The 137123-nt window shown below is 40.2% G+C and overlaps 22 protein-coding genes across 40 annotated transcripts in view; 10 read left to right on the forward strand and 12 right to left on the reverse strand.

Moving 5' to 3' along the window:
- Nucleotides 1–1407: 1407 nt before the first annotated feature.
- On the reverse strand, nt 1408–5626 carry LOC108603190. Of its 5 annotated transcripts, XM_017991761.1 has the most exons (7): nt 5548–5626; nt 4996–5476; nt 3616–4941; nt 2806–3562; nt 1910–2620; nt 1706–1848; nt 1408–1638 (listed from the first exon to the last, which is right to left on the reverse strand). In XM_017991761.1, coding segments are annotated over exons 1-7 (3594 nt in total). In that variant the 5' UTR covers nt 5550–5626; the 3' UTR covers nt 1408–1464. The 5 variants fall into 5 exon arrangements, with proteins under 5 accessions (XP_017847250.1, XP_017847251.1, XP_017847256.1 ...); XM_017991762.1 differs by lacking the exons at nt 1408–1638; nt 1706–1848 and adding an exon at nt 2703–2749 and having other exon boundaries at nt 2376–2620; XM_017991767.1 differs by lacking the exons at nt 1408–1638; nt 1706–1848 and adding an exon at nt 2703–2733 and having other exon boundaries at nt 2536–2620.
- Nucleotides 5627–5857: 231 nt separating this feature from the next.
- On the forward strand, nt 5858–7628 carry LOC108603194 (O-phosphoseryl-tRNA(Sec) selenium transferase). Its single transcript, XM_017991773.1, has 4 exons — nt 5858–6005; nt 6113–6242; nt 6310–7320; nt 7384–7628. The coding sequence occupies exons 1-4, from the start codon at nt 5886–5888 to the stop codon at nt 7536–7538; spliced, it is 1416 nt and encodes a 471-aa protein (XP_017847262.1). The 5' UTR covers nt 5858–5885; the 3' UTR covers nt 7539–7628.
- Nucleotides 7524–10913, reverse strand: LOC108603191 (restin homolog). Its single transcript, XM_017991768.1, has 3 exons — nt 10620–10913; nt 8714–10558; nt 7524–8587 (listed from the first exon to the last, which is right to left on the reverse strand). The coding sequence occupies exons 1-3, from the start codon at nt 10734–10736 to the stop codon at nt 7613–7615; spliced, it is 2937 nt and encodes a 978-aa protein (XP_017847257.1). The 5' UTR covers nt 10737–10913; the 3' UTR covers nt 7524–7612.
- A 532-nt stretch (nt 10914–11445) lies between these two features.
- LOC108603193 (regulator of gene activity) lies at nt 11446–15898 on the reverse strand. 2 transcript variants are annotated; one of them, XM_033294151.1, is made up of 8 exons: nt 14744–15898; nt 13672–13807; nt 13392–13588; nt 13075–13300; nt 12250–12729; nt 11981–12185; nt 11752–11916; nt 11446–11693 (listed from the first exon to the last, which is right to left on the reverse strand). In XM_033294151.1, exons 2-8 carry the CDS (start codon nt 13802–13804, stop codon nt 11474–11476), a joined length of 1626 nt encoding a protein of 541 aa, XP_033150042.1. In that variant the 5' UTR covers nt 13805–13807; nt 14744–15898; the 3' UTR covers nt 11446–11473. The 2 variants fall into 2 exon arrangements, with proteins under 2 accessions (XP_033150042.1, XP_017847260.1); XM_017991771.2 differs by having other exon boundaries at nt 13057–13300.
- A 670-nt stretch (nt 15899–16568) lies between these two features.
- Nucleotides 16569–19009, forward strand: LOC108603192 (another transcription unit protein). The gene is made up of 5 exons (XM_017991769.1): nt 16569–16771; nt 16837–16915; nt 16979–17216; nt 17275–17610; nt 17672–19009. Exons 1-5 carry the CDS (start codon nt 16735–16737, stop codon nt 18944–18946), a joined length of 1965 nt encoding a protein of 654 aa, XP_017847258.1. The 5' UTR covers nt 16569–16734; the 3' UTR covers nt 18947–19009.
- Nucleotides 19010–19330: 321 nt separating this feature from the next.
- Nucleotides 19331–21328, reverse strand: LOC108604830 (CDC42 small effector protein homolog). The gene is made up of 2 exons (XM_017994444.1): nt 20987–21328; nt 19331–20076 (listed from the first exon to the last, which is right to left on the reverse strand). The coding sequence occupies exons 1-2, from the start codon at nt 21233–21235 to the stop codon at nt 20068–20070; spliced, it is 258 nt and encodes an 85-aa protein (XP_017849933.1). The 5' UTR covers nt 21236–21328; the 3' UTR covers nt 19331–20067.
- A 5995-nt stretch (nt 21329–27323) lies between these two features.
- LOC108603931 (60S ribosomal protein L13a) lies at nt 27324–28848 on the forward strand. The gene is made up of 3 exons (XM_017993126.1): nt 27324–27413; nt 27788–28028; nt 28395–28848. The coding sequence occupies exons 1-3, from the start codon at nt 27393–27395 to the stop codon at nt 28748–28750; spliced, it is 618 nt and encodes a 205-aa protein (XP_017848615.1). The 5' UTR covers nt 27324–27392; the 3' UTR covers nt 28751–28848.
- Nucleotides 28849–28947: 99 nt separating this feature from the next.
- Nucleotides 28948–29888, forward strand: LOC108603928 (3-oxoacyl-[acyl-carrier-protein] reductase). The gene has a single exon (XM_033293907.1). The coding sequence runs from the start codon at nt 29021–29023 to the stop codon at nt 29792–29794; it is 774 nt and encodes a 257-aa protein (XP_033149798.1). The 5' UTR covers nt 28948–29020; the 3' UTR covers nt 29795–29888.
- LOC117134833 (3-oxoacyl-[acyl-carrier-protein] reductase FabG-like) lies at nt 29847–30751 on the forward strand. Its single transcript, XM_033293908.1, has one exon. The coding sequence runs from the start codon at nt 29925–29927 to the stop codon at nt 30696–30698; it is 774 nt and encodes a 257-aa protein (XP_033149799.1). The 5' UTR covers nt 29847–29924; the 3' UTR covers nt 30699–30751.
- Nucleotides 30752–30820: 69 nt separating this feature from the next.
- LOC108603929 (CG31546) lies at nt 30821–31737 on the forward strand. The gene has a single exon (XM_017993124.2). The coding sequence runs from the start codon at nt 30881–30883 to the stop codon at nt 31652–31654; it is 774 nt and encodes a 257-aa protein (XP_017848613.1). The 5' UTR covers nt 30821–30880; the 3' UTR covers nt 31655–31737.
- LOC108603930 (CG31548) lies at nt 31698–32659 on the reverse strand. Its single transcript, XM_017993125.1, has one exon. It carries the CDS (start codon nt 32555–32557, stop codon nt 31787–31789), a length of 771 nt encoding a protein of 256 aa, XP_017848614.1. The 5' UTR covers nt 32558–32659; the 3' UTR covers nt 31698–31786.
- A 426-nt stretch (nt 32660–33085) lies between these two features.
- On the reverse strand, nt 33086–45171 carry LOC108603072. Of its 7 annotated transcripts, none has more exons than XM_017991544.2 (11): nt 42578–43181; nt 41433–41667; nt 39127–41373; nt 35456–35784; nt 35330–35394; nt 35196–35267; nt 35027–35131; nt 34802–34963; nt 34592–34741; nt 34350–34531; nt 33086–33959 (listed from the first exon to the last, which is right to left on the reverse strand). In XM_017991544.2, exons 1-11 carry the CDS (start codon nt 42926–42928, stop codon nt 33952–33954), a joined length of 3906 nt encoding a protein of 1301 aa, XP_017847033.1. In that variant the 5' UTR covers nt 42929–43181; the 3' UTR covers nt 33086–33951. The 7 variants fall into 7 exon arrangements, with proteins under 7 accessions (XP_017847033.1, XP_017847036.1, XP_017847037.1 ...); XM_017991547.2 differs by having other exon boundaries at nt 33086–34531; nt 42578–42887; nt 42949–43178; XM_017991548.2 differs by having other exon boundaries at nt 33086–34531; nt 42578–42890; nt 42949–43178.
- A 625-nt stretch (nt 45172–45796) lies between these two features.
- Nucleotides 45797–59242, reverse strand: LOC108603073 (solute carrier family 22 member 3). Of its 2 annotated transcripts, XM_017991552.1 has the most exons (7): nt 59089–59242; nt 58806–59025; nt 48755–49674; nt 48194–48348; nt 47960–48128; nt 47262–47902; nt 45797–47200 (listed from the first exon to the last, which is right to left on the reverse strand). In XM_017991552.1, exons 2-7 carry the CDS (start codon nt 58962–58964, stop codon nt 46863–46865), a joined length of 2382 nt encoding a protein of 793 aa, XP_017847041.1. In that variant the 5' UTR covers nt 58965–59025; nt 59089–59242; the 3' UTR covers nt 45797–46862. The 2 variants fall into 2 exon arrangements, with proteins under 2 accessions (XP_017847041.1, XP_017847040.1); XM_017991551.1 differs by having other exon boundaries at nt 58806–59242.
- A 4201-nt stretch (nt 59243–63443) lies between these two features.
- On the forward strand, nt 63444–65415 carry LOC108604614 (RNA polymerase II-associated factor 1 homolog). Its single transcript, XM_017994153.1, has 3 exons — nt 63444–63581; nt 63656–64622; nt 64682–65415. The coding sequence occupies exons 1-3, from the start codon at nt 63508–63510 to the stop codon at nt 65330–65332; spliced, it is 1692 nt and encodes a 563-aa protein (XP_017849642.1). The 5' UTR covers nt 63444–63507; the 3' UTR covers nt 65333–65415.
- On the reverse strand, nt 65379–67313 carry LOC108604615 (zinc finger protein 429). Its single transcript, XM_017994154.1, has 2 exons — nt 65976–67313; nt 65379–65917 (listed from the first exon to the last, which is right to left on the reverse strand). The coding sequence occupies exons 1-2, from the start codon at nt 67087–67089 to the stop codon at nt 65421–65423; spliced, it is 1611 nt and encodes a 536-aa protein (XP_017849643.1). The 5' UTR covers nt 67090–67313; the 3' UTR covers nt 65379–65420.
- Nucleotides 67314–67855: 542 nt separating this feature from the next.
- Nucleotides 67856–71653, reverse strand: LOC108604825 (coiled-coil domain-containing protein 39). Its single transcript, XM_017994436.2, has 4 exons — nt 71335–71653; nt 69308–71264; nt 68271–68810; nt 67856–68206 (listed from the first exon to the last, which is right to left on the reverse strand). The coding sequence occupies exons 1-4, from the start codon at nt 71596–71598 to the stop codon at nt 68100–68102; spliced, it is 2868 nt and encodes a 955-aa protein (XP_017849925.1). The 5' UTR covers nt 71599–71653; the 3' UTR covers nt 67856–68099.
- Nucleotides 71654–73246: 1593 nt separating this feature from the next.
- LOC108603048 (E3 ubiquitin-protein ligase TRIP12) lies at nt 73247–96543 on the reverse strand. 6 transcript variants are annotated; one of them, XM_017991469.2, is made up of 11 exons: nt 96455–96543; nt 87120–87865; nt 85544–86674; nt 81615–82196; nt 80789–80884; nt 77415–80375; nt 76350–77350; nt 74470–76278; nt 74206–74394; nt 73941–74142; nt 73247–73872 (listed from the first exon to the last, which is right to left on the reverse strand). In XM_017991469.2, exons 2-11 carry the CDS (start codon nt 87634–87636, stop codon nt 73415–73417), a joined length of 8946 nt encoding a protein of 2981 aa, XP_017846958.1. In that variant the 5' UTR covers nt 87637–87865; nt 96455–96543; the 3' UTR covers nt 73247–73414. The 6 variants fall into 6 exon arrangements, with proteins under 6 accessions (XP_017846958.1, XP_017846957.1, XP_017846961.1 ...); XM_017991468.2 differs by having other exon boundaries at nt 80789–80887; XM_017991472.1 differs by lacking the exon at nt 81615–82196 and having other exon boundaries at nt 73248–73872.
- On the reverse strand, nt 92995–96541 carry LOC108603049 (checkpoint protein HUS1). The gene is made up of 2 exons (XM_017991474.1): nt 96455–96541; nt 92995–93897 (listed from the first exon to the last, which is right to left on the reverse strand). The coding sequence occupies exon 2, from the start codon at nt 93871–93873 to the stop codon at nt 93016–93018; it is 858 nt and encodes a 285-aa protein (XP_017846963.1). The 5' UTR covers nt 93874–93897; nt 96455–96541; the 3' UTR covers nt 92995–93015.
- A 473-nt stretch (nt 96544–97016) lies between the features above and the next one.
- On the forward strand, nt 97017–99003 carry LOC108601897 (mannose-1-phosphate guanyltransferase beta). Of its 2 annotated transcripts, none has more exons than XM_017989873.1 (4): nt 97017–97260; nt 97333–97590; nt 97647–98181; nt 98421–99003. In XM_017989873.1, exons 2-4 carry the CDS (start codon nt 97411–97413, stop codon nt 98819–98821), a joined length of 1116 nt encoding a protein of 371 aa, XP_017845362.1. In that variant the 5' UTR covers nt 97017–97260; nt 97333–97410; the 3' UTR covers nt 98822–99003. The 2 variants fall into 2 exon arrangements, with proteins under 2 accessions (XP_017845362.1, XP_017845363.1); XM_017989874.1 differs by having other exon boundaries at nt 97019–97109; nt 97181–97590.
- A 155-nt stretch (nt 99004–99158) lies between these two features.
- Nucleotides 99159–100778, forward strand: LOC108601254 (Bardet-Biedl syndrome 5 protein homolog). Its single transcript, XM_017989154.1, has 5 exons — nt 99159–99244; nt 99305–99453; nt 99751–99946; nt 100004–100241; nt 100305–100778. Exons 1-5 carry the CDS (start codon nt 99159–99161, stop codon nt 100776–100778), a joined length of 1143 nt encoding a protein of 380 aa, XP_017844643.1.
- A 689-nt stretch (nt 100779–101467) lies between these two features.
- LOC108601932 lies at nt 101468–103878 on the reverse strand. The gene is made up of 3 exons (XM_017989910.1): nt 102694–103878; nt 102509–102640; nt 101468–102450 (listed from the first exon to the last, which is right to left on the reverse strand). Exons 1-3 carry the CDS (start codon nt 103308–103310, stop codon nt 102069–102071), a joined length of 1131 nt encoding a protein of 376 aa, XP_017845399.1. The 5' UTR covers nt 103311–103878; the 3' UTR covers nt 101468–102068.
- A 24257-nt stretch (nt 103879–128135) lies between these two features.
- Nucleotides 128136–137123, forward strand: part of LOC108602078 (pair-rule protein odd-paired) — a 17022-nt gene continuing 8034 nt past the window's right edge. Inside the window, exon 1 of the mRNA XM_017990097.1 lies at nt 128136–129673. Within this exon, the coding sequence (XP_017845586.1) occupies nt 128608–129673 (1066 nt within the window). The 5' untranslated portion in view covers nt 128136–128607. The remainder of the gene's footprint in view (nt 129674–137123) is intronic.

Genomic DNA, 137123 nt, shown 5'->3' on the forward strand with positions numbered 1-137123 from the left:
CTGCCAACATACAAAACAAATGTGTGCATAACATTAAAATGTTTACCTTTGTAATGAGCTTATATGTTTGATGTCTGTTACCGCTTGTGCTTATCTTTTGTGCTGCTCGGCCCCATTGAGTGTGTCCAACTTGGCTGTTGGCAGTTTCCTCACTTTAGTCCATCAATCATGTAGGCATGAGCATCGTGTCACTCTAAGGACATATGGCATCGATTAGTGATTGAAAGTGGTATTGTACTGCTGCTTAACTCATTTGGCAATGACTGACAAGCATGAAGTGCAGCTAGACACTTGTGTCCAGTTGTCAGTACGCCCCATTAAAATAGCACCAAGTTGGACTACACAAAATCATACTTCAACATGATGTTTCCGCATCAGAATCATCAAGCGCAAGAGCACGGTGTGTATGGTAACGTGCTGGGATCAAAGGATTCCATACTTGCGCCTTGGTAATGAACGTCAGTTGGTGTTTAGTTAATTTCGAAATTGTGCCACACACGCCCACAAAGACACACCGACTGAATTTGAAAAGCCAGCATTCCACCTGACGCATTTGCAACCTTTCATCATGAGCTGACTGTTGATTCAATTTTACTTTAGGTATGCGCACTTTAGAGCTTTAAGTGTGGGGTATACCTATGCTATATCCACATATCTAAAATTTAAAGTAAGATAAAAGTAAAACCTATTTTAATTATTTGTGTTTATTATAATTTAACTATAATTTATTTTAATTTACAGGGTATTTCGGTGGTTGGTCAGCACAGCTTGGTACCATGTTGTATTTATGCTTGCCTCTTGTGTTGTTACTGCTTATGCGACTCCTGCCACGCTATGCCATTTACAACAACGTTCTAGATTGTGTTTGTACTTTTAAAACATTGCTACAGAAAATACAAAATAAACGTGCAAAATGTGTTAAAAAGTTGCATGCCATGCAAACTGAAGGCACTGTGCAGAAGCCTGTTGTTTGTGCCTTTTGCTTGTTTGCGTTTTGCTTTTGAAGTTTTCAGTTAAGCGACACACACACACGCACACGCATAAAGAAAAAAACACATATACAGCTAGTAAAATGGAAGGAAGTGGAAATTGAATGAACTTGAGATTGTAAGCAGCTCAGATAAGGCAACATAGTAGATAATGTCATCAAACCACATCAATTTACATTTTTATGGATTACAAATTAAAACTTTCTTCATTGATTTATTTTTATTTTTCAACGATATAACAATATATAGCTTACAAAAAAACTAAACTGTTTACCTTAACATTAAATCAAAACAAACTTCCAGCTGTTTCGATGATTAACAAAAATTTGTATACCATAATCCAAAAAATTTTCTTAAAACATAGCAAATTATCTTATTATTTGATATAAACAAATATAAGAAATTCTTTAAACGATTGAGTATATGTATGTAAAATATAAGAAAATAAATCGAACCGTCAACGTTCTGTCATCAATTATTTGCGATTAACCATTATTAAACTGTTTGTATTTAAACGGTTTATAATGTTAAAACGTGTTCCAGCAAATATCTCTATTAAGTCTCCACAATATAGTTGGTGAGTTTGCGATTCGCTCGTTTTGCCATTTATTATGATAATGTCAAATTCTCCGTACATTGCCACAAATCGCTATTAATGAAATCATGTAAATATTGATTTAATATATTTAATTAAAAAGATTAAAAATGTCACTTACCAAAGTATGCGTTTTATTGCGCTTAACTCCACGTTCTTGCAGCGGCTTAAAGCGTATATATCCTATACAACATTTATCCTCCGTTGTATAAAATCCATAGTCAATGCCATCCACATTAGAAAACTCCAATTGCTGCACGGTAGCTGCAAACAAAATGTAGGTTGATTAATATGCATATTTCCATTTGAATACTTAGTTACATACAGATGAGCATCGATTCATTGCTTGGATTTGGCATATCCGCGTTTGAACTCGTTGGCATGTCGGTAACGCCTCGCACATGATCCAACCACGAATACGCCTGATCAACCGTATTTTGGCTTGTTATTGTTACTGGAACAGGTTCAGATTCTATTTCTGGCTGTATTTCAACTTCGATTTCTGCTTCTTTTTCTGGTTCTGGTTCTATTTCTGCTTCAGCTACTGGTCCAGGCTCAATAAAGGAATATTTCATTGGCGGCTCAGGTAAGACAATTTTTTTTTTCTTTTCTTTCTTTCTTTTCTTATCTTCGTTTGTTTTGCCTGAATGCGCCTTTTGTAATTTCGGCTGATCAATTTCTTTCTCTTCCTGATGCTCCATTTCCTCTGCTATTTGGCTCAGCTCCGATATTCCTGACATACCAGAAAAATTGTTTACTATATTCAAATGCTTTGACTGGGGATCCTGCTGTTCACGCTTGCGCTTCAGATTTGTGCTGGTGTCGCTCGGCACATCAGTGCGGGGTGTGCTGCTGAAAATTGACTGTTTATTGTTCACAGCCTCAGGTTTATTTACAACTGGACGACTTTTACGACTGCTGATTGATGATCCAAGACTTCCATTAGATCCGAACATATAATTAAAGGGATCGGCAAACGTGTGGCAAAAATCATTACGGAGTGGTACTTGTCCGCGTTTAGATCGACGGATATCAGCTGTGCCGGACAGATACAAACAATATTAGCGTTATAAGACGAAATACTTGCACAAGTTAGTCCCCATAAATGAAATTGATACCTTAATTAATTTGATGCATTGTGACAGATATCTAAAAAGTATTTGATCTATTCACAACCCTTTTGATTAAAATAACTTTCTATTTAAATTTCTAAAGTCTTACTTGTTTCATGATCAGCAGTTAATTCTGTCTCTTTAGGTTGCTCCAACTGCCGTCGGTTCACTAAGGTATTCTGTAGTCTTCTCAACTCATTTTTCATTCTACTCTTCGAACGCGGTGCTGGGCCAGTAGGCTTTTTGAATGTATCATCGCTTTTATGTCTTTGCTTTTCCCGCTTACTTTGCTTTTCAGCGATTTTCATACTCAGACTCAACTGCAGCGCTTTACGTGCGGCACGACTTGTGCTGGGCTGGTCGTCTGAAGTACTTTGCTCTACAGCTGATGGTGCCAATGACGGCATTTGAGGTGTAGGTGATTGCACGCGCAACTCTTCCATATACGTAGTAGGTGCCGTGCGCTCATCAATTTCGTTACTCGGCGGCTCATTAATTTGCAGTACCGTTAGAGTCTCAACCCGTTCTATGTGTTGCGTTGTTTCCATCTGAGGTGAAGATTGTGAGTAGCGTACAGAAGCTGGCGGAGGTGATACAATGCGTATGTCTTCGATATCCCTGCTGCTGTGTAAGACCGGTGGAGGAGGTGATAAAATTCGTATGTTTTCTTCCTCATTTTGTTTTTGTGGAGATGACATTATTTGTATACGACTGGGGCGTGCTTTTTTTTCTGGTGACGGAGATTCCTCGCCATCTGAGTTGCCTTTTGTGTACAAGGAGCGCTTTTGCCCGTTACTGCCTGATTTTGAGCGTACACGATGATCTATGGTCTCAGATAATTCGATGTACGACTTGAGCTCCTCTGTCTAAGTAAATTCAGTTAAAAGTGTACTGCAACAAATTATTGAATGGCACTTACCATGGGTACGCCTCGACTTTTAGACCGTGAGTTACGCAGCTTTGCCGGTTTTTGCATTTTCGTTGGAAAGTCTTGTGATATCACTTCATCATGTACTAAAGTATCCTTAAAACCAGCTGGAGGTGAGCTCTGCAGCTGTACTGTTGTGTGCGAAGCTGGATCTGCGACTACTAAACTGTCTCTATAGCCATCTGGTGGTGGCGCAGGCGTTGATTGTATTATTGACTCATTTCTAGTAGTTGTCGTAGTTTCACTAACAGTCAGTGTTCTTAGAGTTGGGGGTAGGCCAGCAGCATCCCCTTTTAGATTACGACGCAATATTTCCCATTGTATGCTTTGCTCCACTTCGAACTTCTCATGATTTAATTCAAGTAGCAAACCTAGGGAATTACGTTTGCGTAAATCTAGAATCTCATAGTTACTCATACGCGTCAGCTCTTCGGCGAACTTTTCACCATTGATGGCTGCCATTGAGGGCTTATTGAGCGGTATTTTTGCCGAAAGCTTTTTCCCTTGATTGCAAGTTTCTCTCAAACCCGTACGATGCAAGTCGAGCAATTGTTCTTTGTCATCGTCATCGTCAGAGTCTTCTATACGCTGCATATGCTGGCGCACACGACGTTGTCTTGTTGTGTTGCCACCCACAGGAGCCAAATCCAATGCTACTGTACTGCTCTCCCACTTATCATCACCATCGTTGTCGTCTAGGGTAAGATCAATCATTATTGCATGGTTTGAGTTTTTAGTGGTCTGTATGCTACGACTAACAAGTTCTGCAGTTGATTTTGCGGTGTTTGTTGCTTGCGCTGGTTTGACAGGCGTTACTTTATCTTGCTGCACAACTTTTGTCTGTGTCTCGGGAATAAATTCTTCTGCTTCTGGCCCAGACTTCTGTATTGCAAGCGCCCGCGCTTCTCTCGTAGGCGTAACTTTAACCTGCTGCTCATCTTCTGGCTGTGTCTCGGGCACAAGTTCCTCCGTTTGTGGCACTGATTGTGACATTATTTGCTTGGGTGTTTCAGGCGCCAAAATTTGCTGATTAATTCTTAATGGCGTGCGCTTTAAACGCACGCGAGGTTGAAAACAGAAAGGCTGACTATCGTTTTCATTGTGTTTTGCTTGCACTGGTGTTATTGGTGTTCTTGAAATTTTGGACCGGTCCAGCTGCGTGACAATTATTTCAAAGCTGTTTTGTAATTTCTCATAATTCGCCAATGCGTCAGCTTCTTTTTGTGATGTTTTTAATACAGTAAACGATTGCTCTTCCCCTTGCTGACATTCATCTTTGTTTCTGTCCATAGACGGCGTGCTACTCACAGTCGGCAGCTAAAATATTAATCAACATTAGCCAATAAATTATGAGCAAACATAAAAACATACAAACTGAGAATCTCTCAAATTATTAAACTCCAACGTTAAATTACGTTGGCCACAAGATAACGAGCGTCGCCCAATAGCCGCACGGCGTAACCGGTCAGAGCCAGGCACGCCACCACTGCGCCTCGAGGCTGCACCCGGCGATCTGGGAGCTAAAACTGGTGAAGTGCTAAGTGAACGATGTCGCGGTACATTCTCACGTAATGGCGATGTTTTCTCTTCTAGTTGTGGCTGCGACGGGACTGCAAAATTTTTATTCTTCGCAGAATTTTGTTTTTGCTGCTGTGGTTTTGAGGGCAATTTGACCAATTCTATGTCGGGGTCAATCGAAACTTCCAAGTTGTCCAGTGCAAAAAGTGCATTGGGCTTGGACTGCGGCCTAGCGGCTTTTATCTTCAAAAACGCAGCCAGTCTATCATCATCGGTTTCGGTGGCGTTTAAAATGTCGTCCAATTCATCCAATGAGTTTTCCCCATCTCTTGCCCTGTAATGCGCACAAAACACAGTAAATTTGGTTAAAGTGAAATTTGAGATACATATTAAAGCAATACTTACATGTTTAAATCGTCTCACATACAACTTAATTTAAAACAAATTTTTAAATACGAAGGTGGGACGCTACAGTTCTGATGCCCTCTATACTATTGTTATCGATAACAAAGAGTTTTACGTGGGTTGACAGTGGCGAAAATGAATGAATCTATATTGTAAATAAAAATATTATATATTAATTTTGTACATACTATACAGAAGTGTTTATAAATATATTTTTATTTCTAACTATTTTAGTTCTAACTTATAGATTAAGTATGAGGACAACACATTGTCAATAAACTTAAATATTGAGTGTCATCCATAATCTTAACAAAAAGTAATCAGTTGGCGGGCATAAAATGTTTTCCAATGGCTCAAATATAAATATACCACAAAAATTGGTTCCCGGCAATTATTTGCAGTTGGGTCTAGCAGCTCAAAAATACAAGCAACGTAATTTTAAAGAATTGCTCGAAAAGGTAAATTGACAGAAAAGAAAACTAGCAATAGCAAATATGCAAACAGGTGTGCATAGCTTTATAGATGAAAGATAAGAGTGTGCTTACATTACAATCAACATTTGCAGCGCAAGTTACCAGAGGAAGGTTGGCGAGATGAGTATATTGAGGAGCTAGTTCATCAGCTAGCTGCTTTGGATAGCAACAATTTTCCACATAATGTTGGTCTAGGGGAACGAGAGGCACGCGTTGTCTGCAGTAAATAAAAATTAATTAAAAATACATTGTACCTTCCACTAATTAGTGTCTCTCTTTAAACATACAGAGCTTGTTGCACGTCGTCATTATAATTTTGGCCATGGCATAGGAAGATCAGGTGATCTATTGGAAGCACAGCCCAAGGCTGCCGGCTCAACATTGCTCTCCAATCTTACAAATGCGTTGTTGCTCGACCTTATACGGACGCTAGGTGTGACCAGTTGTGCTGGTTGCTTCTTGGTGCCCTTGGCCACGGGTATGACGCTAACATTATGCCTGCAAGCGTTGCGCAAAAGTCGACCTGCCGCTAAATATGTGCTTTGGTCCCGAATTGATCAAAAATCCTGCTTTAAGGCTATTATTGCTGCTGGATTGCAGCCTGTGATTATAACTGGCAAAGCTTCATCGGCGGCGGAAGCTCTAGATACAAATATACATAAATTCGAGGAGCAAATCATTGCACTAGGCGCTGATAATATAGTATGCCTGTACAGCACCACCAGCTGCTTCGCACCACGCAATAGCGACAACATAATCGAGGTGGCAAAACTTGCCAAGCGATTCGCATTACCCCACCTGGTAAACAATGCCTATGGGTTGCAATGCATGGAAATTATAAGTAATCTAGAGCTTGCAAACCGAAAAGGACGCATTGATTACTTCGTACAAAGTACGGATAAAAATTTGCTTGTGCCTGTTGGCGGTGCTATAGTGGCCAGCGCTGATGATCAGTCGCTACAGAATTTGGCCAGCAGCTATGCTGGTCGCGCAAGCAGCTCTCAAACGCTAGATGTATTCATGACACTGCTCTCATTGGGACGAGGTGGTTATCAAAATTTACTACGGCAGCGTAAAGAAAATTTTGATTATCTCAAGCATCACCTTCTGCAGTTTGCTGTCGCACACGGAGAATGTGTTCCACAGTGTGAAAACAACAGTATATCCTTGGCGCTTACTCTGGGAACCTTGGGAGCTGGTGTAACTGAGCTGGGTGCTATGCTGCATACGCGCGGCGTTTCCGGCGTACGTGTAATACCCGTTGGCCAGACTAAATCAATTGATGGCTATGTATTCAAGGGTAATTCAACGGCTGTGTGTTAGCAAACGTATCTACAAACTAAAAAAAATTATTTTTAAACAGATTTTGGATCGCATCGTGATGATCTGAAGCTGCCGTATTTGACTGTAGCAGCAGCTTTGGGCGTTACTCGGAATGACATAGATAAATTCTTTGAAATATTAGAGCTCTGCTGGTCAAAGTTCAGTAAGTCTACTCGCGTAGTCGTCGGAATGTAAATTTATTTATAAATAATAAACAATTACCATTTAAAAAGTGCACATTAACAATGAACTAAATGATTATTAGTTTTTTATTTATTGCTAGGTTGGTTCTCTTTGTTCTGTTGCTTACGCTGGCGCGGTTGTTGTTCGCGGCTTTTACTCTGCAGATGCTGATTCATGGTAGCTTCGATTTTCGTAATTGATGTCTGATATTCTACTTTGATACGTTCATATTCACGCTTCATATGTGCCTCTTTATCCTCAGCGTACATCTTGTAGTTGTGCGCTGTACGTTTTGCGCTGAGGTAACGTTGCTGTAAAGCTCTTGAAGCTTCTTCGTGTGCTTCACGCTGTTGCTCCAATTGTGCACGCCAATGCTGTTCCACTTGCTCAATAGATTGCTTTTGCTTGTCCCATTCGGCCATAACGGTTTTCATTGAGTGACGCTCTGACTCGATGCTTGCATGCTGCTCATCCAGTTCACGCAACAAGTCGGAAATGCGTTGATTCTTTGCCTGTAGCTCATTGCGGCACTTCTGGAGCATCTGTTTTTGCTTATCATCCTTATCTACTAGCATCTCTTGCATTTCTTCACGCTCTGCTAGTATTGTTTGCTTCAGCAGCTCAACTTCAGTCTGGCGTTGATGTAGATCACGGCAAACCAATTGATATTCCCGCTGCAGGCATAGACACTTCTCTTCTGATTGTTGCAGGCGTGTGGTAAAGCGCTTTAACTCAACGGCAAATAATTTAGCCATCTCATCACGCACACGCTGCTCTATACTCTTGACGCGCGCCTGTGTCATCTCGGGTGAAGTAGGTGATGCGCTTGGTAATGTGGCTGCATCGGTAGCATCAGCTGCCTCTCGCTTGAGTTGCTGCTGATATTGCTCCAGTTTGGCTTTGAGTTCCGTTATCTGGTGCTGTTGTTCAAGTCCCTGTTTCACCTTCAGGTCCATCTGCTGTTGTAACATCTTGGACTGCTCCAATTGTTGTGTTATCTCCTTCAGCTCATTCGTTTGCAACGAGTTCACATTCTGCAGCTTTAACATTTGTATCTCAATCTGTCAAATAATTTAAATTAATTTTATTTATTTATTGTTTACTTCTTGTATCAAACAGAAGAAGACAGAAAAAGCAATTGACTTTTGGAATTCACAAAATTATAAAATTTAGGATTTCGAGCTTACCTTGGTAATCTCTGCCAGCTGATCAATGCATTTGCTACAGTTGCTAGAGCTCTCCTTAGCCGCCTTGACCACTTCTTCGTGCTTCTCACGCTCCCATTTTTCGCGTATAGTCTGCAGCTCTCGCTCGTGGCGTGTCTTCTCTGTGTCAAGTATCTTACTAAGCTCCTGTGACTTAAGCTCGGCCAGCTGCACATTGCGCTGCAGCTGTGCCAGCTGCTGACGCTGTTCCTGCAACTCCTTAAGGCTGTCAGTTTCGGTCAGCTTACGCAGCTGATAGCCCAGCGCTTCCTTCTCGGTGGCTATATCTGTGTAAAGTTTCTTTATGCGATCCACTTCGCCTTGCGCATCTTTTAAAAGTATCTTGTGCCGTTCCAGTTCCAGATGCACGTTGTCTCCGTTGGCATGACAATTGTCCGCTTGCAGCTGTTCGTGCCTATGCCTCAAATCGTCATGCGCTTGTCTCAGTTTATCCAAATCTACCTGCAAATGCTTCAATTGTACTTCGAGGTTGACGCGCGTCTCGTTCTGTGTTGCCGTCTGCCTGCGCAGTTCATCGCGCTCTAACTCGAGCGCATCCAACTCGCTTTGTAGCTTGGACACATTGAGCGTTGAGCTGTGATTCCGATCATCCAATTGATCTTGCAGCAACTTAATGCGACTCTCCAATCGCAACTTGTCCTCCTTTAGCGTGGCTACCTGCACCAGGGTTTTGTTCTCTTCATCTCGCAGCTGTCGCAACTCAGCACTGCGATCATCCAACTGCTTCTCAAGCTTACGCACCTCCTCACGTTTGTTTTTTAAGTTTCCCAGCGCGCGGTAGAGTTCCTGTTTAATGTGTCCCATGCGATCAACAGTGCTCAAAGGCGTGCTACCCATTAGACGGGAAGGCAAACGATTGGGCGACTCAATATCTGTTTGATGCTGCAGCAACAGCGTGTCCATGTGATCCAGTTCAGCTGTTGTGCCATTCACACGCTCCGTAAGCTGTTTAATGGTCTGTTCCATGCTGGCCACCTGGGCACGCAAATCGGCTATACACTGCTGCTGATGCGTGTACTCCGCCTCGTAGTTGGGCTTAGCAGCCAGCTGATTACATTGACGCTGCGCCAAGTCCAGCGCCTCGTTAAGCTCATTGATTTTTGACGCTTTGTCCATCAGCATCGACTCATGGCTGGACTGCAAGGCATTGTAACGCATATGCATTTGATCAAGCTCCTGTTTCTTTTTATCCAATTGATCTGTCACCTGATTCAGCTGCTGCTGCATTAGCTCTGTTTGGGCACGATGATGTTCCTCTATCTGCTTGAGACGTAAGTCCGCGTTACGATCATCACGCCGATGTGCATCGCGTTCTACCATTTCATACTTTCGCTGAGTATCGGCAAGCAAGGTGTGTGTCGTCTCCAATTTGCCCACAAGCTGCGTATTTTCTGTCTCCAGCGCTTTCTTCTCGGCTCGTAGTTTGTCAATATTATTATCGAGATGAGAGCATTTCTCTTTACTATCTACCAACAATTCGTGTGTGTGTTGTTTTTCGCGCAGTGCTCGCTCCAACTCTGCCTGTGTGATAGTCAAACGCTTCTGGTACTCATCGATTTTCTTATGCGCATCTGTGGCCACTTGTTTGACATTGCTCAGCTCATGCGTTTTGGATTCTAGCATCATTTTCAGTTTATGCATTTCACTGGCGTACTCTGGCTGGTTTTCTTGCTGCGTGGATAATGTTGCTAATAATGGTAGTGGATGAGTGGGCAGTAAATTCGATGGAAAAGTTGTTGTCGAGTCAATTGTACTCTCATCGTCGTCATCCAAATCATCGAAAGCATTTTCTAGCAAATTTCCCAACTATGAAAAATGAAAATGCAATAAATTGAAGTGTCACTTTGACACAAATACCAATACACACCTCTGCTTCACGCCGCTTCTGATCCTGCAGTGCTTCTTCTTCTTCCTGGCGTTCCAACGTCGAATTAATCTTGAGTGTATCAGCGCCTTGAAAAAGGCTGACACCCGGCGTGTTCATCTTAAGCTTCTTTCAACAAATTATTATTAATTACAATCAATTTAAATTGAAGTCTCTCGCGCAGGCGCTTTGTTTGTTTGGATGCGCTCCCATTACCTTCCACAAACAGTGCGTGGTTCAGTCTTTCTGAAACTTAAGCTAAATCTTTAAACAAAATAAACTCACTGAATCGTGAAATGATTGAGTGTCGAGATATTTAATTAATTAATATTAATTAATATTTAATGCGCAAATTACAACAATTCAAACAACTACCCACTGCTTTTCTAAATTCATCTATACAGGGATGCAAACAAAATTTATCGTCAACAACTTATCGACAACTTTCTGACAAAAACCAGGACAAGTTAGTTGAATAACATTAAAAATGTTCGGAAAGCAACTTTCAATTTAAAGTACTTTAATAAAAAATATGCTGCTTATTCAAAAATAATTAAGTCAGATTTACTTTAAAGGGCAAACTATGACGGTCAAGGATTTAGCAAAAATCAAAAGGTGGCAGTCCTAAAATGTGGAGGCTTAACGATGTCTCAGAATATTATCGGCAAGATTAGAACGGTGCTGCAATTTTTTGACGAAATCCGTTACTTTCAAATTAATAATTTTACCACCGGAAATAGCACTTTAATAAAAATCCGTTTTGGTCAACAAATATATACCTATAAAAATGTATATATGTATACAAAAAACGCTCAGAATTTCTTTTGCTTTTTTAATTTTTTTCGTTTTTATTATTATTATACAGACTGTCCATTCATAAACGCACTTATATTGGGACATTTATCTAATTTCTCGGCATCTATTTGGAAAACTTTAGACAAACGTTTCCAACTTTGCGCATCAAAGTAATAGAAGGTGCCACGCTCTTTTGTACCATTTTTTTCATATTGATTAATGCCAGGAATTCGAGTAATCCAAATTTTCTCCTCCACGTGATACCGCCATTCGCGACTATGCCTATAAGCAAAAACTGAGTTGAAAGAAAACATTGGGTGTGATTGAAAAATGAGCTTACAATTCAGCAGCTGCCATTAATTGCATTCTATCACCGATATTCGTGTAAAATAGGAAAAAGAGCAGGTCTTCTTGCAGCTTTTTCAGTACCGGCGCTGTGAGCTTATCTCTAATCGCAAAATTGATCAGATATTCGGGTGGCACGTTAAACTCAACGTCTTGTGCTCTATAAGAAAAAATTATGGTGTGATTAACATTAATAGTAAATAACAGCAATAATAAATTCTTACCTGCAGGGCTGATCTACGAACGGTCCAGCGAATGTTGGATGCAAACTCTCTTGTGAATTCAGATTCAGGCCGAGGGCCGTGAGGTCCGTTCCCAGCGATAACGCAACAAGATTCGGATCTGAATCTGCTGCCCGTATGAACGTCAGCAGTCCCACCATGCCAAACTGATTGTTCACCATGCTTGCTGGTATGTTTGTGACCTTGCCTATAAGCCAAATATACATTTTTGAAAAAGTTGTAAGTCTTTGACTTTTAACCACTGAAATTACCATCTGGCGATGTTTGTACGCCGGTCTTCACAAGTTTATCATTGCTGGAATTATCGTTTGGATGATCACCACCCGGTCCACTGCTGCCGAGACCACCGCCGACGCCCATCATTGCATTGCTGCCGGGCACATTGTTGACACTACCACTAGCGACTCCTAATCCTACATGTGTTGAACTGACAGCTCCACTCGAACCACTACTGCCGCCTGAGCCGCTAAGACCGCTGCCCACAGCGCCGAGACCATTACCACCCACATTGCTCGAGCTGCCACTAACCACAATCGAATTCATTGCTTTTTCCGTGCCATCCAGATTGTTGTCTGTGATGCCGCCACCGCTAGCAGATCCACCCACACCGCTGCTGCTGCCTATCGCGTTCGTTGTGCCATCAGAATTCTGAGTGCCCGGTAACGCAGGAAAATCCTCATTTGACATCGTGAACTCTGATTGTTCAGACGTCGGCTGCTTCACCATGCCAACTGAAAATACGTGCCAGGACCATAAGTAAAGTTGTTTAAATTATACAACTACAAGCTACATATGTTGATATACATATGGATATATATATTAAGTAAATTTAAGGACATAATTATTAAAAATTATATTTAAGTTAATTGTTAATTAATACTAAGCAACACCAACAACTAAATTATTAATTATCAGCACAAGCAAAAAGCTTAGCACAATTATATGGGCCAGCAATAATAAGTATGTACGTATGCATTTGCATGACCAAAACCAATTTGAATATTGTAAACGTAAACAGAAATTAAATTAAAAAAAGTGGATTTTTAATTTGAACTCACAAGAGGTAAAGAAATTACCGTAGGGTTTGCTCCCCGGCGGCTGGAGGGTATTCGATTGGGGCAGTGTTTGATCGTTCTGACCGCGCGCATTTGTCAGCGATGGAAACTCCGTGGGATCGAGCAACGCTGGTGTTGAGTCAGCGCCACTGCCGCCACCGAATACATGAAAGTTATTTAACGGACCACCTCCACCGCCCGTTCCATAGCCGCCGCGACCGGACTGCATAAAGTTACCCATGTTCGACTGCAAATACAACAGAGAGTAAGAAAGTTAGCATATACATATAGCGTGCGAATAAGGTGTTGTTTTCATCGTAGCTTTTGGCAATACTCACCATAGGACCGCTGCCCAAACCCTGCATAGCTCGACGCTCCATGAACGATCGCTGGCCAAACAGATTCGCATTTCGATTTCCACTCGACAACGCCGGTCCTCCGACCGATAACTGTGCATTGCGATTTGGCGATAACTGAGGCGGCTGTTGCGTTTGTTGCCCATAATTTGCGGCGCCTTGATAAGAGCTGGCAAAATCTATGCCAACGCACATGTAAATAAACAAAGATTAATTATGTTATCATGACAAACACATGCATGCATATTCATTTATGACTTACCGGTTTGGAACATGCCCGACGTGGGTGTTACATGGCCGGACATGCTGCTACCACCAAATCCGCCTGTCGTTCGGCCAGTTAATGCCGCATTTGCTATGCTCCTCGGAGGTTGTTGAAAATTTAAATTCGCCATAATCTATATAAACAGATAAAATCAAATGTATATATGTAATGTGTATAAGACTATATATTTATGTAAATTAATATTAATTACTCGACTATCATTATATATTTAATTGATCTTTATGCTGCCAAAATTCAATGCAATAGTGGATTAAAACTGTGTCCCCTGTGTTGCAGTCAAGTATTTTGGCGCGCACAAACAAAGCTGATTTGGCCAACAACAAAGCATGCGAAACCGGACTATAAGCCGAAATCTAAAATTTCGCGGTAGACAGAGGTTGACTCATAACGATAAGAGAGAGAGCAAGCATATATGGTATGTGATAACAAACTAACTGCACAAGCTCATTTCCAAACAGACAAACATATGCTTGTAAAAACAAGTAAATAAACTGAATTGAATTGCGCTTTGTTTAATTCAATTTAATTAATTTGCGACCCCGATAAAGGCAAGGTCGCTGGAAATTTACGTAATTCAAGGTTTACAAACAACATCAGTAAGGGCTAATCAGTAGTTGAAACGTAATAATCACACTGTTAACATACACTTAATGCGCAAAAATATTAGTTTCGTAATATTTAATTCAATTCATGGTAATAATAATAAATAATAATAAATAAAAAGGATATATGATAGCCCCATGAGTATGGCTGCATAGTCTTGTTTGAGGCAATTTGTAAAGAGTGCATTAAGTTCTTATTAAACTTATTAAACCACTTGTGTTTCGAGCCGCTTCTCCCCTTTTGAGTGATCGCTTGTGCGTGTGTGTAATGTTGTCAGCTGACTAGCAAACGTTTTACAACACTGGCGCGCTTACAACAAACCGAATCAAACGTTGGCCAATTAGCCGTATGCCGTAGGTTTCGTATTGCGCTAGCCTTGAGCAAGTTTTAACAAACACTAACAACAGAAGTGAAGGTTAATATACCTCTATAGTTGGTACCTTACCTAAATGAACGTTGGATGATAATGATGATGCTGCTGCTTCTTCCACTGTTAATGTTATTGTTTCTGTATCTGATTGCCGACTATTGCTGCTACCAACAACATACACTGAATGTTTTGTTTTCACCGCATTTAACATTCCAAAGCGACTGGGAGAGGATGTTGTGGTTGGCGTTACTAACGACGCTACCGCTGTCGTCCTGAAGCCGTTCACTCTCGCTCTCTGGCACTCGCAATAGGTCTTGCACTGAACACCAAGCTCGCTCTCTCTCTTTCTCTCAACCAATGATGCCGATGTTTGGCGTTTGCTTTATTATGCACTTGTTTTAGGCAGGATTACAGTTACTAATAAAATGGCACTCACACAACGGCACATTTAGGATACACGAACACACGCACACACTTTAGCACATACACGCACAAACTCCCACGCCGCCACTGACGCCTTTGACAACGACGTGAATGATGATGATGCGCAAAGTGAAGACCTCGAGAAATGTGCGGAGTGTGGATAGGTTAGTTGGTATTTTTCCGCGCCGTGTTGTCCCTAAATATATTGCACATATATGTGTATACGATATATGTGTGTTTGTATGCACGCACAGTCTGTATCTGTGTCGATGTATTGGTGAACTTTACTTTGCTTCGTCGCGCACGAGAAGGAAACCGAAGGTTTTTTTATGCGCCTTCCTTTTGCCTTTTCCACTGCGGCAACTACACAATTTTGGCTTCGCTTCGGCACAAAGTACAACTTTATTTGGATTTGAAATATATTCCGTTTATTTTCTAACGATTGGTCTTCTTTTTTTGTAATGTTTTGCCTGCGTTTATGTATAATGATTTCGGTTTTTGTTATAAGTAAATAATTGCTTGCTATTGCGCTGTTGCCTCTGCTTCTTCTCGCACTGCTTTTACAGTGTGTGTGTGAGTGTCTCTGTCTTTGTTTTCTCAGTTCATTGAAATTTCACCCGAATGCGAATTTGGGGTAAATTCGCTTGGCGTTTTGTGCACCGTTTACGCCAAGCACAATTCGATTCGCATTAATTTCAGCTACGCAAATGCCTATTTGTTACAATGGCAATGCAATAAACAATTTTTTGCGCCCGAAAAACGCTAAAATGTACACAGAAATCTTCCGCAAAAAAAACTTTTGTTCCTCGGTCACGAATACAAACTAGAGTTGCGCGATATGTGTTCAACTGCTACTAGTCACAAGTATCAAAAGTAACGACCCACCGCGAGCGCTCTGTGATATTTTCAACAAGTATTTGGTGGAATAAGTGTTAATTGAAAAATAGCGGCGGGAAATAACTATTTGATAATTTTATGTTTGAAAGCACTTAAGTTTGTTTAAAAGCTTGGAATGTGCTGCACGGGTAAACAATTATTACCAATGATTGAAATTATTAATTATGAATAATTTAATGTACGATGATTTGATTTCACGAATAATTTCAAATAAGATAATAGTGCGGAGTCACCGGTTATATTATTTATTCAACTGCTCGTAGCGGCCTTATAGTAGAGGCTTAAGCTAACGATCGTTGGCACAATCGATATTTTACAACAATCGATAGGTATCGATATACGTATATATTTTTTGAACAATGACTAAAACAAAATCCTATATGTTGTTCGTAAAGTTATATGTAAAACAATATTTTTGACTACGTTAACGATCTTTTAAATTTCTATTCCTTATATTAAACAAGTTTTAATTTATTGTATATAGAGTGAACTGCAGAAGCTACTATCGAAAAGAAACGAAAGTGGGAAACTGCTATCGACTGCGATTTGCTAGTGGAAAGCCATCGATAGCCTTCCACCTTTACCTTAGAGTTGCCGTCTTCTCTTGCAAAAAGTTGTAACCAGTACATTTTTCATAAATATTTTGTGCGATTGGTCAATTTTTCCAACGCTCAGCTTGTTTTCGTTAATTTAACAATACCTGGGCCTGCGGTGCAAACGCAGCAAACCGCTAGTAGTAGTACAAAATGGCCGATGCTGATGTAAATTCAGGAAACGAAAGCGGTTAGTTACATACACACATGCATGCATGGATCAGAAGCTGTACTCTAAAATTCTGTATCTTTTAGGGTCTGCATCCTCCAGTCGCAGTAGCAGCCGCAGTCGTAGTCGTAGTCGCAGTGTCACACCGCAGCGCAATGCGCCGGGGTAGGTTTCAAATTGACTTATTAAATTAAATGCACATAACAAAATCACCCTTAACCCTTAAAGATCTCCACACAGTCGCAAATCGGGGAGTGGTAGCGATCGTTCCGGCTCGGGTTCGCGTTCTCGGTCCGGCTCACCACAGAGTCGTCGCTCATTATCACCTCGAAGTCGACGCTCACGCTCAGGATCGGCTCATAGTCGACGCAGTGGCTCTGCACAAAGCCGACGATCTGGCTCTGTAGCAAGTGTTCGCTCGCGTTCTCGCAGCCCAACGCCAAATAACAAACGCCCAAAATCACGTGTAAGCTTTGAAATACTTAGATATTTAAACAATATGCTAGCCCTGTAATTCCCTATAGGGCAGCGGCAATGATGAGTCGCGCTCCAACTCCCCAAATCTGCAGATTGATGATCAGCGCGCTAATTCAAAAAGCAAAAGTCGCAGTCGAAGCGGTAGTCGCACCTCCAAATCGCGTTCCCGTTCAAAGTCGGGCACACCACGTTCCGCTCGCACATCACGCAGTAGAAGTGGCTCCGCGTCCGGATCAGGTAGTGACATCGGTGTGCCTAAGAAAAAGCAGCGCCGTCAAAGCAATTCAGGTAGTGAGAAACGCAAGAGCGACAGCGATGCTGGCAGTCCAGTAAAAGCCAAAAAATCACGTTTGATTGATTCAGATAGCGACGAAGAAGAAGCGGTATGTTTTATTAATATGTATGTATTACTTAAACGATTTCATTTGATCAACTATGTTATAGCCTCAGAAGGCGCCCGCAGCTGCGGACATTTTTGGTGATGCAGATGACATCAGTGACGATGATGAGGCGACCCCACAAGCTGGATCAACCAAGTCACCATCAGGTAGTGCAGCACGTTCTCGCAGTGGCAGCCGTAGCCGATCACGTTCACGTAGCCGCTCAATGAGTCGCTCACGTAGTCGTTCACGCTCGCGTTCACGAGATGCTCAGCCAAAGCAGACGCAGATAGCAACCAAGGAAGATGAACCAGAGCCTTTGCCGGAAACACGCATTGATGTGGAAATACCACGCATATCGGCAGATTTGGGCAAGGAGCAGCACTTTATCAAGTTACCCAATTTTTTGTCTGTGGTCACGCATCCATTCGATCCAGAAACGTACGAAGATGAAATCGATGAGGAGGAGACTATGGACGAGGAGGGTCGTCAACGTATCAAGCTCAAGGTGAGCAACACCATTCGCTGGCGCGAGTACATGAACAATAAGGGTGACATGGTGCGCGAGTCAAATGCTCGTTTTGTGCGCTGGTCGGATGGCAGCATGAGCTTGCATCTGGGCAATGAAATCTTTGATGCATATCGGCAGCCCTTAGTCGGTGATCACAATCATCTGTTTATACGACAGGGCACGGGTCTGCAGGGCCAGTCAGTGTTTCGTACCAAGTTAACGTTTCGTCCGCATTCAACGGAATCATTTACGCACAAAAAGATTACGATGTCTTTGGCGGACCGTTCAACAAAAACAAGTGGTATTAAGATTCTTACACAAGTGGGCAAAGATCCCACCACAGATCGTTACTCACAACTTAAGGAGGAGGAAGCCAAACTGCGCATGGCCATGCGCAATCAACATCAACATAAGGTACAGCCCAAAAAGAAAAAAGCTAATGCCGGCGAAGCAAACGCTGGTGGAGGTAATTCCTCCTATCAGCATGATGATGGCAGCGATGATGAGAATGCCATTAGCCTGAGTGCTATTAAGAATCGCTACAAGAAGGGTGGCGCTGGAGCCCAAAATGAGCCAAAGGCTTCCATTTACTCCACCGATGAGGATGAAGGCTCAGATTTTGAGGGGCGTCGTACCAAGAAAATGAACAAGGCAAAGGCAAGCAAAGCTTTGCGTGACTCGGACAGCGAATCCGAAGCAGAAGGTGCTGGCGCTGCTGCTAGTGGTAGCGACAATGAAAGCCGTAAAAGCGGCAGCAGATCGGGTAGCGGATCTGGCAGCGGCAGTGGCAGTAGTGGCAGTGGCAGTGCCAGCGACAATGATGATTAGTCCTGCGAATCTGTTTTAATAGTAAAAGCAATTTTTTTAATAAAAGAACAAGTAACTTTGAGAAATAACATAAAAAATCAAAAATGTTTTTAAATATTTATCAGTATATTTCCGTAAATTATTGCTTAAATATTTTGTTTATACAAATTAGTCTATATTCTGCATTCAATTCTTGCGCTTCTTAAGTGTGTGTTTATAGTTTCTTTTTATCTACAAAAAGGTTGTTTGAAATTCAATTGAATGAAAGCTTGAGTTGGGTTTTACTACAAAGGTACACGTTCTACATTTAAACTCTATTCTTTGTTTATAAATATACATGTATCTAAAAGTTGATTACATTTGTAAATTTGTTGTAAACAATTATTCAATTTTATAGATTATACAATATTCAGTTTTTTTTTAGTTTTAAGTGATTGTGCGACAGTTTCTTGTCCATAACATATGATAATTTGTTGTTAAAAACATTATATAAATGCAAAATTAGCATTGTAAAATTGTCACACATCTTTCGGCACACCATATGTATGTATGTGTTTGATTTGATTTTCATTGTTAAATGTTTTGCATGTGCTCTAAAATGCTCAACACTCATTAAGGCAGTTCTGTTGTTCTCTGGCAATGTTTGATTTGTGTTTGCATGCAATTGAAATTAATCTATAGCTATTCCAATTACCATACTCGGCGTTTGGCATTAAGTACAAATAGCTATATGGGTCAGAGCTTTTGCGATTTTTCATTTTAATAATACTCACAAGAGGCAAATACACACACACACACACAAACAAAGTTATTGAACAATTATATATAGAGTACAGTATAGTTAGTTAGTCTAGTTGCACACACTTTTTTGGGGCTAGGGCTTATAGCTAAGGTTGCACTGAATACACATAACTAAGTTACAAGCTGGCCAATCCCTTGGATTCCATTGTCTGTCTGGGCGCTCTCAGCATGTATGTTGCCCATTAGTCATGCACCCTCCAGAGTCCACTGATAACACACAAAGAATATTGTGTGTAAAAAGTGTTATTGTTGTTTGTATATATTTTGCTTTTTGTTTTAAAGAAAATTGCACATTGCAAATGCATTTGTCGTAGCCATTTGGATTTTGTTGTATTCCTGCATCAGCAAGCCTGCAAAAAATAAGAAATGAAAATGTTTATTAAATGCAATACATGCCAAGTTGTTGTTGTCAGCAGTTTAAGCGATGTACTAGACCGTGGCCACAGCTCAAGCTTTAATTCAAACTGGGACTGGGGTTGGGCTCTTGCTTTTGTTTACTACTTATAAAATAATAATAAAAAGCTGCGACATGGGCGGAACTGGTACGGTTACGGCAAAAGGGGCAGATGTTATCAGCGTTGTGGGCTAAGTAAATGGTTGCATAGCATGAAACAGACAGCTTTTAATTGAAATTTTATAAGTATACATATACATACACATAGAAACACATGCATTCGTGTCCATGTGTGTCTGTATTTATATCTATCACCTTACTGCTGTCTAATACAAAGTGCATTGAACTCGCCGCAAAATCAAAAATATTTCTTTTATCGCATTTTAATAATTTGTTGTTGTGCTTATCGCACATCTAGCAGCTCAACTTTGTTGTTTGCTTTGTTGTAACAGTAAAATTTTGATATATGTACATATCTGATTCGCTTTTTGGAGATCGATATATGAACTCAGTGGCCGCTTCTCAATTAGCTGATGGCAAATTGAGAGTTGTTTATTATTAGGTGCAAAAGCGTATCGAAAAAGCGTTGACAGTTTTAACACTTAACGTGTTGTATCTGGCCATTTTTTAGATTCCCTTGAACTGTATACTGACTTACACACGAGTGATAAAAACAATTCTACCGCAAGCCACAAGATGCTCTCATCATTGAACGTTACCTTGCTAAATTGACATTTGCATATGCGCAAAGGTGCTAAGTTAAGTACAGACAAACGATGCGTGATTCGTTTATTTAATTGGGCAAAGATGAGTCAACCTAGGGTACTAATAGCGGTGGTATATCCCGCTCAGTGGTCTCAACTTACGTGCAGTGAGTGTATGGAGTTTGTTTCGTAGCCGCCCTTGCTCTGCATTTGGGTTGATATCGCATTGAGACGATTGGCGGACAGCTCGACATCTGCGGAGCCAATATGGCCAGTGTGTACAAAATTCGTTGGATTACCGATCATGGAGCGGTCAATGCGCAGGCGTTGATGTGGTCGTCGCGAGGGGGAGCGCTGCTGCTGGAAACAGCAGGAGAACCATTGCAACCATATCTCGCCAGTGGATGCCATTTTCTGTGCTAATTTGCCGGACGGCGTTTCAGTCTTGTATTGATTGGCGCTTCCAGCCAGATTGATGTAGTTTTGGGCGTGTAGATCACGCACTTGCCTGCAAGTAAAAAAACAAAGCATAAACACAGTTAGTTAATAGCTTTGGGCCTGCTCTACAAAACACAAAAGCGGCAACAGAACATTTAAACAAGACGCACGCTGCGCCGCTCTACTTGCCGCCAAGCTTTTCACATGGTTCAGCACCTGCACACACACACACACACACACAACACTCCTGACATTTTTGCTTGGAATACCTGTCCACAAATTTTAGCTGAGACGAGTTGCGCTAGTCTAAACGGGTTGATGTTAATCTTGGTTCAGTGACGGACAATATATTTTAAAACTATGATTTCCCCTTTTGTCTAATCCAAGGGCATGTAGTGCTGGTGGTGACCGCAGAGCGTGGACGAAAAAAGGACCAATTTTATAATATATTATAGTCCACATGTCAGAGGTTAAAGTTATGCACTAAGTGATGGATGCAGAATATTGGTAACGACCAACGGGTCTGAATAAAATAATACCTTTAATGCTAAGGCGTAGTCAAGCAACAGTCCTCGCCCCAGTGGGCTTATTGATACTAATAGGCGATTAGGCACCTTTAAATTTTTGTAGATACAGTAGAAACACTTTAGCTGACATGCATATATACTGTATTATAAACTTCACTTATACACACTTCCGCTGCTCTACACTATTTAAATGCGGCATGACGATATGCCAATGGACGAAAAGCTTCTTACAGCTTCCCGGACTTCATATTTGCAAAAACAAAGCACTCGGGATCATTTCCGAAGCTCACTGGTACCACAACACAAACTCCAAATACCTAGGGAGAGAGAGGAAATCAGAACTACCAGCGATGCTCAAACACCTCATGTAGCCTAACCTAAGTCACGCACAACAACGCGGCGGCTCCAAAGAATTCACCCTCCACTATATTCATCCTACCCTTAGTCGAAACAGAGAAGGAATGATTATTGTAAACTGAGAATATATCCAATCCATAAAACTTAAAACTTTATTATGACTTAGCAAGTGGGCACAGAAAACAAATATGTTAAAATAAAACTTATACACACTCTTTCGATGATGTTCGATTATTATTGCTTTGTGGTTTTGATATAACTGTTGCAGCAACAGTAAATAACTCTGTAGTGACTCACAGACAGTTGACAACAAGGAATAATCAACCATAAGGTTGAATCCATGAAAGTATTCATTAAAAGAATTATACTCCGTAAAGATCTTACTTTTATTGAGATTTCGTATTGCCACAGATAGTTTTCCACACAATTTTTCAACTTTGCAAGCTTCTTGACTTTCTAAATATACGCAATACATACATATGTGTGTGTGCGTGTAGCTTGGGCATATTCATACACATGTGTGCATGTGCAAGTGTTTGTGTGTGTGCCTTTTTTCTGTTGTGTACTGTAGTTACTTTTGAGCCGGTGTTTTGTATTTTTCTGCTTCTGCCTCTGCCATTTTCTTGAGCAATTAAAGCTGCTCAAGCGTCTGTTAATGCGCAGTGAAAACGAAATGAAAGTGCTTGATGGTCAAAGGAGAGACGAGCCGTAAATCCGGCAAGACTTCATTTTAATACATAAATACAAACATACATTCATATGTAGCGCAGTGTGCGCTATCTAAAAGTCTTAGCGCGTGTCACACACAACAACAGCAACACGTAACTCTTGAAAATCAAAAAGAGAGTGGGAAAGAGGTAGAGAGCGAGAGAAATGTTGTCAGGAAATTGACAGCAAACGTACTAAAGCGTTTCAATTTTTGTGTGTCAAAAGGTTATTAAAGCAAAAGATGCCAACAAGATAAAGTTTAAGATACATTTACACATCCAGTTACACAGATATGTACAAACATATATATGTAAATATGTCTGTAGATCATGCTTTTGTTTTCCAAGCCAACCGGCGTAATTAATGGCGCTGGAAATCAAGAAAACGAAAGCTCAAATACCGTTAATTATCAATAAAAAAAGCACACGCATTCAACAAGCGCAACAGCCATACTATTAATAGAAAAAAAATACAAAATTAAACATACCATGCAAAATCACTTTGCAATAATTATAAACAAATGATTTTTCAATACAATGTACCTCTGCTACTGTTTAATACATTTGTGTTTTCATTTTGTGCTATTGCTGACATCATCAGATCTGCATATTGTACAGAGTTTCGTATTTTATATGCGTTTCATTATTAAAATGTTTTTCAGCAAACCCACATAAGATACAAAAAAAATTTCTTTAAAGCGACTGTGAGCTGTCTGAAGTTGGGGGTGTCACTCTCTAGCCTAGACGGCAGCTTGGCAATTTAATTGTGACCCACTTAAAACGCTAAATAAAAAAAAAAACAAATTCACACGCGCCAAAGACATAAAGACAACATTAATCCGTCCCGAAAAAATAAAGACATTTTTTTTCGCTTTACGATTTTTGCACAACGGAAATAAAAAGCTGAGAAAATAAAAAGAGTGCTTGCCCCTGACTGCAATCCAAATGATGTATAAAATATATATGTGTGTAATACACATACATAAGATAGCACATTACATCATATTTTGTTGGTGAAACAAGCCAAAGGAAAGGACGGGCATTAAATATGCAATAAGTCAACCAGTTTTGCATATGCTTAAACAAACACACACATGTAGCTACATACATATGTATAGGTATTTGCATTTGTATCAACTTGGGCATCGGAGCTGTAAAGGGTTCAAAAAACCAATAAAATGACGCTAAAGAGGCAAGGCAGCGAACAACACGACAGCACCAACAATAAAAAAAAACCAGACTCGATAGTCTAATTCTCACTTGTTCTTTGTCTTTAACTTAAAGAATACAGTTTCATAATAGGTTTGTTTTGCATTTAATATTTATTTACAAAACACCTACACATACTTAAACATATGGATTGGATGCACAATAACACTATAGATTGTCGTCGGATTTCACAATTATCACCAAAGAACATTCACTGCACTCCACAATCATTTCACTTGCCTTCGACTCTTCTTGTTGTTCTTGTTGCTCTCGCTCTCTTTGTTTCTCTGAGTCATCATCAACCAGATATTGACCGCCACAGCGACAATTGTACGCGTAGGCCTTGCACCATGTTGTTTTTGTCGTCTCTTTGTCTGTCTGGCTATCCAACAATCGTGGCTCTACCATTTCCGCCTGCTGCTCCTCCTCCTCCTCCTGCTCCATGTACCATCAGTCATAGCGCTTCTCAATTCTACTAAATTTGATGAGCTCGTGTCTAGTTCGAATTTGTTCTTTTGTATATTGTTCATCTCTTTATGACACTACTGTCTATGATGAGCATATCCAAATTGAGCATAAGTACTGTGCTGTGCGCACATATCTCGACTCAGCAAAATCTTACGATCATTATTAGTGTATATTAATCGGGTGCCTCTTTTATGGTAGACATAATCTTATAGAGTATACAACCAGGCTCGTTTAATGGTCATTGAGAAATCTGAGTCTGGCTCGCTACTCACTGAATTGGGCTCGCATACTCCCGCATAGACTCACAGTATAGATTCTTCTGGTTGGATAGTATGCTGTGTAAATTTACTGAGATGACATTGTAATATTGAAATAGAGTTTATTATATTTTGCGTCTTTAGGTACATCTTCATGTACTGCTAGTTGTGGATATAGCGTTGAGCCGCTCATAAGTAATTTAATGACGTCATACCATGCAAAAGTGAATGAGAATAAGCAAGTTGATATCAATACTTCTCTTATCATTCATAAAGCTATATCTCAATGTAATCATGGACTTTCAAATTATAGTTAATTCTATAAAAGCGACCAATTCAGGTCTCGAGTACTGCTGATGGAGAAAAGTGTTCACTACATGCACGCTCATATTTAACACAAAGACAAATCTCAGATATTTGAGTAAATTGTCTGGCTGCGGAGTTTTTTAATTTGTGTTAACCATACTTATAAATTATAATAAGTTGACTGAAAACCATGGTAGGGACATGGAGCTAAGACTAGACTGGATTTTGCCTTTTAGGTAAATGAGATAAATACTCTTCATGTCTTGTCCCTGGACAAAGGAGAAGAGAGGAAGCAGCGTTCAGAGAGAGTCCTGGTTGCGGGACAGGCAGGAGTCGACGTTTGAGAAATAGGTAACAAGCCTTTCCTAGTATACGACCACTCATATAATGAAAATTAAATTCACTATTTTTGTGATCCTATATGCGTTTTACTTTATCTCGCATGTTGGGCTATTTCATTATTTCAGCAAATCTCATTAATACCGTTATACGCGTCTATTAACTTGTCACTGGCAGCCAACACGAACACATACATAAATACAAATGTACATACATATGTATATATGTGAAGCTTATAACATTTTTGTAAAAAAAAAGTAGAACATTCAAATTGTCAAAAAGCAAGAGTCAAGCGCCAATTGCACTTGGAGAGGAAACAAGGTTAAGAAACTGGTTCGGCAAAAGGCCAGAAATATATGTACATACATACATTCATACATATGTCTATATGGCTGTGAAGAAATCGGCCAACGCATGCATTGACCTAATTTAAAAAATTAGCAAAATAAAAATGTCAAAATGGTTGAACAAAGAAAGGTACAAAGAGAGAGATGCACCCACATAAAAGCTACGAACACACAGTGTTCATTGTCTGTTGTAAATTGCATTTAATTAAACGTATAGAACGTATAGTAATTATAATGCCGCGCAACAACAAAACCAAACACACATTGTTATAAAATTCAAGCGTACAACCATGCACACGCATGTATATGTACAAATAAATAAATAAATCCCCCATCACAGGCCTTCCGTCTGTGCCCCTCCCACGCTCACGTATTAAAATAAAACTTGCCTTATACGGTGTTGACTTTTCCTGTCGTTCAGCCGCTGTTGCTAACGTCAATTTGTGTAGTTGCTGTTTTATTACAGTTGCACTATTTATTCTATTTTGAAGTTAAGTAAAGAAGCAGCATCCACAACACTTGTTCTCGTTCCTCAGAATTTTTTTTTGGCTTAACACAGTTTTATTTTTTTTGCACAAACAGCATCCGCGTAAGAGTTGCATTACCAGCTATATAATACGCATTTATTTGTATTTGGTATTCGTATATTTACAAATTATGTGTAAACAATTCGGATCCGCTAGTTTCACACGTCCGCTCTGGTTAAAGTCAAAATTACAACAAAAACTTTAATGATTTTGCCAGTAAGGTAAACAAATAACCAGGGCTGTCGTGAGTGGGAAGCTCACTTGGGCCGTCGAAAAATATTTTATATCGATATTTAAAAAAAATATGTGGGATGTTCAAGAATTTTGAATTAAAATAAAAAAATCTCTACATAAAAAATAATATATTTATACTTTTCATGTACATTTTGAAGATTTCATAATTTTGATATTATATTATTTCGATAATATATCATCCATACAATGTTTACAACATTTTTAGACAGCTATAAAATTTATACGAGGAAAAAGAGAAATTGGCAACGCTTGTTAGTGTTAAAGTATCGATGGCAGTAGCAAGTATTAAGGCAACACCATCGGTTATTGTTTTTTACTATAACGATACTAAGACGCTTTATTTTCATTAATAAGCAGGTAAAGACTGAATTTTTGGACTTGTATTTACTTATATAGCTTACTTCTCTTATTATTTTTATCAATAAGACACAAATTACAAAAAAGAATGCAATTTGATACAATTGTAAAAATCATACTTTTTGTACAATTTATGCTAATGATCCTAATCATTAATTGTGAGTAAAAAGTGTAAGACAAAAAAATATAATGAGTTTGATGTTTTCCGCTTAGTGTATATAGTAGCTTAGTTATTAAGGATTTCCAAAATGAAAAATATGAATAATTTTGCATCGATCGTTCAAGTTGTAATCGATAGCAGTCAGAAAGTCGAAAACCATCGATAACGGCTATGGTGCAGTCGATAGTTTTCCGTCTCTGTTGTGGATAATACGTGCTAATATAAATGGTCACCCAATTAATCAATGCAGCCCTGTTTTGTGACGCTTGGCTGTCAAAATCGATTTCCGCTTTCTTTCCGTGCGGTTCTTAAACATGACTGGTTTAACGAACAGGGTAAGTGCCATAATTTGGCTTTAAAAACTATGTTAGAGTGACGGCAATGCGAGACAAACGTGTGCAAAACTTAATTTAAACTATGTGCTATCGACCAATGTGTAATATTCGTAACATTTTCTGAGTTAAAGCAATGTTTTGAGTGCGCAAAAATTTCATTGGTGTACACGTGCCCTATGGCAGTCAAAAAATTGAATGGTGATCAATGAATATGTGAGACTTTCAAATTAATTTTCTAAAATATAGGAATGTTGGTATATATTAGTGCTTTTGTAGTCTTTAACTGCACAGGAAACATTTGTTTATGCCTTTTCCGTCACCTAACCTCACTTCTGTACTCCGGCAGCTGGTAATTGTTTTCTTTTTATTTACAGACCGTTGTTATTGATGGACGCGGCCATTTGCTTGGCCGTCTGGCCTCCGTTGTCGCCAAGTACCTGTTGCAGGGTGGCAAAGTAGCTGTGGTACGCTGCGAGGAACTCAACCTCTCCGGCCACTTCTACAGAAACAAAATAAAGTTCTTGGCCTACTTGCGCAAACGCTGCAACGTCAATCCAGCTCGTGGTCCCTTCCACTTCCGTGCCCCCTCCAGAATCTTCTACAAGGCTGTACGAGGTATGTTTCAATTGCAATATATTGCAGAATGTTTGCTGTTTACTGTGATGTAAAAATATCCTTAATTACCTACATTATTTGAACGTAGAACCGTGTAAACAAAACATAACTGACTGCAAGCCGCGTGCAAATTCATTGTTATTGCTTAAACAATTATTAATTTAATTTTTTCTCTTCTACTTACAGGTATGTTGTACGGGAATAATTTCCACCAAGTGAAAAACTAAATACTTGTGATGAATATCTTCATCTTACCTACATTATTTGAACGAGAAACCGTGTAACCAACTATTAACTGATCACTCTTCGCCAAAATCCTTATAAACTGCTCTGGAAGCATTTTTAATCTATTGTTTTGTGTTGCAGGCATGATTCCGCACAAGACCAAGCGCGGCCAGGCTGCTCTTGCTCGTCTGCGTGTGTTCGATGGCATCCCATCGCCCTATGACAAGCGTCGTCGCGTTGTTGTCCCAATTGCGATGCGCGTGCTGACGCTGCGCTCTGACCGCAAATACTGCATGGTTGGACGTCTGTCGCACGAGGTGGGCTGGCACTACCAGGATGTTATCAAGAGTCTGGAGCGCAAGCGCAAGGCTAAGTTGCGTGTCACGCTCAAGCACAACAGAGAGATGAAGAAGCTGACAGTTAAGGCGCGCGAGAACATTGCCAAGGCTGCCGAGCCCTTCAACAAAATCATTAAATCTTACGGTTACGAAGCTTAAAAAGGCGCTCTACAGACCCCAAACAACGGCAGTGCTTGTGTGCAAAGCGTAGCGTTTTTTTTAAATGAAAATAAAACAAATAAGTTTAAAAACACAAACACTTTATTTTGTAATTATGGCGCATTGTCGACTAGGCTCTAAACAGCTGTTCGGAGAAAGCTTCAGATACCAGAGCTTTCGATTAATGTTCTTTAGAACCCTGCTCGCCAGCGAAACGATGGCGATATCTGTATATTCGATCATTCAGATTTTCTCGCTGCTGCTGTAAGTATGTCAAGTTTCAAGGACAAAGTTGTAATAGTTACTGGCGCTAGTTCTGGCATTGGAGCAGCCACAGCGGTGCATTTGGCCAGTCTAGGAGGATTGCTCACAATTGTAGGTCGAAATGTGGACAAGTTACAGGAGACAGCCGACAATATTGTGGCTGCCGGTGGAGCTCCAGCTTTGTTGGTCCAAGCGGATATGAACAACGAGTCGGATGTTGAGGAAATTGTTAAGGAGACACTAAAGAAGCATGGTCGTGTTGATGTGCTGGTTAACAATGCTGGCATATTTGAGACAGGCACTATAGAGAACACATCTGTAGCTCAATATGATCGTGTAATGAACACAAACGTGCGAGCGCTTTATCAACTGACTATGTTGGCCACACCGGAACTCATCATGACAAAAGGCTGCATTGTCAATGTGTCCAGCGTCAATGGTATACGCTCTTTTCCTGGAGTGCTAGCCTACAATGTATCCAAGGCGGCTGTCGATCAGTTTACACGCTGTGTAGCTTTAGAGCTTGCTCCAAAGGGTGTGCGCGTCAACTCTGTAAATCCTGGTGTGATCATAACCGATATACACAAGCGCGGTGGCATGGACGAGGCAACCTATCAGAAGTTCCTGGAGCACTCAAGAACCACACATGCCATGGGTCGACCTGGCGATGTTAAAGAGGTAGCTGCAGCTATTGCTTTCCTGGCTAGCGATGCGGCTAGTTTTACAACTGGCGTCAGTCTGGCCGTGGATGGTGGCCGCCATGCGATGTGTCCTCGCTAAAAGGAAATCTAAACAAATATTAGCTGGCATTTACTAAAAGCAATAAATAATAACAGATGGTATCGAAAAAACGCGCTCGTGAAAAGTTCCATGTCATTTGGTCGCTTATCAAGGGGAGTAACGTAGAAACATGCCCAATTTTAAAGAGAAAGTTATAATAGTAACTGGTGCTAGTTCAGGCATTGGAGCAGCTACAGCTGTGCATTTGTCCAGTTTAGGAGGATTGCTAACAATTGTAGGTCGAAACGTGGAGAAGTTAAAGGAGACAGCTAATAATATTGTGGCTGCCGGTGGTGCTCCAGCTTTGTTGGTGCAGGCGGATATGAACAACGAGTCGGATGTTGAGGAAATTGTTAAGGAGACACTAAAGAAGCATGGTCGTGTTGATGTGCTGGTTAACAATGCTGGCATATTTGAGACAGGCACTATAGAGAACACATCTGTAGCTCAATATGATCGTGTAATGAACACAAACGTGCGAGCGCTTTATCAACTGACTATGTTGGCCACACCGGAACTCATCATGACAAAAGGCTGCATTGTCAATGTGTCCAGCGTCAATGGTATACGCTCTTTTCCTGGAGTGCTAGCCTACAATGTATCCAAGGCGGCTGTCGATCAGTTTACACGCTGTGTAGCTTTAGAGCTTGCTCCAAAGGATGTGCGCGTCAACTCTGTAAATCCTGGTGTGATCATAACCGATATACACAAGCGCGGTGGCATGGACGAGGCAACCTATCAGAAGTTCCTGGAGCACTCAAGAACCACACATGCCATGGGTCGACCCGGCGATGTTAAGGAGGTAGCTGCAGCTATTGCTTTCCTGGCTAGCGATGCGGCTAGTTTTACAACTGGCGTAAGTCTGGCCGTGGATGGTGGCCGCCATGCGATGTGTCCTCGCTAAAAGGAAATCTAAACAAATATTAGCTGGCATTTACTAAAAGCAATAAATAATATTATTTAGCTGAACTTATCACAATTTAAATTTCAAAGTAATATTCATCGATAACACATGGTATCGAAAAAACGCGCTCGTGAAAAGTTCCATGTCATTTGGTCGCTTATCAAGGGGAGTAACGTAGAAACATGCCCAATTTTAAAGAGAAAGTTATAATAGTTACTGGTGCTAGTTCAGGCATTGGAGCAGCCACAGCTGTGCATTTGTCCAGTTTAGGAGGATTGCTAACAATTGTAGGTCGAAACGTGGAGAAGTTAAAGGAGACAGCTAATAATATTGTGGCTGCCGGTGGTGCTCCAGCTTTGTTGGTGCAGGCGGACATGAATAAGGAGTCGGATGTGGAAAGAATTCTTAGGGAAACACTAAACGCGCATGGTCGCATTAATGTACTAGTAAACAATGCGGGGATTCAAGAAATGGGTAGTATTGAGAGCACCAGCCTGGAACAGTACGATCGTTTGATGCAAACCAATGTGCGTGCGCTCTATCAACTTACCATGCTCGCTACACCAGAGCTGATTAAGACCAAAGGCAATATAGTTAATGTGTCTAGTGTCTGCGGCATGCGCGCTTTTCCAAATTTACTGGCTTACTGCATGTCTAAGGCGGCTGTGGATCAGTTTACAAGCTGTGTGGCGCTGGAACTGGCAGCCAAAGGAGTCCGTGTAAACGCAGTAAATCCCGGCGTGATTGTTACCGAGTTGCAAAAGCGTGGCGGCTTGGATGAGGCATCCTACGCTAAGTTTCTAGAGCGTTGCAATGAGACACATGCATTGGGACGTCCTGGAGATGTGCAGGAGGTTGCAGCAGCTATAGCCTTTCTAGCCAGCGATGAGGCTAGCTTCACCACTGGCATGAATTTCCCTGTCGACGGCGGACGACATGTAATGTGTCCACGTTAGGAGGCACTGTATCTTTGTTTATAAAATATAGTTGTAAAACTCTGTTAATTCTAAATACAAGCTTATTTCCATGTAACTTTATTGGAAGCTATTAATTAAATGCAGAGTTTTGACTTGTGTCTGTAGGTCGACTTAGCGCGGGCACATGGCATGACGACCACCATCGACGGCGAGGCTGACGCCGGTGCTGAATGTGGCTAGATCGCTGGCTAAAAACGCAATTGCATTTGCCACCTCATCTGTAGTGCCAGGGCGGCCCAACGCATGAGTGCTCTTCGAGTGCTCTAGAAACTTTTGATAAGTTGCTTCGTCCATGCCACCGCGCTTATGCAGATTGGTCACTGTAACACCAGGATTAACGCAGTTGGCACGTACACCTTTGGGTGCCAGCTCCAGAGCCACACAGCGCGTAAATTGATCGACGCCCATTTTGGATATGTTATATGCCAGCACACCTGGAAAAGAACGTATGCCATTTACACTGGATACATTGACAATGTTGCCCTCGGTTTTAATTAGCTCTGGCGTAGCCAGCATTGTCAAATGATAAATAGCACGGAGATTAGTATTCATCACACGATCATACTGCTCCAGACTAGTATTCTCAATGCTGCCCGTCTCAATAATGCCGGCATTATTGACCAGCACATCCAGTTTGCCATATTTCTTTAAAGTTTCACTCCAAACACGCTCCGTATCCGCCTCTTTGCTAATGTCGCCTACGACTAGCGCTGGCTGTGGTGCACCAGCTGCGCTGCATTGCTCAGCCACCTTCTTCAAATTCTCTACATTGCGTCCGTTAAGAGCCAGGCAAGCGCCATATTTAGCGAACTTGATGGCAGCAGCTGCCCCAATTCCTGAGCTGGCGCCTGTGATTAGCACGACTTTTCCGGCGAAATTCATCTTGATTTATTAATTATGTAAGGCGCAGCTGGTGAGCAGACACTTTCAATTATATTTATATTGTTGTTTGTTTGCGATGATAACAAGTGATAGAGTGAGACAGAGGTCAAACAAACACTGTCTGCCGAGCGTTGCCACACAGTTAAATTCAGCCAAGCTTGCGAGATCGAAGAACAGCTGTTTGCAGCGATGCCACTCTCCTTTATTCAGCACTCCAATTTAAAATCATATTTTCCAAATGCACAATTTTGCTTTCTTTTCTTTTATTGAATAATGCAACTTGTTCTTCTTAACTACAATACACATATTGTTTGCATTTGTGTATGATTGTATGCATATTTTTAATACTATTTATGTGTATTTTTACAGCGCATTGATATATCATTTCCTCTTATAATGAAAATGTCAAACAACAAAACGAAGTCGCATTCCTAAATTTTCCAATTCGTTAAAGCGCGTGTTAATGTCATTACACCTTTAGAAAAATATATGTTTATACATGTATATATATGTGTACCATTATATGTGTATAAGTTTTTGTGTGGTAGCATAATATTTGATTATTTGGACTGGGTACAAATTTTGTATACAATACTTTTTTCTTTCGCTTGTGTGTGTATTAACAATTTAAGTAAATTTCTTAATTTAATAAATGTTATAGATGGAAGTAAAATTCATTAGAGCTCTCAGCGGCGGTGTACTCTACAAAAGCTGGCTACAATATAAAAGTTCTCATGGTTTCATGGTGTGTGCCTTATGAGTTAGAATAAATTGATTGATAAGATTCTGTCTAGTAATTAAACTATTTATGTTCAAGAACACTTTAAGTGCAAAGCAAATAAAAACTCTAAAGCTGTAAAATAAATAGATAAATTGAAAAATAGTATAACTAGGTTTTTCGAATTTCATGCAGTTTTTAGTGTATTGGTTTTTAATGATTCATTTTTTAGGATGTTTTTTTTTTTTGTTTAGTACTATTATACGTAATACAGAATTTTATGCTTAATACAATTATTAAAATTTTTAATTTAAATTAATCTAATTATAAACTTAAACATTTAGTAAAGGCGCGCCTCTAGCGTACGCTGTTTTTCATCCACTTGCAAGTTTCTCATTAATTTCATCAGTTAATAGAACCCAAGAAACGATTTTTTGTGTGTTAGTGTTATGTTGTGTGTAGCAGCTTATATTTGACATGAAAATCACACAGAATTTTCAGGCAAACAACGCTATAATATCATTGAACTTAACCAAAAGGCAGATTCGATAGAAATTAGTAACATAAAGTGATAATTTTTTTTTGGGAACCCGTAAGCCGCGTGTGGAACTCAACATGTGGAACTCATTGGCTACTCGTTACATTTGTATGTGTTGTTGCAGTTGTTGTGTGTTAACTAAAAATCTAAAAATAGTACAACATTTATATGGATAGTTAGGAATTGTAGTACGGGATTCTTCAGTATGTATGTATATAAAAAGAGTATACATGTATGCATATAACAGGATAAGTGATATTGAGATTTAATGAGAGGTTTAAATCAATGCACAATAGCACACAACAAAAAAGTTACAAAAACTAATGAGACGGATCGCGTTGAATGAATTAGTTTGCGACAAACATGCGTTCCACATGCCCAAATGTGTATTTATGAGTGTGAGAGCTTAATATGGTTGTGTTTACGACTGCATGTGTGTGCCATGTGCGAAATTACAGCATAAAATATATGTACGAAATAAATTCAGGCCGCAAAACAATAGTCCATTAAGGTTGCAAAGGTTTAACTAGTACCACCTTGTCCTTTGTCGTAGATAAGATCCTCGCATATTTTTAGCAGATCGGCATTTTCTCGCGCCTTCTGCTGCAGTTGCTCTGCTGTGGAGATACGCGAAACCTCCTCTTTCTTGAGTAAAGCTTTCAATTTTTTCACCTCATCTGCGTGCTCTTTTGTTATGGTCGCCAGCTTTTTATTGGCGCTGTCGTAAAGTAAACAATATATTTTTTAATGAATCTATTAATTGAGTCATATGACATACATTTCCATTTGCTGTAGTGCATGGCTTTTCATTTGCTCATAGCGTTGCTCCTGCTGTCGCAATTTATCCATTAGTTTTCGTTTTTCCTCTAGCAATCCATCCTCAACTTGCTTTAAATGTGCGGTCATCTCTTTACTCTTCTCATATTTGCTAAAATAACAACAAATGAATGAATAAAATCAAAATGTAATGCTTGCATTTAATGCTTACACATGCAGGTCGGAAAATGTCGTTTCCAATGAAGTTAAATGATTATAATTGGAATCCCGATCTGCTTGCACCTCTTGCATTTGTCTTTCATGCATTTGTGACAGTTGCTCCTTATCGTGAACAAGCTCCGCAATTGCTTTCTCATACGCATCTACAACACCACTGCAATTGACAATCAATTAATTGAATTGTAATCAGTATACATTGAAAAGGATTTTCACCTACTTGAGTTTGGAGTTGATTTTATCTTTTTCTGTTATGCGTTTGACGAGCGCCTCTTCCCGTTGCTCAGCCTCTTTTAGTTTCTTTTCGATATCCTCGGAGCGGGTACTATACAATTAGACAAGTTTTTATAGATTAAGTTCGAAGTGTACTTTAATGTACCTTAACATACACTTCATTTTTGATTTTTTTTTCCAGTTCATCCATGTTATTATATTTGTGTGTTTTGTCCTCCGTGTTCAGGCTGTAAGATATGTATTTATTTAAATTAAATAAATTTTGTAAAGGGTATTGAAATACTCTTACTTGGAATTCTCGAAGGGGTTGTTACAATCGTTGCCAATAACGTCCACACTCATTTTAGCATGCTTCTGTTGGCATAAGTAATTATTAGTTGTATCAATGATAACAGATTTATGGGAATTAGCTTACTTTTGTCCTGTCCACTGGCGGTTTATATGGCAATTCTTTTGCGTTTCCAGATGCTGTTGCTGGTTTGGCACTAGTCTCGATCACAAACGATTGATTACTTGACTCGTGCTCTTCCACAGTGGGACTCAATGCACGTGTAAGATTGTTGTTGTTGCTTAAAATATTAAGTAGCGCTAGCTCCTGTTGCTGCTGATGATGCTGCGATAGATTCACTGGCACTGGTGCACCCAAAAGTGGATCAAATTTCAATAGCAATGAGCTGCGATCGACGGGCGCATCGTTGCTGCCTTTCGTGTACAAATAATCAAAATCTGATGAGTTGAGTATAACTGTGATTGTTTTTGTTGGTGTTGTTTTACATGTGCATATTTTAGTTGTATGTTTGTATGTGTAAGTTGTATGAATATGTAATATTACATGCGCGCGTGCATTTGTTGTTGAGAAGTGTGTGTGATTTTTAAGAAGAGAAAAGAAATACATAAAAATTAGTCAATACATTTAAATATATGAATATGGTTAAGAATTCTGTTCCCAAAGCTTATCAAACGATAAGCTTATAAAAATCGATCAGCATGTAAGCCAACATATACTAGTAGAAGCTTACATATGTAGTAGATATATTATATTTGTTAGAAATCTTCAGCTAACTCATTCATTGTTTATTTGTATGTATTACGCATGAGTCTCTCTAAGGTAAAGAACAAAAGCGGAAGGAAGACGCATGACACGTAAATATCTCATCGGCATGACTCAAAGTGGCCCTACCCTTTAGAGACTACAGCACGCCGCGTCGCTCCACTACAGAGAAGCCACATTATTTGTGCATATAAACAAATGTCAGGCCAGAGAATTGTGCGGCTTTTTAAATAGTGAAACGAGAACCCGGGCAGGCCCGGATAAACATAGATAGTGTTGAATGGGTATTCTAGTGCATTGAATGCAGGTCACTCAAGTGCAAGCGCAAAATATATGAGCAGCAAAGCTAAGAATCGCAAACAAAACAAAAATATAAATAAATAATTTTAAAACAAAGCCGCTTGTGAGTCATTTTATGCAATCACAAGACGTCCCCAAATAAGTGGGTTGGTTGAACATGAACCGATTGACAAACTGATGCATTGACAACACACAAGAGCAACCGAGAGGGAGAGAGTTTATATATGTGCACATGTGCGTGTGAATGTGAGTGTGTGCCTGAGCGAGCGCGCATTCATTCAGTCGTCGAAGAGAAAGACTGAGAGCACAATTTTTACACTGCGCTGCGTTTTAATTGCGTGTCCGTCATTTTCTTGACAACTTTGCATTTTCAAGATTTTTTACTGTTATTAAAAAATACAAAATGTTTAACCATGACCATGCAGCGCCCACACAAACACTCACACTCACGCACACACACACATGTACAATAGTAATCCAATCAAAGGTAACACACAATGAAGTTACACGCTCTCGCTCTCTGTGAAAAATTAGCTACAACTTTTTTTCTACACTACGTCTTCGCCTTGTGGCTTTATTTATGCTTTTGTGAATTTTGCCATTGACACTTCTTTAATAGTGGCGCACAGCTGCTTCTTAAATTGTTAAAATCAAGCAGGTTTTCTTAAATAAACAGCTGGTAGTTAGTTGATTAATGCACTTGATAAACAAAACATTTGCTTTCTTTAAACTTATTTTTCCAATTACATTTGTACGCTTAGCACTTTTACTAGTGCTCCAATAAACGACAACGGGGCGAAGGGTTGTGAGCCGCAGTGACGATGTATTGCTGAGCGCGAGCAACGTCAACGTCAAGAGTTCAAAACTAACTGAATTGGAATTTTCTCTGATGCCAATAAGAACGAACAAGCAGCAAACTCGCAAAAGCAATGCCCGACTAACGCATACCCAGGGGAAACATTTCATGGCTAGACAATTGAAATAAGAGGCTGTTGACTTACAGAATCTTTTATGGCTGTCGTTGAAACAATATTATAATACTTTTTATACAATATTATATTTTTTTGAATATGAATTTTTTAATTTGTTTGAATCAATTATTTATAATATGGCTTGAAAGTAATTGTAATTACAGATTGATATGAAGAAATTAAAGTAAAAAATCCACGTCGTTTTCGTTTAAAATGTCTTGATCTTTTTAATGTCTTTTTCATAAATCTTTAATATAAAGACGATATAAATCATTCCGAAAACGCATTTTATAAGTGACAGGCCAATATCTCCGTAAATGTATACATTTAAAATCTAATATTTGGGTGCAGATGAGGAGGGTGTTTTTGAAACCATTTGCATAAAAAACCAAATTTTAAAAAAAGTGCTCGATTTGTTTTTGAACTGTGTAATTATATTACTACTTCAAATTTTCAACAGGGTATATTAGGCTCCCAATCAGAGAGCGCACAACAACTGGAGTGGAGAGCAATGCGCCAAGAGAGAGAGAGAGTCTCTGCCTGTGTTGAGAGCGTGATTTGACGTTTGTATTTATGTTGTGTACACGTTGTCTGTTTTGGGGCTGATGAGGCGAACATTTGCTCTTCCGAGTAAGTTAGTAAAACTGCATGGACAGGTTATGGGCAAAGTGAAATAAGAGAGCAACATAATGAGAGACTAAGAGAGAAAGAGAGACGCAGTTTGTACACTAACAAAGCATTGTTGCTCTTTAACTTTTAGCTACTTTTCACTATAGTTCTCTCAACTAGACAAGAGATGCGCATTGTTGTTGCTGCTTCGCATTGTACACGCAGAGGTGCATTTTTCAAGTCAGCGATAACGATGGAGCGCGAAATTTAAAAATTACTTCATCAATTAAAGAAACCCAAGGAAACGCATGCAAAGCGTATGCCATATGAGAAAGTTAAATGTAGTGTAAACAAAACAAATCGGCATAATATTTTGGGTAAAAAGTCATTAACATGGATCATTTGGCATACTTGAAGAATTTGCTGATTAGGCAACGCCTTTCATTAATTAAACCAAAACTACATACATATGTGTGCACAAACATGGACTCAGACGACAGTTCATCATTAATTGTGTGGTGTGACGTCACAAGAGCACTACATTTTTTTTCGTTTATTTTGGTGCGGCAATTACGGCATGCAAGCTGATAAGGGTTCAGCTGCGCAGAGAGCGAGAGTGCGCTACAAAAGAGACCAACATAAGGGAGAACGTTTTGTACATGTGTGTTAGTGAGCGTGCGTGTACTTGTGGGAGTGCGAGTGCAGGGGTAATGCGGCATTTTCGAACATAACATAGCGCTGCATTAAAATGCAATCACAACAACAACAATGTGAACATAGCATGCAGACAGCTGCTTGGTAGTCAAAAAATTATGCGCTTAATTGACGGCAATAGCTGCGATTTGTGGTTGTTGTTTTTATTGTTGGTTTTCCTGTTTTTACTTTGAAGTTCAGGTTCATTGGCTTGCATGTATGTACATATGTATGTGGTCGTGCTGGTTTATTTTTACAGTTAGGCGTGAGCTAAGAAGGCATGGATACGAACTAAACTCAGGGCCAGGCTAAGCCACAAAATCAAGTTCAAATGCCAGGCATACTTAAGGTATAAGGTCACGTCACGTATATACACACAGAATAAATCGTGTGATGATAGGTTCTAATTTCAGTTAGTTGCAAACTTTTGTTATGGTCAAATGCAGTTAGAATGCGACTTACTGTTGTTGTTGTTGGAGCCATCCTGAAACTCTGCATCAAAAAATTGTTCCTCGCTTGCTGTAGCAGCTGCAGCAGCAGTTGCAATATTTTTGACTTTGGCTAGGTTATTGAAGCTGTTGCTAGAGTACATGGGCGGCTTAAAAACATCGGATATAGGCGAAATGGCGCCAAAGTGTTCAACATCCTCCTTCTCTTCACTGGCACTAAGCTGCTCCTTGGCAGACAAAGTCTGTTCCTCAAGCACATTGCCATGAATTGCAGGACGCTTTAGCTGCGAGGGCAATGGTGGGGATATATGCCGTTCCGGCTGGTGCGTGGGTATAGGCGGTGAGAGCGGCGCCTGCGCGATTGGCTCTTGCTTACGCTGATGCGTGGGTATGGGTGGTGATAGTGGCTGCGAGGCTACAGCTGTCTGAACTTCGACACGTAGCGATATGTCTATATCCATGGGCTCATCCTCGGCAGCAGTAATGTTCTCTTCGGTGGCCTCCATGGCTGGTGAAGCGGTTTCCTCCATGCAAAAAGTGCGTCGAGTTGGAGCAATATCATCTTGCAGATGTTGATGGTTGCTTCCCAGCTCAGACTGCGTGAAATTACGACGTGGTTCAGCAATGACTGATGTTTCCTCCAAGCAAAAAGTACGTCGCGTTGCTGAATTATTTGCAAGCAGTTCTTCAGGTTGATTTTCTAGTCCTGAGTGCGTAAAAGTTCTACGCTGTTCACCACTAGCTGCACTCAAGGGCATGCCATAAGTGCCATTTAATGGTGATTCATTATTACTCAAAGGCATGGTATTATTCAACTGTTGCTCCAGCGGAGATTCTGTGCTCTTGATCACAGAATAAGTGCGGCCTTCTTGTTCACTAACCGCATCCAAAGGCATACCAAAAGTACTCCGCCTAGCAGATGCAGCAGCTTCAGTGAACGTACCATTGAAGCCTGTAGCATTCTCCAGCGACATGGTTGCATTTAAAGGTTGATGCTCGTGCTCCTGTAATTTTTCTGGACTTGGATGCGTTACTATCAATTGCAGTGGTAGTGGTGCCTTGGCTATAACACCGCCCATGGAATACATGCGCTCAATTGAGGGTTCAATCACCGCCTGCTCCAAATAGGGCATATCATCTTCATCGACTGGTGCATGTGGTGAGCGAGGAAAGTGCATTGAGCCTTCCACTGGAGACTTAATGGGAAAGCTAGGTGAGCTGGCTGCTGACTCACAAGCCGATGCCGTTGTTGTTTCACTTATATCCAGCTTAAGTGGCGTTATAACCCGCGTGGGCATCACCACCGCCACTGGTGGGGGTGAAGGTTTTATTACTGTTGCTGGCTCAGCTTGTGACTTAACTGGGCTCACAGCTCGCGGCATGCCAGACTGCTCCAATTGAGTTGATATTTGTTCACTGCACTGTTGCTCTGCAGTCGAAGGATATTCGTTTTGCGCCAAAAACTCCAATTCTTCAGCTGTCTTAACCCGATGTGTAGGTATGGGCGGTGAGCTACATATATTTGCATCTAAAGCTATCGCTGTTTGCGGCTTCTTTGTTGGTGTTTCTTCTTCAGGAGTTTCTGCTTGTGACTCTAATTTCATTTCTTCTAGTGGATCCAATGTTGTTTCAGTTGCCAATGACAGCTGCTCTGACAATTTTGTTTTTATTTCAAGACGCTCTTGTGACTCAGTGAATTCTTCGAAAGGCTTTTCAACGGTTTCAGTTTCTGGCAGCTTCTGCTGATCCTCCAGTTGCTCAAGCTCTGGCAGTGTATCTTGCACTGGCTCAGCCTCTCGCTCCAACTGCTGCTCTCTCTGCTCATCCCTTGCAATTAAATGCTCAAGCTGCTGCAAATCTGTCGATTCAGTTTCCTTGTGCTGCTGCATTTGCTCCGTGTTGGCTACGTCGAGGAATTGCTGCTGCAACTGCTGATGATCTTCTGGTGTTAACACGACCTTGAGCATTTCCATTGTTTCATTTATTTCATCCACATCCATGGGCTCACAGCTATTGTTGTGCACTATATCACTAATGGTTTGTTCCAATGTGCTTGTCGTAGCATTCGCCTGCTGCTCATCCAGCACATCATTCAGCGCACTCGAATAGGCCTCCAGTTCAGATTGCTCTGCAGAGTATTTTCCGCTGTTTAACGATAGACATTCCACAAATATTTCCGAATCAGAGTTGTAATCCTGCTCTGTCGGCTTCAACACTGTGGAACTCAGCGTCGGCATGCACTCATCTGCTTTGAGTTGAGCTGCAATATAAAGTATGTGAGCAAGGTTTTTTTTTTCTTAGATCGCAAGTGTAGCTTACCTTCCATGTCGGCGCTGAGTGGCGCCAGTTCTGGTATTTGTGTTTCATCGAACTCGGGCAGGCCCGTAAATTTCAGATTTGGTTGATCCATAGGCGACTGCGGTTTAAATAGTTCCATGCTGGCAGGCAATGGGGGCGTGGTAGGTTGAATTGCATTGGCGCAAAGTGCTGCAGCCAGCGCCTTCTGTTGCTCCAAGCTGTGCCTTGGACCTGACTTTACCGCCAGCGGACTAAGCTGCAAAACAAAAATCAAATAATTAAAAGACATTTAATAATGAGCATAAATTTCTCATATGTACATACATTGCTTATAATTAAAAACAACTGCGCATCGCGTGTTGTGCAAATGGTAAAAATGAAATTGTCTGAGCGTCTTGACGTTGGCAAAAAAAAAATGTATGAAAAATACATATTTATATTTATAGATATAAGCAGAGCAGCAAACAATTGGCAACAGAAACATAAACAACAGCAACGTTATTATATTTATTAACAATAACAAGCAGAGCAGCTGCCTTGATATCATAACAGAAATATTATATAAAATTTGTAATTTAATTGCTTGTTAAATGAAAAACATGCATTTAATTAATTTAAGCTAAGCTAATGAAAGGGGGCGTCGCTAGGTAAATAAGCACACACCTACTACCATTTACATAGACAACGACACAGACATTGAGATGTGTCGGTCAGTCGCCCGGCCGACCAAAGCAAATGTCATTAATTTTAGAAGAAACAAAATCGAGCAAAACTGGGCGTTGTGCTATAGACAAGGGGTAAAGGGAAGGAAAATGACGGCGCGCTGCAATTGAGTGTTGTTATATGTGGGTCGCTTGTCATCGCGCAAATACACACTCATACATACATACATAGTATGTACATTGCATATGCTTGCATGTATTGTAAGAGCTCTGGCATAGGCATCAAATCTGAACGAAAGCAGGCTGCTGCAAAATTTAATTAGAACGAATGCAAGCACCAAGGTTAAAGTCAGTGAAGAGCAAGAGGCGGCTTAGCTTCGCTTGGGGCTATGACAAATTAGATAACAATTGCGTTTCGATGCTACTTTTAAATAATTCTAAGCAATTGGCTTTGTGTTGCCTAATACGCAATATGTTGACATACTTGCGTTCCACTAGACATACCTCTAGGCTCATTGCTTGCAAATGTTCCATTTCATTGGCGCTAACTTGATCCAAATTCAGATTGATTTCGCCCAGTAGCTGTTGTATGGTTTCCCTGGGACTGGTGGGCTCGCTGACACGCTCTATTAAATCATTATGTTGCTTCTCCAGCACATTTAAATCCTGTGTGGCCGATACGAACAGCTTATCCAGCTCGGTATCCACCGAGCAGCGATTCATCGCGAGCGTTAGGAGTGCATCTTCGTTGTTGGACTCGACGTCTTCTACGACAGCGCTGGGCGCAGTGGCGGCACTAGACGTTGCCATACTGCTGCTGGATCGTCTCATAAGATTTGTTATGAAATTATTCATTTTAATTCACTTATGCTTACGCGTTACTAATTCCGCACACGATTTGTTTTCAAGTTTTTATAGGGAACAATTTTTGTTTGATGGTTCGGTTCACAGCACGCGAGTTAAATTTGGGCGTCTTTTTTAGCTTGTTTAAAAAATAAGTACATAGGTTTCTGCTTTATTTGTGTAAAAGTTATGTGTAGCAGCTACACATGTTTGCTGCCTACTTTGTCAGACACTGCTGAAAATTTGATTTTCTTGCGCTCATCATTAAATAATAGATCCGATTTTAGCGCCGTCTCCGCTGTGGTGTGCGCTGGCGTTTGACTTTACGTTTCGTCTGTTTGAAATCAATTTAAAAATATTTTTTGTCCGCTCACCGGCAGCCACACGCATGCATGTGTCTGTGTTTATGTTTGGATGAGAGCGCAGCAAGCGTCGCTGCCAGTTCGAATGAAAAGATCGCGTCGCTTAGCTCAACCCCTAAGTTCTCTTTATCAGTTGCGCTCTCCAATTCTCCTATTCCCCATACACTTGATACTTCCTGTATAGAAAAACTACTTGGGTTTTTTTTTAATTCCGAGTATTACGGTTATGTTCCGAAAGATGAGAAATCATTGCAATTGCATTTCGTTAAATTTAAAGTTCGTCAATTAGATAAACACAACCGTCTTAAAGCTGATACCAATTTAAACTAAGCAGGCAAAAATCTACAAAATGCAAAAAAGTCAAGCAACAGCGAAAATTGCAACCGCGAGCAAGAGCACAAGGTAGCAACAACAATAAAGACAAGCTGAGAGAGTGCAAGAGGGCCAACCATAAAGCTAATGCTAATGAAAGAAAGCTAGCATTGCTAACAATGCACATAATATAAAATACATGAATGCACTAGTGTTAGACACCCTGTATGGGATGGGGCATGTGGACGGCAAGTGACAGGCGGAGACATGCAATTCTCTGGCGCCCATTGTAGCGCAACGCTGCAGCTCTTGAGGAAGCGCTCCAGATTGCGTTTGCATATTTTAAGCGAAACCAAATATCACACGATGAGCCGTGACAACTCAAGACAATACAGGCCAATTTGCTTATGGCCCAAAAGGTAATATAAATATTCTTTAGCAAGCCCTTGCTAGGTTTTTCATATTTTGACGATCATATTTAATGCAATAGACAGACAAATAGATGGCAGGCAATTTGAGCCCAACTTATAAATAGACAAGCCATATGCAGCTGATATTTTATGTGAGGGAGGCAACGTCCCCAGCATGTTGGTGGTAATGATATGACGACGTCAACAAGAACAACTGGCTAGTCATTGAACTTTAGCTTGAAGGGAAACTATTTCGAAAAGGGGAAAATGTACATGCTGTTATTCCTAGAACAGTTGGGCTCATAATTTCCAGACTACATCAATATGTGCTGCCCGGTTTATTTATATTTGATGTACCCCCAATTGGTCACGCTGTTTTTGGATCGGACTTTAACAACGTCAGTGTAGCACAACCATTTGAAACATGTCAAGTGCATCTGGCAATGATCCGTGTATGGATTCAAGCACAGTAAATATATATTAGGCCTACCGCACTTTGCTGCCAACAATCCAACTTGGCTGGCTGATCCATATTTGCCAATTGTTTGCCGGGTTTATTACCCATTTGGGACTGGTAGAAATTACTGCGCGTTAGATGCAACTGCTTGTCAACGTCCGATCGGCACAAGTTATAGAATACACTGATCAAATGGTGCTAGGAATCAACAGCAGGCAGCACTCTGACGCCCCAATAGCAGCAGCTGCTTCGTAGTAATAAAAACAAGCAAAGACATCAGGAGAAGCAACACATATACGTATAAACATATGTACATACAAACAACAGACAACAGCGACGACATATTCGGGATGCATACAGAGCGTGGCAGCGTTCAATTCCCGTGGAGCAAGCAGAGCAGACGCCCATCGATCACTATACAAGAGACGCCAACGACGCAGTTGCCAATAACGCCAGAAAAGTGCAGAGCGCGGGAAGCTCTCATATATATGTATGTACTCACACGCGAACAGACAAATCCATACATATTTACATATTGATCATTGTTGTATATGTTAATGCATTGTTGAATGTGGGATAAATATGTTTCATTGCTGCACACCCACTCACAATGATGATCGATTTATTTCTTACCTTTATGTCAGCTTCAGTTTCGTTTACATTCAATTCTTTAAACACGATGCGATTTCCACTGTTCATGATGCGTCTCTTTGCAAAATTAACTGTTTTTAAAAAGTGAGCGGGTTGACAGCTCTGTTAAGACGAATGCTGCACCGGCTTAAGATTCGGCTATCGATTAGTATGCTAAGCATTATAAACGTTAGTTTCATATATTTGTGCTTACTAAGTTAGTTGTAAGTACAAATAAATATTAATTATTATTTATATTAAATTTGTTTTATTGCAAATTTAAAATTAGTTAGCTTACATGAAACCAATTATAAAAATAGATAATATCGAATTGCATGTTTTGTCTGACCGCCACATTTCGGCTGTGGTCAGCCAAAGTTAAAACTATCGAACAGTTAAAGTACAACTGATATATAGTAATAAGCTACGATATTTAATTAAGTTGGCTATAAAGAGCAAATAGATTATATTCATTGTATTGATTATTATCAATTTTACAGTGACACCAACACTGTTGGGGTTACCGATAGCTCTTATCGATATTAGACATGCACGCTTCGTGCCACAGGGCTGGGTGCAAAATTAATTTTCTGTTGTATTTCAAAAATTGTAGTGGCATAACCCAAACGAAGAAGTATTATTTGTTAGAATGAACAGCAGCCTCTAAACCAAAAAGGACAAACTACGGTTGATTTTTTTCAAATAGGCTTTATTAAAAAAATATTGCTCGTTCTCTTCGCCACGCATAACAATTCTTTTCATATTATAATAAACACTGTCGAACATTTAACAAGACTTAAAGCGCATAGGAATTAAATATTGTTTTTTGTATAATATATATTGTGTGCTTATGCAGAACTAGGTACTTAGTTAATTTAAAAAGTTTACCAGATGAATAATAAAATTAAGCTTTTATTACTATGCTGCTCTAGGTAATACATAATGGTATTAGAGTAATTAATTTTTAATTATTTTCGTGTAACTAATTAGAATAAAAGTTATTGTTTTCATGAATTAGTGCTAAACAATATTGTGAGTAACTAATTTGTTTACTATATATGTCTTTCATGTAATTCTCTCCAGGTGTTTGCAACACAATCACTTTTAATGTGGAACAGCATTTGAGTTCTCAAAGGACTTTATAAGTACAATTTATCAGCAGTTCGTTGATATACATACATACATACGTTTATATGCATGCTAGGTACACGTAATAAATAGAGACACATATTTTATATTATAGTAATATTAATTGATGGCATATTAATACTGGGATTCAAAAAGCATGTTCCACATTACCTAAATAACACTATACGACTTTCATTTATGGCTGTCGCTACAGTCATTTGTATCCGTGTCTTTTCATTAGATTTAAATTAGTACTTCATGCAACATGATTTATCAAATTAATTGCCAACTAAGTACTTTCTATAGCTTATACATATGTCATTTATCTAACTGTGCCAGCTTCGAACGTCTTTTCTAATTGAAATGGATGGGATCTTAAGTTGCTAAGTTATTAGAAAATAATTGTTACTTTGAATATTTGAGCATTCAAGTTTGGTTTAGTTAAGTACAATATATATTTACATATATAAGTTGTGGTCCTTGATATATGATCTCTAGAGTACTTAACTTTTGTCAGCTGCCATTACATAGAGCGAAAAGCGCTTCGAGCTTTAAAACTAGCTATAAATTTGGTAATGCTTAGCTTGTTAGGATTGTAAGAGCCCTGATAGTAGTTAAATACTTGACAATAATTTGGTCACCGGCTTTTAATCGTGTAACTTTGTTGTCCAAACGCCAGGCATTAGTTGAGGTGGCAGATTCGTTTGGGGTGCAGTCAGTTTCTTAAAGGTGTTGGTCGTTAAAATAGTATTTGCATTCGGATTATAACCAGAGTCATAGCCCTTGTTGTCCATGCCATCGATAACTGTAAACTGTGAAGCCATATTTTGAGCTGAATGCGAGGCAGGCGACACTGGCCTGGATATGGGATGAGTGCGTGGACTGCTAATCAAGCTCATGCAAATGCCGCCAATGATGGCCAATGCAGTATAGGTAGTCTGTGGTATGAGTTGTCCTACCACAACCAACGAGCCTATGAATGGCGCTGTGTATACAAGAGGTATATAAGCATAGAGATTTTTTGTGTGTATATTTTGCAAACTTACCGCCCAGTAACCAGAAGCGTGCCCAGCAAATGGTTGAGAATGCAGCAATTTTCTTCTTATCGGCGCTTACCAGCTCCACAGTGCTGGTGGTCAGTATGGATAGTGATGTGGATATCGCTATTTTTGATACCATGGCAGTGCACATAAGCATGGCAACATTGGCGTCCAATGAAACTACGCCCGGCTTGGGCACGAGCCAGCAGCACCAGGCAAAGAAACCAGCCAAAATATTAAAGATGCCTGCCCAGAGCCATTTTCGTGTGGTCTTCATAATAAGACCCAGTCCAATAAAGGTTCCAATCATCTCACAGAAGCCTGCCACAAAGGTGTTGATATAAAGATGCTCACGACTGAACGAGCGTATGTTCAATAGACATCCATAGTAGACACTGATATACAGCGACCAGGACAAGTGGACGCAAATCATGTGGCGCACAGCCTTTTCGCCCTTCCAAAGGGACCACCAGCCGGCAGGTGGTGGTGCATCCATTGCTGTTTGTGCCTGCAACTCCAGCTGCTGATCAATATCCTGGGGCAAACTATACCGCGTTCCGTTCATATCGGCACAATCGATCAATATCTTCTTGGCCTCCTGCACGCGTCCACGATTGATGAGCCAACGCGGTGAATCTGGTATCCATCTGCAAAAGCAATTGTTAGCAAAGTACACAAATTGGTAACAAGTGTATCCCACTTACTGCCACAAGTAGATGAGTATTACAGTGGGCCAGGATATGGCCATGTAGAGATGGGACCAGCTCGACCAAAAGCTTGCCACGCCCGGCAACATCATGACACCAATTGACCAGAACTGTTCAAACAGCGTCGAGACATAAGTGCGATACTTGCCGCCCGTAATGTCCGCCACTAAAAATAGACAAAGGAATCAGTTGCAACCAAGACATAGCTTAAGGCGCATTGTAGCAACTTACTTATCATGCCACCAGCAGTATACATCTGAGCACAGCAGACCGCGGAAAGGCAGCGAAAGAAGACATGCAGCTCATAGGAGGCCACGTGGCCTGTAAGGTTGCCGCAAAAGATTTGGGTAATCATACCAAACAACATAACACTGCGTGGACTGAAGCTGAATAACAAATAAAAATAAAAAAAGTTTAGATAGATGAATATAAGATATAAGCATTTTCCTAGCTTCTGTATTTTTCAAATGATTCTGACAAACAATAACTAATTTCATTTGTTTTCGATCATACTTTAATTATTCATAAAAAAGGGAAAATTAAATTTCTGATATTTTCGGTGTTTACTTTTTCGAATTTAAAACTTGAAAACTAAAATAATTTTTGATGATACTACTTTAATCTATTCGTTGAATTGAACGCTAACGAGTAATACATTTAATTTTAATAGAAAAGCATTTTTTTTTTGCTATTCAAGATTTATAGTGCAGGAAAAAGATGCATCTGTTAAAGTTTATGAAAATTTGTAGATTTGCTTTATTTTCAAAAATGCCAAAGCTTGTCAACACTTACTATTTCAATAGATGATTGGCTAATATGCCACCAGTGAGGACCCCGAAGAGATGAAAGAACTGTGTAACCGAGACGAGTATGTCACGTGAGCAAACCAAATCGTATTGCGTCACCACCGAGTGATAGTCGCTGGCATGCTGGAACTCAGTGCAGGGTATAACGGTGGCGTTGCGGTGCAGTGGCTTCTCCCAGACACGTGGCTCCTGGGCGCTATCCTCGTAGTTGAAATAGTGATGCGCGTGATCCTGTGCATCCTGATATACATTACAAAAGTCTATCGTAAACTCTTGATCATCCTTTTCTTCCTTTTGCGGATGCGATACTTTAACCCAGTTTGTTTGATTCTGAGCACCCACTGCAGCTGGTGGCTTACAGAAGAATTCACCATGCCTGGGCGCTGGTGCCGTAAAAATAATGCAGGCCATGAACCATGACGAGGGTATCTTGCATAGAAAGATTAACAGCACGGTGCGTAGTTGCCATTTACCCCACTCGCCAGTAATTTGACCCACTGCATCAACCTTGCTCTGCATTTTGTTATTTGGCTTGGGTGCTTGCCCCTGCAGACGTGAGAAAGTATCGTGCGGATAAAGATTATAGTTGTGCGTATGCTCGCTGGTGGGCGTCTTGCTATCCAGACACGTGTACAACTCTTCCTGATTGTTGTTGTTCGTTTCACTCTCGTTAATGTTGAGCGTGGGCGCAGGTGAAGGTGTTTTACGGCTTGGACTAAGCTGCGCCGCGTGGGAGCTAATCTTGGGGGATCTTTGTGGTGTGCCTGGGTTGCTTTCTGATATGTGTGTGTGCTGGCTGCTGCTAGTTTTTGGTGTGATTGTTGTTGTTGTATGTGCAGTTGCGTTGCTTTGAGCTTTAGTTGGTGTGATGTCTTCCAGCTTATGTGGCAGCAACGGTGATTCAGCCTGTAAGGAGTACAATTATAAGTTGGTGCATTTTACAATTTTGCTATGCAATGTTTTTATACACTTTAACATATTGGTAAAAATTGGAAGAGGATATTATGAAGTTGTGTGTATATAAAGTATATATATTCTTGATCAGCAGTGCGTGTGTTGGTTGCTATGGCCTATTCAAAGTGCGTATAAAAGTTGGTTGCGCCCTACTTTAATCTGTCCACTTAATTTCTATATTCCTTAAGAAAACCTCAATAGCCCTGACGGTCTGTGCAATTAAATTTAAATGTCAGTTAGCTGCTCTCCAATACACTTATAGAGTCTGGGATTAAGCCGCGTTGCCCGGCTCCCATCAGAGCTACTGCAACTGCAACTCAGATATCAATTTAATGAACATAAATTGCATTGGGCGCCAATCGCTCGCTCAACTTTCATTGCCGCACACTATTTATAGCACATTCAAAGCCCTTAGTCTAGTCCCTAGTCCCTTAGCTAGACAAAGCTATAATTGAGTGAACTATCAATTCAGGGGTAGACAAGCCGCAGGCGTTGCTACCAGCGTTAGTGACCTGATTGGTATGCAGCGTCAGGCAACAGCAGCTGCTTAAGGCGCCGCCTGTTTTTACTTTTTACTTTTACTTGCTGCTGCAAATTAGGTCAGCATAAAGACAAACACTTGCCGCATACTGCATAAAAGATCAGTTTGAGTTTTTGCCAACTTGTGCGCATTACACATACGTCGCGTGTTACTTTAATTTTATGTACAAATGCATTTTTCATGGGAGTTTGGGACACGTGTTTTAACAAAGGTTAAATCAACCGCAAAATGCTTAATTATCTGTTTGCACGCCTCTTAATGTTGAGCGTTATGCAAATGAGCAAACTAATTAATAATGTAGCAGAGTTAACTCACCGACTATAGGGCAGTAATAAATTGGCAGAGATGCTGTTTAAAGGCGAAGAACAACAAGGACAAAACTTAAATGCATTGCATGTTTTAAATTTACAGTTGCTAACCAAGCGTAATAATCAGCTTTAAGTATATAATACAGTATAATGTTAACATACGCAAGCAGAAACAATTTCCAAGAACTGAACAGCATTTTGTGCTCTGCCCATGGCATTTCTGCTTGCTTACCTAACTAAACTTATTTATTTAGTTTTTTTTTGGGCGTGAATCAAAGCAGTTGTATCTGCTGGCAGTTGTCATATTATGTGCGTAGTCATCAAAAATAAGGATCGTCCATCAAGTTGCTGAAAAATAATTATTTCTTTCTGCTTGTATGGGAATTGAAAATTAATGCATGGCATAAATTAAGTGCGCTGACTTTGAAGGTCATGCAGTAGAGGCCTATGAATATGCAAAAAGAGACTTTAACTTTCCTTTTAAACAGAAAACTATTTTAGCCAACTTGTTGTTGTTGATATTGATAGGCATTTGCTTATTGTATGCTGTGCGACACCTGCGCAAATATTTGTCTTAAGGTTGACTGTCGATTGCCCGACACTTAATGTCTGCTTGTTTATTTGCTTCTCGTAAAATTGCTGAAAATAAATGAACCTGCGTTTTAAATTGTCACGTGACAGTTCAATAAACCATATAGTTCAGTAAATTGAACTTGCCTAGCACATTGCATAAATGTGTAAGCGCTGTGAACTTTCGATGTACATATATAAAAACAGCACGTTACTCATACGCCCCATGGCGCGAGTTAAGCTTAACAATTAACCCACCAAACAAACTGTCGCACACAAGTGACTGCAGGCGTCGCAAAGGGCTTGATTAGTTGGGCGTGCCACTGCCATTGATGTTGGGTTGTCAAAATGTCATTTAGCACGCCAGACAGGTGTTGTTGCGCCAATGGTTACACTTTGCTTGCGATGATTAATTTTCTTTCTATTTTTTTGTGCAATCGAGTGCGAGCAAAGATAGCTGTTATTAGACTTTATGATAATCTTAGCGCATTGTTACATGAAGGTGTGTATCTGTTGCTTACTTTTGTGTGGCTTGGCTGTCTATTCAGTCAATTCAGTTCTATAACACAGGTGTGCAGGTGGTAAAAGTTATCGTGAATTAACCACCAATTGAATTTTCAATAATCTGCGGTGTAAGCTGCTTTAGAAATTGTTTGGTGTAGACAGAATGTCATATAATCCAGTCAGAAATAATTCAAAAGGTGATGCGTGACTATGAGGGCTACACTGCCTGCACGTCGTCCCTGCTGGATTCTAAAAAATTTTGATTATATTGTAAATACCTAAAATGCATTTGCATACGGGATTATTTTACGGGAAAGTTCCCGTTCAACAGGAAATTGAGCATATCTCCACTCTTGTTAATATAATTGTATTCACTTTCATTATTCATACACAGAATTGACCAGCAAAGCCTGCATGTAAAATCCTTTTCAGAGCTTTTACGTCGCACATACCCAAAACAATCACATACATATATCATTTACTTGCTTATTGCGCAGCATAATTCAATAACCAATAAAATAGCAAGTATTGTTTGGCTTACTGGCAGCTGGCAGCTTGAGCTCCATTTATTGTTAGGCTTCTAGGAAAACCGAGCAAGCGTTCGCCCACTTTGTGGTTCATTGTATTGCTTAATTTTCATTTATGAACAACAAGGACGTGGTTCATAAATACGCAATCAACGTCAAACAGTAGCTATAAATATGATCAGAAATGACCACAATTTAAATTGCAAAATAACAATTACAAGTAAGGCTCTTATATCATTACATAAGCTGCTTTCACAGGTAGACAAAACTGTAGCAATGACATTTGGCACATGAACCTACATCAACAAATAACTAGGCAAAAGTGTTTTCAACAATTTGCATTTTTCTTATAAGCTAATTGGCAAATCAATTAAGCAGTGTGCTATTTTAGCAGCTAATATAATTTTTGAACTGCATAAGTATTTCTTAACATGATCTGCTCTTATGCTCAACGAATGCGTAGCTAATTGAACTTGGTTAATTTATTAATTAATTATTCAGCTTGCCACCTGCTCTGAGCCTTGAATTGCTTTCAAAACAAAAAGGCATGCGGGGCGCCAGGTAACTTTGTTTTCCTACTTTGATGCTGTCATCAAGGCGGAACAGCAGACTGACTGGTTCAGTGGGGAAAACAAAATAAAAGGGCTATCAGATGATAGAGAGCTTAGGAGTTGCCGATAATCATGAAGGCTGACTTGGGTTTTTTGCATCAGTTCAGGCTAGCGTACCTATTCAACAGCTCAAATGTTAATAAATAAGTGTACACATAGCTTGACCTTGCCAAATAGTTTAGTAACAGTCACGCACTTTGCTTGGACTAGACATAAAGCCAGACAGACATTGGTCAGCAGTTAGCCAAGACTTTTGGCTCCGCAGCTGTCAGTAAACATGATATATATTTAATGTAACACAAGCACGTGTACGCAGATCTGGAATTTATGCTTACAAAACCCGGATTTTTGCCTACTGTGCAAGTGGCACAAAGCAATTTGACGCAGCAGGGCGTATGCGTAATATTACATATGTATGGCAAATTCTTGTTTATGCTGCACGTGATCAACTTTTGAGCATACTAAGTGTTTTCAAACATCTTAACATGTGCATTTAACGTGCAAAAATATATATAGGATAGCTGACATAGTCAGCGCTTATGTTCAGTTAGTTTATAGCTGGCGTAGCTCGTTTAACGTTTGCTTAATTTTACCTAATATCGGACAAATAATATTTACACAAGTGCTACACTTTGGGCTGATTTCAACAGCTGTTGACAATGCTGGCTGACGTGTCAGTTAAATAAATAGCAATTTGGCCAACTTCAAGGTGACGATAAAAAGCAATTTTATTATTTAACATTAAATTTAATTGAAGTAGACCCTGAGTATAATTTTAAATGGGGAACCACAAAAAATATGAAAATAGAATTAAACGCCTTGTCTATTGAATTATAGGGGGACACCGCAACACTTGACGCACACGCCTGTGTAAAAGCTTTTCAACCTGACTAAATACAATTAAATTCTCAATAAGTAGCAAAAGATAAATATTTGTTGCGCTTTTCAATTTTGTTTGAACATGATGCGCATTAAAACGGTAAATACATATGTGCTGCGACAGCAAAAGAGCTTACAAATGAGACAACGTGCGTATAAATATATAAGAAAAATTTATGCGGCAAACATAAAGTCCAAGCAGCTTAAAGCTGTTGCAGTCTATCTGAACAAAATGTATATACATACATATGTATGTATTTATAAGCATTTCGGAAGGAACTTTAAGCGCACATGCCTTGTCTGCGGGACCTTTTTTACGATTCAATCTACCATGGAAAATGTTTGCTTCTTGTTGTCGATTTTGATGATTTTGTTATTGTTGATTAGCGCTTAGTGCGCTGAATAAGGAAAACGCAAAAAACAATCAATTTGCAAGTCAAATTTAAGTCATTGCTATGTTATTTTTCTTTATCTCTCCCATGATTTTTGCTGTCTGTGTTAACAACAATATTTACAATTTAAGCATACCAAGTGAGCTAACCTTGAATTTTTCCTTGGATTTACGTAAGTTTATAAAAATCTACGCTGTAAAGTAGGCAACATTTTAATAAATAAACTGAATTAGATTTTTGCTTACAAAGCAGATGGTGCTGGCTATAAAATAACTCAAGCCTACTAGAAAAGCTGAGGACCTTAGTACATATATTTAAAGTTAACTCATTTGCATGTGTCAGACATATAAATCAATAAGCCGCCTATATGCACTTACGATAACTGGCGACAATATTTATTTACATTTTGTTGGAAAAATATAAAAATAAAAGGCGCAAATTTAATTTACAACTCATTTTGTTCAGCTTGAAGATAATTGAAAATGGAACTTTTGGAGGCAGGCTTAAGTGTGCATAAGCATAATTAAGAATGTGAGCCAAAGCCACAAAGATGCTGCCAAATTATTATATTGCCATAGTTCCCTTCAGTGCCACCAAGTATGTAGTTATGCCAATTATTTATTAGGACACATCAATGCCTGTGGATAATGGTATCGTTCACACAGTAAACAAACTTTAATTGGCATTTTCCACATTAATGGTTAATTGCTATTGAACTTTCGCATGGTTGGTTGCACGGTGCACAGTTACCAACTTACACTTCCTGGCAATTGCGCATATTTGCACAATTGTTGCATGGCAATTAAAAAAAATGTAATGTGCTTAAATTATTTAGCAACAGCTGTGTCGAATTATACTCTTAAAGTGCCTTCAACCTGCCAACAAGTAAACAGTCAACAATCAACAACAAAGACAAATTGCTTTAAAAGCGTATGGCGTACGCCATGTTGTTTACGTTACGTATCGATATCAGTTGTGTAATCGATAAAGGAAGGGTTAAGCCAGGCTTAACGCAAATAGTGCTGCTGCATGTTTTTACCGCAGCCCTGGCAGCGGTTACTGTTGTTGTTGTTATTGCTGAGTTATTAGCATTATTTATACATTATCCATTGTCCGTGAAATGTATCTGATTAGCTGAAAGCATCGTGTAATTTAAGCACACAAAAGCAAAAAGGACTCCGGCTTGTTATTTTCGCTTTGCTTTGTATACACTTGAGTATTTTATTAGGAAAATAATTTTTTACAAGCAACAACTTCAAAAGCATTTTGACGCCTACCCTAAAACAAAAACTCCTTAAGAATTTTCAGTGGAAATGTCAAAGGAAAAATTTTTAAATGAGAACCTTGCAGACAAATAATCTTTGCCAATACCGCGCAATTTGAGGTTAGGTTTATCCGCTTGCTCTCAAAGTTCAATGTGCGGAGTTCAGAGCACTTGACAAATGCAAACGAATTGCTCATATACTCTTTGGTGTCAAGAAACTGTAAAACGTAAGCTACGCAACAAACATTACAACAAATTAAAATAGCAATTAAAAAGTACTTAAGATTGAATTCACTGCCTGCTGTTCGAGGCTCAAGGCATTAACGCATTTTTCCATCAAGATCGTCAGACTTGACTAGTTGAAATCATTTTGTTCATTTTTTTACTCAACAATTTGCATTTTGCATAATTCTGGTTTAACGAACTTTGACCTAGGCCAAAAGAGGGTGGCAGTATAGAAATGTTGCGCAGCTTTAAGGTAGAACCACCCCCATGCTACTCGCCTCCTTGCTCTAGTTGCTTTTGCACAATGTCTGCGTTGACAATAAAAGTTTTGTTTGCCGTAGAAGGGCGTCCCTTTAGCTTGTTAGCTGCTATCTTTCTAAAAATAAAAATACATATAAGCATATAAATGTTACATATGTGCGTATGTATAATATTTATGACACACATTTGTGGACAACAGCAATGCGTACAATTGTGTCAAGTGTGAATTAGCATAAATCTCCAAAAATCGTTGGGCTTTAACTTCGCTTTGCTCATTGCTTGATTACAAATTAATTATAGGATATCAATGCACCTCATTTCGATTATTTTTTCTCATTTACATGCAATGAGTGAATTAATAAAATAACTAGATGAACTAAATCTGCAACGCAAATGATGTGAGCTCTGGTGTGAAATTTTCACGTGACAGATTTCGGATAGAACATATTATATCGTAAATCATTTTTTCCAAAGTGCTAAAGAGTCAAGCAAATATTCAGCGAAGACGCACGACACTCTACTTAATTGAAGAGCTAATCATGTTGTTGAGCGGGCAGTTTTTACACTATATAGTATATAGTATTTGCTGATGTCATCTAACACTAAATTTAATTAAAAATTCCTCAAGAGTTGTACGCACGGCATACGGGCGAAAATAAATTATATATGAAGTTGCTTATATACATTTGAATCTCAAAGGGAGTCAGAGAAGAGCGCTTATATGTATACATATTTAGGCTTGCTTATAATAAAGTCACATGAAATTGTGGGTCAGCCACGAAAACATGTCTCAGTTGTAAATTAATTGTAACACGGCCTCTCATTAAAGTTGATTGGACCTCAACAAGCAATGCTGTTGTTGACTAATTTGCGCTGACTAAACGCCTGTATAGTAAATTATTATATTTGCATGCCTGGTGCTAAAAGTTAGTAGTTAAAATTTAAAAATGTTGTCCAAAATTATCAAGTGAAGCTTAAGCTCATTAAATATCTAATAAGACCACAAACAGTTGCTTCCCTTTATTTGGATATTAATTACGAGAATATAATACAATAAATTCTGTCTCTTGTGGTCCGAGCTGGCAAACGTCAATCTGTACGCCACAGGCAAAGCTTATCGCACTCACGCACCATTTGTCTACTGTAATTCTTCTAATTATTTGGCTTATATATCCACAGTAAAAATTACCGTTGCTTCCTCATCGTCATCATCATCTTCATCGGCAGCCTCCAGGCGTTGCTCCAACTTATCGCTGCTGTTCCTGTTACTTCCTTGCACTCCCTGTCTATGGCCAAGACCCTGACCATGACCATTGCCAACTTGGCTTTTATTACCAATGCCGCCAGTGTCTGTGAGCATAATGTTAGGCAAAACCGGAAGCGCGACGTTCGGCACGCTAAGTTAAGCGTCACTTAGGAGCAACATTTCAATAAATGGCGGCACTTTCACTGCAGCTAAACATAAACTGGGGCACAAACAAACAAACGCTGCACACAGCTGTGGCAGTGACTGCGACAGCGACAGCGACGTTCTAAAATTGGTTTAATGCCTTTTTAATTTAGCGAAATGTTTGAGATTTTTTGCCAATTTGCAAATTATAAACAGCTGAGTAGGCTGCGTATGCTTGATGGAATTAAACACACGCCGCTTAGGCTGTTAATTATTTTCACAATTTAATTTCAATTAATTTGCATTTTATTGGACCGAGCGGTTTGCTTTACTTTAACATTGTTTGCAAGATTTTTAAAACAATTTCATCAAATATTCGCTTGAACATTTTTCACGGTTTCTTTACAGCCAGAATCAGGACAACACTTGCGTACACTGAGGTCGGCCATAAAGGCGCCCAAAATTGCTATATGCATAACGAAACGGCAAGCGCTCTGTGTAAATTTTGTTTCGTACTGGCGCTCACCCAATTCGCAACTGATTTGCCAAAAACCCGCTAAAAAAGCTTCGTATTTGCTTCGGCTTTCCTTGCGCGCTTGCGAGGGTGAAAAGCTTTCACCCGCACATAAGCAAACAGGCAAACTTACTTTCATTTGGGGCTAACTGAAGCTAAAGCTCTGCATGCCAGCAAAAGCAGCTGTTGCGCCGCTTAGCTTCAGGCAACTTTTGTTATCCTTGTTGAAGGTTAATTTTAGCTTTGCTTGCTTGCGCATTGCACTGCGACGGAGTTTCAGCTTGCGTGGCCGTTACTAATAGCATTGCCAATGCATCAAGATTGAAAATCATAGGAAATTGTAATTTTATTATTCATTTCTGACGCACGGTGTCAGTGCGTACTAAGCGCAGACAACCATAAAAACAAAATAAAAGTCAATGCGCTGTCAACATGTCCTTGAAATCAACCTCAGCAGTTTAACTCTAGCCAAAGTTCGCCTCATTTTTCGCTAATTTATTTCCTTAGTTACAATTATCAGTAGAAGCGTGCTAATGAAAAAATATACAAGTTACCGCTAGCCACGTGCCACAAAACAAATTAGTGAATAATTTGTTGTTGTTGTGTTGTTGTTAGTACATGCTGATTACTCATACGCCACGTGTCCCATCCAAAACTCAAAGCAAAGCATGTTTACAATGTTAACAACTTTCTTTTTAACAACAAAAGTTGCAAGACACTTAATGAGTTTAGAGAATATTGTTGTTTGTTATTGTTTGCCTGCATGTTGCGTGGCGTATGCATAACTTTGTGTGGTTCAAGCCGCATTCAATTATTAGTTTAAACTCACACGACAAGGAATAACGCTTAACTGCGTCATAGCCTTGAGTAACTGTTAGCTGATTTGAGTGCTCAATTGAAACCATAAACTGCAACAACGCAATAAACAAAGTTGCAGCAATAAATTTAGTCTAGTTAACAAAAAAAAAACTTTGAAGGGCATTTTCTTAGGGCTTCAATTTGGTTAGAACTGCCTCGCTTTGAGTTTTGTAATATATTTCAAAGCTAAGATGATGTTTAAAGAATATTTATATTTTTATTTTAATCCAGCACAATACCTGCACTTTAAGTAACACTATCCTTATCTCCACTTTGCCACACTTGGGCAGCTCAGCTGGCAGCTCAGTCTGCTTGTTGCTGGCTTCCTCTATTGACAGACGGCGTTCATTGTTGCCTATGGGGCCCATTAAACTGGCATCGGGGTGTATGAAGCTCATTTTATTTTAATTGTTTTATCTTAATGGTAATTGTTGTAATTCACTTCACGCGTTCAACTATCTGCGCATAAAAATTATTCGCCATGTTGTGTAATTCTTTAGTTTATAATATGCTGCACCTTACATAATCAACAGTCAACAGCAATGCTGTCGGTGCAAATGGCAAGTGTTAATGCTAATTTACAAGCAGTCGATGGCAAATCAAAATGATTAAATGTTTGCCACAAATCAAGTAAAAATCTTAAACACACAAACGCCCGCAGCGCTTGAGGCGCACTGAGGCAACAACAAGGCAAGCGAGCAAGGGCTGTGTCTTTCAACATTTGTTAGCTGCTGCTGTTGTTGGCCAAGAGTGAGTGGCAAGTGTCTCGATTTCCGCTTTTGCTCAGAAGGAAGAGCACGAGAGCTACAAGTGTATTATTTATAGCTGCGACCAAACACATACACGACCCAACAACAAGCAACAAGCATGCAAAACTACAAATCAATCTGCAACAGTTTTCACTGCCGCGGCTGCTGCCCGCAACCTTTAATTTAACTTCCGTTCTCCCTGCTCAGAGCACGCAGTCAAGTCAAGTTCAAGTTTGGCTAGCCAATGACCACTAGCAGCCATAGATAGGTATGAATAAGAGCAAGCACACTGGTACAGAAAGCATTATTTCTCAGCCAAAACTACTACTACACACACATCTACATATGTATGAGGGTGAAGAGCATATCTCTTTGTCTTTGTCTGGGAACATCAATTGAATTTGGCGCTTGCCAAAAAAAAAAAAAATTATAATAAAAGCAAAAGCAAATGCCAAAATAAATACGTACGTACTAGCGATAGAACAAGACAGAAAACACTCATACGCCGTGTCGGCCAACAAATTCTTTTAATTCGTTTCATTTCACTTGGTTGCGTTTGTTTAAGTGTTTTGTTTTTTCTTGTTTCATATTATTATTATTTTCAATACTTTGCTTTGCCACAACTGTCAGCTTATTTGCTTTTGTATATGAAATTATCACATCAGCTGGCACAAAGCTGAAACCTTTTTTAGCAAACTCGTAATAAACCCAACACGTTCACCGCCGCACGTTTTACACTTGATTTAGCTTACATCGTTACTTAAATTAGTGATTAATTATACCGATAAAACCATAAAATAATTTCAAGTGAAGTGTGCGGTGAAAAGGATAAATTAAATACAAGTTTAGTTTAGTTTTTTATATTGCACATTTTTAATTATAAACATACAAACTTATATATACGCATAAGTATGTAAGCTTGCTGATATGTTCGTAGTATTTAAGAAACTCCAACTTTATTATTATTATTAATCATACTTATTTGCATAATTCTTAATTTATTGGAAAAGCGCCAACTTGTCACGTGCTAAATGTTGGTATTTTTTGAATGCTAAAAAAACTAAAATTAGACTTTTAATAATTTATTAAAGTGTAAGTGGTCGTCATTAAATTTTATGTACATTGGGCTACCGTGTTTCCCATCAGCATTTTAGTTACACTGACCCCGGCTGAACTGAGTACAAAACACGTTTGCTTGTTCTCATTGCACATTTATTAAATAATAATGGAAAGAGGCAACAAGATTGAGAGTGAGACTGAGCAGAAAAAAAGTAAACTATATGTGCGCGCCTTTTTATCTTATTAATTTAATGCATAATTCATTTGTTTCTATTCTCGCCTCATTGCATTAAAGTTGTGTGTAAATTGCCACCGATTTCATTTTTTATTTGTATATTTCCCCATGAAATCTGTAATTTCCCACACATAGCGCTCTAATAATTAACTAGAAGACTCATAGTATCTATGACTAGACGAACAATTGCATAAATAACTACGTATAGAATATTAAATACGTTTAACCACAAAATGAATTGTAGTTGCAAAAAGTCATGAAATTAGAAATACAACAAGAGTTTAAAATAAGAAGTAAAGCATTTGTAAGCCAATATTTAATTGGTTAGGTTTTTTTTTCATTGTCACTCGTATATTCAATATCTATAAGCCACTGAACTCTTTTAAACTTACCTATAAAATTCCTAGTAATACTGCTTGCAGCACTGTTATCCGATTAGGATACATTTACTATTCTTGTTATCATATTGCTTGTGAAAACTTAGACACTTGCTGCACTGAACAAATAATACAATATCAGGCTTTCGCATTTATCCTTTAAGCCTTGCACTCAATATTTTATGGAAACCGTAAATTTAAGAGCTTAGTGTGCTCGCAATGATCAGAAAACGGATACTGATCGCAATCGTGCCTAGCTTGTTTTCTTTTCACTTTATTCAAGGTGCCAAAAAATTAAACTCAAAACTCTAGTAGTTTCTACACACATATACACAATCACATAGACAGTTTGGCACAATGTCACCAACTGGCATGAAAAGCAATATATGATAACTTCATATATATATTAAGCAAATATTTATGTTAACAAACAGCGAATTAAAAGAACTGCGAATACAGCGCGCTTATTTGCTTTGAGAATTTAGCGCTTGTTGCGAAATGTAAATCATTTTTTAAACTAAAACTTAAACCGCACACGCCAACCTGCAGCAGCAGTAAACAGACCTAGACAATCGGCCGATCGACGATTAACGATCACGATAAGTAACGGACAGGTTCTCGTTGTCTTCCTCTTTTTCTCAAGCGCTGTTGGTAACGAGCATGGAAATTTTCACGACGAGCATGTATCATTAATTCACACATTACGTTGGTTATTATTTAGTTATATGTACTTAAACTAATTTAATTGTCAACCCTAAAAAGCCAATTCTAATTATTTTTCATTTGTTGTTTTAGCTTATACTAATATTGTGCTCTTTTGTTTTCAACCAAAACGATATCATATGATACATTTGATTATCATTTATAGGCTAACTCAATAATTTAGTAAGAACGTGCTTTTAAACAAACATGAATTTGAAAAAATATCACGTTTTTGTGCACGCTGGTAGAATTAATAAATAAATAAAGATGTCTCTTGTTTTTAAATGTCATCCATATTTGATGATACATTTGAGCTGCAGAACTAAAATTAATTTTTAAGTCATTTTTATTTTGCATGAGTGTTTACTGTGTTGATTGCAGATTCCTTTAAATAATTTAAGTACACTCCTCATATTATCATATTGATATTTTAATTTGATCACACATCGGTATCATGGGCACGCTATCAAATTTACGCTAATTACTTGTGACGATTATTTTTGCCAACTTGTCACTAAATAACAACGCAACAATGACAAATGTAAATAAAAGCAGAATCAGTCATCATAATAATATATTGTGCGATTAGCCTTGTTATTGAACCCGTTGGCTGTTGATTTGATTTTTTCGCATCTGTCAACTAAGTGACGCCATCTACAACAATGATTAAGAAAACAGGTGACAAAATTTTTCCAAAAAAATATAAAACTTTGTGCTCTCTTTGCACCATTTTGCTATTTAATTTGCCATTCCGCTAATTTAATTAAGTTATGTGTTTTTGTTTACATTTTGTATTGTTATACAATATTAACGTGTGCATTTCGCGTATCCTTTTTTATTCACTCCCTGTTTTCGTCTTTTTCCAAAGAATTTTGTTTAAAAACTGATTCGTATCCAGGGTGCAGCAACGGTAATTTTGCTAATGGTCTTTCCGAGTAATTATCTCGCATCGCTAAATGCAAAAGACCAAAATGTACACATATACATATATTCGTATTACAACTATAAAATTTTACAAAGATTTTTTAACTTACATTTATAGTTGGGATTCCGCAAGAAGGTATAATTGTGGTATCTAAATTTCGCCTTGGGCTTCCGCATTGAGATACTGCAAATTGCTGTACATATTATAAAAAGGAATAATGCAATCTTCACTGATGAAAGCATTATAATTGACTAAAAATTAAATGTGGCAGACTGTACCAATTATAATTGAGCGAAACGCATTGATTTACTTCGGTATATATTTAATTAATTTAAGTTAAAGCATCACTATTTCCATAAATTAGTTAGTTGGTTACTGATAATGTTACAGCTGCCAAGGTATTGAATAAATTCCAAAATATTGTACATGTTTAACTCGCGTTCTAAAATGAAACTGCTGTAATTGTATACCCAAGTACTACTTCTGTTACTGAAGAAAAAAAATACAAATTTGTTCACTTAAAACAAAGCAAAGCGTTGCGAATTTGAAATTAGTCATTTTAAATGGATATAGAATTTTTGTAAAATTAAGCAATAAGCTCTAAAGTTTTAGCATATATCATATTAAAAATACTTTGAAAGCGCGCTATCTCTTAAAAAGTATTTACTAAATAAACTCATTAAATATGATGTATAATTTGTCAAATGTATCTACGAGAAATGTTTTGCTGTTATATATCAACAAGCTCTTGTCAGAGAGCAAAAGTCGCCAGATTTGACGGGTAAATGCAAACTTGGCAACTCTGCCCAGCTCGGATACGAAAATAGGGCCACACTTCAAAATTAGTCGCGTCAAGTTAAGTATAAAATTGCAGAAATAAGCGAATAAAGTAGCATGCCGCCCACGATAAACAATTCGGGGGTGAATAACTCAACCGAAAAGCGACCGCAGCGGCAAACAGAGCGAAAGTAAGTTGTACAGCCTTAATTTTCACTTCGTAATTCAAAACTACATGTACATATGGGTACGCATTTAAAACTAGATCTGAAATCATCTGCCGTGTAAAATACGGAAACAATTTGCCAGACATACCCTTCGATCTGAAGTTCCTGCAGTATCCGTTTGACGGCAATCGCTTTGTGCAGTATAACCCGACCTCGCTGGAACGTAACTTTAAATACGATGTGCTGACGGAGCATGATCTTGGCGTCACCGTGGATCTGATCAATCGAGAACTATATCAGGCGGATCATGTGTCTCAGCTGGATCCTGCGGATGAGAAATTGCTAGAGGAAGAGACCTTGACACCAACGGATTCGGTGCGTTCGCGCCAGCACTCGCGCACAGTGTCCTGGTTGCGTAAGTCAGAGTATATATCGACTGAGCAAACGCGCTTCCAGCCGCAGAATCTGGAGAACATTGAGGCCAAGGTTGGTTATAATGTGAAGAAGTCGCTGCGTGAAGAGACACTATACCTGGATCGCGATGCCCAAATCAAGGCTATTGAAAAGACATTCAGCGACACAAAGGGCGAAATAACCAAGCACTATTCCAAGCCGAATGTGGTTCCAGTGGAAGTGCTGCCCATATTCCCCGATTTCACCAACTGGAAGTACCCATGTGCACAGGTTATATTTGATAGCGATCCAGCGCCGCAGGGTAAAAATGTGCCTGCTCAGATGGAGGAAATGTCACAGGCCATGATACGTGGTGTTATGGACGAAAGTGGTGAGCAGTTTGTTGCTTACTTTTTGCCCACAGAGACTACGCTGGAGAAGCGCCGTACCGACTTTGTAGCCGGCGAACTCTACAAAGAAGAAGAGGAATATGAATACAAAATTGCTCGAGAATATAACTGGAATGTCAAGACAAAGGCCTCCAAGGGTTACGAAGAAAATTACTTCTTTGTCATGCGTCCCGATGGTATCTACTACAACGAACTGGAGACGCGTGTGCGACTTAACAAACGACGTGTCAAACTGGGCCAGCAACCCAACAATACGAAGCTGGTGAGTAAAGCATTCTAAGAATTTAACGTATTTGATTAATATTATGCCAATACCCACAGGTGGTTAAACATCGCCCGCTGGATGCCATGGAGCATCGCATGCAGCGATACAGAGAGCGTCAGCTGGAGGTGCCTGGCGAGGAGGAGGAAGAAGATGAGCAAATGGAACTGGATGAGGAAAAAACTCAAAAGACAGTAGAAAAGGATCAATCAACCGCCGCCGATAAGTCAAAAACCATTGCTGAGGAAGAGTCAACTGCTGCTGGATCTACGCCCTCAGCATCTGCACAGGAGTTACGCGAGCGGCAATCACGATCTCGCACACGTTCTGGGGGATCGCGCTCACGCACCCGCAGTCGCAGTGGCAGTGGCTCTCGCAGTCGCTCCAGTTCAGGCAGCGGCAGTGGTTCACGTGCTAGTAGTCGCTCCAAATCCGGCACACGTTCACGTAGCGGCTCACGCTCGCGCTCCTATACGCCCGCCGGCTCGCATAAATCGCGTAGTCGCAGTCGGACACGCAGCCCAACGAAATCGTCACGATCAAGATCGAAATCCAAGTCAAAATCTAAATCGCGTAGTCGCAGTCGCAGTGCCTCTGGTTCACGCTCAGGATCTGCATCGCGTTCGCCCAGCCGCTCACGAACCGGCTCTCCTAGTGGTTCTGGCTCTGGTTCAGGCTCTAGCTCTGGCAGCGGCTCGGACGAGGAGTAAACGACCCAATTTTCAACATAAATTTTTATATCATAATTAAAAACAAACTGTACAAAAACAAAAAAGAATAAATAACACATTTTAGCAGCTACGTGGCGTCCATGAGATAACGTTGAAAGAGCTCGCCATCAGAGCTGGGCTGATCCGTGGGCTGCAAATGCAGATTCTGCAGCTGTTGCAGTGGCGAGCTGCTTCCCTCAAAGTGCACGCCGCTATCCAACAACACGGCCTGCGGCTGCAGTGGCTCCATACCACATAAGCCAAGTTTTTCGCAGCTCTCAACCACAATGTCGTCAATGGTCTGTGACAGCAGCGCCTCCTGTTCCCCGCCGTTAACAACCGTGCTGGCTGAGGACTGCTCTAAATGCGGTTGATGCACCTCAGCATTTGATTCCAGCAATGCATCGATAAGCTGCTCCGGTGTCTGTATATTGTCTGTGCTATCCTTGCTGGCGGTGCATTTGTGGGTGCGTAGTGACACCTTATATCGAAACGTCTTCTGGCACTGCTCGCACTTGTACGGCATGACGCCCGTGTGGATGCGTGTGTGCACCAGAAAGGACACGCGTTGTCGAAAGCATTTACCTAAGGCACATAAGGAGATAAGTTCGGTGCTGTAATATTTCTCTTTTGATAAACTCACCACACAGTTCGCACTTGAAGGGTTTCTCGCCGCTGTGGATGCGCTGGTGATTGTGAAGCGTCGATAGCTCCTTGAAGGCCCGTCCACATATGTTGCAGGCGTGCGGCTTCACCTCGCTGTGATAGAGTAAATGCTTGTGATAGGATTGCTGAAAGGTAAAGGTGCGCGCACAGTACTGACAGGTGTAGGGCATCTCGCCCGTATGCAGTCGCTTGTGCTTCTTCAAAAAGTATTTGGTGGTGAAAAGCTTGGCGCAGACATCGCATTCCCAGTTCTTGGGCGCGCTCCCGTACTCCTCCGCTGCGCTAGTCTGTTCCTGCCGCAGCATGCATATGGCACCGCTCAGGGCATAAGGTTGACTGTTGCTGCTGCTGGTGGTCACTGCTTGGCCATTGGTCGCCGCAGTTGCCTCCTTGTGGCGTATGCGATCGCAAATGCTTATCTTGGGTGTGGGGCTAATGACATGCCCATTGGCGCTGTTGTTGTTGTTATTACTGCTGCTGCTGCTGCTGTTATTACTGTTGATAGTGCTGCTGGTGCCCACGGCATGCAGCACCTTGAGATGTACACGCAGCGAGCCCTTCATGCGAAACGTCTTGGAGCACAAATGACATTTATAGGGCTCTTGCTCACGTCCCAAGGGCAGTTCCATGCTCTCCGCATTCTCATGCACCAGCCGTATATGTATATCACGCAACTCCTCGTTGCGAAAATTGAACTCACAAATGTCACAACGAGCTGGAGTTGGTGGCGGCACTGCCACCATGGGCTCCACTTGGGTTTTGGCACGCGACTTTTTTCCACGTCGCTTTGCAACAGCAGGCGCACTAGGCAGGTTGCTGGTGATGGCTGCTGATGAGCTGACTGTCTGATCCACAGCAACTGTGGTTGTAGTTGTTGGCGGTGCTGTTTTCTCCTCTGGCGTACTCATCAGGCTGGTGTGGCTAAACAAATGTATCGTTAGCTTATCCAATCCCAGAAACAACTCCTTACAGTTGGGAAACGGACAGGCCAGCGGTCCATTTGCTGCCTTGATGAGGCGCTGCTGCAGTGCTTCAATGCTGTTGAAACTGGGCACTGTACACAATGGACACAACACCGATTTGGCGCACATGACAAACTTTAGATCACTTTAACTAAATTTATTTAACAAATGCGTTGATTTTTTGTGGAAATTGCAGCATGCCTGACCGACAAAACTGGCAATCTAAAATTTTCTTATTCAGAAACTTGTTTCTAAAAATACTTGCAACGAAAAAATATTGAAAAATTAGCTTCGCCGCCGTCACAGCCACAGTGAGCAGACGACGTTGCCTCTGTGTGTTGTCTGGGCCGAATTCTCGAAAATCATGAAAATATTGCTCTAAGGCCGGTGAGAAATTAATTTGAAAATTCGATTTCGAAAAACAAAGTAACATGAAATAGTCGCAAAAAGCAGCTGGCATGAAAATATATATAGTATACTTGTCTGTCAGCCTTAAAAGCTTTGTTGTGGCATCTAAAGGGGCAGCTGACTATTAGCCCTGTTTAGATATATTACATACTGCAATATGCTTTTAAATTGAAATAAATCTGACCAAATGTAGAGCATAGAGCATATACTTTGAACTATAGGGTAGTCATAATTAAATTAAAATAAATTCAATTTTATAATCGTTTATAGTATCCTAATTTTAACAATGCTTAAAAATTAAATAAATACAGTAAGAAAAGAGTTTAAAACGTCTATCTTAGAAAATAAAATATTGGAAGATAAATTAATCTTGTTTTAAAACCTATAAATAAATATTCAGGAACTTAACAAAAATAAATTTCCAGGGTACTTTTTAGTTGCATATAGTCTTGTCTCTATTTTTATGTGTATATTTATATAGAATACATAATATATATATATTAGTTCAAACTGTCTTTCTCTCTCTCTCTCTCTCTGCCTTTTGCTACGGCTCTCTTTAGTCAGCATTCTGTTTAGTTTTCTATTTTTAATGTTCTGATTTCAAGTATTGGTTTTACGTGTTTCTCTTATTTGTAAACATCTCGTTGGCAAAGGCACGTGTATATCTGTTGATTATTGTTAAAACAGCAAGTGCAAGTCGATTGTTGCAAAAAAGATAAAACTATCAGAGCTCATTTCTTTTTGTTGGGAAAATCGAGCGAGACAACGCTTATGCGTGCCGAGATGGTGTCCTCCTTGCCCAAACTTATATCCGACATGGAAGAGCGTGTGCTATAGCCTATGTTGGAAACAAAAAATAAATTAGGCAAGCATAATTTTTACATGAGCTGCTGTTTGCTTACCTCGCACTGAGGCAATAGAGCCGCAGTCTTGAGAAGAAGATGACATGCTTTTAAAGGACAAGCAGCTGCGAGCTGGCTTCAAATGTTGCGGCAGCTTTAGACCCTTCCGGAGCATAAAGTGTATAATCTCGGCGCCATCTTCATCGGCTGTAGCCATTTCAGCTAGTATATTTAAGGACTTTCGGTTGCGCGTCTCTAGATCCTGCAGGTTTAGCTCACGTTCGAATTGAGCCAAATAGTCCTCGCTAATAGGCATTTGCTTGATTTCCTTAATGAGGTAATTTATCTCTCGATTGGCGCGATCTAATTTTGATTTCTGTTCATCCAGCTCCTTTTGCAGCTTTGCGAGTGTCTCCGTGTCCTCGGCCACCTTTTGTTTATCCAACTCAAGCTGTTTAACCAACTCCTCCTGCTGCAACCGCTGCTCCTCTTGCTTAGTTTCATAATGATGAGCCTTGCAACGCAGCACCTTCAACTTACGCAAGGCAGTGCAGTAGCTTTCCTGCACCTTTTTTAGCTCCTCCTCGGCGCGTTGTTCATCTGGATTTTGAAAATGATTAAAATAATTTAATAATAAATTAAGCAAAAAAAAATTTATGAAACTCTCTAACCAAAAATAACATTTTTTAAATTAAAGTTTATAGCATATTGTATTTTAGAAAAGTGTTCAACCATGAGCAAGCTTTTTAGAGTAAGCTCTTTAAGAAAATAGAGTTGAATAATACATATAGACCTTGAAATCAGAAAAATATTCCTTATAAGAACAGCTAAAAAGAGGATTAGGCCCAGAGATTTGTCAGAGATCTAATCACTAATGCGAAAGAGTGTAAGGGTAACAAAAATTCTAATGGTTGCACGACACAACAAGCGTATTAAAGTTGCATACTAAATTTGGTTGCTCTAGCTCTTATAGATAGACAGACGGACATTGCTATATCGATCAAGAATATATATACTCTTTTTTAAAAATTCATAATTTCCCCATTTTTTAAAAAAATTTGAAAGCGTATAAAAATTAATGGAAGAAGAAACTTTACCTCTAGAGCTGTCGTCGTAAGATTTTAGATTTTTACGATATTTATCATTTGACTTATCGAATTGACGCAGCGTATTCTCCAGCGCAATAACCTCGTTCTCGGCCTTGAGCACCTTCTTATTGAGCGCGTCACCCTCATCAGCCAACAGCTGACGCTCCTGGGCATTCTCCACTTTCAGCTGTGTGGCAGTAATGATGGTGCCATCGTCATTGACGCCCAGCAGCGCAGCTGTGAGCTCATAACGTGCACGCATGGCGGCAATATGTTTCTTGCGCTCGCCAAGATCAGCGCGCAGTGTGCTAATCTCTTCATTGAGATGCTTCCGCTTTAGCAACAATATTTCCTGTTGACTCCTGAGCTCAACGAAGCGATCCTTGATGACACGCTGAAACGCTAGACGATGCTGATTTAGATCATAGTTGCCCTTGTCGCAGCTATCGATAACATTCTGTAGATCGCAGCAGCGCATCTTGATGAGACTCAGCTCAACAATGAGCTCGGAATTGTTGTACCGCGTAAGACGCACACGTTTGATGGTGCCTTCGCAGTAAACTTGCGCTTCCTTGATCTTGAACTTGACAACCTCCAGCTCTTTAGCATCCTGATTATAAACTTGGACCATGGCATTCATGCTGTAGTTGAGCTTCTTGTTTTGCGCCTCCGTGGAGGCCATGCGTCGCTGAACCTTGGTATACTGTTGCTCCAGTTCGGCGAGTATCACCTGATTGCGTTCTTCCGTTTCCGGATCAAACATCTTACCACGCAACTCGGCTAGACGTCGCTCACCCTGCAGATACTTAAAGGACAGATTGTAGTGTATCTCGGTTTGGCGCTTGAGCTCGTTCTCCACCAGTTTTTGATTGCGTGTGACTGCTAACAGGGTGGACTGTAGCGCGCTGTTCTGTACCATGAACGTGGTTTCCTCATCATGCAATTCGTTGAGCTGTCGCTGGGTGCGATAGAGAAGTTCATTGCAACGTTGCTGCTCCTTGTTAAGCTGCAGCAGCGCCTGCTGTTCACCCTCCATCATCTCGTCCAGTATTTGCAAACGCTGATTGGCGTCCATGGCCTTGTTTTCCATTGACTTGAGGCGTGCTTCAACCTGCTGCAACACCGCCTCAAAGTTTTCTATTTCCGTTACCTTGGCATCGCGCTCGCCCAGCAGCTTGCGATTTTCCAGACGCCTACAATGCACCATGTTGGACAAGTTTTCCAGCTCCTGGCGCAGCGCCAATATCTCACGCTCCTTGAGCAACGATGCATCGATGAGACGTTGTATTTCATTTTTCATTTCCGAAGTTTCAGCATTGAGCGCTTCTATGGCCTGCTCCACCATGTGATTGTTATCTATCACATCGTTGAGGTTTTCGTTGCAAATGCGATAGTTGGCCGCCATAACGTCCGCATGCTCTTGCAGCTGCACTAACTCCTCTTCGCTATGTTGTATATCCTGCTCCCGCTGCGTCATCTGTTGAACCGCTTGCTTCCAGGTCTCCACCATTTGACGGCGCTCCAAGTGCGCCGCGCGATACAGACAGGCCGTGCGCTCTAAATTCTTTTCCAGCGTATTTTGCTCATCGTATAGCTGAACAATTAGCTTGCGTCGCTTGTCAATGTCCGCTTGGAGTAACTGACGGCGCGTGTTTAGCTCGCGCGCTTTTTGCTGATCATCCTGGTAGTAGGCATCTATAAGTTGATAGCCCTTATTCCCGTCTTCCATAGCATCTGCCCATTCCACTAAACTGGACTTGGCCGTCTTGATGCGCTTGGTCAGCTCATCGATTTCTTTTTTATTCTTGTTTAGCTTTAGCTGAGTATGCTCTGCATATTCCGTATACTCAGCCAGCTCTTTTTGATTCTTGCGCAAGTCCTCTTTCAGCTTATTACGTTCCAGTATAACAAGCTGCGTGCGATGTGCCTCCTTCAGCACATCGTTCTTCACCGAGTTGAAAAAGGTCTGGGCGCAGATAAATTTAAAAATTATATTTGATTTCTTTAGGCATTCATCTTGATATCTCACCACTTACAATATTCTGCTGCAGCGTGCCCTCGATGTTACGCTTGTGCCGTTCAATGGTCTTGTTGCGCTCGTCCAGTGCTATGATCTTTTGCTGGAGCTCAAATTTATCTGCACGCATACCCACCATATCCTGCAGTATTGCAAGATTCTCTGCATTGGCCATGGGTATATCGGCATCCACTGTCCAGCCCATGCTGCGCATAGCCTCCAGCTTGAACTCGTCCAGTGACTGGCTCTTCATATCGTCCGTTTTATTCGTGTTGCCGACCATTTTGTAGAAACTATTTTCTTAATTTCAGCAACAGTCTATTCAGTTTGTTAAATAAAAGTTGTATATGATTTTTATAGTTTGAAATTAATAAATATAGAAAACTTGACTTGATTACCATAAGCTTGTCAATGGCAACCGACAAACTTGTTCGGCTTGTGCTTTTGTGTCCTTGGCAACGACAGTTTGATGTTTGTTTACCTTGAGGATGAAGTCCTGTAGTTTTTGTTTTCAATTTAAACGCTGCATGGACATACAGTAGTCTAATAATTAAACAATCACGTCAACAATCACGCACTTCCTATCTTTCAACTAACTGAATTGACTCCTGTCAATCTGTTTAAGCACCAAGACAGAACAAACGAACGTTAAGAAAAAGCTTTTTTTTAATAATATTTCATTTAATTTCTTTTATTTGTTTGTTGATTTTCTTTTGTTGTTGTTATTAATATAATCGTAATATTACATAGATATCTTGTAACTATATTATTTTATGTTAATATTAATGCTAGGCTTTTTCATGTCAACTTTTATTTGCATTTGCGTTGTTTTTTTTTTTTTTTTGTTTTTGTTAATTAGTAAGTATAACTATTATAATCGTAAACGCGTAAATTCACCACACGAGAATCAGTACTGCAAAAATGTTTATTCACTTTGTATACATCAAAATGAATACAGATCGATTTCGCAATAGATTAGAATAGCTTTGTTTAAACAACACAAAAAAATGTTTATACTCTCTCAATAAAATACAGTTCAAGTTATTTGTTTAGTTATGCAAGTAGTACATAGTAGATATTATATAAACATGTGAGCTAATCCCTAGACAACTCTATTCAATATTGTATGAAATGTTTTCAAACAATCGAAATATGATTATTTTTAATTCTTCCTTTTATTTGCCCCGGCTTGTGGCTTGGCTTTAGCTATGAGACGATTAACACAGCTTGTAAATTACTTGCTTAAGAGGCATGATAATAGATACATTTATTATGCATTAAATTGTAATTTTATTTATATATATATATTAATATTTTTCTTGCTTTTTGATATTTTACTTTTTATATAAATTTAAATTTCAAGGGTGGGCGTTCATTTTCTTTGAATCCATTTCATTTCTATGCTTTTGCTTAACTGCGAAATTTGATGTTTGTGTTTATAAGTAAAGGTTTTGGGGTTTGACGCATATTATTATCTTAAATAACTATATATATATATATAAACGTTATATGCGTTACCATTGGATACACATTGTTTGCTTATGAATATACAAAATTCAGTTTTATAGCTCATTTCAAGTGCCACCAGCAAATGTGTTCTTTTTTACATAACAAAAAAAATTAATAACAAAAACTGTGTCCCTTAACACATTTGGCAGCTACAGCAAAATTGACAACTAACAAATCATAACATAATTCATAAATTAAAAACCGTACACTTACAGTTTGTTTATAGTTCGTTTCCTGCTTTTTAATGCGCTTTACTGTTAAATTTATTAAATAACATTTTAATGTACGTGTGTGTGTGTGTTTAGCCTACACAAATGTTCGTGCGTCTTTAGGTATTACCAAAAAAATAATGTGTTTTTCGAAACTATTTTTGTTGTTATGTAAAAGTATTGAAAACAAAAAATAAACTAAGAATTCAACTGCAAAATTAATTAGAAGCTATTTTTTTTTCTCCTGTGATGGTTTTTGTTATTGCTGCAGTTTGTCTGTCTGTTAATCTATAGACTGATAGAATATAGGCATTTATGGATTGCATGGTATATATGTATATATATAGATATATAGTTATATTTAGTTTTTTCCTTTCTTTTTTAAGACAGATGGAAGGACATGCTGCCCTCGTTAGCAGCCACTTTCAGTTTCTGCCGCATCACATCACGACTGGAGTAGTCCGGCAACTTTAGATAGTTGACACAGGTCATCACAGATGGTAAATAATCATTGGGATTTTGATTGCCATCGAATGTCTTGCGCACAATGGTCAGTGGCGGAGTGAGCGACTTAAAGCCGCCCGTTGGCAAACGCGGCGATCCAGTCACAAACTGCAAAAATGCGCGCTGCTCATCACGATTATAAGAGGTAAGTATCTCGTATAGATATTGTATGGCCTGAGATTCCTGATGAAAGCCGTGATCGGTGCGACAACTGTCCTGCAGCATTTTGAGATCCCAGCGCTGATGCTGTTCGCTGCCCGAGCCACAAAATACGTACTCCAACTCCTCCGGGTAGAACATGCGCAGGCGAGATATGGGAAACACTGAATCAAAGCCTATAAAAAAAAACAAAGAAAAAACAAATAATAACATTTTGTTTGAATTAATTTCTTGAGATAGTTACCCTCGCGCAGCGACTCGAATTGTTTTTGTACGCCCTCAATCAGGAACCAGTAGGTGACTAACGAGATGTACTGATGCAAGTTATGCACGGTTACGGGCGTATCACGACCACCACGGCATAGTTCAATATTGGCATGTCCGGGCAAAACAAAGTCCAAGCCCAAATCGGCTATAGGGCAACCATCCAAATCCAGCAGCTCCATCTACAACGCAAGCGAAGCGATTTTACCAAATGATACAAAAGTTCATTTGAGTAGTGCTCTTACCTTTTCCTTCTTTTCCATGGCGTCCATGTTGGGATCAGTTTGTATGTACTCACGCTGACGCACTGCATCTTGCAGACGCACCAGCGTATTCTGTACTTCGGGCGCAACGCGCAATAAATCGGCCAGGCCAATTGAATGCTCTTCGCTGACCAGCCAGCGGTAGAATGGCAATGAAAAAGGCAAATCCAACTGCAGACGGCAACATTAATTAATCAATAAGCACTTTTCTAACTTATAATTAGATTACGGTTGTGTTCTACTTACCATGCGACTATCCATAACCGCCTTGGCCATGAATTTGCCCAGAAACTTGAACTTGGTCTTGGTTTTGCTCATCTGCGATGGCTTGAACGATTTGCCCAGCGGCAGTGGGAACAAACCATGCGCTGCATTCACATAGCTAACGCTTGAGGCAGTTACTGTTGTAGTTGTTTGTTGTTCAATGGCGCTGCTATTGAGGTTGCCATCAGCTGTGGCTGTGGCTGACATATCACTAAACTGCTGTGCAATTATCATATTTAAAGCATTATCATTGGAGCCAGCACTGGAAGAGCTGTGCTCCACCACTTGTGGTTGCTGTTGCTGCGATGGCTGCTCCTGTTGCTGATTGCGCAAGGCATGCGTGCGACTGCTGGAGCGGGTAAGATGTGTGGTTGTCGTTGTGGTGGTGCTAACCACAGCCACTGTAGGCTGTGGCTGTGGCTGCTGCTGCTGCTCGCTGGCCGTTTCCAAGGCATCCTCAATATGCAGAATGGTGCTGCTGGACTTGACCACATCCACAATGGTTGCCGAGTTCTGGCGATAGCTATCGCTGCCATTCCACAGGCCGAGATCAGTGCGCTGCAGCTCTGCCGAGACAAGCGCGTAGAACTCCAAAGTGGGTCCTAGGCCAGTACCAACCTCATTTTCATATTGTATTTCCAGCAGTGCCTTGGAGTTGCCAAAGTCTTGCAGTATGTGCTCCGCCTGCTTAAGTAGCTCGGCACGCGAAATTGCACGCTTGCGTCGATCCAGACGCGGCGCCACACGTTCCGACGACTCGGCTGCATTTAGATCCGGCGTGGTGTCTAACAGACGCTGCAACGCGCGATCACGATCAAAGCTCGTGGCATAGAATAGCAAGTGACGCGTCTCAAATGGAAAGAGGAAGGGACAGGCCATGCCGATTTGTGGCAGCCACTGCGGCAGATTGCCTGTCATAATAACCAAGGGATCCTGCAGCTGACGGTTCGCCTTGGCTGTGATTTTCGGATGCACAAACTCCGACTGCGCAATAATATTCTGACGCACCACACAACCATAAAGATGCTCCCAATGGCGATTGAGAGCATGAATCACGCGCAGCATGCACAAAGCATCTAGCGAAGCATCCAGTACAGTGACCACATCCGTGGGCATGCAGCTGCTGAGGAATGGCTTCAGAGGCGACATCATAGTGGGCGCAATCCCTTCATGCCACAGCTCCGTTTTCTTGCGCATAAACTTGAGGCTTGACTTGTGCGACTTTTTGCCACTCGACGTTGCCGCCGACGAGGATGTGGACGAGCACGAGGTGTTGGCCGTCTGCGATGAGCTTGACGTGGCATTGCTGCCATGTCCCGACTGCTGCTGTTGCTTGTGTGTCTGCAGACTGCTGCTGCTGCTGTTGGCCGAAGCACCAGCATGCTGTTGGGCCTCATCCTCCACAGGACGATAATAGATGGTGTGCTGTTGCACCCAGATGCTGCTATTGCCCAGCAGCATCTCCGACTCATTGTCGGTTTCATGCTGTTCATTGACCAGCGGCGAGAACTGCTTTACAGCCTGGTACACGGTCATGTTGTAGGGCAGCACATGCTCGCCAATGAGGAACTGCAGCTTGTGCTTGAAGCCCGATTGGGTCATGACTACAGCTGCGACATTGTCATCCATATCTTCCTCGCTGTCCTCATCCGAATCAGCGCGAATGCCTCCATAGCCACGCACCACCAAATATCGTTCGATGGCCTGCACCATGGCTAGCGGGTCGATCTTAACAGTGCCGCCCTTCCACTGACGCAAATTGTTGCACTGCGGATGACGCTGCAGGTTACACTGGAAAAGCAAGAGAACAAAGAAAAATCATGAGTATAAAATAAAATTTAAGATTGCGATTAGTTAACTACCTTCAACTGATGCGTATTGAAGAAACGCAACGCACTCTGATTACTGCGTCCGCCGGGTCCGCCTTGAAAATCGTGCACCTTGACGGGAAACTGTTCCAGCTGCGTGACACAGCCATTCAGCTTGGCCACAAAGGCGCCAAAAGCCAGCGGCTCAATGGTGGGCAGCTGGCCAACATTCTGCTGCAATGGCTCCAGCGGCAGGCCGGCAAAGACATGCATAAAGCTGCGCAGACGCGCTTCACGCTCCACCAGACCCGACTCGCTGGTCATGTAGTTGAGCATGGCCTTGATTAGCCCCGAATGATTAACCTCAAACGGCGATATATCGCTCTCCAGCAAAATCGTCTTCAGCTCCAACAGGGCATCCAGACAATCATGATAGCTGCCATTGAGCTTCAGCAAAATACTGGACAAGCGCTCTAGCACGCTGGTGCTGGACAAGGAAGTGCTAGCGCTGGCAGCCGATGCGGAGCAGCCACCAGCAGTGGACGTCGCGCCGCCTGCGTTTTCCAGCTCGCGCTTATTGCGTCGCGCCTCCTGCTCCGTATAGCGCTTGACAAAGTCAATGGCCTGCTCACGCACCCATTGACGTGCACGCTCACGATTGGCAGCTGCCATAAGATTTGCATGCGATATGCTTTTGTTAATGCTGGCAGCCACAGCGGCGGCGCTCATGCCTGTTGCGCCATGCTGCGAACTGGCAAAGGCCAGGCCACCCGTGGAGCAGGCGCCGCCCGCAGCAGCGCTGCTGCCATCTTTGCTGAGGCTATGGTGTCCTCCCGGTTGCTGCTGCTGCGCATGCTGTTGATGGTGATGATGATGCGACGCCTGACGTCCCCAGCGTGCAGGATTGAGCGAAGCCAAAAATGAGGATTTCGTGGAGCTGCCACCGCCTGCGGTGTTGCTGTTGTTGTTGCCAGCACTAAAACGCGACTTAGAATTGCCCGTCGCACCGCTGGTCGATCCAGGCGTGTTGCGTCCACCAGAGCTGCTGCCCAAACCTAGAAAAATAACAAACAGTTAACAAACAAACAAAATAACAAATAGTGGCAAGTGGAAACTTACTAGTTGCACGACTGAGCAGCTCATGCATAGCCGAACTGGCTGTGGTGTTGTTGCTATTGTTGGTGTTGGCAGCTGCTGCTGCTGCATCTTCCTGCCTGGTCTTGGCGCGACCGCTGCTCTGTGATTTACGCTTGGGCGGTGCCTTCCGCTTAAGCATGTCCGTCATCTTGTGCTGCAGAGCTGAGGGAGTGCAATTGCCACTGGCGCCACTATTCGCTGCTTGAGCGCTGGTCGAGGCAATGGCTGCAGTCATGTGCTGCTGCTGTTGATAATTAGCAGCTGATGCTTGATTGCTATTATTGTACATAAGCTGTGGCGACTGTTGTTGCTGCTGCTGCTGCTGTTGCTGTTGCATGTCCAATTGTGGCACTGCTGGCTGTTGAAAGTTCAGATATTGACGCGGATCGGTGCCAGCTGTAGTGCTACTGGCGGTTACGTAGTAAGTGTTGTTGGGCGCGGCTGCGGCTGCTGCTGTTGAGGATGAGGCGGGAGCAGAGCTGCTGTAGTTGTAGCCCGCAGCTACGTCCAAGGAAGCAGCAGCTGCTCCTGGCTGCTGTTGTTGCTTCGCTACTGCATTGGCGCTGGCTGTAAGTGCATTCATGGCATGCGAGAAGCTCTTGACGCTATAAGATTGATGCTTGGAGCTGCTGGGTGTGGCGCTGGCGCTGCTGGAGCCTGTGGCGGGTGCGGTGACATTGTCCATGAAGAAAGGATTCACTTGCAGACTATTTGCCGAGGCGGGTGCACTTTGTGACCCACCCGCATTGGCAGTGGGCGTGGACAAAGGCTTGGGTGAGGGATTAGAGCATATGGGATTGCTGGGATCGGTCAACTGTGTAAACTGATAGATGACGCCCTCACGACGAAAATGCGTGCCAAATACATCGGGCAGTTGACGCATTAGAATCTCAGCCATTTGCAGTGCGCCCACAACAATACGCAGATCATTGCTGCCCAGCATGCCGGCTATGTGGCTGGACACCAGTTGGTATTTGAGCACCTGTCGGAGCAGTTCCGGCGTGGCATAGTAGACCATGCGCAGCAGCGCACGCAGGCACTTGTAGCGTACATTGGGGCCGGCGGAGGAGCTATAGACTTCGTAGAGCACATTAAAGATGTGTTTGATGAAATCGGCAGCCAAGCCGCGCTCCTCCTTCAAGCAGGCAATGCGTGCATCCAGCGAAGGGCGGCGCTTGACTTGATTGGAGTTGGTGCTGCTGGCATTGTTGTTGTTATTGTTGGAGCTGGTAGCGACGGCCGCAGCGGCGGCGGCCGCAGCAGCGGCTGCTGCAGCACCAGTTGTGCTTAGATCCTGCCCGGCATTGGCATTGGCCGATGTAGCGGGTGCCACATAGTTGGGATTCAGCTTGCGCTGCACAGGACGTGTGGTGCCCGTATCCTCGTTAATTTGCTGCATAGCATGGAAATCTACCGTGTAGGTGCGGCCCAAGGTGCTCAGATTAATCTCATCCTCGCTGCTCTGATGCGCAGCCTCAATCAGACGCGAATCAATGGTGGAGTAGTTATGCCAGGCGCCGCGATCATCACGCCATTGCCACTGCACCTGATCCTGTGTGTTGAGCGTTGGACGATCCAACAGCGCGTCCACAGCAAATATGCCATCCAGCGGCAGACGGGGCATAAGCTCACCAATCAAGCACGTCAGCTCCAGCAGTTCCAGCGGCGGACGTGTAACCAGTTCCACATGCGTGGCACTAGCAGGCGCCGGCTCCGCATTGCCGGTGAGCAAGTACAGCAAGGTTGCTGAAATGTCATTGCGCAGCAGTGAGATGGCCAAGTCCGGGCATGCGGCACACATCAGACTGAGCATGCGCACCACGTTGGTGAAGGTGCCCGTGTTGAGTATGGGCGGAGTCATCACCAGCAGCTGCTGGCAGTTCTTAAGCAGATCGGGACTAGCAATCTGCTGCAAGCGCTTGCCATCATGCGGAAAGCTCTCCACCAGACGCCAAAAGGCAGTGCAGACGCTGTCCACGCACTTCCTGTCCTGCTGCGAGAGCAAGCGCGCCAGCTGCGGCAAACTTTCCGAAACGAAATGAAACTCCTCGGCGTGCATATTCTGGCAGCAGTTGGCGGTTATGGACAGGGCGGCGCGTTGAGCCACAATCGAGAAGAAGTCCAAGTACGTGAGACAGGCACTAATCCCGTTCGCTTGCAATATGGCCTTGTTATGGCGGCGCGAGAGAATCTCGAGCGCAGTTAAGCTCTGCTCTGCCACGTCCATGCATTGGATAACCTGCAGCTTCTCCAGAAACACGGGCACAGCTTCGACCACAGTGCCCGCGGAGCGCGGAAGCGCCTCCAGCATGTAGGCCAAGGCACGGCAGGCATTGTTCATGATATCAAAGTTGTGTTCCATGCGCAGCAGTTGTATTAGGGCCGGCACCACTTGCTTCACTGGGAAGCCCGCTAGTGTATCCTCATTGCCCATGACCAGCATTTGGCCCATTTCGATGGCCGCCTGCAGCTGCTGGGATTCATCGTGCGATTGCAGACCTTGCAGCAGCTGATTTGCCTTGGAGCTGCTGCTGTTGCCAATGGTGCGATGAAGTATGTGCGTCATCCGTGGACCCAGTGCGCCAAATAAATGTGGCGGCAGGCCGCGTGCCTCAAGCAGTGCCTGCAGTCGTCCCACCTCACTGTCATCGCTCTCGGAATCAGCTGCAGCTGCAGCGGCGGCGGCGGCGGCAGCAGCACCAGCGCTAGTCCCACCCACTCCACTTGATCCGGCTCCAGCTGTTGTCGATGGCTGTGCAGCCGTTGCATTTGTAGTTACATTGCTGCTAGCGCTGGCCGTGGCGCCGACACCGACGCCGCTGCCCGTACTGCTGCTGCTTGTGGCGCCCACTGCGCTGCTCGCGTTCACGTTGACCGCAGGGACCGAATCACGTGCGGCGCTTAGAGCGGCTGCTACAATGCTCAAATTTGCAGAATTGGAACCTACAGCGGAGACGCAATGAGAAATGGACAAAATACGTAAATTAGTAAATGCAAATCCATAAGCAAATCAAGTTATATTAGAAGTGCAGTAAAGAGTAAATAATAAATAGAAAGAGAGAAAGAGCGCTAACAATAATCAACGATTAAAACTAAAGCTGTGTGTGTGTGTGTGTGTGTGTGTGTGTCTGTTTGTCTGTGTGCTGCCACCACCTGATGAGTCACCCTGTAGATGATTGTATGAGAGTTCGTTGTATGTGTTTAATGTTTTAGCAAATTATGATCAAAATTAAAAATGCTTAAATGTATGTGTGTGTGTGTGTGTGTGTGTGTGTGTGTGTATGGATGGCCTATGCATGTGGAAGCGCGTGCATGTTTAAATACGTTTGTGTATTTTTTATGCTCAGATTTTTTACCTGACGTCAGTTGTTGTCCACCAGCATTCGGCGGTCCATTTGGAGCTTGTTGATGTTGCTGTTGTGCCATCAAACTATATGTTAAAGCATCCGAAGCTGCTGTATTGAAGAATTCAATTTGATTTGTTCATTTCATTACATGACAATTAGATGTTGATTTATATTGAGTTTGGTTGTTGTTGTTTTCATTTTTTTTTTTATGCACAACACACAGCGAGAGCAAGAGATGAATGGAGCGAGCGAAGAGAAAGAAATGGAAAGAAAATTAAAACAATTTTTCTAGTTTGATGAGCATTGGGTTTAAGATGGCAAAAGCGTTGCGCGTGTTTGAGCGATTATACAACAATTTATTTAAGACTGTCATCGATACTATCGATATTAGATATATGTTAATATTGACATAATGATTTTAGACAGTCGATAGTAACAAAAATAACTTTGTGTACTTTTGACCCAACACCAAACTGAATATATATGGTATAACTGATCAAACCCAATACCAGGACACGAAATTCTAAAATGTATATACAAAAACGAACGGACAACGAGTCTATCTATCGTCTATTCCTTGTCAAAATTTTGCTAAGTGCTTGCGTGCGTTTGTGTAAGGGCTTCATGAAAAAAAAAATATGTTAAACTGAAAGGTGGGTTTGTTGGGAACTTTGTGATACATATGGATGTATGCATGATATTAGCCGAAGCGCTTAGTCGACAGTTATGACGCTCTCATTTCCACATCCACATCCACATCCTCCTCCTCATTTACAAACTCCGCTACACACATAAAATGCAGAGTCCGCTCCACTTGCTTGCTTGCCACACTTACCACTGCTATGCGTCGCTTTATGGGCTGGCTGTTGATGCTGCCGCTGTGGTTGGTGATGGTGATTCTGTTCGCTGCGATAGCTGAATAAAAAGCCAGGCTGCACAATTGTTGCACGTTGCTGCTGCTGATGCAGCGCTGGGTGTTGGTGTTGGTGTAGTTGTTGTTGCTGCTGCTGTAGAACAGCCTGTTGCTGCTGCTGCCGCACTGCAACAACAACCGTATTGCCGCCCAATTGCTGATGGTATTGATATTGGTTTGGCGGAACCTGTTGCTGCTGTAATGTGGCCGCCGCCGCCGCCGCTGCAGCAGCAGCAGCTGAGCCGGGTGCAACTACAACTCCAGCTGCTGATGCTAGTTGATGTTGTTGTTGCAAATGATGTTGTTGCTGCTGCTGCTGTGCGCCTCCTGCTGAACTCACACAGGAACCCGTTTTGCCACGTGAGCTGCGGCGCAGTGATGAATGTTGTTGCTGCGCTGTGTAGGATGTCTGTTGCTGGTGTTGCTGCTGGGATTGTGGTGGTACAAATGTTGCTGCCGCGTAACGCTGCTGTTGATAGATAATAGGCGGCGCTGTTCGTGGTCCTGTGGAGTTGAAATGATGTGCTTGTTGTTGTTGTTGTTGTTGTTGTTGTTGTGATTGCTGCTGCTGCTGTTGCAGATTGAGCACAGCAACAGCAGCAGCGCGACTATGATAATAATGCGGGTGGTGTTGCTGTTGTTGTTGTTGTTGTTGGTGGTGGTGGTGTTGTTGTTGTTGCTGATGATGATGCTGCTGCTGCTGCTGTTGATGATGATGCTGTGGTTGTGGCTGCTGTTGTGTAAAATACGCAGCAGCCTGATAATGTTGCGGCGCTGGCACTGTGGGCGTTACAAATGAGGACAAGTGTGCAGCAGTAAAATGGGCCGGTAACAGTTGCTGTTGCTGCAATGTTGCCGGCTGTTGGTTATGCTGTTGCTGCTGCTGCTGAATGTAAGGAGTCGTCATGTGTGCTCCTGGCGGCGGCGCTGTGGACAGCAAGCTGTAATCAACAATGCCAGAAACAACCGACGCGGGTGTTGCAGCAGTGCTGCGTGTGCCACGTGCCCCCCCGCCGCCAATATGTTGGCCAGTATGGGGGGCGGCGCGATGATAGCCGGACGTTGTTGGTGTTGTTGAGACTGCAACAGCAGCTGCTGCAACGGCTGGTGTTTGTATTGCTGCTGGAGTTGCTGTTGCCGACGCAGTCGGTGCAGCGTTTGAGGAGTTTGTTGCCAGCGTGTTGTTGTTCTGCTTTCTACTATTATTATTGTTGTTGTTGTGGTTGCTTAAAGTTGGTGTAAATTTATTGCTGGCGCTGGCCGTGTTGCGTTTGCTGCGATTTGAGTGCGGCGTACCTTTAGTTGTTGATCAGTCGTTGTTGTGGTTGTTGTTGTTGTTGTTGTTGTTGTTGTTGTTCGGGCAGCAAATAGAGGGGGGTAGAGTAGTGGGAGACAACAGTTAAACAGCTTTGTTTTTGCTTTTTTTGTTTTTTTTTTTTTGTTTTTGGGTTATTGCTTGCAGCTACACTACTACGTTAGTTCTTTGTTGTGGGTGTTTTTGTTGTTGTTGCTATTTGTTTTTGTAATGTAATGCAAAGAAAATTAAGAGCGCAGTGTTCTCTTGCTAGTTCTAGGAATAGGTAATAGTTTCGAAATTTAAGATATAGGAGTAGTTGTGGGGTAATTTGGAAAAAGTTAGGTGTGAGTGAATAGGATTTAAATCTCTGCGGGACGCTGTCGCTGACAATGATGATGTTGCTGCTGCTGCTGCTGTTTGTTGTTGTTGTTGTTCTTGTTGTTATTACTCTGGTTGCTGCTGCTGTTATAGCTGTTGCTGCTGCTGCTGCTCGGTACTCGACGCTAAACTATTTATGTATGTGTGTAGTATAAATGAAGACACATACACACACGCACGCAAGCTTACAAATACAATAGTTGCTGCTTTTTATATAAATAATTGGTTATTATTTTTGTTGTTACTATGACTGTTGCTGCTGTTCTCGTTGTCTGCAGTTTGTTTACATATTAGATTGTTTGTTGCTGCCCTTCTGTTGTTGTTGTTGCTGTTGTTGTTGCTGCTGCTGCTGCTAATAACTGTCGTTGTTGTTGTTGTTCTTGCTGTTGCTGCTGCTGCCACTGCTGCTATTTACTTTACTCCCTTTGCTCGCTCCCTTTCATTCTCAGATTATCGGTCTTGCTCTTCTAGTGCACACACACACACACACACACAAACACACTGCAACGTCGCTTTACATATGCTTATATCAATTAGTTAGTGATTTTTTATTATGTATTTTGCACAAAAACAACAACATCATCATTATCATCATCATCATCATCATCAACAACACAAGGCATCAGCAATGAAATATTTGTCGCATATACAATTAAAATTATTAATTGTTCTATGCATTGAAGAAATTTATTTATATTTGTATCTTTAGATGTATGTATAAATAGTTTTGTCTTGTCTTTCTGGCATTAACATTACTATAAACTATAAATAAAACAATAAAATTTTGAGCACCAGCAACAACAACAACGTGCAAATTAAATTCAAACCTTCAATCAAAACTCAAATTTTAAATTTCACTCTGTTGTTATTATAGAAACTAAAATCTCTAACAAAGAAAAATAAATATAAGTGAATACTTTAAGAGGGGAAATTAAATTCGGAATGGATGCTTCTACATACACATACATACATAATATACAAATTATGATTGATCGCATGAAAGGGGAGGGAGCCGTACAGTCGAGTAAACTGGACATTGTTATACTCTGTAGTCCTTTGACACACACACACACACACGCATGATACAAATATTTTTACAGGTTTTACTTTTATAGTTCAAATAAAATTTTTGGACAGATTTGGACGTGTGTATGCAGGAAATATAAACATCGACAGCTTTTGTTACATAAATGAGTACAAGGTATAAAAATCAATGTGTAAATGTGATTAATCAATAAATTGTTGCAGTTTGTGGGCGTATGAGTGAGAGCGAGCATTTGAGAATTGCAAACTTATTGCTGGGGTGCGCAGTGGGTGGGTGGGGGGTGGTTGGGTGGTTGAGTAGTAAGTTGTGAGGGCTCAATCGTATGAATGAATTATTAATTTCGAAAGCAGAGGTGACAGCACAGAGCATCGCAGCTTTGGGATCGTTGAGTTATAAATTTTATAAGTACACTCTTTAGTAGCTTATTTAAAATGTACATTTGAAATTTAAATAATATTTACATGCAGCTTGTTCTTATTATAGTTAGTTTCTCTTTTCAAATGTGTATTGTATGTATGTGATTTTCAAGATTTTGCGTTTTAAACAGCACGACGTAAAAGTTTCGACTGCCGTTGGCTTTTCAGTGCGTTGGCATTTTGCGAATGTTGCTTCTTTTTTTATCAACAAAACAATTAAATATATAATACATAGCCAGCACATACACATGTACAAACTGTATGTATGAATGTATGTGTGTGTGTGTGTTTGTGTGTGTAAAGTGACAAATCACAAAAGAAGAATTGTTGAAAATGACTGTTTGTTTTTTTTTTTTTGCTGATAAGAAATTCGCACACTTATCAAAGTGAGCATGAGTACAAAAACATTTAGTGTGGTAACACTGTTTGCCAGTAAATTAAAAACATTTTAAGGGGAAATTCAGGAAATAAGAATGAAAATCCTTAGAAAAATAAAGCTACATACAATATTAAAAACAAGAGTTAAATTGAATAAAAAAAATGTTCAAGAACTACATTTTTGCAAATAACAGTTATGTTAAGTCTATAAATATAATTTAGATATATAGCACAAAGTAACTGCGTTTGTGTTAAAATAATTTTAGAAATTATAATAAACAATAGGTTTATCGCGTGCCTTGTGGTAATTTTAAATGATATAGCAAAAAGAACTCACCACCAAGTTCACCAATAATATGTTCCGCAAATTCACCCTCGGAGAGCTCCTCTTCTTCTTCGTCAAAATCTTCTTCAAGATCGTCGTCCTCGTCGTCGACGTCTTCCTCCTCGCTCAATTCGTCTTCTTCGGCAACGATTTGAGCGTCCTCAACAGAGTTTACAATTTCGAAAAAGCCCACCTCCTCCCCTTCGGCTTCTTCCTCTTGCTCGTCTTCGTCCTGCTCGTCCTCGTCAGCTTCAACGTCCGAGTGGGCGTTGCCTTCGACGGGCACACTATCGTTGTTGGCGTCTAGGCTATTTGCCTCGGCCTCCGACGATGACCGTAGTGAATGCTCGGCGCCGTATTCTGTGCTCTCCTCGGCTGCGCCAGATACAACTGCAGTTGTTGCCCCGTCGGTTTTGGGTATCACCTGTTGCTGATAGTTGCGCAAGCTTTTGCGATATTTGCTGTTCTTGTTGCTGTTGGTCTTTTTGTCCAGACGCTTTATAGAAACGTTGCTATTCGTCTCTATGACTGCCGCAGCTGCAATCACTGATGAGCTGCTGGCTTGCAGGCGGGTGTTGTTGCTCTCACTTTTTTTGCAAGAGTCCTCGAGACGTTCTGATGTTGTTGTGGATGCTGATGTGGTAGGCTTGGCACGTGTATGACTGACCTTGCGCGTCTTACGATAATAATTAAGCAGATTGCTGCTACTGCTGCTGTTGCTATTGTTGTTGTTACGTGTAGTACTTGCTGCTGCTGCGGCGCGTGCAGCTGCGCCGCGCTGAGGCGTCACTCCAATAACGTGATTGCAATTGCTGCTGCTGCTCTCTAATGCCGCCGCCTGCAGCTGTTGCTTGTGGCTGTTGTGACGTGCTGCTGCTGCGCTGCTGGTGCAGGGCAACTCCTCGGGTGTTAAGGTCTTAGAGCGTGTGCGCTGCGCAACGCAGTCACCACCAGATGCCTGACGTGGTGTTGTTACCTCAGCGTTTGTCGCCGCTGCAATAGCTGCTGTTGACCTTTTATTTGTATCTACGTCTTTGGCTGACGTCAGCGGCTGCGGTTGGTGCTGCTGCTGCTGCTGCTGCTGCACACGACGCTTCTTTAGCGGTGAATTTAGCTCCACGTACTGATCTCCACCGGGCGCAGCTGTAAATGACATGACAACAATAAATCTTTATTTACGTGTGGTTCAAAATGTATTTTTATGGTTTGAGAATGTGACAACTTGTTAAAAATTTGATTGAAAAAACCAAAATTGAACAAATTAATGTAAAACAGAAAAACACAAAAATTAAAATAGAGAGTGTATATATTTTGGCTTTGACTTTACGTTGCTGTTTATATACTTTTATTTTCATAAAAATTTGTTCAATTTTCCTTTTTTATTTTGAAAGATGTGGCATTGGTGGTGAACACGCTTTGAATTTAGACAGAACGAAAAAAAAGCAGGATGACCGACAGCAAAAAATCACAAAAAATTTGACATTTATCAAAGCACAGTGTTTACAAGTTAGAAAACAGAAACCTATCGATAGATACACGACAATTCTCGATATTCTTATCGAGCAACGTTTTTAAGTTTTCTACTTACAATGATTGTTGCTGCGCTCGTTGTTGTTGTTGCTATTACTGTTGTTGTTGTTGTTGTTATTGCTGAGCTGATGTTGACGCTTGCGACTGCCCGGCGATAAGGACGAGTCGTTAGAGTTCGGAGAGTATGCGGGTGAATTGTTTATAGAGCCAAATGCAGCAGAACGTCGATGAGTTTGTGCGACTGTTTCCTTGCTGCTGCTGCTGTTGTTGTTGTTGTTCTTAGTATAATTATGTTTATTTGTTGTAGTATGGGTTTCTGTTGATGGGTTCTGCCCCTTGCCCCGGGAACGACGTACGTTTGCTGTGATGGAGGATGCGGCAGCAGCAGGACTAATTGTTGTTGTTGTTGTTGTTGCTGCTGCTGTTGTTGTGCTACGTTTTTTATGCGCTACGTTCTTAAATTTACTATTTCGGGCACGTTGTGTATTGCTTGTTAACGTTGTTGTTGTGATACTACCGTCGTGCTGCCCCTCCGTCAATGCAGAGAGCGTTTGACTTTTAACGGACTCGGCCATAGACGACACTTAACCGCACTGGCATCGAACACACTTAACATGCCAAATATCTCACAGTAATTGTTATCCAATTGTGAATTGTGCTTTTCTCCCTTAATTCTATTATGCCAACGTTCATGAAATTATGTTTGCACTTTCGATTTTTGTTATTCAATTTTATTTTTTGCTTTTCATTCACGATTCTGAGTTAATGCGTTCGCTTTATTGTTCGTCGTGCAGAAGTTGTGAGCTGCAATTATAAAATATGAATAAAGAATGAATTACATATAAATTACTTTTGAAACTGTTTAACACTTGTATTAATGTATTATTTTTAACATGAGGTGGCGAGGTGACGTCGATTGCAATGCATGCGTCGATTGTTGATTATCGAGCAAGCAATTTTATATTTATTAAGTTGGCTGCACTTGTCGCACCTCTAAAAATTATCATTTATTTTAACTGCTTCTCATTAATGCATTTGCTGCATATTTAAATACCCACGTACGTACGTTCGTATACATGTGTCTACAACGACTAACTGAAAAATGCTTGAAACGCAAAACAGGAAATACTTATAAAAACGGCGCTAGGTACATGCATGTGCATGTAGTATATAGGGATGTTGTATGTGCGCAGGCCAAAAGAACATGACTGCCAATGACTATGAATGTGGGAAATGAAGTGACAAAGAACCGGCCGCTGCTTTATAATAGAAAACGCACAAGGGTAGGAAGACAGATTTTTTGTTTTCTGCCCCTGTTGAGTTCAAAGACAGGTACCCAGATGCATGCAGAAAAGAAAAATACAAGCTAGACAGCCATGAGGTAGAAATCAAAATTGTTGACCAAATACAAAAAATACACCACCACCAAGAACACTACTAAAATATTGAGCGCATTTTCTTAACATATGTGCGCATTAAACTCACTCATACATACATACATGCTTAAAAAGATGTAAATAAATTAACAGCTGTTCGCAGACGTTCGAACAACACGTGCACGAGAGAGCGAGAGCAGAAAAAAGTGAGCGAGTATATTGTGCTCACATGTCGCTGAGTCTGAGTGACTTGTTTTGAGCGGAAAATACTTTACAACGAGACGCGTCATACACACACGCACACTGCTTACATAAAGAGAGGCGCTGCGCACATGCTGAGCTGCTAATCAGCTGTTCTCGGCCGTTTTGTTTATATTTTGCTTTTCGTAATCAGCGCTGTTAGCTGTGTGCCCCTTCTTCCTATGTATGTAATTGTGTACGTTTGTGTGTGTGTGTGTTGTTTCTGTATACATAGATACATATATGTAAGTGAGCAACGAGTTCGTAGTCTCTGCCGAGCGTATAGGTGACTTGTCATGCTTGTTTCACTGCGGGCACCATACATACATTTATAAGCAACGCGTGCATATAAAAATACAATAAGCTCATACATACAAACGACAAACAAAAGATCGAAAAGAAAAACTAGCAAAGGCAACAACGCATCAGCACAACGTGTTGGCGTCGAAGGCGCCCTTTGCAACGTGCTGCCAGCAGCAGCAACACTTACAAAAATAAATGCGTAGTATTTATTTACGTATGTATAGATACACACTTACATATATGTATATGCATGTGTATGTGTATACGTAGGTACCACCCCCCTCATGTAGCAGCAGCAGCAGCAGCTGTCGTCTATGTTTGGCAGAAGCTCAAATATGACACGAATGCAAAAACGAATACGGCCAAATGTCAATTACAACTTTAAAATGACAACAGAAACACAAAAAAATTGAGTTCAAGGCCGTTAAAAAATGAAACTAGCTACAAATTCTGATGCCCAAGTTAATGTTGAATGAAAATTAGATGTACATTGCAATGTATCGCTAGCCACAAGTTTTTCACACCAAAAAGCACAACAAAAAATGTGCGAGGCCGCACAAGCAGCAGCGCCTTATAAATGTTTATACTTACATATGTATATATGTACATATGTATGTATAAAAACAGAAACTTACAATCATACTTGTGTGCAAGCGTTTTCTTTGCGTGTGGCAACTTCAACATATGGTATGGCATTCAACTGATTGCGTTGTCGCTACTTTATTATCAACAGCAATTGAAATTGTGAAGGGCCCATATGCTCAAACATTCAGCACATAAATAAATGTATGTATGTATGTATGTACATTCGTATGAATGTATGCCAGAGCATAATTGATAACAATTTTTGTGCGTGTTTAGTTTTCTCACCCTAACTCTCACCATCTCTCTCCCATCCCATCCCATTTGACGTTTGTACGCCCCCCACTTAAGACACGCAGCAGCATATGTAAAGTTTATTTGAATAATTTGTTGTAAAGTCAGTAGAGCATAGATAGGAGAGTTGCAACCATGCACATAAACATACAAACAAAAGTAACGGCTCTGCCAACAAATTTTCCCTGTCAAGCTTTTTAGTTACTTTCTGTTTACGCTGTTTCTTTCTTCTCAATTTTCTATTATTACGAAACTACATTTTTGTGGCCTACGCACAGCTGAGCCAGAGCTAGCGAGAGGCAATATGAGCACAAGAAAGAGAACAATACCAAAGTGGGGTGTGTGTGTGTGTGTGCGTGTGCGCTTTCTACAGGCTGATTTTGGACTGGCTGCTCTCTATACAATAAAAGGGCATTTTTTTACAGTCGCTGTGGCAACTTAAGCGTAAAGTATAAATTGCATTGGAAATATTCGTGTAGCCGCGCACTTAACAAACATTTTTGCGCTGTGACGCAGTTAAGCCAAATGGTGAAAAACGCAATAAGCCCCTAGACCTAAAAAGCATGCAAAACTGTAATTACACGCATGCAACAATTAAGAAAAGGTCTTGCCATTTTTATTGTTAAATAATGCTTGTAAATTAGTAATACTCTTAGTTATTTACAAAAATTAAATTATATTACAGCTGCTCAAGTCAGCAGCACTACTTGTTGCAAAAGTATTGTAGAATTTAGTGCAAAGAAAAGAGGTCGATGATGTACACATGACATGTACAGACTTAGCTATATACATACATATGCATTTGTAAATATGTATGTTGCTGTTAGCAACTCTTTACATATGCATACACATCCATGTATGTATGTATACATATATACGCATGTCGTTCTCGCCTACAGACAAAGATATTTCTTATATACCACTATATATACAAACACACACACACACACATCGAATTTATACAGTAAATAGTCTACGTAAAACAACCATATCTAGTTAAGTATTTCTCATAACACAACATTAATTAGTGAAGTGAATTTACACAAACTTTTTAAGTTTAACAATATTACATTGTTCCCTAAAAAAATTTACTCTTCCTCTGACGACGTTGATACTAATACTGTCGATTTCCAGCTACAGCTACACTACACTGCATGGAAACGTAAATGTAAAAGGGAGCAGAGCAATGAGCGCAGCAGAGGAACAACGACGAAGTCAACGTCAACATTGCTGTTCAATGCATGGCTTGTCATATGCATGAAAGAGAGCGCACGAGGGCGAGCGCATGACGACTGAACTTATACATACACCAACACACATAAACAGCCCCAATCTCGCACACACTAACACACATTGGACAAAACGTGTGCACATAACGAAAACAAAATAAATGAAAGAACAGAAAAGCAAAGAATAAACATACACATGCACAGAAGCAAGGTTTTTGTTTTAAACAATTTTTGCAGTGCTGTTTAATAATTACTAATAGATTATATAAATTCACTCCACCTAAATTGCCATCACTATGTTTTTTTGTATATTATATACTAGCACACACAGATAAATGTGTATATAAAAAATAAATATAAATGGTTTGCCTTAACAGCACGAACTTTGTTTAGCTGTGCACGCACTCAAACTCAAGACTAAATCGCGACTGTGAACGTCAACAGCAACTGGCAAGCAAAGAGCAAAGAGAGTGAATACCAGACTGAGTCAGGTGAGAGAACATGTACTTGAGTCAAACAGAAACACACACACACAAATCACATAAGCAAGGGCGATTAGTACTTAAATTTCAGCAAATGGAATATGTACATACATATGTATTCAAAATATAAATTATTTCAAAGTCAATATCTAAACAATTTCATATAGTACTTAGCGGGAACGAAATATGTATTCAACGAATAAATAGATACTCTCATTTTTCCGCTAAGCAGGTCACTCAACCCTTGTTGTTTAATGGCAATGAGGTCAACAGACCAAGCCTGTTCGCCACTTTTTAAAGCTAAAGTGCACTGCACTTTATCATTTAGAAAACGAAAAACACAAATCAAAATAAAATTGTCAATTCCACAAACTGACTAAATAATATACAAATGCAAAATCTTAAAAATTATATGAAACAAAAATCTGATTTCTTTGCCACACAAAATCACTCAAAATGGCCGCAGTTACTGAGAGAGTGAGACATAATGAGTGTTTAGGGGTTGACAAACACTCGTTGCATGCTGGTATTTGAGAAGCAACGTTTGTCGGTGAGCGATTAGCAGCTCTGACCTGATCAGCTGATCGCATGTTTGTGTGACGAGTCCTTCTAAGACTTCAAGCACAGCTGTTAAGTTCGATGACACATTCGAGTTTATTGAAAACCATGTGGTTGGCGCAAAACATAATAAAAGCAGTACGCCACGTAGACTAAGGCTGCCATTTGTTTGATAAAAATGGTCGCCACTTATTTAAACAAAGATAACACTGGTCTACACACAATTAATTTTTTCATCACTTTATACATACATACGTATGTATGTATGTATGTACATACAAAGCATTATCTATGGCTGTCGAGTGAAAACGAAAACCCAAAATGGCTGTTGACCTGTGTACATTATTTGTATGTATGTATGTATGTATGTATGTATGTGTATGTACATAAACTACACAACGAGATTGTATTTAAGCGGCCCACGCAGCGTCGATACGAGAGCGTTGCCGACGACGACGTTCTGCTGGCCTAGTTGAACAAAAAACTACTCACCTGCACATGCAGCACGTTACAGCAGCGGCAGCAACAACAACAACAACAACAAAAATCAACAACAATTCAATTGCAATTGTGAGCAAACAGATGAGAAGGTTGTAAAACCAGTAACTACAAAATACACAATAAATATGCAAACAAACAACATGCACACCAATATGGATGTTTGTATGTATGTATGTGCATTTATCGCTGCAACGAGAAAAAGAGGCCACGGCCTGCGCAGCAAACGTCGTCGTCGCGTCGCTGCTGCCAAATTGGGGCGAACCAGCAGAGAACGAGCACAACATAAACGCAAATTTAAATAAACTTTCGCTTATCGATGATGATTTTTCCTCCAAGTTGAAGTATCGATATATTAATATATCGATGACATTTATTTAATATAATTTTATTTAAATGCATACAGCTGGTAAAATGGAATGTAGTATGACATTTTCACGTATATCCAGCTGCAAATGTATGCAGTGTTCGTTATCTATGCCAATATTCAGCTCCTCGTTTGGAAGTTGGAGCGCATTAAAGAAAGCGCTCGTTTTACGTGAGTCCACAGAGCAGGAGCTCTCCGTCACAGTGGACGGTGTCTCAGTGGCAGCCATACTTTGAAGCAGACGCTTAAAGCGTGTGGTAATTGTTGCCATGTCAGATTCGGCAACTAAATTAAGCTCGCCTGCGGCGCTGCCATGAAATACGAGATTCGGTGATATATTCTTCAGCTTGTCAATCAAACTACGCAGCAGTCGCATCGAAGACAGGCAGAGCACAAATTGAGCTGAGGGCACTTTGGGCAACATATAGGCGGACCAATCGCTGGCAGGTATTATGGCAACAGGTACATCGTGCACCACTTCACGCGGCTCGGCAGAGCTAGGCGATGTTACAGTAGCGATGACCGAAAGGCAAGGAAATTGAATCATTTGAAGTTTCATTTTACAGCTCAGTACGGTACTACTGCCACCAGAACGAAGCGCAGCAAATGCACGATTTAAATGCGATGCGGACATGGCCAATACTATGAACTCCTGATCATCGCGTGCCGGCGTCATTTTGTATTCCGGAAAGTAATCTCTGGCCGCTATCGTAATCCAGACAAGCGGCGCAGATGTTGAGCTATGCTCTTCGTTTACTATAAAATGTAAGCGCTCCCGTCCCAGTATCATTACGCAGTCCTTTGCCAGTTTGGACAGCGTGGCAATTATGCCTTGGAATTCACGCATATAAAGAGCATCCTGTATCTGGGCACGGAACTTCATTGCCAGTCAAATTGAGTTTGCTCTCTGCAGCCAAGAGCAGGGCACACAAAAACCGAAGAGAAAAAGAAAAGCAAAAAAATCAAACGTTGGCTGCCAAAAAAAAAAAACCTTCAGGCATAAGGCCAAGCAGGTAAACGAAAATAAGCTACAACGACGTTTGGAAACTCTACTTTTATGATTTAAAATAAACCACTTGGATTAAAAATAATTCTGGTATTATTAAAAAAATATGTATAGTTTTTTATAGACCCAAAATATAAATCACAACAAGAAAGTCTACGAATGTTCATTCCATTGCCTCCATATACTTTCGAATTTTCTTTTTATATTTAGAATAGCGTATCTTAAGCGCCCGCAGCAGAGAAGAAAATAAAATGCAGAACGTGACAGACTTGCAATTCGAGAATGGAACTCCAGGAATAGGATAGGAGGAACCAAAGAGTTCAATGTACACAAATACAAATACACATACAAATGCACATATACATATACACATTTAAAGAGAAGTCAGCCAGGCGATGAGCAGACAAAGCGCGCAGAGCAAGTTTGAGTTTGTGTTTTGGGTTCCCAAGCAGGCGAAACAACGTGGAGAGCGCAAAGTAAATGAAATACACCAATACCAATTTACACACACACAAACAAAGTCGTCGTAGTCAGACTGCCCATACAACAGGATTTTTTTCATTTGTATTCGTACTGCACTGTCAAGAGGGCGTAGAAAAATGAAAGGCATGGTGCTGTTGTTTAAGGACGGGAAACAGAGCAGCCTACCAACTTCTCGCTCTCATTCTTTCTTTTTACATACTGGCAACGGAAATCAAATTATGTATATGTATATACGACGACTTCCAGTCCGTAGACGGCATGCAATTGACTGGCCTGTTGAAGACTGTGTTTGCATTGGGGACCCGGGGTCAAAATATTTTCCTTTTTGCAGTTCAATCAACTTTCAAGGTTGAATTGTATTTGTGATAGCAGCGTTGCCACCTGGCATCGAATATAATTTACAGTTCGTTTTCAACCAAATTAATGCTCTCAAAATAGAATGCAGTTTTATTTAAGTTGATACTAAGGAAGCCACAGAATTCTGTGAAATACATATATACATACAAAGAAACAATTGTTCTGCGAGCTTAACCTTTGTCTTGTATTACCTAGCAGTAATTTAAGTTCAAAATAAATTATTTGTTTGAGAAAAAAAAACGAAATTATTATAATATATGTACATAAAATTTTTGATTAGAAAACACAAATTTTAAAGTTTTTCGACTAACATTATAAACTTTCTGTTTTTAATATTGATATCAATTATTTTTAATTTATTTATAAGAACAATTTTTTAATCGTGGTGCTGTAAGAAGCATACAAGCCAAATTATGTGTTCACTTTTAACCTTGAGTTTTAATCTGTGCATTTTGCACGTTCCCTAAAAATCCACATAAAATTCAAATTAAATGTCTATGACGTCACTACAAACATGTGTTTGCATTTCATAATAATGTGTAAAGAATACTAGATACATATGTATGTACGTATAATACATACATAAATACAATTGGTCGCAAAACTTCACACAAAAAACCTTTCAAAGCAACTCAATGCATTTCAACTATAATTATCATCGTATAACAACAATAAAACAATTCAAACAAAAGACCATAATAGCTAAGAAAAATTAAATATCCATAAAATAAATGCTGATATGCTTTATATTATAATATTATGCTAAACTTCACTCGGGGGGCACACACATCCATGCATACTTAGTTTAGACTTCCATACACAGATGTAGTCACGCTTTAAGCTGCAGTTTATTGTGCATAAATAAAAGAGAAAGTAAATATGTCTGTATATACTAAACAAGATGCTTGTGCATCATTCAAAACAAATACACAAATATATTCAAAATAGAATTAAGCACAGACAAGTGTATGTATGCATACATGTACTATGTAACTTGATAAAGTACCCTACACTGGCAACGTTGATCAATTGAAGAATAAAATTTTCGAATTCAAAGACTTGATTGATTTCTTAGTTATACTTTCAAAATTTAAAGGCTGTGGCTAAACTAAGTAAAAATGCTACTTCATTTAAAAATTTTTTTGTAAAAATCAATATCCACACATTTAACCTCACACTGTTTCACATTACCGCAGCGCTTAGATCACAGAACAAGTGACAATAGTTGCATTTTTATATGGCCAATACACACACACAACTCCATGCAGTTATGTTTTTAGGCAATTGTTTTTAAATATTCACCAAAAAAGTAATCAAGAAAAATGCTAATGGTCGACATTTTGTTTTCTGTCTGTATGTGTATGAGACACACAGGCCACTCGCTGCTGCTGCTGCTGAGGCTGCTGATTCGACGAAATATACAAATATGTATGTATACGCATGTACATACATATGCATGTACGTTTGTGAATGTGTCTCGTTTGAGTGGCCAGCGGAGCACCAAGCTGCAAAATTATGCTGGTGTCTCACTGCATTGAAAACACACACAATATTTAAATTTGCACTGCATTTACATAACTCACTTCATGCCAAAATTAATCACAATTGTGGCACTTACCTTTTTACTATTTTTCCTATAATGATTTGCACAATTTTCACAGACTTTTTGATTAATTTCTACACGTAACGAACGCAAGTTATGTCGAATCGCTCAGAATTGTTGTTGGCTTTTCTTTTTTTGTTGCTTTTTATTCATCGGGTGGATGACAGTGTGTTGTTCGTAATGACTTGTATTTGCTTGTAGACTTTCAGCATCTATTTCTCAAATATATGTCAATTTAAAGTGTTTTAATCTTTAATTATTATAATTTGTAATCTACTATTTCAAAATTGTTTAATTATTTATTTAGGATTCTTATGTATGTAAATTATTCTACGGCAATCCTGATTAGTGAGCTCCAATAAGAAATATAACAAGATTGAGGAAACGTGTGAGAAATATTAAAAAATTAAATAAAGGTATAACACCACAACTTTAATACAATAATTTATGGCATATATTTAAATTGCCGTATTTATTATTTTTATTCAAGAATCGCGCTTTCTCTTTTCCAATTGGTTAGCTGGACTAGAATTGAATGATATCGATAACGTTTACTATCATCTCTAGTATTGTTATTTAGAATTTTATAAAAGAAAACAGCCCGCCCACTCATCGCATCACAACACCAGCAAAGCTTAATTAATATTAGAATTGGTGGTGCAATACATAAGTAATTTTCAACTTACTAGCATTCATAATAAAAGTCATATAATACATTAAACACATACATAAATACAATAGGGCAAAACAAACTACAACCCAGGCTAACGGCAGCAAACTTTAATCAAACAACAAAGAAAACAACAACTATTGGCTTATCAGTAAGAATAAGAAGAAGAGACAACAACTTACAAGCCAACATCAGTAAATATTAGCTAGCTTCGTCATTATAGGTTGCACACGCACACAACACAGAACGCAGTGACATTTTTTTGTAGATTCTGTGACGTGTCCAACTTACGGCGTTTACAATGTGCGGGTCTCCAAACACAGCTGCCGGCACAACCGCCAGAGCGCTTATTCTGGTAGGTGGCTATGGCACACGTTTGCGTCCATTAACGCTGAGCACTCCCAAGCCGCTGGTAGAATTTGCCAACAAGCCAATACTGCTTCATCAGCTGGAAGCACTTGTGGATGCAGGCTGCCGTCAGGTAAGTTTCTTACAATATTCTCTGGAATTATTACATAAACATTGCATGCACTGCAGGTTATTTTGGCGGTTAGCTATCGTGCTGAGCAAATGGAACAAGAGCTAAAAGTGGAGGCAGACAAACTAGGCGTGGAGCTTATATTTTCACACGAAAGCGAACCTTTGGGTACTGCTGGGCCACTGGCATTAGCCAAACCTATACTTTCTGCCAGTGCAGAGCCATTCTTTGTGCTCAATTCAGATGTTATTTGTGATTTTCCGTTCAAGCAGCTTATGCAGTTTCATCGCAATCATGGCAAAGAAGGCACCATTGTCGTAACCAAAGTGGAGGAACCCTCTAAGTATGGCGTTGTGCTCTACGATGAATTGGGCTGTATTAAAAACTTTATCGAAAAGCCACAAGAATTTGTTAGCAACAAAATCAATGCAGGCATCTATATATTTAATCCCTCAGTGCTGGAACGCATTGAGGTAAAGCCGACGTCCATAGAGAAGGAGGTATTTCCTGCCATGGCAGAGGAGCAGCAGCTCTTTGCAATGGATCTCACCGGCTTCTGGATGGATATAGGACAGCCCAAAGACTTTTTAACAGGTAGTTAGTGATTCATAACGGGCAACTGTGCTTGTTATCTGTAATTGGGACATTAACGTAATCAGCTTGCAGTTATCGGAACGTGAATTTAATCAAAAATGTTTAGACAGTGTGGCTTTTATCTGCTTTCTTGGAACAGACAAGCCTGCTGAATCAATTATTTTGGTTTTGAAGCTGAAAGTTTTCTTATTAATGAAATGACGTGCTTACACTTAATCTAACTTTCTTATTTTTTTTAGGCATGTGCCTTTATCTTAGCTCGCTGCGACAGAAGCAACCAGCCAAGCTGTACACAGGTCCTGGTGTTGTGGGCAATGTGCTTGTGGATCCGACTGCCAAAATAGGTGAAGGGTGTCGTATTGGACCAAATGTAACCATTGGCCCCGACGTGGTCATTGAGGATGGTGTCTGCATTAAACGCTCAACGATACTTAAAGGGGCCATAGTGCGCTCGCATTCCTGGCTAGACTCCTGCATTGTGGGATGGCGTTCAACTGTCGGCCGCTGGGTCCGCATTGAAGGTATAACGGTGTTGGGCGAGGATGTCATTGTCAAGGATGAGCTTTATGTAAATGGCGGTCAAGTGCTGCCACACAAGAGCATTGCGGCCAGTGTACCTGAGCCGCAAATAATAATGTGAAGTATCGAGTACCCAATGAATTGTAAATATAATTTATTTGTTTTAAATTAATTTTGGTATTCGCATCAACAATTGCCTTGTGTTTGAACATTTCCATTGATAGCATTGCAAAAAAAAGCAAGTTTATGCATTTTGACCAAAACTTTTCCATAAAAGCAAACAATAGGTTTTATATAAATTTATATAAATAACTAAATTTTAGACAAATATACGCAAAAGCAATTATACGTATTATAAAAATAACACGAGCTACAGCTGTTTTTTATTCAAAGTCGTTGCCAGGCAACGCTTTGTAGCCGCAACATAATATTAAACTTGGCAATTGTGTGGTAAAAATATGTTGAAAACTTTAAGTAAATTGGATTCGGATGAATCAAATGTGCTGTGGGAGGATAAAGAAGTTAAATTTGATACTCCGCAACTGTAAGTTTTAGATTTGAATAAATAAAGAAGTGTTAGCTTATCGTTATTTATGTCTTGCAGTCACACACGGCTACGCAATGGAGAGAAAATTCTGGATACTATTTTTCACATAGAGGATAGCAAGGGTAATCCGGGCGATACGGGCAAATTGCTAGTGACCAACTTGCGCATTATTTGGCACTCGCTGGTGCATAAGAAATTTAATTTGTGTAAGCTGAAACAAGTGATAGCTAATGTCGGTTGCAGCCGACTTTAACACTATAATAAGCTAGTCAATTGAACTGAATTGAGATAACATTAGTTAATGAATAGACGGTCAATTGTGTTCTATGTTTTTAAAAACATATTGCTCGTAATTCCGTTTTTACCAAATAATTTTTACCATAAAATTGAAAATTTCCGCAAATTTTCAGAACAAACTCTCTTTTATATATAGATTTATGCCCACCTATCTACTACAAAGCTATGCACATAATTAAATCAATGTGATCAATTTTATCCTGTAGCTATCGGGTATGCACGAATAAACAATGTAAATACGCGTATGATGCACCTTCACACAAGTGGACGCATGCCCAGCCAGGCTCTCTATATACTCGCGCTGAGCAATGAGACACGTTTCGAGTTTCTCTTTACGGATGTCTCGGGCGAAACGGCGCGTCGTGAACAGCCCATCTTCGCGAGCGTACTGGACGTGCATCAGTAAGTTGTTGATAGATTCCCACACTAGGTTGGTCGTCAAAATGTCATATGCTTTAGATTATATCAACGCACTTTTCTATATCGTGATTTGAAATTGCGTGGAGCTATTGTGCAAGCTGGACAGTTGATAATATTGCCAGGCGAGCAAGTTTATAGCCAGGTGCAAGGTGTTTGGAATTTGTCCAGTGATCAGGGCAACTTGGGCAGCTTTGTGGTTACAAATATTCGCCTAGTTTGGTATGCAGATGCCAATGAGTCTTTCAATATAAGCCTGCCCTATCTGCAAATTGACAATGTATGTGGTAATTTAAATTGCAATTGCACATAAATGTACCCAATAATTTTAATTAACTGCTAGCTACGCATACGTGAATCCAAATACGGTCCGGCATTGGTCATACAGACCGCCGAGACAGGTGGCAGCTATGTGCTGGGCTTTCGCATCGATCCTGTCGAGCGTCTAAACGAGTTGTTTAAGGAACTAAGCTCATTGCATAAGGTATACACCAAGCAGCCCCTCTTTGGCATTAATTATGATCCACAAGATGCGCGACAGCGTATGGCTGCTGCTGCTGAGGAGGCAGCGCAGGCGGCACAATTTAAGGTTGAGGACTTTCAAGAGTTGGACGAGAGACAGGAGCGTGAAATTAATACAAAATTGAACAACTACTTGGCCGAGGGTTGCCTGGGTATTGGGTCCAACGATGAGAGCTCTGAGGAGCCTGTTTATTGCAAGGAGTTGGGCTTTGCTATGGAACGCATTCGCGATGGTTATAAGCTACAGGATTTGTGGCATGTACTGCCCACTAACATGGACACCTTAGAAGATTAATAAAATCTTAAAAGTACTTGATAATTTTATCATTAAATTTATGATTTTATTGACGCTGTGTGTTCAAATTGTTTTGTTTTTGTTTTTATATTTTTCATAGCGGCTTGGAATTACTTGAAATTTTTATTCTCTTAATTATAAGACAAAATTCGTTTATATTATTGTTTGTTTAATTTGTTAGAGACGTTTTCCAATGATGCTAAGTATTGGGATTCTATGGAATTGTTTTATTATTATTTTTATTTTTTAAATTAATTCATATCACAACACACAGTTTTAATATGTTTTGCATTTCATCGAAATCATCATTTTATATGCATAGGTAGTTTTATAATTTATTTTTAAGAGCATGAATTGTTTATTTTATTTTCTAAGCTATAAATTCTAACAAACTTAATTAAAGTAGGAAATTAAAATTAGTTGTGGCGTTTTCTTTGTTATTACATATTTTATATTAAAAGTATAGATTTATTTTTTACGTTTTGCCTCAGAGGCAGTCGGCATATATTGTACAAAATGTAAACGAATACAAAGAATCTAAATTAAACTTAATAAAAATCTGACAAAGAGAAAACTATAAGACGAAATATCATATTAGGAATGGCTTAAACATTACGATTTCTATATATTTTGTTTTTATTATACAATTGTTCGTTTTTATTTTAGCATAATAACTTTTTATGTTTTTTTTTTAATACTTTTTGCTTATGATTGGGGAGTTGCTTAAACTTAAATTCTCAAAGGTTGTTTTGCATTTTGCATATCAGTTGATATTTTTTCATGAGTTCTTAATCTTGTTGTCGTTATATTCGTTATGCCATCAGTCTTAAAGACCAGTTAAACTTACAAAGCATATTTAAGCATTTTTTAACTTAAAGCAAGTGAAGTATAAATGGAAACTTATCCCAACAGCTGAATTTTCATACAATACATAAAAAATACAAAATCAAAACTTAAAAAAAAGCATATTGCATAATTGAAGCAAAAAAGCTTTTTAATTTGGCATTAGACTTGGACAAACACAAAATATAAATCATTCCATAAAGGGACTACTTTTTGGATACGTCAGCTAGGACTTCACTTGTCATGACTTGTCTACGATAAATATAACCAAAATCTTGCAAACTGCAACATCTGCTTGTATGATATAACAGCTCTAGGCATTGAATATCATTTTGCGTTCCAATGAATTCACTTGACAATAACAAATATTTAGCTGACATTAAGTCATGGTGAGACAGAGAATAAGGAGTGAACGTGTGTGTGTGTGTGTGTGTCCAGCTGATGCATTTACTTGCCGCTGCTGGCAGAGATCTGTAGACGCGCACGTTGACGGGTCATTGGCGGTGAGCGAGGCAACGGCGATATGGAGCGTCTTTTGCGCTTTGGAGCTGATTTCTTTGTTTCTACAGTAACTTTTGGAGCTGCTAATGCGATTGCTGTTGTTGACAATGTTGCTTCTGCTGCTGTTGGAAATGATGGGGCAGCTTTACGTCGTTTTCTGGCTGCAAGCAGTGGCGCACGTCGTCGTCGTTTTGTGGCTGTTGCCTTTGGCTTGACTGTGTCTGTAGCAGTAGCAGCTCCGGTATCAGAGCCTGAGGTGTGTGTGTTGGCTGTGTTTTGATGTGGCACAAAGGCCGAAGCGGTGGCATATTGTGGCAATATCAGAGTGCTGTAACAAATACGATTTAGATAGTAATCATTTGCTTTCCACCAGTTGCCCTACTTACCTGAGATTTGGCTTATGTTGCTCTAGCTCTGCTTCCTGTTCATCGTCTTCATCATCATCATCATCACTAAATAGATTGCTGCTTGGAGGCACAAATTTTGGACGCTTAAGTTCAAAACCTCTTGCTTTGTTGCTGCGAGATGAAACTAAAATTAGTTAATGCTAAGATTTTTGAACGGCACTTACATTTTGATAGGCGTTATGGCCACGGGGCGTATGGGCTTGAATAAACACAGGTCCATGAGTAAGCTATCAGTGCTGGGATTGCGTTTGCGTGCCTGAGCTGAACGATGCAACGCCGAGGGTGCCACAGTAAAGCGACGCAGAAATGCAGCTGTCGGAGCAACATATGGCTGAGTGTACTGGCCGATGAGCTGGGGCTTTTCGTGGCAGCTTTGGCGCTCCATTTTGTTGTGTATGGCTATGACACCACCAACACCTGTGGGTTTTCGCTTAAAATTCTGATTAATTTCCAACGGCTTGACCTGCGCTGGCGCCTGCACCTGCATCACTGGCGTTGCGGACATGACCAGTGCCTTGGTAACGGTATCCTTGATGAATTCGGTGCCACGATGCAGGCGCACAGAAAGCGTTTTCATTATCGCTGTGGCCGCATTGCTAGCAATGCTGCTGGCAGTTGTGGGACGTACCGTTGACCCTGTTGTAGCCGTCCCCGCTGCTCCAGAAGCGGTTGGTGTGCCTGTGCTAGCATTGCTGTTGTTATTGTTGTTGCTGGATATCTTTCGCGTCGCATTCGAGTCGTAGGTATAGGGCGCTGCTTGCCCGCTGGCGGCCAAAAGCATTATATATATGTATGACGTATTATATAGATATATATAGGTATATATACATATATATAGACGTCAGCTGCTGCACGGCCAGCAGCATTAGCATTCCCGGCGTTTTGTTTCGCTGTGGCACGCACGCGACTTTAATATAATTATTTTTTCACTTGCTTCAGCATTTTGGTTATTGTTTTTGCTATTATATGTGTATATTATTTATCTTTTTTACGCTTCAAATATATGTTTTGTGTTTTTGCTTTGTTCCGTCTCTTTTCGTTAATTTCGTCAGTTGTGGCCTCACACGCTAATTCGCACAGCTACACTACTACTACACACTTATTCAACATACTCCTACTACTGTGTCTTCCATTGTGTGTGGCTTTTTTTTGGCCTTCGCAAAGTATTTACCGGTTCACTACTATCTCTTTTTTAATTACAAATTTTTCACGCACTGGCTAAGTTCCTCCCCATTGGCTAGCATCGATGTTTGTGCTGTTTTTAATTTTTATTGCATTTGTTTTGCTGCAGTTTTGGACAAAAAAAACACAATTCTACTATGTTTTACACCTTACTACTTCGCGTTCATTCATCAGCAGCAGAAAGAGATAGATACAGATACAATAATACAAGTATCTATCAGTTACTATCGGCGCGTGCAGCGCAGCAGCAGAACGAGATGCAACATTAGAGCAGTGCAGCAACACAGTTAGAGCGCGATATCCGATGTTTGAGCTCGGATTAATTGTTTGACTGGTTCGAAGCTTGCAAAATTTTACGAGTGAAATGCAAATAAATCAGAACATATAAGCGAGTATCATCTGAAATAATAATCGAGTTTGCAGCATGTTTCTTGATAAATTTGCTTTTGCAACCCGTGAGATATTTGAAACATGTTTCTAGATAAATTTGCACTTTCAACATGTGGTTGCAACAACATGCTCCAACTCCAACTGCAACTCAAGGTCTGAGCTACTACTATCGATAAAATGCTTCATGGCTTGACAGTCTATTTGCCCATCTCTAAGACACAAGAAATCACAACGGTAAGGAATAATTTGGTTTGAGAGTCACAACGTTGAGGAAGAATTAGGTTGAATGTCACAACGGTGAGGAAAAACTCTGATCAGCTGAGGCTTGTTTACATTTACGTTTCGTTCTGTTTACCCATAGGTGGTGCTTTTGTTTTTGTGTAAATATAAATAAAATAAATAAACCAATCAGGATCAAAACTACTGTAATTTAACATATTAAGAAATGGGAATTATTATTAATAACAGAAAAACAGTAATGTTTATTATTTTTAGTTATTTGTTTATTAAATTATTTATTTTACCCATAGTGGGTTGCTAAGATGAAACTTAAGCATAATACAAAAAGTGAATATAATTAATTTGCTACTTCTTATAATTTAAACCTAAAAACCGGAATATTTGTATTCTTCCGGCACTTATCCGAGGCTCACATATTAGTGGCTCCGGTGTAAATACCAGTTAAATGTATTTCAAGATTCAGAATTCTGAATGAATTTAAAATTTTGTAGTTAAAATATATGTATGGAGATGTATGAATACAACAGACTTTATTCTCTCTTCAACACTGAGTCCACAGCTTTTAATAATAACTTATATAACTATGAATAACTAACCCTATCCCTGATTATATATACATATATTTATGTATTTTTCATTCCTTAAATAAAATACATTTTTTAAATGATACTATAGCCTAAAAACTTTATTATCAGCACATAAAGTAAGAAGGAAATCAACCAATGGACAACGAGTTTATCCTAGTGAGAAAAACATCTTTTTTTTTAATTTACAAAATTAAAGACTTAGCGTTCAACGATTTCGCAAAAGGAAATTTTCACTTTCGGCGAATTTGAGTTCTGTTAACGCGCTGTTAATGTTAAAAACAGTTGTAAGTGAGTACTGTAACTTACAGTCTGTAAGGAAAACATAGCTAGCCGTGACACCAACCAGCCAACAACCGACGGTTGGGCGGCAAATTTGAATTTTTCATTTTTTTTGTGTAATTTCGAAAAATCTGCGGTATAGGTTCTTTCTCGTAGTGTAGTGCAAAATTTTTACCTAACATATTAAGCACCCTCTGTCTTCTCGGCTTAAAAGTTTATTTGTTGGAGGCGGTTTTTTGAAATACCTATTTTACAATATCAATGATTGATCCTCAAGAGACTATTTTTGAGTGTTTTTTTATACACTTTGAATTTTTGTAAAAAATGGAAAAGGGTAATTTGAAGTTGCTCACATGTATGTAACAGGGAGAAGGAGGCGTGGCAGACCCATAAAGTATATTAAATATTCTTGATCAGCTTCGACGAGCTGAGCGATAATAGCCATGTTCCTGTCTGGTCCGTCCGTCCGTCGTCTGTCCGTCCTGTATGAGTGCGTGTTCCTCCGCAACTATAAGAGCTAGAGCAACCAAATTTGGTATGTGGGTGCTCCTATATCCAGGACACTACGCTTTTATTTTATTTTTTTTTATTTCCTCCCACCTCTCCGCAAATCGAAAAAAACGATATATAAGGCAGTACAAAAATCTTTAAAAATAAATCACAAAATTGCTTAGTCATATTTTCGACCGATTGTGAAACGGTCGATTGTAAACGATCGGATAAATAACTTAGGAATTATTCACATTTCATATTTCAATATAGAAGCGGGGTGGCAGTGCTGACGCGCCAATACACAACGTCGCTGCCGACGCAGCGGCGGCGTCGCTGCTGCACGCCTAGCAGCGAAAACGAGCTGGTGCCGCGTTTAGCTTGTTTTGGTGTGTATTGTGTTTTGTGGTGCTCGTGTTGTTTGTTTGCGATACCACTGTCAAAGTGTATTTAAATGTTGGTGGCGCCCAACTCTAACCTGTCCACTTGTTTTTACTATAAGGAGGTGTAGACTGTGATTGTTGTACTAAACCTTATATTTTACTTAAATTTTTATTTTAATTTACAAAACACAATCAATCAGGTTCCGTTAGTACCAATTCTAATTTAAAAAAAAACCTGGTTATAGTTGGATATAAAAAACTTTCGGATGTTACATAATTTGCATGAGTTTTCAGCGATACCATTGATAGTATTAATGTAGTTTCAAAATATCGTGACATGTACCTTGTATAATTTTTAATTTATAATTTTCGTTTATTTGATATACAAATATAATTCCAATATTTAAGAACTCGATACATGCAATTTTTCACTCTTGATATATATCTTCTTTAATTAGGGTTAATAGTGGGCAGGTTGATGTGACAAAAGTAATTCTTTGCAAAGAGCAGTTTTTTATGTTGAATCGTCCTGCGTCGCTTGGCAAGGGATTTTGCTGGCAGCTCATCAGAGTACTTTTAAACACATTCTTTTTTTTTTTTTTTGATTCGTGTACTCTTTGCTGTTGAGGTGGCTGTCTTCCTGCCAGTTACGAGTCAAGTCCTCGCCACAGCGTCGCGCGGCTGGAGTTCAGCTTTGGGGTCGGGGTCGTCGATAGGACGCCCTCCCATTGAGTCCGCACCATGCGGCCCGAGGCCACGCGCAGTGACTTCTGCGCAACCGCAGCCAGCGTGCTAACAAAAGCCAGAAGCAGCTATAATTTTCCAATATTCAAATGTGTTTGTGCCTCAAAATGGCGCAGCAGCAAACCGCAACCAATATTACGTCGTGCGCTCATTAAGGACTTGGGTAAGCACAGTTGAGTGGGCCGTCCATTGACAATTATGCAATTTTGCAGCACGACTAAACAAATTATTTTCACTAAATTAAATTTTAACTCGTGCTGGGCGCACTTATCAAGAATATGAGCACGTACGCCTTCTAACCTCAATTACACGCTTGCACGAAAGCCTTGCCGACAGCCTGTGGACTGTCATGTGCACATGGGCGTAGCGAGAGGGGACAAGATCCACAGTTGCGCTCCCCCTATATTTTTGGTGGACTAACAGCTTTTGCTTTAGTTTGTTTGGCACTTCCCAAGATATGATCAATAAATAAAATAGTAAAAGCATTTAAATAAATATAAGTAAGTTTAAGGCAACAACAAATAGTTTAGCTCCTCCCCCTTGAGTATTTGGGATTTTGGTGTTTAAAAGTCTTCTCAGCAACTTGGAGCAGCAGCTGTCGTTAATACGATGGCTCCTGTTGAGTTGATTTGTCAAGAAGCGCGCATGCTTAAGTAAAGAATTCAATTCTGATTGAATCAAGCGCAGAAAGCTTTGACAGAGTAAATCGGCCTGCTGCGATATTGTTATGCGAAATTACTAAGCTTAGCCATAAATACTTAACAATAAAACAATGATATGTATATTATTTAATGGCTCAAAGCAAACCAATCAGTTCTCATGCTTTCAACAATTTCTTTGGCGGCTAATGAAGCCTTTCATAGCATTTTGCTACAATTTATGTTTTGTTTATAATCAAGAAAATCGAATGCAAAATGATAAATGATTTTTGTAATGTGCAACAACAATAACAATTTGTGCGCTACAAATTTTGTGCGCATTGTTTTCACATATTTCAATGCTCAATGCCGAATACAACTGAAAAATCCAAATCGATTTGGACTTATTACAAAATACTCGAAGTACTGCAATAAGCGCGCTCCATAGGATTTCAATTACATTTCATTTGGCCGCAACTTGTTCACAGGTGTGAAGAGGCTTTTCTTTTATTTTTTGTTTTCTTATGTTTTTTTTTTACTAATGAAAAAACCATAAATCATTACACAAATGAAGTTCAACTTTTATACATACATACATACATACATACTATAAGATATTCTTATATACTATGCACATTGTTTATTTGCGGCTTGCTCCAACCCTCACTTCAATATTTTATTCTATTTTCTTCTTCTTTATGGTAAAGTGTAACATTGATTAAGCATTATTAGCGCTTATTGTTGTTGTTGCTTCTCCCATTCATTTTGTTGTATTCTATTCGAAATACATTGATGTTTCGCCTTTGTTATTGTTGTGCCTGCTCAGTGGGACATTTTCCATCATCAACACTTTGGAATGATGGAACGATTTGTTGGCCAGCTCTGGCAGCCTCCGCCCCTACAGCCAATGCTAGAACATGCGCCTGCGCCATTTGGGGGGCCCTCACTCATATTGATATATGTGCTTATGTGTCTATGATGTAAATCAACATTGATTTGTTGCCGCTTTGAGGTAACAAAGTTTTTACTTTTAATTGACCTGAACGCTAAAAAGAAAATGGCGCAGTAAGATATTTTTTTTTTATTCGTTAAATTAAACAAATATTTTGGAAAGTTCCACTCTTGCAAATTCATACAAATATAATCAGTTTATCAAAGCTAAAATAAAGCATGTTTTCCTTAAAATTAAAACAATTGACACAAACCAATTCTATTATCAACATTATAACGAAAAAATTACATTTAATAGCGAATATATTCGTTATAAATAATCCAATTTCAATAAGTTTTTTAATTAATAATTAATTATAATTTTGCATAATGATCTTTAGGTACAGTATTCTCTTTTTAATTGAAATTACAGGGTCAAATAAATATGTGAGGCATTGAAAAAACTGGCAGCAAAAGTGCAACTCAGGCGGCAACAGTCTGCGGCCATTACTCATTCCATATAAACGACATGCGACCAATAAAATTGCCGGAGAAATGGCCATAAGCAGAGTAAATGGCCAAAAGGGACTCAAACAGTCAAAAAGCGCCAGCAGCAAAGCACAGAAGCTCGGGGGGAAATTGATTTTGCGGTAGCACGGGTAATAAATGTTTGCCCAAATGCTAAACACGAGTTGAACATGCAGCGGCAACAGCAACAGCAACAGTGACGAAGGACAGCAGAGAGGCAGGCGGGGTATGCATACCATATTCACATACATATACATATGTATATATGTGTGTGTGTGTGTGTATATATGGCTTGTGGGCTTGCGCAGTGCATGGCAAGCTTTTGACAAATCGTAAAATATGCATGGCAACAACAAACCGCATGCAGGACATAGGAAATAGCAAGTAGGGAGTGGTAAAATGAGAGAGTGAGAGAGAGAGCGAGAGAGAGAGAGAGAGATAGAGAGCGAGTGCGAGAGAGACTGCAATGAGGAAATATGATGACATATCGCGTCATAGTTCAAACGGCAGGGAATCCGCTGATCAATTTTGTACACAGCAAGGCGCCCTCTTTTGGAGCCTTGTACGCATAGCTTTTTAGTTTGTAGAGCGAGCGCCAGAGGACGCAGGAGAGGGTGAGCAGTTTGCTTGGTCAGTGGCGCATTTTGTTCTCGAGTGCGCCAAATCGTGGCCATAATTTTTTATTATCCCAACTACAGTCTGGCTAAGCTGCGTCCCTTTTCTCTGTGTACCCTTTTTGGCACACACACACACACGCACACACATACTCGTTGTTGGCTTCTGGTTGGCCTCTGTTTATACACGTTCTCAGCCTTCGAGTACCCATAAAAATAATTAATTGGCTTTTATGTGGCAGGAGCCGTTGAAATTTTTGCTTTTGGCAACGCCAGTTCTCAATATATGTAAATATATTTTTGTTGCTCTTTTTGTATGCAATGGCGACTGTTTTTTAATTAGCATTATTAGTTATCGGCAGCCATCGGTAGTAAGCAAATTTATCATTTTGTGTGCAACTGGTTTTGCGGTTACACACACAAAACTCATTTCCGCTTGGCGGCCATTTTCGATTGCTCATTGAATGGCAAGGCTTAATTGCTTTTGTGGTTAACAAAACCAAATCAAATTTCGATGTTGCAGCACAAGTTTTAACAGTTTGCGTTTTGATTCACAAATTTGTAATTAAATACACTAACCACACCATTTTTATAATTGGCCATAGATCATGTTAACAAGCACATTTGTCATTTTGTCGCGGTTTCAAATTAGAATAATTTATGCTCCATTTTCATGCCTAGCCAGTTTGGCCTTTGGCCCCTTCGACTAGCTCCAATCTCACATAAGGTTTTATTTCATTAATTTATGCGCAGAAAACTGCAGCGCAGTGTGAAGCATTTTTCATTGTCGTTGACCAGGAAACTCGTGAAAATTTATATGGAAGTAAAATACTAAAGAAAATGCTTGCGACGAGCGAAGAGTGGCAGCAACAAGCGCTAAATTAATGAGTTGTAGTAACTGAAAAAAAAAGAATGTTAAATTGTTCATAATCAAACATCAGTGGAGCTCAACAGCTTACCTAATAATTGGAAATAATTATTTGTGAAAAATATTGTTAGGAGAAATGTAAATTTTCGTTATTTCATAATTAAATTCACTAAAACTTAACTGGTTTTTAAATTAACAACATAATATAATATGCTTGTAGCTCTAGATTTTCTTGGCTTTTTAAAAATTTTAATATTAATTTGTATATATTTTGAAAAGAGTGGAAAAATAAGTTTTGCATTTCTTAAGAGTTGTGTAATAATGATAAATCTTAAAAATTTGCCCAAGCATTAAGGGCCAAAGTAAAACAATTTTAGCTATTTATGTGGGTATAGAAAGAAATGAAATAAAAAATGTGGGGTTAAGCTTTGTTGCGGGTGCTGCCATAAATAACAAAAGGTCCGACAATAAATAACCAAAAAACAAAATTATCGCTAATGAGTTTTCTTTAATTTAAAAAAAAAGTAAATGCGTTAAGAGTTGTGGTAAAAGCTGTTGTTGTACATTTTAAAATAACAAATGCCGTTAAAAAAGCCAACCAGCCGCCCAATGAAAAAGAGTGCACGCCCCTTTTTGTTTAGCAGCGCGCCAAAATCCAAACGCAATCTAAATAGGGTTGCTATATATCACATATATATATATTTTGATTTAGTAAACCCATTTGAAGTTAATGAAGCGGAAGTGCATATAAAAAATACACAAAAAAAGCCACAGACCTTGAGCTAAGTCTGGCCAATTGTTCACTTAGACGGGCCGTCGTCAAAAGCGTCGTTCGTGAAATGCTGTCCTGGCATTGGGTCCAGGTCCATTGTCATACCACACACACATTAAATTTCAATTCAATAACAACAACAATAACTAAAGTTCAAACTGCTGCTGCGCTTTTGTTTGTTGCATTGCGTTTTGTTTTTATATTTGATTTGATTTTTGTTATCCTTAAGTGCGAACCTAACAAAAGCCTTCAAAAAACACACACACATACGCACATTTGAAGAATAAATAAAAGGCATTAGTTGCAGCTCGTTGGCTAGCAGAGGATATTTCTAAAATAAATAGTTTGATATAGGTTTCATGATTTGAACAAATGATATACACAAATTAAAGTTGGGTCGTTGTTGAATAGTTGAAGCAAATGGAGCCGTTAGTTTCTGAATCCGAAACTATGACTATTGGATTAGTAAAAATAATTATTAATTATATTTTTTTCGTTTAAAAGGCTAACAAATGATAAAATTACAACTATTTTCGACGAAATCAAAAGAATTGCAAGTAATGCTGAGATTATTGTTAATAACTTTCTAGCAAACAGCTTCAAAAATTCGTTGATTACACAAAAATTATGAAAAATAAATTACTGAATAATTATGAGCAATTCCGAAAATCACTGGACATTTTAAATTTAAATGGTAATTGAATTTAACAGCTATGCACTAAGCTCGAATACCATGAACATGTTTATAATAACGCCAATGTATATATTTACTTAGCTTGACAACATCAATGACATACCACAAAGACACAACAATAATAATGTAATCTTTTGAATTTGTTTTCTTTACCAAATCCAGCTGCTAACTCTATTAGCGAGTGCAAACGATAATGAAAATGTGCCCATATTAGCAAGCAAATAAAATGAAAAACAAATCGCCCATTTGTGTGTGCCCATGCCCATGGCTAGCAAAAATGCAAACAGATGTAAATCCGAGCGTAAAACCCAATAATAACCAAGGCGCTCAACAAGCGGTCGAGCCTGGAAAGTGCTTCGTAGAGCATCAGAGAGTTGAAAGGCGCGGCATGAGGGCAAAGACTCGGCACACGGAGCGAGTGTGCGTGTCAAAGAGTCAGCGGGGGCGGCACAGGTCAAGTATGAATGCATAAGGATAGCATAGATAGCATGGACCCTAATAAAACATAGACAACGGGGCGGCAGCGGAAGCAAAAGCAGTTGGCCAACTCACCAATTGGCCCATATGTGTCTAAGGATATATTCCACGTGCCAAGGTGCTAAACGGAAATGTTCCGAGTTATTATAATCAGCTGCGGCCTCCTCTGGGCGAATATGATGCAATCAAAGCTCTTCTAGGAATTAGTAGACAATAATAATCCTGCTGCAGTTATCAAAGTGCCCAGCCCAGCCCTGTTTTGTCTCTCATTCGCACTCACCTGGCTGGCATGCGCTCTTCTTCTTCTTGTTGTTATTGTCATTTTACCGTTGCGCTGCGCCTGTCATCATTTCTCATCGTCGCTTTGTTTCCTTTGTAATTTGTCACCGCTGGAGCTCGTTTCTGCGGCGTAATTTGTTTGCAACTCATTTTGAATTCATTTCCATGACTCCCACTCCCCCCCTTCCCCCCTCAGTATGTCGTTTGAGCTTTTGTTTTGTGTGTTTTCTTGGTTTCGCTTTGATGCATTTAATTAAAGTGATTACAACTTGTTAAGGGAAAGGCTACAGTGTCATTTGGGCGTGTCAACAAATGGAATTATGAACAAAATATGTATAATAAACTTTTACAAAATAGGAAAAAAGCATTTAGCTATGCTTTCCCAGGTATTAAGTACTTTTAAAGGCTTCCCGCTATGCATATCTAAAACTCTCTTCCACATATGTACTTCACCGCCAAGTCAAGCCTAAATACTAAAGCCACTTCAGAAAACTAATTTTTGAGCATTAGAAAGTGCGTGAACTTTAAAGTACCTACATACATACATACTTCTCATTGTTATGATCAGCCAGAAGACTTTGCTGTGAAAACATATTTGTAACGGGCAAAGGCCAACAATGGATATGCAACAAAAGAGTCTGCCGAAAAAAAAAAAATACTTAAGTTTACGCACTTCTCAACGCAATTATTGAAGTTCGAGGCTCAGGGCATTGCCGAATGAAATCAAAATGAGCCAAAGTACATAGAGGCATACATACGTATAACATACATACGTATTGCCTTCAGCTTTTGGCTTCTACTCTTTAGCACTTTTCAGTCTCGCCCCAGGTGAAAAAAAACGCATACAAAGCTGAAAGTGGGACTGGCTCACTAACACACACATGCATACAAACAAAGGCATGCACACATCTCTCTCGCTCTCTCTCCCTCTCTGCTCAGTTTCTCTCGTTCGGCATTGGGCTGCTGCTGCTGCTGCATTCCTGCCTGCAGCGCTGCTTTTCAGCAAACGCCATTGGGGGTTTGGCATTCAAGCCTACGCTCACAATCTCTCTTGACTCTCGCGCTCTCTCTCGCGTTTGATCACTGGCCCTACACTGGCGCGTATGTATGTGTATGTGTGCTTTCTATGCAGCATTGCCCTTTATTAGTTTGTCTAATTGCTTTTGGCAACTATTATTACTACGTCATCGTGGTTGTTGTTGTTGTTGTTGTTGCTGTTTGTTTGTCAGCGCAAAATAAAAAGTATCACAGATGTCATGTACTGAGCCTGTAGCTGACCGTATTGGACCCCCGTTGATCAGACATTGCTTTGATTTGACTCTTCACTTTTTTGAGTTTTTTTTGGGTGTGCAACGTTAGTTACCATATTCCCGTCTATGTGTGTAATACGTTTTTAATAAATGCTGTTAAAGAAGGCGTGAAATTTCGCTGTTTCAGCATTTCCGCTGCTCACCCGCTGAGATTTTTGTCATGGCAGCAATAGGAGTTACGCAAAAGTGTTTTATTATTAAATTTTAAATATACAATGCGTACATAAATGTTCTATAATTTGTAACTAAAAAGCAGCTGTTGGCCAGCTGATGCTTTCTAGACTTGAACTATTAATAGTGGCATTAGCTCATGTTTTAGCAGCAGCTGTAACTCCCACAAGCGCCCCCACTATATTCGTTTGTGTAGCATTATTTATTATTTGGCTGTGTAATTTTTCACCAGCATATGAAAAACTTTAGGTACGTAGTCTGTGGAAATATTTGTGCTTTCGTTTTTTGACATTTATTTCTGCTCATATGCGGTGAAGGTAAAAGGGAATAAAAAAAACTGTAGCATAACCAATGGCCATAAAGAGCCACAACGTGCAATAATATTAATTTTTACTTTATTTGCGACTGGCACATTCCTCAGTCGCAAGCAGCGCCAGAGGCACGCTTAGCTACAGACATAAGTGTATGTGTGTGTGTGTGTGTGTTTGTGTGTGTAACGCATCCAGTCCGTGCGGAGGAGTTACGTTTTGGCCAGCTTTGCGTGTACATTGGTTATAACTCAAAACGCATTGAGCGCTCAGACTGGCGCACGTTGAAATAAATATAAATGTCAAAACTGAGTGGAGTTTTCGGGGCGCAAAAAACATGCATATTTATATATGGGTAGGCAATAAAAAAAATAAACAAAAAACAACAACAACTTGTGCAGCAAATGAATCATCTGCTGATGCGTGAGAATAAAGCGGCTGCTGCAAGTTGGGTGGTAACTGAGACGAAGCTCAGATTAGGCCAAGTTTTTAAGACTACTTAGTGTCAAGAATTTAGTCAAATAGTACTAACATCGTATGTCTATATAGGCTTAGTCCAATGGACCACCAGCTGTGGATTGCTTGGCTTGCAGTGTCATCAATCTTGAATAGCCATAACCCTGTATACATTTTGCTGATCTTAAGTTCATTTGGTCTAACAGCAGACGGCGCTATATGGCGCCTGTCGTTTTAAATCGAAATACAATCATAAATAATACAAACACCCCATACACAAAAAACATTGAAGATCTTTAGTTCATTTTCTGTTTTTTTTTCGTTGGTTATTAATGACGCACAAAAAGATTTAAGCTCACAACGGGCCACTTTTTATATGGCCAAAAGTTGCATTGGTTTGTACAATATTAACAAAAAAAAAAAAAAAATGAAGAAAAAATGCATTAATTCATTCATAAGCAGACGTTGGCGGCGCGCACAGCACTTGAACTCTTTCGATTTATAAACATTTCTTTTTGTCAGTTGTTTGTAAGGGGGAGGGGCAAGGGGAACTGCTACAAATGTCAAACCGTTTTGTCCCCAAAGAGATGTTGAAAATTTTAAGCGCCATCATTTATTATGTAGGGCCTGTTCTTGTTGTTGTTGTTGTTGTTATTATTGTTATTGTTGCTGCATTTATGCACAAATTTATGTGATTTTTATGCGTAGACATAATTATAAAAAGCAGCGCTCGCGCTGACTCTTCTGCTGCTCTCATGCCGCAACTCAAATCTAAAGTCAGTATCCAGCCGGTTTTGGGAGCCATCAGCCAAGTCCAGCCAACGACTTTGACTTCATTTGCTGACCATTCGCTCCATGGACTGACTGCTCCTTCCACTCAAGTCTCGTGCGCCGGCGCTCCAGCTACACCTCGCATTGTCATAAATTATAAAACTTTATGCGTAAATTAATGACAACGTTTTTTTTTGTCTTCTTCTCTTTTTATTATTTACGCTGCTTGCTTATTTCTTATCCACTTGCATGCTCTCTATTTTCAGAGAGAGAGAGTCGGCAAGAGTTCATCACTTGAGTATGAAGAATTGTATAAAGAGTATACAATATTCGTATAACTCGAGTGTCATAATTTTATACATGGCTTTAGCTTGTCAGGTCTTTAGTCAGATTAAGTGTTATGGTTCATTGGAATAAGCTGCATTTTGGGTAGTTTATTAAACTATTGGAAACAATATTAATGAAGTGCATGTGCATGTCGACAAAGAAATCAAAGATATTTGTCTATCAAAATGTTTTGCTAAATTGTTGACTTGTGCAAAGTAACCACAGAAACCGCAAAGCCCACAAAGGCAGACAAATTACAATTGCAAATATGATGAGCGACAACTTGAAATGAGCAACTGAACAATTGCCTTTGATTAAACAAAAGTAGCAATGAGACGACAATTTGCTCACTCACTTGTGTATCAACAAAATCAAAATAAATTAGTTAAAATGAGGGTGGCCTTTTGATTACATGCGTTTGCTGTTGTTGTTGCTGAGGGCAATAAGCAAACCGCAAAATGTGCAAAATTTTGTTGCATATGCCACAAGTTAGATAAAAGTGTGTATACTCTACTGGATATTAACTGTTGATTTGAACAACAACATACAGAAGGATTGAGAGTGAGATATAGATAGCATGATCTGCTTGGCTTACTACTTGCTATATGCTTGACTTTAGTTGGAGTTGCTCTGATATTTGTTATATGCTTTTTTTTTTTAAGTTGAAGCTGAGTTACGCTTTTAATGGCATTGCAGCGCATCCGAAACTCTTCGATTTGCTGCAGTTTGCATATTAAGCTTTGGCTTTATTGGGTTAAGTGGCTTGAAGCATTTGACTGAGTTCAAGTGGTCTACGCCATCAATTTAAGCGATTAAAAGCATAAAGAAATGAAACCTGCTTGGCTGCTCCAATTTGTCATCAGCTTTTGGGGATTTACGGATTCGCTATGCCGCATATGTCTTGGTTTAGCGTCTTGGCTAGAAGTCTCTACAGGCATTTACATAAATGTGGCATAAGTAAGCATTAACCCTTGGCCTAGGCTCAGGCACTGGCCAAGGCAGCCTGAGCCAGGCTCGCATGACGTCTTGTAATACGTCAATGACGGCGGGTTGTCTATTAGATTGTTTTTTTTTTTTATTTTTGTTTTGTTTTATTTATTTTTTTGCTTTGATGAATTAGCGCTATTTGCCATAACTGCTGGCATGCGTACTGTGGCAGTAATAATTTTATTTATTTATAGCCTGCAAGTTGGCCAAACAGAGTTGGGCTATAAATTTCTCACGCAAAGGTGTCACCTTACAAACAGGCGTACAAGACACGTACACGGCGGGAACGCATGCGCGCGCTCACGCGTTCCGAACCGGAACACCAGCAACACTTAACGCTCTTCAATTTGTCGCTCCTTATCTTGTCGGCATTTAGTTGTGGGAAATGTGGGCAGGGCACTAGTTAACAGTTGAGAGTGCGCTAATTGATAGCCCAAGGCATACAAAACGCCCTAATAAAGCTGCTAAAACAACACACGCGCCCGCCTCTGTCCGCCCCCCAATTTAACCGCCAATTAGGTGCCACAAGCTTGCCTTTGGCATCTACTACGCTGATTTCAGCTTCAGCTTCATCTTCATCTTCATCTTCAGCTGCAGCCGCCCATCAATCAACGCATCTTTCGAGCGAGAGAGACAGAGGCAGGCTGGAACGCCTTGACGATCGCTTGCTTGATTAATTAAGTTTAAAAGTTATTGCCTGCCATATTTAACAAAAAATAAAACAAGGTTCTCGGACAGTCTTCTTCACCTGACTCATGCTTCTCTCTCTCGCTGGCATTGTCCTGTGTTTTTGGCCAATATTAATTAACAGCCTGTAGTCCAGGGGTAGCATAACTTTTAGACATTTGAAAAATGTTTGTTTGTTTGTCTGTCTGCTCTGAGCACACAAACAAATTTATCAGGAATTGTGTGAATTGAAAAACACCTGTTTTTGTCTACTTTATCTTTTCCTTATTTGATATATTTGAAGTGCAAGGCGTTACAGCATTTATGTTTTGAGTGTCTGTTTTATTATATATAATTGTTTGAAGCGCTGCGCTGATGGAAATCAATTTTTAATCGTTAGCGTTGCAGGCAGAAGGTCTTGGAAAATTGTTTAAATCATTTTGGTTATACAGTGGAGGCTCCTACATAAAAATTAAGCGATTTCGAATGAAACAAAAGTCTTGTATCTATGCATAAAAGCCAAGAGTATTAAATACTAATTTTGACGATAGACTCAATAGAATACATATATACCTAAACCGAAAAAACAAGTAAGAATTAAAGAAGTATTTTAAACTGCATTCAGGATTAAGTTGTCAAACTAATCCTGTCTTGAAATAGTGCGTTAGGTCGAGTGTTTCACTTAATAAACAGTAGATGAGGATTGGTTTTGGATCGGTAATGAATAATCTTAAGTAAGTGTACTTCTATAAAAAAATACGAAAATATGATGTGAAATATTAAATCTAAAAGTAAGTTAGAATTATTCTAATTAGGATCAAATATATTTCATTTACTTTGAAACTTAAAAATGTAAGTCAGATTTGTTCGCATACAAAATTTATTTGGGATTGAATCTAAGAATTGGGCTAAGCAAATCCGAGATTCTTTATTCTAACATTGTTTCGGATTGATTCGTTATCCTGGAGGTTTATGTGTCTTCAATTCTGCGAAATATCTACCCGTTGTACAAAGTCTTATAATGGCAGTTGGGAATGAAAGTTTACTTGAAAGCATGGAATTTATTGAGATGCTCAAGGTTAAATTGTTTTACACGAAGATAGTGTTAGACAATATGAATTCAGCTTCTGTACTATTTGTCTGAAGCAGAATAGTATTAGGTTAATATATCCGATATATATGGTCAGCAAACTTTAATTAGAACAGACTTAGCTCATGCCAAAAAATTGACAGCACGTTGAGGTCCCAGTCCCTCATTTAATTACAGCTGATTAAGAAGCTATTAAAACTAATTGAGCTGCTATCATTTGACGAACGGTGTAATAGATAATGCTGATAAAACTGATATTGGTGGGAAGGCTGATTGCAGGCTGGCGCTGGGGCTTGCTTTCAACTAGCCAGCACGGCAGGATATCCGTGTCACTTAATTGTGTGACACTTTATTGGATTTTAAAAAGGCGCTGCCGTGACGGCAACAACGCTGTCGTGTCTACGCGGTGGTAATTAAATTTCCTATGGAGCATGCAGGCTCGTAAGCATGACGAAGAACGAAGGACGAAACGAAGCGAGCATCAATGGCAAATGGATTTGATTGAATTAAGCGCGTTGCAAAGGATGTTGGCACAGGCACAGGCACGAGCTTAAATGCCGCCAATGATGCTGCTGCTGCTGTTGCTACTGACGCCAACAAATATATACAAACACTAGCGGGGAGTCCTTCTGCGTACGTGTATGTGTGAGAGCCAATTGCGTTGTGGGGCACACAGACACAGATACAGATACAACGCACGAACGCCTGCAAATAGCTTGCGGTGTTTCGTCCTGATGCTGCTAGCATGTTGTCCTTTTTGTTGTTGCTGCTCCCCTGCGGCTTCTCTCAATGCGGCGTTAAAATTTTGGGGGTGTATCAATTTCAATTCATTGCTATTTGCCAAATGGGGGTGGATTTTCTTATATAAATTGTTGTGCTTAGACATTGAACTTGTTGTTGTTCACACTTAAGTGGATGTGGATGTCCTTTGTGCCATAAATGCCAAAAAGGGCAACTTTTGGGGTTTGCCAGCTTACTTCGTCATTATTTTCTAATGCGCAAAAACAATAAAAACCTATTGAGTGCCGCCATATGCTCAGCCCTAATAGCATTATTTGCCCGCCTTCTGCCCCACCCCGTCTATGGTTGGGGCAATTAAAATGTTATTAAATAGGCTGATCAGGCGATATTTATTATTAATTTACGAGCATTTGTTTGTTAATTGAAACTCAATGCCTCGTTACGAAACGCAAATAACAAATAATAGAACTTTGAATTTTAAGCATAGTGATAGTATTATGTCTAAATATTTAAAGCAAATTGTTTATGTACAAAAACATTACAATTACATTTAAATTTATGGCTTTGAAATATTTGAAATTAAAATACAAACTTTTAAAGTAAACATTTAAGCACATGGAATTCAAAAAATATAGGCAGGCGCAAACGATAAAGTGAGACCCTGTAATATGAATATATTTTTTCGTGCCACAACGAAATATACCTAAGGTTCTCGATCTACAAGATAATAAACTTTGTAATACAAATTGTTGGATTCGGTATAAAGTTCTATTCCAAAATTTAATTGTCAATGCAAAATTTGTAAGAAACTCATTCAGTCGTCAATGAATCACAAACTTCCCTTATTGCAGTCAACTTTGAAATTTTTTACTTCATTGCATAAATATTTATGCGCTTTTAAGAGCCTCATGTTTCGATGAAAATATTTAAAGGAAATACAATAGGTGGCAATGTGTCAATGGCAGAAGGACCACTGCCAAAAAGGACCCTCATTAGTGCAAGGAGCTGAGCAAAGAACAAGGCCGCGTTCAAGTTCAAACTAAAGAGTAATCAACAATAGAGCGATGACGCCTCACAGACCCTTCAAGATTGCGGCCCCTTTGGCTCATTGTGCTTGTGCTTGGGCGTGTCGTCTGAGTACACAACTACGATCATAAGGGCCAGGCTAGGTTAGGGCAGGGTAGGAGTAGAGGCTGCAAGTTCCAAGTCAAAGGACCTTCCGCTGACATTTACTTGACTTTTGTGCGCGTTTAGCGAAATCCGATACAGCCGGAAGTCTGACAATTGGCTGGAAGCGCTATGTTAGTTAGTTATGGGGCCGAGCCCGCATCTCCAGGATCAACAACTCCTACTTCTTACAAACGCTCGCAAAGGTGTGTAATTATTTGTGTGGTGCCGTGTTTTTGACTGCGAAACTGACTTTATATGCTAAAAAGCCCGCCAGAAATTTGTTCGAACCAGCCCTAACAGAAAGTTTCTCACGCTGCCATTAAACGTACATCTGACAACTTCCTGCCGCATTTAAATGCCGTTAGTAATTATATAGTTCTCCAACAGTAGTGATTTGAGATTTGAGCAGAATTTGTTTTTGGTTGAGTTGCAAATGCGCAATTCGCATTCGTTGCACATTTTTGTAATCGCTGCTCTTGATTTTCATTGAAAAGTGTTCAAGTGGAAGTCGTTAGGCTTTTCTGCTTGGTACTTTAAGCCTTTGTGCCGAGCTTTAAGTGGCTGCCAAAGGCTCGCTTAACACTTTGGCAACAACTTTCAAGTTGTTGAGCATTTTGACGAATATTCAAAGTGAGAGCATTGAATACTTTCACTAACTGTGAAGCAAGCAAACGACATATCGATTGCTGATTGAAATCGCTGCGCTTAACTCAGCTCAGTTGGGCTACAACTAAATTTACCTGCCGCTGTGTTTGTCGAGTAGCGAGAAATGAATTTAATCCTATTTGGGAGTTACGAACAAAACAAAAGGCAACAAGCCAATACAATTTTGCACACGCCCAGCAAATACACAAAGCCAGGATCAAACAGGTCCTTTTTTGGCAAGTGCCGTTAAAACTTAATTAGCTGAGATTTGTAAACTGACAAGCAGGCAAGCAAACACACACACACACAGGCACTGACGGACAAACAGGCTGTCGGCCAGTCAAATCTCCCACTGTGTGCTGCCGCAGGATAAATGCGTCAAGGGAACTGCTACACCAACATGATAAGATACTCCAAAATCTGCCTTGTCAACAATTCCACGTGTTTACACTTGTGCCTCTCACGCTCTCTCTCTCTCACTCTCTGCATCTCTCCCTCTCCTTGATATCGATATGTGTCTGTATGTTTGTGTGTGCCGCTATCACAAAGCACGCATCGGGAACGAGTTTAATTTCATTTTATTGATTACAAATGATGTCTGGACTTAGCATATTAATATCATTGCTGCTCATCTATGTAACAATTTTATTAAATAGGCTTAGCACGCTGACGCCAAGCTTAACTAGGAGTGTGAGTGGTTCTTCTACCTGGCTCTGAGCGTTTGCCTTAGTTAACAATTATTAATCGGGCATAACATTTATCATAAGTTGAGAGCCAGCCTTGTCTTTAATATGTAAATTCGGTTTTGGGCCATTTGTTTCGTTTCGTGCCCTTTCGGCTACGTGGGCTGTGTCCCAGCATAATTTTATGACATAGTTCTTACATCTTAGATGACCCTTATGCGATAACTTTGTCTGCATTGCCGACAGACCAAGCGAGCTATTAAGATTTTTGGTTAGGATAGTATGATAAGATATCGAATGATATGCCTATGAAAGTAGATACTGCTTGAAAGCTTCGGGCTACTATTCCGGCGGATATAAAAGTTTGAAAGCCAGAGAATGGGCATCGATTGACTGTCAGTTGCCAGATAATCAAGGGATATACCCTAGCATGAGACTCTACCCAAAGTGTAGATAGACTTAGTCGCTAAATAATTGCATTTCAAAATTTCTATTTAATAAATGCGCATTAATGTAGTAAATGTCCCTCTTTGGTATTAAAATTTAAATATTTACTCGAGCAATTAAATGCAAATCGCTTGCTTACAGGATATACAATAGCGAACATTTTCATTGGCCTGTCAGCCTTTGGACACGTTCTGACTGCAGGAGTGACTGCAAGTGACCTGTGTGCCCCACAATTGTATTGTAGTTGGCAAGAAATGTCAAAGTTAACACAAGCCGTAGTGAAGGCGGCACAATTTGTACACAGCATATCAATTGTTTGTTATCCTGTTTAGAATGCAGAGCCTTTTTGCCAGAGAGAGAGACGGGAGAGAGAGGCATCCTCTGGGTTTTCGCTGCTGCGCACCCGCGGTGCGACTGCAATTTGCCGTTGGACGGAACAGTTGGTGGTCCTGTTTTTGTTGTACGCATACCCAATTTTAAAAGGCAATGCCAATTCAGATGTCCGTGTCCTTGTAGGTGTTCAACTCAAATTAGTGGCTTGTTGTATTGTTCGGCTTTAGGTGCTTTAGGCGTGCTGCGCTCTCGCTCTCGCTCTCGCTCTCGCTCGCTGCAAATTAAATAGTTTAGGTTGTCATTGAGGTTGAGTGTTGGAACAGCAGCTGCAGCAGCGCTAACCCCAGCGTCTCTCCCGCTCTCATGCCCTGCTTGAGTTGCAGTCTAAAAGTCGCGCTCATTAGTTATGATTTAGTGTGCGCATAAACAAAGTTATTAAATTTCCATCCACGCTTCGCCAAACTACTAAATTGTCTGACTTTCTGCCTTGCAACCAAGCTATTGGCGTTGCTGCTGCTTCTGTTGCTGTTGCTGTAGATGTTGATGATGATGGCCCCAAAGTTGTAGCCATAAAAATTAAAACCATAAATTAAATGAGTATTTATTTACTGCCCCGTTTGCTGCATTTTTTTCGTGGCTACCGCCCCCCCCTTACGTAACTCTACCTCTATTGCCAAAGTCCAAGTCGAAGCCATGCAGAAATTTAATTAACGCTTCTGTATGTGCATGTACTAGACACAGCAGGCACGGTGGCAGGGGGGCCACATTACTAACAGGACTAACACACACACACACACACACACAGAGAGAGACAATGTCGGCACTGTGTGTGCTGACAGTGGGTGGATGTGTGGGGCGTAACTGGCGTTGCTTGTTGCATGGCCATAATTAACGATTAATTAAGCAGTCGTGTCAGCTAGCGAGAATAATTAAAGCGAACCTTGCCGCAATTCTAAACTCTCACATAAATTTAAATTCTTCTATGAGCAACATTATTGCTTTGCCTTACTTCAAGTCTATGTCACCCTTTTTTATATTTATATTTTTCTTAGATTTTCGTTTTTCTAAAAACCCACTGCATATAGTTTGTGTCAACTTTATTGCCCTAAGCATTTGCCAAGTTTTTGCTTCGTAATTTTCCAGCGCACATATAATTGAAAATAGGTTTATGTTTGTCTTTATAGCCCGCTTGGCACAAAGCCAAATCAGCAAAGCATATTCTTGCATATTTTCATAGACATTTCCTGGACATTCAGGAGCAGCATTAAAGTGTAAGCCTTAAGTCCGCAGGGCACTTTCTGTGGCAAACATTTTGTATGCAAATTGATTGTAAAAAGTCAGCGAGCTAAAAACTGGCTCGCATTTAACCAGAAGTGGTCAACATAATTGGTTCAACAAAAGAGTTAAAGGCCAGTTTAGTTGCTGTTGCTGCAACGCCTTCGTTCTGCTAGTCCTTTGGGCCAGGTAGAACGAACGCCCACAGAAACAACTTGACTTGGCCATCAACGTCAACGTCAATGCTGTCAATGCTGCTAGGCATAATTTACAAGCCGAGAAAAACTGCCACACACAAACACAAGCACACACACTATTGCTGGAATTCAAATGAAAAACTTGCGCAGCGATTTTAACAGCTAACAGCTAACAGCTCATAAATCAACAACTTTGGCACTGCACTCGCTGCTTCTAATGCTGACTGACTTGGCCAACATCGTCTTGACTTTCCAAAAACGCTGCCCGGTATCCGCATACCTGTGAGTCCTGCAGGCCTCGCTTAACATCATAAACTTTCAAGGTTCGCTGCGGAACACACATTTAATGGAAACTGCATTGCGGAAAAAGGATGTGCACACGCACAGTGGGCTCACCTTGATTTTTATGACCATGTAAATATTTATGGTTGACATGACCTTGTCAAAATCACAAATTTCTGTCACACACACACACGCACACGCACACTTATACACTGCCATTTTTTATGATTCGTTTGAAAAGTGTTGTTTGCCAATTGCCAGGAAAAACGCAGCAACAAACTTTATGATGCGCATAATTTTCCAAATGGTTTTCCTGTTCCATGTCCCACTGCTGACCTACTGGTTCCGGTTGCTGTTTGCCTCGATGACGGTCATAAAAAAATTGACTTTATAAGCTGTATTTACTCATCGCACGCATGCCCCTGCCCGCTTCCAGGATATAGCCCCGATATAAACACATCGAGTTGCGTATTATCACGCCCGTTTACAGCCCAGCTTAGCGAACACACCCACAGGCTCACCCAAAACCTTTGCACATAATGCAATTTATATATTTTTTGCGGGTTTCGCAATTTTGTTTATCAAATTCCGCGTTACCTGTTGTTGGCTTGTGGCCAGGAGGAGGTAGCGATTGGCTAATACATGCGGGAGCTACAGTTGAATGAACTAATTTACAAAAATTTAAGCCTTTTATTATTGTCAACACATAATAATAATAAACAATAATTTAAAAAATAATTAAAATATATTTAATAATGCTTTTATTATGTAAAGAAGATAATATAAATGCAGTGCAAGTTACTTAAAAATAATTGAGTAAAATATACATGCATTTCTTTTTAAATCTATTCAGTACATTCTTTATATCTAGAGCAATTTCTTGTTGTTTTATTTTCATTTTGAAATAAAGATTGATTTTCTAAGTTTAATCTTAGTAAAAACTTTCGAAAAGGGATCATCAAATTGGGAACATTTTTATCACACTGAGCCAAATGCAATTTGATACGAATTTGCTATCACATTAAACATTATATTCTATTTAATAAATGCCTTTCCACATGAAATATGTTATTATAACTTATTTTCAACTTGATTAAACTTAAATCATTTATAGTCTACATTGCTTAATAATTTCTTGTATGCTTTTAAAATATTTATAATAAATTTCTTTGGTTATGTGACGCATATTTTCACTCTCCATCAGCAGTCACTTGAGAATCACAGCAGCAAACCTGTTGTCTCTAATACTCCCACGCTTTGCAACACAGTCGACACACACACACACACACACACACACACACACACACACACAAGCACAGCGAGTCTACGGGCATTCGCACTCTCTCATGTTGTACTGTGCCCAGAGCGACACTTGAGTCTAAGAACCCCAGGCGCAAACCCATGCACCGCTGGTGATCGCGGCATGTGCCAAAAAGGCACGGAATTCAAAAAACTGGAATGGAAACTGCTGAACTGGTAAACTGGCGAGATGGGAGCGGGTCAATTGTTGACTCGTGGCCACCAGGCATCGGCTAACCAGATACGCCCAATATATTTGCGTTATTTGTGGTGTGTGGTGTGTGGTGTGTGCATGCAAAGTGGGCAGAGATTGCGTGTTTTGTGCGCTAGGTGGCGCACTTGAAGAAGCTTGCATTTTGATTATTTGTTATTTGTTGCTGCGCTTGAGTGACTTTGCCACTGGTTGGGGCGGCCTTTTGTTTATTTACGTTTTCACATTGCATTCTAAACTGATGATTTCCACAACAAGTTTACTGCTGTCTTCAGACAACTTTTTATACACAGAGAAATGTTTGAAAATTTGTTCAAGTGGCTGCTTCTGCCGCTACTGCAACTGCAACTGCAACTGCATTATTTATGCGCCTTGTGCTAGAAATGCACTTGAATTGAGGGGCCCCCAAGCAAGCCATCAGCAGCTCAGTCATGTGGCGAAAGCTGCACAGCTTCCATGATGTGGAGCAATGGCTTCATTCCGAATGACAACTGGCAACTGCCGCGCTTGATGTTTTCAGCTTTTTTTTTTGTGTTTTTATGGTCTTGCCAATCCCAAAATGGTAAACAGGCCTCGGGCGCTGTTTGTTTTGACATTTTAATAGTCACAACGTTTCGCAAAGTTTGATGGCTTCACTTCAAGTGAAGTGAAGCCATTGCTGGCTCCAAGAATTTTTGGTTGTGGCACCTTATAAGGTAAGTTTCCAAATTGATTGTAGCAACTTTGTAAGCAATCAACACATTTAATTGCTGAAATTTTGTTCATGCAAATTGAGGTTTGAGAGCAACTAAATTATTGCTAACAATGGGCATCATTATTGAAAATCAATTAGCTAAATTGGCTTGGCGTATAAAAACTGTGCGCCCATCAATTGGCAACGATATAATAAAAATTCAAAGTAGTTGTTGGCTTATTTCAAATTCCATAAATTATGAAAACCAAAACGAGCTGGTGTCTAATGAAAATTTATGTCTTCATTACGCACACGGCGCATGAACGTTTTTCATTTCCAATTAAATAAACAAATGCCGTATTAGAAATGTGGCTAAAATCATGAAATTCAATAAAATAAACAACAAGTACGCAATACGCGATTAACTGACATGGGGCCAAAGATGCTAAGCACGCACACGCGAAAAATGGAAATAAAAATAAAAACAAAATGGCTGCACAGGCACTAATGCTATAGCAATTATATGCTCATTCGTATGTCATATATGCACAGAAAATTGCAATATTGCAAGTCAAAAAGCAGGCGCTGCAACGACGAGGCGCTGCAACGGCAATTGGTTGCGGCAAGTTGAACCAATGATAATTGAGCTCATGGGGCGCATGTCAGGCCACGCCCACGCAGCGCCACACTAACCACCAGCCACCCACACGCCAAGACTCCACACAGTGGATGCCAAAACCGGTTCCCATGTACTTGCCTTGTTATTAAGCTCAACAGCTATTCACACTGCTCTTCCCAATGCAGCTGCGTATGTGGTGCAGCCATTTTGTATGTGCAGCTCGCTCGCACACATGCCTGATAGGCGGCCACTTCCCCGCCATACAGTTTGAGAGCAGTTGAGAGCGAACGCTCTTGGCTGGAATCCAATGGGAGAAAAGTTAACAGCGCGCTCTCTCACTGAACTTAACAGCATGGAGGATCAGTAGTGTATATGTTTGTGTTTGTTTTGAGAGAGCGCATACGAATTAGATATTTTTAATTTAAATGATTAAAATTCAAGTAATTTAACAAATTAACAATTCAATTTCTACTTAAATAATTTTATATACAGCGAAATTCTTTTTTTTATTTTTGTGCTGTGTTATAACAATTAATTTTATTTAATTGTGAACTCAAAATAATTCCATTTAAATTAAAATATAAAATTGATTTTAATCATACAAATAATATAGTAATAAATAAATAAAGTAAAATAAATTAATATTGGTGGAAAAGATGTTCTGCACAAATGTACGAATCTTTGTTGACAAGCAAACTGAATTCTAACAGAACTCACCTGCCTCTGTTGTAGTTGAGTTCAAAATGTTAAACTCACCACAATTCTGTTGCTGGCTCTCGCGCTCAGCGGGCTTCTCCCTTATGGTTGGTATCTTAGACACGCCTACAATAAGTGGTTGCTGCTGTGCTCGTGTGTGTGTGTGTTGGTGCTGCTGTTTATGTGAGCATGAGCATACCCGGTTATGGGCAGCGCTCGCACACACATTGAAAATCAGTTCGCGATGGAACTTTGAGCGCTGCGTTACAATTCAGTCCTGCTGCGAATCTTGTGACGTTTAGACGCTTCCCCGGTGCACGCGTTGGCAGTGCGCGAGTTTTGTTAGAACTAGAATATATACAAATACAAATATTGAATATTAGAAAATAATGCTCGCGCGAATTTGACATATAATTGAAAAGTAAAAAGCCAAGGCAAAATATATACATACATACAGCTACAACGAAATATTTATTGTTAGCTCAGTGCATTTGTGTTTGTTGTGATGGGCGCTTGACCCAAGTTTATAAACAGTGTGCTGTGGTCTTAGCCAATTCGAGCTTGTAACTGTAACAAATCAATATATAAACATATATAACTTAAAGTAGACTTTGCCGCTTTGCAAAGATGATGATGAACGCATTTATTGAGCCCGCGCAGCATCATTTGGCTAGCTATGGGCTGCGCATGTCTCCCAACACCACCAGCAGCAACAATAGCAACAACAATGCACAGTTAGAGTTGCAACAGCAGCAACAGCAGCAACAACAACAACAGCAGCAGCAACAGCAGCAGCAGCAACAACAGCAGCAGCAGCAACAACAGCAGCAGCAGCAACAGCAACAACAGCAATCACAACTGGAGGGCAGTGCCGACTCCAGCGCTTTGACAGCGGCGGCATATCAAAACTCCGGCTACGGACACTTCAATAGCTATGCCTCACGTGATTTTCTGCTGGGCAGACGTGGCGATGCCACAGATTATGCTGGCGCAGCTGCAGCAGTGGCGGCAACAGCACCCACAGCGGCCGGCGCCGATACCATGCTCTTCTCCAGCTTTCCAGCTCAGGCAGCCGCCGCGGAGCTGAGCAGCAGCTTTGGCCAGCATCCGTTTCACAGTCATCATCATCATCAGCACCAGATGCGCATGGCGGACTATGCCACGCATCCGTATGCGCAGCATCATCATCACAGCAATTTTCCGTCGGCAGTGCATGCGGCGCATCATCATGCCGCTGCCGCCCACGCCCATCACGCCCACCACTCGCATCACGCCATGTCCGCCATGCATCCGGCGGGGGCGGGCGCCTTTCTGCGTTACATGCGCCATCAGCCAGCATCGGCGACGTCCAGCGTGAAGCAAGAGATGCAATGCCTCTGGATAGATCCCGATCAGCCCGGCATGGTGCCGCAGTCGCAGTCCGGTCGCAAAACCTGCAACAAGATCTTTCACTCCATGCACGAGATCGTCACCCACTTGACTGTGGAGCATGTGGGCGGACCGGAGTGCACCACGCACGCCTGCTTCTGGGTCGGCTGCTCGCGCAACGGTCGCCCCTTCAAGGCCAAATACAAGCTGGTCAATCACATTCGCGTGCACACCGGCGAGAAGCCGTTCGCCTGCCCCCATCCGGGCTGTGGCAAGGTCTTTGCACGGAGCGAGAACCTCAAGATTCACAAGCGCACACATACTGGTGAGTAATACAAAAAACAAAAGATCACAAACAGTTTACAGTTTACAGTTAACTGTTAACAGTTAAGAGTTAAGGGAACAAAATGCATTTTCGGGTTTAACCCTTGCACGCCCCGTTGGGCAAATCCCAGCGTAGGCGTCAGTGCATGCCCACACGCCCACATTTACCTGCTCTAAGTCGTTTACAATCCAACACACCCAACACACCTGTATCGATAGCCTAAGCCTTTACTTGCTGCATCCTTAAGTCTGGCTGGCGTATCCTTAAGACGCTTACAGGCTTGACTTTGACTTTTCGGCAGCTTAGCCCAATGCTCGCTTCATAGGTGCTGTTGACTTCGAGCTAAGATTAAAACATAGCATAGAATACTAAACTATGCGTTGCTATTTATTTAAAACAAGCTCAGCTGAAATCAATTTATTTTGTTTGCAAATCTTTTCTACATTTGTTCTTTGGCTTGTCGAGCTTAAATCTACAACTTGAAACTTGTTAAAATTAGAATTTCAGCTTGTTTAACAAGCTGTGGCTGCAAAACAACAACAACAATAACAATAGCAACAACAATTTCTTATCACAAATCTAAGTGTAGCGTTTGTATCACTTGAGCCCACATATCATTTCAACTGCTTTGACTGGCAAGCTCATAAATAATCAACGCGTTTTGCATAAACTAAATCAAGAGTTTAATGTACCATAGCGAGTGCCCAAAATATTTACAGCAGCTTAGGTTGGGGGAGAGACAAAGGCTGCTGCATATGAATTGCGCTGATTATTGTGAATTTACCCCAGTTTCGATTTCGATTTCGGTTTCGATTTGTGATTTTGGCTTGCAGCGCACGAAGTGGCAAAGAAGTATTTCCGTGCGATTACAAACGGAAGTTTTGACACGTGTCAACACACACTCAAGTATGTGTGTGTGTGTGTGTGCAATAAAAATAAACAGTTTGCATGGGCAAACTGATTGAATTTTGATTTATAGCAAGTGAGACAGCAATAGCTGTGGCAAGTGGCATTAGCATTAGCTGGTGGGCCAAAGGCCGTTCACTTTTCTAATGAAGTTGTGTCGGCCACTTCAAAACTTCAACTTGAGCCTGCAACCAATCATGTTGTGCCACAATATTCGCTGCATCATGGCTCAAAAAAAAAAAGAAATTAGTCAAGAAAATATAAAGAGAGCTAATATATTGATCATTATTGTTACATACACCACCAACAAGTTGTGTGCGTCATTCAATGAGGAGTAAGGGCCGCCACATATTGAAAATGGCGTCGCTTTTGGCCCAAAAAAATCAAATCAAACATTTTAATTACCTTGCAATGAGTGTGCAAAAGAGTTTTTTGGTTGTGTTTTTTTTTTTGTGTAACAGAAATAAACTCAAAATGATTTGTATTTCAATTGTGTATAAATTTCAAGCTCATTAAAATTGTTGAGTGTGGGCGGGGGGATTGGATTTAAATTGTGTTTTACTTTGTAGTTATTATGATTTGACCGGTTTGGCAACATTTGTGAGTGAGTTATTTGTTAATTACAAATTTATTTCTCAATTAAAAGTTCAAATTCCAAAATGAATACTTTTTATATTAAACTGAGTACAAAACTTGGGAAAAATTTGTAACATTCCTCTACCTGCTTTATTCTGCGAATCAATGTCAACACTTGGGATAAACATTAATTTACCGATTAATGCAAAGTTTGCTGATTTTATTTGCTCAACTTTTTATTGTTTTGAGCTTGGCATGTTTCCTTATTTGTTTTTTGTTTGCTAGTTCGACGAGCTTTATTTATGAGCTGACTATGCAAAAAGTGGCGCTATGGCGCTTTTTATGACTCTTATAACTAGCAGTTGTGGCAGCGTGTCCAGCTCATTACAGTTGAACTTTTAGTGACTTTGGCAAGCATTAAAAACAATTAAACACGCAATTAAAAACACTTATTGCATTCTATGCCTAGCTGAGAACACAACCAGAGCAGAGCTGCGAATCAGCAGAGCACAACGGTTAAGCTCAAGGTGGGGTGGGGTTGGGGTGAGTGCGAAAAAGCCCCAAAAAATAATTGCTTTAAAATTGCGCCACTCGTTTTAATAAAGCGCACACAAAAGACAGCATCAGCAACAACAATAACAGACAAAAACAACGAAAGCGTATGAACCAAAATGTAAGCCCAACAAACAGCAGCAATAACTGTGCGAGTGAGAGAGAGCGACCGACCGACCAACCAACAGACTGTGTGTGTGTGCGTAGGCGAAAGCATTATCCTTGTTTGGCACTCAACACAGCCTCCGTTTATTAAAAGCGCGCTCTGCATACAAACACACACATAGCCAGAGATAACAGTCCGAAAAAAGGGGCAGCTAGACAGCAAAAGACCAACAACAACAATAACAGAGCAACAACAGCAACAACAACAACAGAGCAATAAGAGCATCACGTACGCACAGCAGAGTCAATCCACAAAATGGCGTTTATATTGCTTGGCATATTTTACGCATTTTGTTTGCTTTAATTTTAGCTTTACATTTTGCTTTTTGTACGCTCTTCCATGGACAGAATGGTTGCTTCTTTTTTTTGTATTTTTTTTTGCATAAATAAATTGGCATGAATATGTATTTTTATAAATTGAATTAAAATAATATTTTACTAGCAGCGTTTATTGAAATTTATGTTTGCAATTATTTTATATTTTAGTTATGGTTATTGGTTTGCTTATGGATTTTATGAGTTTGCTTGTAAATTACAGAGACTGTAAACAGGTTAACAGCCAGCTTAAATTAGAAAGTTAACATATGCTATGTGTGCATAGATTTTATTAATTTTGAAAATAATAGTTACATTTTTATTAAAGTTTCACTAAGTGCAATTAGCTATCACTTTAGTTTATAAGCTAGTTTGGTAATGACGCTATAAAATAAACTTTGAGTCTTTTATCTAATATTTTGAGCATCGCTCGCACACACAGAGCGACAGAGAGAGAGAGAGAGAGCGAGAAAGAGACTTGCTGGCAACGCTTTTTATGCTCAACTCTCAGCACTAAGTTACTTTTTGCACTTGTCACTGACTCCGTGTCTGCATACTTGCAATGGCCAATGTCCAGACTCCAGCATCCAGCATCCAAAAGCGACAACGACAACGACAACAACAGCAGCGAAACAATCAGCGTTTGTATGCTTTGTTATTGCAGTGTCCCTCCAGTTGACACCTTGCCTGGGCAGCGCTGTCTGTGTGAGTTTCTCGACTCTGTGTGTGTGTGTGTGTGTGTGTGTAAAGCTGCATGAATGGCGTTTATCATTGTATGCGGTTTTTACATGGCTCTCTTGCCATTTTTTGTTTGCTTGCTTGTATTTATTTTTGTTGCACTCCTGCGGCTGTGCAACCACAGGCAACAACTTTATTCATTAACACCTACAACACGGCCAAGAGGCAGTCAGCAGTCAAAATGGCCAACAACTTTGTGGCTTAGTTTAGCTGTTGCCAGCAGCACTCCCCGCGCTCCATAAGCGCTGTTATGTCAAGAGTGCAGTTGAGAGTCAATGAGCTGCTTGTTCCTTTTGCTTTTGCTGTTGCTGTTGTGTGTGCAACAAGCACATTTTAAACAATGTCCTGGCTTGCCAGTCGACCCTTGTAAGCGTTGATTAGCTTTTTAGCAGCAACTCGTTTTAATTGAGCGCAAGTGCTTTTTAATGAGTCTTTTATGAACTTATCGCTCTTACTCCCACCGCTAACAGCTAACAGCTTGTGCTGCTGTTAGATAACATTTGGCACTGTTACCGATGGTTTTTGCGAATGCGGCGCCAAGCGCATAATTTTTCAAATTCTCTACAAGCGTTAGGCAGACGTGAAATCAAATGCTGCAAATGTCAATGATTGATGACTTTATTGCGGGTTCAACGATTTTCAAACAAACAAACAACAGACTGACAAACAGTCACACTGAGCGACGTTTCGCCCGCTCGTTTTGAATTGAACAGAAATAACTTTTTTGTATGTATTTTTGCGCTTAAGATGTTGACTGTTAAACTTCTCAGAATTTGTTGTTACGGGCCCCTGCAGAACAATGGCAAACGGCAAAAACCTGCCCGACAAAACTGATTACCTATATACCATGCATACTACCTGCAAACCGAATCTCCCAATGTGCCAGCCAGGACTCAACTATGTGCACTATGTGCTGCTGCTGCTGCTGCTGATGCTGCTGAGTTTTCTTCTTTCTGGACTCGTGCTGACTTCGAAGATGCTCAAAATCAATTAGTTACGCTCTATGCTAGCGAAATTTTTCAGCCAACAGCGCTGGCCTAATGGACGCTTCGCATGCATTTTATTTTAGCCAGAAAGTACCTTAGAAATTTGCTGTTGTCATTGGGTTTAACCCCTAGCCTATATCTGGTATATGTACGGTACGTGGGGCACGTCGTGTTTTGCATTCGTCCCGCTCAATTAAAAGTGCCAAATGTGACCAATTCGAACATGACACTCGATTAACAAACTGCTTAACTGCAGTGGGCTGCTGCTCGGCATGCCTCTCTGCATTATTCAAATTGTTGTTTTTCGAAGTTGGCTGATTTATTACGTCGCTGGCTAAAAGTAAAAAGTGTATAAATTTTGTCTTTGTGCTCTGACAGTTGAACTGAGTGTTGCAGTTTGCCGAAAGTTTCTTTGTTCGGCTGCTGCAGCTAAAGTTTTATTTTATTTCCAACTTAAAACTGCCAGCCATATGCATATAGAGCACATTAAATTAATCTATCAAATGCATTATAATTAGCGCCACCCCAAGCTACCCTCGCTCTCGCTCTCGTTCTCTTTCTCTAAATTGCTTTGTAGTTAGTTTCTAACCGTTACGCTTTATAGACAGCCAGGGGTTGTTTGCTACGCACTTTTGAAAATGTCAAAACAATTTTAATATTTCCCTATGCATGTGTGTGTGTGTGTGTGTGTGTGTAATTTCATTTAGGTGCGCATAAAACCCAACGGGGGTTACAAACCCTTTTAAGTCAGGTTCTATTAGCTAAGTAGCCATTTTGTTGCATTGAGATCTGAGCTATTGCATAATGATCACCCTTTCTTGTTTGCTCGCTCTCTTTGGCTGCGGTTCTCTAGCCACGACACCCTCTCCATGATGGTTCACTGGCTAAGCAGCTTATTGTGACATGCTCCGCGACTAGTTAATAAATGAGGCTTATAGCGCTGGCAGCCATTGTTGTTGGCTTTAATGTTGCATGTGTGTGTGTGAGTGTGTGTGTGTGCGCATTGTTGCCTGGGGCAACAACTATTAGCACACACTTGAAATATTTATATTTTTTGTTTAATACTAAGCGCGCTTTTCGGCATAACTGCCGCTTAGCCACGCCCATTTGTCATAGAAGTCGCGTTCAAATTAATTAAATTCCTTAGACGCCCCAGCAAAAAAATAAAAAAAAACAAAACAACAACAAACCAAAAACATTCAAAAGTAGCCACGTACCAGGCGCGCATTCCCCAAACTTGTGAGCTTATGAGGGAGCGGAGCATTGAGAGAGGGTGAGCGGGAGCGTGTGGTCAACTGAAATCGCAACAGAAACAGAGCCGTACCAGATTGCGGGGCAAAATAAAATTTCAACGCATAAAGAACTGATCAGCAGCAGACAAACCATAAAATTAAACTGTCATCTTGCATATTTTTTATATCTGCATGCAGATGATACACAAACACACACACACATACATACACGCAAGGTCTACAGGTAGAATGGGGTAGTGCTTGCCGGTTGCCAAGCTGCTCGTGTTTTTTTTCTTACTTTTTGAGAATTATGAAAGCAAGCCTGACTAATCCTCTAAATCGCGCCAAGGGCCCCACATGCCCCACAAGCCACTTGTATAAATTAGCTTATGGGAAAAATGAAATCATTATTCATATGAGCAAAAATGTTAAACAGCTAAGCCAGAAGGTGTTGTTGGAATAGCCCTTGCTCTTAGCCGCACAAAATGCAGCTAAAACTGAAAAGTATTTTAAATGAATACTGCAATACTGAGCTTATATTATTCTTAATTAGCTTAGTTTATAAGCTTCAGAGTTTTATATAAATTTGCACACACAAATTGTGTATTGAGTTTAGAATTCTAGTTAAATGTGATAATCAAGTTAAGCAGTTCACGAATTAGTACAAATCAGTTGTAAGCCAAATGAAATATGACTGATGCTTAAATATATTTTATTTGGTCTATTGTTTGTTAGCACACCAGCTTGTCATTCATGAACGATAGCAGTAGTCAGACAATTCTATATCAATTATCAACTGAATTAATTAATTGAACAAGTTCGCTCGAATTTTTGCTGAACTAATCCACTCAGCTTCGTTCTGTGTACATAATTTATATATATATCTATATCTATAAGCATGCTTGTCAAATCAGCTTAGTTTTGCACACAAAAATATGTGGAGACCTTTTAGCTGTAGGTATAACACAAGGAACTGCGAGTCTTGACAAATTTGTAACACACCAACGCCTCGAAAGTTTATTTAAGCATAAAAATCGTGTATGTGTGTGTGTGTTTGTGTTTGTTTGTGATTGCTTTAACCCAAATAGTTGCAACAGGCACGCAATTTATTGTAAAAACATTGTCAATGTAATTAGAGGCAAATAAATAGAATAAAATAATGTTAGCCAAGTTGCAAACACAAATCATGTATGACATGCGCCTGTCAAATGCGCTGACAGCCAGACCCAAAACACTATGGCCCACTCTACATTTGGCTAAAATTACAACGCAATACAAAACAAAACAAAACACAGCTAAAACAAATATATGAACGCCAACGCAAATTCTGCTGCTGCCGCTGCTGCTGCTGCTCTGGACAAAATCAGCTTTGGGCCAGGCCATGACGCATTGCCGACGGCTCTCTGGCTACTGCATGTGTATACAATAACTGTATTGTGTTGTACTTGTGGCTGACAGCTACGCGGCGCGTTCTCAGTTTAAGATTTTTGTGTGCTGCACATTTTTTTCTCAGCCTGCTCAAATTTCAGCACAGGGCGCATTCAACTGTAAGTCACTGTTGCAAACACTTTCGGCTGCGATGCGATGCGATACTTTGCTTTAGATCCATTTTTGTATTTTTTGGCAAACTGGGGCGTTGACCAATTTGTTAGCACTAAACGATACGCCTGTACTTATTGTTAGAGCATACATAAATGCAATTTTAGTTGCTGTTTTGATGTGTTCATTAAGCAATTCGGACAGCGATGAAACGTGTGAAATATTAATTTCAAAGTATTATATTTAAAAATGTTTTTCAATGAGATGAGTACTTAATGCAAGGAATTTATATTTAAAACAGCTTAAGCGTACCTGCTATTATCATAATAATAAGTAACTAGATTATTTTTATTTAAAAGTTAATTATACGAATACGATTATTCGCGGCTCAATTACGATTAAAAACAATCAGAAAATATTTTAGATTATTCAAAATATTAA

Source organism: Drosophila busckii, chromosome 3R (genome assembly GCF_011750605.1).
Source record: "Drosophila busckii strain San Diego stock center, stock number 13000-0081.31 chromosome 3R, ASM1175060v1, whole genome shotgun sequence".
In the NCBI taxonomy this organism is placed as follows: Eukaryota; Metazoa; Arthropoda; class Insecta; order Diptera; family Drosophilidae; genus Drosophila; species Drosophila busckii.

Excerpts from the sequence above, each read along its gene's own strand:
- LOC108604830 (XM_017994444.1), bottom strand. The coding sequence starts at position 21,235 with ATGGCATCCACTGGCGAGATATGGTTGCAATGGTTCTCCTGCTGTTTC.
- LOC117134833 (XM_033293908.1), top strand. The coding sequence starts at position 29,925 with ATGCCCAATTTTAAAGAGAAAGTTATAATAGTAACTGGTGCTAGTTCA.
- LOC108603191 (XM_017991768.1), bottom strand. The coding sequence starts at position 10,736 with ATGAACACGCCGGGTGTCAGCCTTTTTCAAGGCGCTGATACACTCAAG. Across the intron at positions 10,559-10,619 it reads AGAAGCGGCGTGAAGCAGAG|TTGGGAAATTTGCTAGAAAA; the intron begins GTGTGTATTGGT and ends CATTTTTCATAG. Across the intron at positions 8,588-8,713 it reads AGCTGGCAGAGATTACCAAG|ATTGAGATACAAATGTTAAA; the intron begins GTAAGCTCGAAA and ends ATTATTTGACAG.
- LOC108603049 (XM_017991474.1), bottom strand. The coding sequence starts at position 93,873 with ATGAAGTTCCGTGCCCAGATACAGGATGCTCTTTATATGCGTGAATTC.
- LOC108603072 (XM_017991543.2), bottom strand. The coding sequence starts at position 42,928 with ATGAATAATTTCATAACAAATCTTATGAGACGATCCAGCAGCAGTATG. Across the intron at positions 41,668-42,577 it reads TGCAAGCAATGAGCCTAGAG|CTTAGTCCGCTGGCGGTAAA; the intron begins GTATGTCTAGTG and ends TTTGTTTTGCAG. Across the intron at positions 34,964-35,026 it reads AAAATCAACTCCAAACTCAA|TGGTGTTGTAGATGCGTATG; the intron begins GTAGGTGAAAAT and ends TGTCAATTGCAG.
- LOC108604614 (XM_017994153.1), top strand. The coding sequence starts at position 63,508 with ATGCCGCCCACGATAAACAATTCGGGGGTGAATAACTCAACCGAAAAG. Across the intron at positions 63,582-63,655 it reads CAGCGGCAAACAGAGCGAAA|ATCTGAAATCATCTGCCGTG; the intron begins GTAAGTTGTACA and ends ATTTAAAACTAG. Across the intron at positions 64,623-64,681 it reads AACCCAACAATACGAAGCTG|GTGGTTAAACATCGCCCGCT; the intron begins GTGAGTAAAGCA and ends CAATACCCACAG.
- LOC108603194 (XM_017991773.1), top strand. The coding sequence starts at position 5,886 with ATGTTTTCCAATGGCTCAAATATAAATATACCACAAAAATTGGTTCCC. Across the intron at positions 6,006-6,112 it reads TTAAAGAATTGCTCGAAAAG|CGCAAGTTACCAGAGGAAGG; the intron begins GTAAATTGACAG and ends CAACATTTGCAG. Across the intron at positions 7,321-7,383 it reads TGATGGCTATGTATTCAAGG|ATTTTGGATCGCATCGTGAT; the intron begins GTAATTCAACGG and ends ATTTTTAAACAG.
- LOC108604615 (XM_017994154.1), bottom strand. The coding sequence starts at position 67,089 with ATGTGCGCCAAATCGGTGTTGTGTCCATTGTGTACAGTGCCCAGTTTC. Across the intron at positions 65,918-65,975 it reads CTTCAAGTGCGAACTGTGTG|GTAAATGCTTTCGACAACGC; the intron begins GTGAGTTTATCA and ends TATGTGCCTTAG.
- LOC108603193 (XM_017991771.2), bottom strand. The coding sequence starts at position 13,804 with ATGGCGAATTTAAATTTTCAACAACCTCCGAGGAGCATAGCAAATGCG. Across the intron at positions 13,589-13,671 it reads GTCGGGCATGTTCCAAACCG|ATTTTGCCAGCTCTTATCAA; the intron begins GTAAGTCATAAA and ends GCGTTGGCATAG. Across the intron at positions 11,694-11,751 it reads TTAATGGCAGCTGCTGAATT|GCATAGTCGCGAATGGCGGT; the intron begins GTAAGCTCATTT and ends TTTTGCTTATAG.
- LOC108603073 (XM_017991552.1), bottom strand. The coding sequence starts at position 58,964 with ATGAGCTTCATACACCCCGATGCCAGTTTAATGGGCCCCATAGGCAAC. Across the intron at positions 49,675-58,805 it reads TAGTGTTACTTAAAGTGCAG|GCTGAATCACCGTTGCTGCC; the intron begins GTATTGTGCTGG and ends TACTCCTTACAG. Across the intron at positions 47,903-47,959 it reads ATACTCATCTACTTGTGGCA|ATGGATACCAGATTCACCGC; the intron begins GTAAGTGGGATA and ends TTGCTTTTGCAG.
- LOC108603190 (XM_017991761.1), bottom strand. Across the intron at positions 3,563-3,615 it reads AAAGTCGAGGCGTACCCATG|ACAGAGGAGCTCAAGTCGTA; the intron begins GTAAGTGCCATT and ends GAATTTACTTAG. Across the intron at positions 1,849-1,909 it reads CAATGAATCGATGCTCATCT|CTACCGTGCAGCAATTGGAG; the intron begins GTATGTAACTAA and ends TTTTGTTTGCAG.
- LOC108603931 (XM_017993126.1), top strand. The coding sequence starts at position 27,393 with ATGACTGGTTTAACGAACAGG. Across the intron at positions 27,414-27,787 it reads TGACTGGTTTAACGAACAGG|ACCGTTGTTATTGATGGACG; the intron begins GTAAGTGCCATA and ends TTTTATTTACAG. Across the intron at positions 28,029-28,394 it reads CTTCTACAAGGCTGTACGAG|GCATGATTCCGCACAAGACC; the intron begins GTATGTTTCAAT and ends TTTGTGTTGCAG.
- LOC108603929 (XM_017993124.2), top strand. The coding sequence starts at position 30,881 with ATGCCCAATTTTAAAGAGAAAGTTATAATAGTTACTGGTGCTAGTTCA.
- LOC108601932 (XM_017989910.1), bottom strand. The coding sequence starts at position 103,310 with ATGCTTTTGGCCGCCAGCGGGCAAGCAGCGCCCTATACCTACGACTCG. Across the intron at positions 102,641-102,693 it reads GCCATAACGCCTATCAAAAT|CAACAAAGCAAGAGGTTTTG; the intron begins GTAAGTGCCGTT and ends TTCATCTCGCAG. Across the intron at positions 102,451-102,508 it reads CAACATAAGCCAAATCTCAG|CACTCTGATATTGCCACAAT; the intron begins GTAAGTAGGGCA and ends TATTTGTTACAG.
- LOC108603928 (XM_033293907.1), top strand. The coding sequence starts at position 29,021 with ATGTCAAGTTTCAAGGACAAAGTTGTAATAGTTACTGGCGCTAGTTCT.
- LOC108603192 (XM_017991769.1), top strand. The coding sequence starts at position 16,735 with ATGGCCGATGCTGATGTAAATTCAGGAAACGAAAGCG. Across the intron at positions 16,772-16,836 it reads AAATTCAGGAAACGAAAGCG|GGTCTGCATCCTCCAGTCGC; the intron begins GTTAGTTACATA and ends TGTATCTTTTAG. Across the intron at positions 17,611-17,671 it reads ATAGCGACGAAGAAGAAGCG|CCTCAGAAGGCGCCCGCAGC; the intron begins GTATGTTTTATT and ends ACTATGTTATAG.
- LOC108603930 (XM_017993125.1), bottom strand. The coding sequence starts at position 32,557 with ATGAATTTCGCCGGAAAAGTCGTGCTAATCACAGGCGCCAGCTCAGGA.
- LOC108601897 (XM_017989873.1), top strand. The coding sequence starts at position 97,411 with ATGTGCGGGTCTCCAAACACAGCTGCCGGCACAACCGCCAGAGCGCTT. Across the intron at positions 97,591-97,646 it reads TGGATGCAGGCTGCCGTCAG|GTTATTTTGGCGGTTAGCTA; the intron begins GTAAGTTTCTTA and ends CATGCACTGCAG. Across the intron at positions 98,182-98,420 it reads GCCCAAAGACTTTTTAACAG|GCATGTGCCTTTATCTTAGC; the intron begins GTAGTTAGTGAT and ends TATTTTTTTTAG.
- LOC108603048 (XM_017991468.2), bottom strand. The coding sequence starts at position 87,636 with ATGGCCGAGTCCGTTAAAAGTCAAACGCTCTCTGCATTGACGGAGGGG. Across the intron at positions 80,888-81,614 it reads TAAAGCGACGCATAGCAGTG|CAGCTTCGGATGCTTTAACA; the intron begins GTAAGTGTGGCA and ends TCTTCAATACAG. Across the intron at positions 77,351-77,414 it reads GCTGCTCAGTCGTGCAACTA|GTTTGGGCAGCAGCTCTGGT; the intron begins GTAAGTTTCCAC and ends TTATTTTTCTAG.
- LOC108601254 (XM_017989154.1), top strand. The coding sequence starts at position 99,159 with ATGTTGAAAACTTTAAGTAAATTGGATTCGGATGAATCAAATGTGCTG. Across the intron at positions 99,454-99,750 it reads GCATAAGAAATTTAATTTGT|CTATCGGGTATGCACGAATA; the intron begins GTAAGCTGAAAC and ends TTTATCCTGTAG. Across the intron at positions 99,947-100,003 it reads AGCGTACTGGACGTGCATCA|ATTATATCAACGCACTTTTC; the intron begins GTAAGTTGTTGA and ends CATATGCTTTAG.
- LOC108604825 (XM_017994436.2), bottom strand. The coding sequence starts at position 71,598 with ATGGTCGGCAACACGAATAAAACGGACGATATGAAGAGCCAGTCACTG. Across the intron at positions 71,265-71,334 it reads GCACGCTGCAGCAGAATATT|ACCTTTTTCAACTCGGTGAA; the intron begins GTAAGTGGTGAG and ends ATCTGCGCCCAG. Across the intron at positions 68,207-68,270 it reads CTCTATTGCCTCAGTGCGAG|GCTATAGCACACGCTCTTCC; the intron begins GTAAGCAAACAG and ends TTTCCAACATAG.